This window comes from Chiloscyllium plagiosum, unplaced genomic scaffold (assembly GCF_037043375.1).
Source record: "Chiloscyllium plagiosum isolate Xiang-an unplaced genomic scaffold, Cpla_swu_hap1 HiC_scaffold_26, whole genome shotgun sequence".
NCBI classification, from domain to species: domain Eukaryota; kingdom Metazoa; phylum Chordata; class Chondrichthyes; order Orectolobiformes; family Hemiscylliidae; genus Chiloscyllium; species Chiloscyllium plagiosum.
Window position 1 is genome coordinate 20870862 of NW_028270164.1, and position 144179 is coordinate 21015040.

The 144179-nt window shown below is 40.8% G+C and overlaps 3 protein-coding genes and 1 long non-coding RNA gene across 7 annotated transcripts in view; 2 read left to right on the forward strand and 2 right to left on the reverse strand.

The window, feature by feature from the left end:
* The window catches only part of wdr77 (WD repeat domain 77), a 42785-nt gene extending 40287 nt beyond the window's left edge, over positions 1–2498 (forward strand). Inside the window, exons 8-10 of the mRNA XM_043716620.2 lie at positions 72–183; positions 1630–1698; positions 1819–2498. Of these exons, the coding sequence (XP_043572555.1) occupies positions 72–183; positions 1630–1698; positions 1819–1960 (323 nt within the window). The 3' untranslated portion in view covers positions 1961–2498. The remainder of the gene's footprint in view (positions 1–71; positions 184–1629; positions 1699–1818) is intronic.
* Positions 2499–3293: 795 nt separating this feature from the next.
* On the forward strand, positions 3294–5979 carry LOC148145108 (uncharacterized). The gene is made up of 2 exons (XR_015750910.1): positions 3294–3667; positions 5016–5979. It is a non-coding gene; the product is annotated as an uncharacterized LOC148145108 (long non-coding RNA).
* Positions 5980–22877: 16898 nt separating this feature from the next.
* Positions 22878–85313, reverse strand: LOC122563152 (uncharacterized). Of its 4 annotated transcripts, none has more exons than XM_087973547.1 (6): positions 85123–85236; positions 43315–43439; positions 42147–42259; positions 38007–38100; positions 28041–30339; positions 22878–24450 (listed from the first exon to the last, which is right to left on the reverse strand). In XM_087973547.1, exons 3-6 carry the CDS (start codon positions 42198–42200, stop codon positions 24348–24350), a joined length of 2550 nt encoding a protein of 849 aa, XP_087829673.1. In that variant the 5' UTR covers positions 42201–42259; positions 43315–43439; positions 85123–85236; the 3' UTR covers positions 22878–24347. The 4 variants fall into 4 exon arrangements, with proteins under 4 accessions (XP_087829673.1, XP_043572557.2, XP_043572556.2 ...); XM_043716622.2 differs by lacking the exon at positions 43315–43439 and adding an exon at positions 55415–55470 and having other exon boundaries at positions 85123–85227; XM_043716621.2 differs by lacking the exon at positions 43315–43439 and having other exon boundaries at positions 85123–85313.
* Positions 85314–132133: 46820 nt separating this feature from the next.
* On the reverse strand, positions 132134–143868 carry guca1b (guanylate cyclase activator 1B). Its single transcript, XM_043716624.2, has 4 exons — positions 143338–143868; positions 142375–142524; positions 142178–142292; positions 132134–135052 (listed from the first exon to the last, which is right to left on the reverse strand). Exons 1-4 carry the CDS (start codon positions 143533–143535, stop codon positions 134925–134927), a joined length of 591 nt encoding a protein of 196 aa, XP_043572559.1. The 5' UTR covers positions 143536–143868; the 3' UTR covers positions 132134–134924.
* Positions 143869–144179: the final 311 nt, after the last annotated feature.

A 144179-nucleotide genomic window follows, 5' to 3' on the forward strand; every position in this document is an offset into this window, starting at 1 on the left:
TTGCTTGTATAAATCTGCATTGCCTCAATTCAGTTCTGGAAGTTACTTATTTAAAATTGTTAATTTAACAGGAACTGAAAATGGAATTGTTGGTGTGAAAAGCTTACAAAAACAGTGTGATTCCATTCAGACGTCTGCACTGCATTCACGGACTGTTTCGGGGCTGCAGTTTTCCTCTCACAGGTAACCTGATGGCTACTTTGAAAAATATTGGATTGCTTGTCAAAAGGTGTATGGTGATTGAATATTTTAATGCCAGTGTTTCTGTGTTTTGTGTTAATAACATATTGACTGGAGTTGGTGGTGAGCATCTTTTAATTTTAGAAAATAGTTATCAGTATTGTAAAAGACCATTTAGAAAATTTCTTAAGCTAACTGATCATTTACACACTTGCTTTTCAGTTTTCATCAATGGGAAAAATAAAAACACCACAACCATCTATTGAACTTATTGATTCAGTAGTCACTTTTGTCTAGTGCAAGAAAAGCCACTTTTGTTCCATTCATTTGTGGAAGCATGTTTTACTGTACTGCAAGTTACAATGAACGTCTGCTCATGGCTTTTTCTTCTGTTATGAAGTTGAAGGCATGAACTGTACCTTTGAGAGAGTGAATGCTGTTCTCTACTGAGGGATTACAAGCACCTGTTTATTGACTAAGTGACAGTCTCAGTGTGTTCGAAAATTGAAAGTGTGTAACATTTGGCTGTGAAATGGATATCTGCATTTTTGTTGCTGTTTGACAACAATTCTAATTTAACCAATTAGTTTAAATTATGCCCCAGAATACTCAACCCTAGTCGAGTTTAAATTTATTGGTTTGATGTTGGTAAAACAATGAGATGATCCAATGTTGAGGGGGAGGGGTATAAAATGTGGAGGTTTTGAAAATTGGTTGAGAGCAACTGCCATAGAGAGAGAAACTCTTGCTGTCCAAGAAATTGGGGAACACTCTTTATTAAAGATGCCTTCACTTATGAAACATACTCGCAACAAGATGATGATTCAGGGAGATCCTCAGTTGGAAGAAGAAAGACACAGAAGACGACAGCGGCTGTGTGATTTTGAAATTTAAATTGATATAATTTTAATAAATATTTTATTGGAACAGTATGTTGCTAATTGAAGGCAGATAGTAAGCAGTTAAAAGAAAGGGGGGCTTAGTTGTGAATAGTTTAATGTTCACTTTTAGAGTTAGAAAATAAACTGATTTTATTTTTTTCAAATAGTGAAATTTGCGAGTTCTGTGTCACTCATATTTTAACAGATTGAGGCAAGGTGAGTTTTTCTGGGTGTTTGCTGTAATTAACAGTGGGGTTCACCTCTGTGTTGTAACACTTACCTCATCTAAATTAAGTGTGAGAGTAGTCAAAACTGGGATGTTATTTAACCTGTTGAAATAATGTCCTATTAGTGATGTTCAATATTTCACCCCTCAAACGTACAGAAAATTACTCTTCTAGACCAAATTACTCTTCTAGACCTTTGACCAATCAAAAAGTATTAAAATGTGCAGAGGATATTATTGCATATGTGGTTGCTCTTCACCTAATATCTGAGAGAACGGGAGAGATAGGAGTGAAGCAATTTAGTCTGGTAATAAGTGATTTTTACCTTTTTAATTTTGCAGCTCTCCTCTTTTGGCTTCCGTTAGTGAAGACTGTACAGTGGCTGTCATTGACATCAACCTGTCAGAAGTGTAAGTGGCTAAAAAGCCTGCAGTCTGTAGGAATCTATTACTTTTTAACAGATAGCAAAATAAAGCTGCTTGCTCGTAAGTTAGAAATTAAAAATTGATCCTATTTAAATTTTTTTTTAGGTTTAGGAATAAATCTCACAAGGACTTTGTTCGTAGTGTATGCTGGTCACCTCTGAATTTGGATCTATTCAGTACTGCAGGATGGGACCATCAAGTTCTACATCACACGGTTGGCTTAGATAAGAACACAGGCACGGCATGAGGAGAAGATGTAAAATTCAAAATCCTACTTTTATACCTTTTCTATAACCATGTTACATCTTTGAAACTGTGCTCTGAGGAGAAGTAATAACAGAGGTGTGTCGTTGGGATACCCAAATGCCAAAGTAGTGGTGAGGGGAGGAGGGTGGGGGGGAAGCTGTGTGGGGGAATCACTCGTAACACTCCAACTTTCTGTTTGTACAAGTTACTAACCTCACCAAGATCTGTATCCATGCCCCATCAAAGTCTATGAATTTGTGCACCTGCCTAGTTCTACTCTGAAAGCAGAGTGAGAGTAAGATAATCAAGATGTTTCATCTTTCTTGTGGACTTGTAGAAATGAGAATAAATGTTCTCTAGAATGTCATGTATTAGAAATGGGTAGCCAACTGGACTTCCGGTATTCATAATTCAGTGGCTTGCAAGATATTTTGGTAGCCTGGAGCTACAGGATGACTGTGAATTTTGATCCCTTCTACTATGTTTCACATTGTGTTTAGGATGAGGAAGAAAAGGATTAAAAAGAAACTTTTAAGTAATATAAACTTGTCAGTTTTTGCATATTTTATGTAGACTTCAGCGAAAGAAATTATACTACTATTGAAACTACATGTTACAGGGTTCGTAACAGTTGGTCAATATAATTGGCAAAATGTAATACAATCTGAGGAAAAATTTAAAGAAATCTGGAAAAATAACTGGAAAATGTTCTGTTTGTAGTGGTGTGAATTTCTGAATTCATTTTCTTCAAAAAGCCACTCCAAATCACTACTTGGGTTTATGTAAATAAACTGGTATTAATATTTCATTAGGAACTTTGGTATGATCCCTTAATGCAAGGAAACTATAAGGAGTACAGCAAAGTATATACTGGCTTTTAGATTATCTTTAATGACCATTAAATTATGATTAATTTAGTATTATCTATGAAAAAGATATTACTGCAATGATGCGTTGAACTAATTGCTGATGCACAGAATCCCTACAGCATGGAAATAGGCCATTTGCTCTCTGAAGTGCACCCTACCCAATCCCTCTAATCGTGCATTTCCCAAGGCTAATTCACCTAGGCTGGACACTATGGGCAATTTAGCGTGGCCAATCCACCTAACCTACACAAATTTGGACTGTGGGAGGAAACTGGAACACCCGGAGGAAACCACGCAGACACGAGGAGAATGTGCAAACTCCACACAGACGGTCACCAGAGGCTGAAATTGAACCAATCTCTGGTGATGTAAGGCAGCAGTAATAACCACTGAGCTACAGTGTTGGCATGAACTGCAAGAAATGTGAAAAACTGTCAAGAGTTAACCAGAAATACCAAGAAGTGTCAAGACCTGTCAAATATGTTCTTGTGAATGAGTGTTTTCTCATTGTTGTGGTTCTGTTCGCCGAGCTGGAAATTTTTGTTGCAAACGTTTCGTCCCCTGTCTAGGTGACATCCTCAGTGCTTGGGAGCCTCTTGTGAAGCGCTTCTGTGGTGTTTTCTCCGGCATTTATAGTGGCCTGTCCCTGCCGCTTCCGGTTGTCAGTTTCAGCTGTCCGCTGTAGTGGCCGGTATATTGGGTCCAGGTCGATGTGTTTGTTGATGGAGTTTGTGGATGAGTGCCATGCTTCTAGGAATTCCCTGGCTGTTCTTTATTTGGCTTGCCCTATAACGGTAGTGTTGTCCCAGTCGAATTCATGTTGCTTGTCGTCTGCGTGTGTGACGCAGACGACAAGCAACATGAATTCGACTGGGACAACACTACCGTTATAGGGCAAGCCAAATAAAGAACAGCCAGGGAATTCCTAGAAGCATGGCACTCATCCACAAACTCCATCAACAAACACATCGACCTGGACCCAATATACCGGCCACTACAGCGGACAGCTGAAACTGACAACCGGAAGCGGCAGGGACAGGCCACTATAAATGCCAGAGGAAACACCACAGAAGCGCTTCACAGGAGGCTCCCAAGCACTGAGGATGTCACCTAGACAGGGGATGAAACGTTTGCAACAAAAACTTCCAGCTCGGCGAACAGAACAACAACAACGAGCACCCGAGCTACAAATCTTCTCCCAAACTTTGAGTGTTTTCTCACTAATGTAATCAACATCGTAGAAACTGTGATCGAACTTTGCTTTCTCTCCTTTGTGCACGGGTACTTGTGAATGATTTGGCATGGCATAAGAAAGTGATGAAGATGGTGAGTGGAAGTAGGCACTAGATTCTATTAGAATGGGGTTTAGAGAGGTATAGATGCTAGGAGAGATCATGAATGGGGTGAAAGGAAGTGAAGGGAATGTGAGAAGTAAGGGGTGGAGGTATGTTTTGTTTTATCCATTTCATTTGATTATGGGATAGTGTCATGGAGCCCTTTGGCAGGCTTTTCATCCGGCTTGCCTCAGGAACTGGCAATCACCTCAGCTCTTCCTGGGCCACCGAACCCAACTTCAACCCAGGCCAAATATATGTCGAAGTTTGTTCCAAAAACTATGCATATTAAAAAAAATCACCACAGGTCTCCATTATTAAAGTCTTTGTAATGCTAAATCTATTAAACATCATTGTATGCAAAGGTTGGGTAAGGTGGCTGCATACATGCAGGGTTATTTTCTTTGAGTTTGTGACAAATAGTAAAGGAGTAGTGGCAGTGGAGACTTCTAATCACTTCCAACAGAGAGGAGGGAACAGGTTTTGTTCTGGACAGGATCACATGATTCTGCTTCTTGTATTTATGCTGACACTAACCCAGATGTGATTTAACCAACTTTAATTACATATTCCAAGAAAGAATACCCATTCTTACATCATAGATCCTGGACTCTTATTTTTCATTTTATTTTCTCATTTTGTTTGTTGTTTACTTTTCCAGGTTATTTTCCTGAGGGACTACATGTTATTACTTGGCAAGGATAAGGGAAAGCAACAAGTAGAATGCACAGCCGTGGAAGGCTGGAACAAACAGCTTGACAGAAGTTTACAAAATTATGAGGGGCATGGATGGTTTGAGTCTTTTTTTTCCCCCAGGGTAGAAATGTCAATCACCAGGGGGCATTTGTTTAAGGTAAAAGGTGTAAAGTGTAAAGGAGATGAGAGGCAAGTTTCTACAGAGGGTGATGCCAGGGGAAGTGGTAGAAGCAGATCCAATAGCAACCTTTAAGAGGCATTTTGATGGATAAATGAATAGGCAGGGAATAAAGGGATAGGGATTCATCGAGGCAAAAGGTTTTTAATTTAGAAAGGTGTCTTGTGTCAGTGCAGGCTTGGTGGTCCAAAGAACCTGTTCCTGTGCTGTACTGTTCCTTGTTCTTTGAAATGGATTAATTGAATTTAAAGGTATACTTTGACTAGTCTTAGTTTGTCTTATCTTTTATCGTCATTTATAATTACTTATGCCACCAAAGCACCATTCATTAGACAAAAGGGAAAGAAAGTTTGCCTTTACATAGCAGATTTCTCAGACATTGCAAACTCCACTGTTCTGAGTGCTATGAATTATTTTATAAAATGATTATTGATTAGCTTAATATCCAATCCAACAAATATTTCTTTGCCCTTAATATTGCAGCAGTCCCTAGTGTTATACCAGTTAACCTACATGATTTGCTCAAGTCTCTGGCACAGAGTACAAACTCTCAACCTCAAAGTGATGAACTTGCTGTTACCAAATCCCTGACAATGGAGTTTTAAATCTTGGAGTTATGAGAGAATATCCTGTGTCAATTGCTGTCTTAATTTGCATCATTTTGATGTGGGTCGTGCTGTTTGTGGAGAAACATTACATTGAAAAAGTGCTATTTGGTAACATTTGCAGAAGAAAAGGAGATATCTCTGTTAGATTGGCCTTCATCCAGTCTCATAATAAGGTGAACAATTTCAGTGATAGATCTGATGAATAAACAACTTTCACAAACTTCGTATTTGATCATGACCTCCATCTCAACTTGTATCGATGATAGTGTTTTTGGTATGGAAAAAATATAATTGAAATATGAATATGCACAAATAAATGTACAAGTCTCTGTCAACACTGTCAAAATGCAGGAGATAATTATGATCATAGTGTTGCACATTGTGTTATAATGAAATTCAGCAAAGTGTTGAATCATCTGAATTAGTCATTCTGGTGACTCATGCCATACAGAAACTTTGCTGTGACTGCTAATTTACCATAAAATGGTTCCATTTTATTAATGGGTTTAATTAATGAAGAACTGGTCATTACTGTAGTTATTTACTGCCTCTGAACATGGAGGGATGTTACTGTCCAGACACCACTGACAGCTGAGAGAACTCAGGTCATTCTTCTGTCAGACCACAGCTCGACGTCCAGAATTGTTGGTGTGAGTCATAAATAATGTTGAGAATAAGTTTGCAATTAATTAAAATGAAAAGGCATATTGAGAATTCTGCATTATTATATAATGTTAAGATTGGGCTGGAGCTACTCATTGGACCACCTTTCAAAGTTTCCTGCTGAAATAGGAAATAGTTTTATACAATTTGTTTCCATTGTGAAAGACCAGTTTTCTTTAGATGTTTAGACCATCTCAATGGTAAAATTATTTGAATATCTGTTAGTCGGTTTTAATTACAAACAGCAAGACAGTTAGCTTCATCACAATGTCATAAATAAGTCTGTTGTGTTACGGGAACTATTTAAAGGTTGAAATAATTCTTCCAAGCAATATACATGGCCCAAAGCAGGATGTGTTTGGAATATGCAGTTCATGCATAAGGCAGCATTCCAACTCCAAGTGACCTGAAAATTTAAAAATAAACCCAGCAGCTCTGTGCTAGTTCTTTGGCATCAGGTTTTGAATGCTAGCTGTAACCATGGCAACAGCCTGACCATGAGTATTGTGAAGAAATAGCACACAAACAAAAAATGCTGCAGCAGCATTCCAGTCCCATGAAGGAAAACTAGCTCAGCTCATGATAACCTTGTCTGACATTAACCATGAAATCTAATAATGTGCACTCACACCTTCAGTGATCTGCAAATAGCAGGCATTTACAGCTTTTCATTGGAATAACATTTCTCGCTGTGTCTGTTTTATGCCTACCTCCTTTTTGGCTTCAATCTATACACTAAAACTGACTTCTCAAGCATATGAAAGTTTTGACTGTAAAAGACATGAAAATAAATGTGAAATACTCCTGTACATGATGATTTAGGCCATATGTATGCATTGTGAGTGATGTTCAAGATATAACTAATATAAGCAAGAAGATATGCACAAGGGTAAAAATTGAATGGTCAGGAACAAATTCTGAACTCCTAATTTTTGGGGTAAAAATGGGCTCAATAAATGAAACTTAATTACAATTAATTGTTCAAAATATGCCTTTGCGTGCATTGATTTTATTTCACAAAATTTCTTAAATTCTAGACTATTCCCCATTAACTGCAAGTTAGTAAATATGGCATTCCCGTTCAGGGAAAGGAGGTAGTAAAAGGTAGGGAACTACAGACTAGTTAAACTGTCATCAGTTGTAGGAAAAAATGCTGAGCGCAAAGTAACACAGCACTTGGAAGATTATAATGTGCACAGGCAACATTATTGTGGTTTTATGAAAAGGAAATTGTTTTTGATAATTTATTACTTCCTGCCAGTGTAACTAGCAGGGTAGATATGGGGAAACACAAGTAGATGTTAACATATTTGGATTTCAAAAGTTGCTTGATAATATTCCATGCTCTCAATACTTTGCACAGGTTAGGAGTCTGTGGATTCAGGATAGTTAAGAAACAGAAAATCGTGGAAATGCAAGTTCATTTTCAAGATAGTGTGTAAAACTAATGTAGTACCACAAGGATCAGTGATTAGGCTAGAATTATTTACAATCTATATTAATTACATTGATAAAGGAATTGAGAATAATGAGTGGGGGAAAAAGCGGAGGTCAGGATAGACTGAAACAGACTAGTTAAGTGACTGGTCAAGTTCGTGACACATGAAATATAATGTGGAAATTGTGTAATTTTTCATTTTAATAGGAAGTATGGAGCAGTAATTTTTTTTTTAAAAAAAGGTGAGGCATTAGTGTGGATGTTTAAGAGGGATTTTGGGGTCCCTGTATATGGAACACAGCCATAATTCAAAAGTAAAGTGATATTAAGCTTATATTGTGGAAAGGGTTTGAGTATAATGCAAAAGGTGGCAACATAGAAATTTGCGGAGATAGCACCTGGAGTACAGTGTTGGTCTATTTTTGAAGGAAGGAGAAACTTGCCTGAGTTGCGGTGTAACAGATGTCCACAAAGCTGATCTGAGACGAGAGGGCCAACCTATGGGAAGAAATTGAGTGAAATGGCCTCATAAGTTCTCTCAGAAATTTAGAAGTATTAAAGATGAATTTGTGGAGGTATATATCATTCTTGGAGGACTTGACCAAACTATTGGCTGTGGAATCTAGAAATGGAAGTTATAATCTCCATTTAGGATAGATGATAGGAAAGTTCTTCATCCATAGAATTATGGATGTTTGGAATTCTTGATCACAGTGCTCAGTCAATTGATATATTCAAGACTGGGATCAATAGATTTTTGGACGCCAAGGAAATCAAAGGAATGGAGTTACGGCAGGTAGGTGGAGTTGTGCAGAAGTTCAGTCACTATCTTGATAAATGCTGGACTAGGCTGCAGGAATCGCTGCTTTTATTCTGTATTCTTTATGCTGTATCCATGTGTACTTTGAAAATTGAGACATCTGAAAAAAGGTAGAATTAGGCTATAAATGATTGAACATAGAACATTACAGAGCAGTTCTGGCCCTCGATGTTGTGCCGACCTGTCATACCAATCTGAAGCCCATCTAACCTACACTATTCCATGTACGTCCATATGCTTGTCCAATGTACTTAAAGTTGGCAAATCTACTACCATTGGAGGCAAAGCATTCCATACCCTTACTACACTGAGTAAAGAAACTACCTCTGACATCTGTCCTATATCTATACCCCTCAATTTAAAGCTATGCCCCTGAGGTATTTTACAGAATTCAAATAAACTATCTGCTCGTCAACTGATGACGTATTTTAACAGATCTTTAGGAGATTGTCGGTTTCAGAAAATGTCATCCAGTAAATTATTTTCTTAGTTTGTGACATCTTTGCTGAGACTCTTGTCAACAATTAATACTTGGCATAGATTGTAATAGCACGGAGGTTATATTGGAGTTGGTTGGAACTTTGCTTAGGCTACAGCTGGAGTACAGTGCAGTTCTGGTCACCATGTAAGAGGAAGCATTTGATTGCACTGGAGGGGATGTAAAGGAGATTCACCAGGATGTTGCCTGGGATGGAGCATTTCAGCTATGAAGCGAGACCAAAATGTTTTCTTCAGAGCAGAGATGGAACCTGGTAGAGGTCATAGAGATATACAGCATGGAAACATACCCTTCGGTCCAACTCATCCATGCCGACCAGATATCCCAACCCAATCTAGTCCCACCTGCCAGCTCCTGGCCCATATTCCTCCAAACCCTTCCTATTCATTCACCTATCCAAATTGCAATTTAAATATTGCAATTATACTAGCCTCCTCCACTTACTCTAGCAACCCATTCCACACACGAAACACCTTATGTGTGGAAAATGTTGCCCCTTTGGTCTCTTTTATATCTTTTCCCCTCTCACCCTAAACCTTATGCCCTTTATAGTTTTGGACTCCCCCATCCCAGGGAAACAACCTTGTCTATCCATGCCTCTCATGATTTTATAAACTTCTAGAAGGTCACCTCTCAGCCTCCAATGCTACAGGGAAAACAGCCCTACCCTATTCAACCTCTCCCTATAGCTCAATATAGGCAACGTCCTTGTAAATCTTTTCTGAACCCCCTCAAGTTTCACAACATCCTTCGAATAGGAAGGAGACCAGAATTGCACGCAATATTCCAAAAGTGGCCTAATCACTGTCCTGTATAGCTGCAACATCACCACCTAACCCCTGTACTCAGTACTCTGACCAATAAAGGAAGGCATACCAAACACCACCTTCACTATCCTATCCACCTGTGACTCTACTTTCAAGGAGCTTTGAACCTGTACTCCAAGGTCTCTCTGTTCAGCAACACTCCCAAGGACCTTACCATTAAGTGTATAAGTCATGCTAAGATTTGCTTTCCCAAGATGCAGCACCTCATGTTTATCTAAATTAAACTCCATCTGCCACTCCTCAGCCCATTGGCCCATCTAAGCATGTCCTATTGTAATCTGAGGTAACTTTCTTTGCTGTCCACTACACCTCCAATTTTGGTGTCATCTGCAAACTTACCAACTATACCTCTTCTGCTCACATCCAAATCATTTATATAAATGATGAAAAGTAGTGGACCCAGCTTTGATCCTTGTGACACTCCACTGGTCACAGGCCTCCAGTCTGAAAAACAACCCTCCACCACCACCCTCTCTCTTCTACCTTTCAGCCAGTTCTTTATTTAAATGGCAAGTTCTCCCTGTATTCCATGAGAGCTAATAAGATTTTGAAGTGCATGGACAGGTGAATAAAATGCAGCCATGCCCCTTAGTCAAAGGGGCATAATTTTAAAGTGAACGGCAAAAGGTTTAGAGGAATTTTGAGGAAAACTTTCTTCACTCAGACTGATGAGGGTTTGGAATGCACTGCCTGGGAGGGTAGTTGAGGTAGGAAACCTCATAACCTGTTATAGTACTTGGATGAGCACTTGAAATGCCGTAACATAGAAGGTTACGGGATGAGTACTGGAAAGGGGGACTAGTGTAGATTTAGTGTTGCTCACAGAGCATCTTCTGTGCTGTATGACTACAATTCTTTTAATGTAGCATTGGATGGAAACTGACTGCATTTGAGACACTGAAAATAATTATTACGGCAAATAAACAACAGGGGGTGCTAAACTCATTTTTCATTAAAAGGTATTTTAAACAGCCTGCATTGCTCTGGTTGTTTTGAAACATTGCAATTGAACCCTATATAAAACTGCTTCAGCAAAATTACTTCATATAAATTTATTTGAGCATAGGAATGTTCTGTTTATTCAAAGAGTATGATTTTAAAACATAGTACCACATGAAAAAATGACTTGAACTCTGAAGAAAGCTTAATGCATTCTTTGAGATTTTGGAGAAGATTTGTAGCTCGGGTTGTAAATTTGCTTGCTGAGCTGGTTAATTTGTTCTCAGATGTTTTGTCACCATGCTAGGTAATATCAACAGTGAGCCTCCGGTGAAGCATTGATGTTCTGCCACGCTTGCCATTTATGCGTCTCGGTTTGTTGGGGTGGGTGATAGCATTTCCAGTTCTGTTTCTGAGAGATTGGTAAATGGGGTCCAAATCGATGTTTGTTAATGGTGTTCCAGTTTGACTTCCAGGCCTCGAGAAATTCCCATGCGTGTCTTTGTTTAACCTTTCCTAGGATGGATGTATTGTCCCAGTCGAACTGGTCTCCATTTTTGTCTGTGTGTACGGATACCAGTGGTAGTTGGCCATGTCTTTTGGTGGCTAGTTGGTGCTCATGTATCCTGTGATACATGACGACCAGATTACTCTGCCCCCTATGCATCATGGTAGCCCAAAAACCTACCACCACACTGAAACAGCTCCTAATGAATTTAAAAGACCCCGTACTAGCAACTGGCAGAACGAATGTCATGTACAAAATTGCCTGCAAGGATTGCAACAAACATTACATGGGACAAATGGGTAGGAAATTAGCCACCAGCATACATGAGCACCATCAAAAGACATGACCAACTATCACATATCCATCCACACAGATGAAGAGGGACACCAGTTTGACTGGGACAATGCATCCATCCTGGGACAGGCTTAACAAAGACACGCATGGAATTTCCTGGAGGCCTGGCATTCAAACCGGAACTCCATTAACAAACATAGATTTGGACCCCATTTACCAAGCTCTCAAACAAAACCAGAAGTGATATCACCAACACTGCAAATTGAGACGCATAAATGGCAAACAGGGCAGAATACTAACACTTCACTGGAGGCTCACTGATGTTACCTAGCATAGTGACAAAACATGCAAGGTAACCGCTCAGCCTAACAACTTGAGCTACAAATCTTCTCCCAAATTCTCAAATACCTATGGGCACAAAATGCTCAAATTAGTCCAAACGTGGGACACCAATGCCATCCAACTGAGCGTCACCCCCCCCCCCCCCCCCCAACAAATGTACTTCCTCCAGGAATGCCTCAGGAAACCGGTAATACCACAATGTGTCAAATACAAACCACCTCACAAGCCAGGAGAACAGTAGGACAGAATGGTCGCAGAATGCTACAAGCAATGATAACTGATGCCCACAACCGACTCCACAAATACTAAGGAGAAACCTCGCAACAAAAACCTCTGTACAGTAATACAACAAACCATGAATGGACAAGTACAATAGAATGAATCATCAAAACTAAACAACAGCCGACCAAGACAAAAACGACTAGCCCTACAAGAAGTACTGGCCAAGTTCTCTCAAAGCAATAACATAGACAATTCAAAGACTTTGGATAAAGAATCTGTCTGACCAACCACTCAGACACAGAAAAAGCTGTCCTAGTACGAGGAATGAACTTCAACCATAGGCACGTGGACTAAAAGGACTTCCTAGCAGCACTGGAATCAACCCTGAAAGACAATGGACTTACGGAAGAAACCCAGCAGGCCATTAGACAGCCAGTAGCATCAATACTAAAGATGCGAGTCATCAGAGCTAGTGGAGATCATCGCTGGATCGTGATTGGATGTTGGAGGATTGCTTGGTTGCTGACCTGCTATTGGTGGATCTTCATGCTGGCTTCGGCCTGACGCCAATTCAGGGACCAGCCAACCTCGGAGCTATGGCCTCAACAGCTGCCCGCAGCCCTGGGCAGGGGGTTCGAAACACAGTCCGGGTGACTGTGAAGAAGGTAGAGGGTCGTACACCGGTGGATCGCATCCTGTTTATTAAGAAGGTACTGCTGGGATGCTGTGGGTTCGCTGCAGCGGACGTGTATTGCCTGCAGGATTTCCCTGGGGCAGGCTACTTTGATGTGACCTTCAGGAGTGTGAAGCAGTGCGAACAGTTCCTGAAGGTCTTCAAGGAGAAGGAAGGGGAGCCGCTCTTTTCCATCTTGTCGGCAACCCCATTGTGTGTACTTCCTGCACAGAGGAATCGGGTTGTTACAATCCATATGTACAACCCCTATGTTCCAGCGGCTGATGTCCTGACCTTCCTGGGAAGGTACATCCAAGTTGAGGGAGAAGCCACCGATGTGATCGACCCCTTTTGGGATCTGGACCAGTAAGCGGCAGGTCAGGGTGACTCTGAGGGTCGATGGCAATGGGAACATTCTCCACCCACCCTCGAGCTTCGCAATTGGAGGGAGCAGAGGCTACCTGACATATGCAGGGCAGCCGAATGTGTGCCGAACCTGCGGGAAGTCGGGACACGTGGCAGCGGACTGCAAGGGGACCATCTGCAGGAACTGCAAACAGGAGGGTCACCTGACTAAGGACTGTCAGGAAGAAAAGAGCTGCAACCTGTGCGGAGAGGTGGGCCACATGTACAAGACCTGCCCAAGACGGGGGGGGCCCCACTTACGCACAGATGGCTGGAGGTGGCAATGCGAACCGTGGACCCCCAAAGACCAGTAATGTGCACCCAGACAGCAGGGAAACAGAGTCTGGTGGCACCCAGAAAGAAGAACAGGCCGGAGTGGAGGAGGTGGCAGCCAGCGGAGAGACACAGCAGCTGATCCTAGCTCTAGCTGGGCAGATGGAAGCAATGGAGGAGGAGGTAATCGAGCAGACAGAGGAGTGGATACCTGTTAAAAACAGGAAGAGAAAATCCGACCAGGCCCCCAAAGCCTCCCAGCAAAGGGGGAAAAGACAGCTGCACGAAGGAGGGACGGCCAGCTCTTCGGATGGGGAAGACGGACGCACAGAATGTCATCACCACCAGAAGAAGAGACAGAGTGCCGTAGATAAAGAGGAGGGCATTTCCTCCCAACCAGGAAACAATGGACCCCCCGAAGTCCACCCTCCACCCAGTGAGAACCAGGGGGTACTCACTGCCCCACAACCACAGACAACTGAGAGCTGCGATCCTCTGACAGTCCCATTGTCAGACACAGAACTGGACGGTGCGGACCCTTGCCTTGGCTCAATGACTCCAGAGCAGGTAAATGACCACAGTGAAAGCCTGGATAGCTACCTCAGCCCAGCAAGGGTCCAGCAGTTCGTGCTCACCATAGGGATGCAGACAGCTTTCCCAGAGACAGGACAGTCAAATGGACAACGGTAACCCCATACACTGGGATTCAAAAAGGTTCATTTGCTATAGTATAACAGGGCACCCACTCAGTAGGTGGGTCCTGCTGAAGCCACAGCTAAATAATAAGAGACTGAATGGTTAATAAAGGGAACTGTAAATAGGATAACTGTAAATTCGAGTAATTCAATCTGTTCTTTGTAATGTTAAGACATGCAATGTATATATCTATGAACGACATGACAAATTGTACAAGTACCAAAGATTTATTTCTATGAATAAAGTATATTTTGAAATTAAAAAAAATCAATACTAAGAAGAGAGAAGGAAGGGAGCACCTACAACATACTGGAAAGGAAAGCACTTGAAGGAATTAAGACAGAAATATCATAATCTTACTAGCAGACAAAGGGTGCATGACCGCCATCCTGAACAGAACACAATACATTTGAAAAAGCAAACACACTACTCGCAGATACCAATACCTACCAAAACGTGGCGATGGACCTGACTCCACAGCTGGAAAACTGCATTATAGCACCCCTGAGGAAACTACACAAAGCAGGTGAAATTAATAGACAACCCCAAAGAATGAAACCTGAAGGATCCAATACACCCCATTTCTACGGATTACCAAAGGTTCATAAACAAGGGGTCTGAGAGAGACTGGCAAACAGACTAGCAAAGGAACTGCAACACACAGGAACACCTAGTAGAAGACTCAAGCCACTGCATCCACTCCATCCAGGAATTCGTTAAAATCAAAGACACTAAGGTAGAGGACCACGAGGTCATGGTTTCCTTCGACGTGACAGCCCTATTCACATCAATAAGCATCACCTACTCAAAGAATCACTAGCCTCACCGCTAGACAAACCAAGGAGACAAACACTTGACAGCACCAACTCCATCAGCAAAGACAGCATCTTCAACTAGTAGACCTGTGCCTCACAACCCACTTCACCTTCAATGACAAGACCTACAAACAAATCAATGGGACTTTTAGCAGAAACAGTTATGCAGAGGTTAGAATGAACAACCCTTCCCATGATCCAGCCCCAACTTTGGGTCCGCTATGTGGATGACCCCTTTGTCATCATGAAACACAACAAATTAGAAGAAACCCACAAAAACAAACATTTTTACCAGTATAAAGATCACCAAAGAGAAAGGGAACAATTGCCCATTAAGAGAGATTATTGCTTGTTAATGAACTTATTAATTGAAGATCTCATCTCATTTATGTGCATTTATCATCATTGAACACCATCACAAGCAAATTATACTCAGAATTCTCAGCGTGGGTGTCAAAGCAGGTAGCTGGCAACTTCCGCTCATCCCTGGCTGTGAAGAGTCTCCATATTACGAAACAACAGCATGATCAATGCACACTGGCCTCCTGCGCCCATTGTCCACAGACCTTGGTGTCTGATAATTACTAACCCCTCCTTCACTCTGGCCACCTTCCTAAGCAGGTGAAAGTAGATACAGGAGGACCAGGGCTGAACACAAATCCAGGAGCAGCAGCCGTAGCATGGCACCACAGCTCCCTGCTCAAGACGAAACGCAGGTTTTGACATCTTGGAAATAAGTAAATGTAAAGTCGCTGTACAACACATCTGAAGGTTATGCATATAAAACATCAAAATATGCCAATTCATAGTCCACCCAGAGGCCCCAGTTGGGGCCCCTCAGGATGTGTTGTGGCTGTAGGTGGGTCAGATATTTTTGCAACCAACTCCATTTCGTGGGGATGAGCAGTGTTGATGTAGCCTCCATAGTCCCAGGATATTGATGGAAGTGTGTTGCTGGAGTGGGACTAAGGACTGTATGACCAGGAAGCCATCCTCTCCTGATGGCTCTGAAAGTGGCAGCCACTTTGAATTTCTATGTGATTTGCACCTTGCAGGGAGTGACAGGTGACCTGTGTGGGATCTCTCAGTCGTGCACCCACAAATGTATCAGGACAGTGACTGATGCCATCCAGTGAGATCAACAAGCTCATCTCGTTCCCCTATGATGAGTTTAGAGCTGCAGCAAGGCACTAAGATTTGGAAACATAGGTGGCTTCCCCCAAGTGCTGGACATAATTTGCTGAGGGCCATCTCACAGCACTACAGAAATCATTATTTGAAAAGACTTCCACTTCATTGTTCAGGTGGTTTGTGAGGATTAGTACCACTTCCTCAAGGTGTGTGGCCATGGCAACCTTTTAAAGATGGTAGAGATGCCAGGGATGCTCTGCTGAGTGACGAGTTGGTCCGGGAACAGCAGCTAGTAGAATGGGACTAGAATCAGACAAAAACCTCACTACAGGGGCAGTGTAGGTATTTAGGTGAATTTGCTGAGATGCGCTGGAGAGAAGATTTATGTGCAACTTGACAAAATTGACACCTAGCCAAAAAACTGTATGTTTCAGCCCTTTGTATTTTATTTGCAGTGTTTTTGTTCACAGGATGTGGGTGTTGCTGGTTATGCCAGAATTTATTAATCATCCTTAACTGCCCGAAGAAAATGGGGTGTGTTGCCTTTGTGAACCGCTCCAGTCCTTGGAGTGTAAGTACACCCACAGTATCCTAAAGAAATAATTGACTTTTAAATCCTTCTGCTTTGGGGATGAAACGCAGGTTTTGACATCTTGGAAATATGTAAAGTCACCGTACAAATCATCTGAAGGTTATGCATATAAAACATCAGAATTCACCAATTCATAGTCCACTAATTCAAAACAATCACTCTTGTGTTTCAGTCTTGCGCCCCACCTTAAATTAGTTGCTTCCTCCAGTGTAACAACTTAGCCTCTTCCAATCTTACATCGTGAATGCTCCCATTTGTTCATCCCACTTCCTATCAGACTCTTAAGTTCCTCTACTACTGTTTCCCTCTTCGTTTAAGACTCTCCTTTAAAGTAGTCTTTTTGGTCAACCTTTTGGTCGCTTTTGTGTTATCTTCATCTGATTAAGCTTAAGGGAGTAGCAAGGGCGGGTCAGTTTCTGGAAAGAAACAGGATGACTTTGGTCTTGCCAATATTTAGTTGAAAACCTGAGTCATATTACAAACTTGTTAAATAGCACCATGGTAGCAGTCATGTGGACAGAGTAAAGCAGCATTATGACACTTGTTTGCAGACACTGTTTTGCAGAGACAATGTATATACTAGGAACAGTAGTTGGTCACATTTGGAAATTTGGGCAAACCAGAAATGTGCATGGGAGAAAATTCCAAAGCAAGCAAGTGATTTGTAAGCAGCATTAGAATAAATGGGAAGGGAACCACCATAAAAAGTGGCACCTGTATGGCAGATGGTACAGTGATGAGCATTGCTGCCTTCCATGCAGTTGACCCAGGTTTGAATCCCGGTTATCACAAACTATGATTAGTGGGCTCTTGTCCCTCCCTCTGAGCCAGGAGGTTTGGGTTCAAGCCCCACCTGCTCCAGAGATTGTAATAACTGGAGCATCGGAGGCTGAGGGGTGACCTTATAGAGGTTTACAAAATTATGAGGGGCATGGATAGAGTAAATAGGCAAAGTCTTTCCCCTGGGGTCGGGGACTCCAGAACTAGAGGGCATAGACTTATGGTGAGAGGGGAAAAATATAAAAGAGACCTAAGGGGCAACGTTTTCACACAGAGGGTGGTACGGGTATGGAATGAGCTGCCAGAGAAAGTGGTGGAGGCTGGTACAATTGCAACATTTAAAAGTCATTTGGATGGATATATGAATAGGAAGGGTTTGGAGGATATGGGCCGGGTGTTGGCAGGAGTGACTAGATTGGGTTGGGATATCTGGTCGGTATGAACGGGTTGGACCGAAGGGCCTGTTTCCATGCTGTACATCTCTATGACTCTATGATAGGTCGATTAGAAAATATCTAAAAGATGGCCTTACTGAGTTGGGCTATGCAAACATTGGCATGAAGGAGATGGGGTGGTTGACTCTATCAAAGGTCACACTGCAGTTTAGATGATTGAAGCTACACAGGGTATCATTAGCCTTCTCGATAAGGATGGTTTCAGAATTGTGGACCCAATGGATAATACATTTAAGGTAGAGCAGTTGAACTAGGAGAAACAGCAATGGCACATTCAAAGGTGTTAAAAGATTAGAAATGGACACCTTTTGGAGAGGGAGCTGAGTGGACCTATTTCAGAGTGAGTAGTAGCTGGGTTAGGAGGCAGAACAAGGACTGAATTTCACACTGTGCTTAAAATGCAAATTTTAAAAAATCAAGAGTACATTATTAATTTGGTAAACAGATAACTAGATCCACCTATAATACCAGAGATCCACTTTGCATGTCACTTGGGTAGAACAAGTTAACAATTGAATTCTGTGGAATAATGAAATTCAAATGCATTAATGCGCTATTAATAAAAGCACATTGGGCTGGGTGTAACACGCTGCTGCCTTAATGACTGTGCTCAAGTAGGCCAAATGTTACTGGATGGGTAAAAGCTGTTTTTTGATCATGTTGAACCATAGCATGAAATATAACAGCATTAAAACATCTATAATCTTATGGCAGGCAGCATTGCCAAAACAGTGACAAAGTAAGTTTGAAATGTAGTTAATAACACGTGGCAAAAGAGCATCTGCTATGAAAACAATTAGCAGAAATATTTTATTTGTTCGCACAAGCTGCAGGGACTCTTATTGCTTCACAGATATAATTCAAGAAATGGTTACCTAATTCGAAGGACTAATAACTTGGGGTTAGTGAACTTTTTAATCCTTTTACAGTTTTGCAGATGTGCCAATGGACTTTGGAATTCCATTCTGTTGGAGGGTACGTTCATTTTCAACAGCAAGAAGGGTCCACTGAAGTCACTGTCATTACACATGAGCATATCGAGAAGTTCCACTTTTATAATAGGAGATGTGTAAGAAATTACAGCCAAATTTTAATTCAAAAATGGGCAAACAGTTCTGGAGAATAGTGATCAATGTGAATAATCAGCCATTCAAGAAGTAGTTAGTTCACCAACATGCTATGAAGATTTAATTCAACTGTTCTTTAAGCACCCAATAAGGAAATTTTAGCAACTATTTTCACAAAAAGGTCAGAAAATGTCATGCTATAAATAATTAATGCAGCTCTCACGTACAGGTAGTTATGGTATAAAGTGAGTTTTGGCAGGGTGATTTGGTGATAATGTTGCTGACGAGAATGCTTACCTCTTCGCAATAGTGCAATTCCAGTAGCGATTGTTTTGCATGCTTAGTTTTGTACAAATGCTGATATCAGCGTTGAAGTCTCCATGCCATTCTGTGTATGTGCCGATGTCAGCTGTGCCGATGTCAGCTGCTGTCAGAGCATATGAGAGGGACAGTAGTATACATTGAGCAGCTTCACCTCAAAAATTAAATTAATGACTGTTCATTGATCTTCCTCTGAGACAAGAATATTCTTGTATAATTGCTGTATAATTCCTGCAAGACTGCATTACCCGTATACACACCATTTGTCTTTCTAATTTGTTCTTGTACCTGCACATCACACAATCTAAACCAATCCCCAAGAAACAGTCAGAAGACAATCAACCACAGCCATCCATTTCTGCAATTACAACTGCACCTGAAGGTGGTGATGATGATGACCTTCTATCCCTGCATTAACAATATTTTTTCAATGTAATGTGTTAAATTTATTTTTGTTTCACTAATAAATATGATTTAAACCTTCATTCAGGCCATGCAATACTTTATGTTAGGCTTTGTGGGTGATTTTTGAGTGATCATGATATTTTTTGCAAGTCTGCCTCTAACCCCACTTTTCCCATAGGCCCCACTATTTTCTCTTAAGCTAGAAAGCAATACAGCATTATTGGAGAACTATCTGCAGTGGCAAGCATTGATTTTTAACAGGGGGCTCATCAGGATCCACATGAAAAGATGAAACAGGAAGGCCAGTCCATTTTATTATCGTTACCTCATTAAGAAAGTTACATTTAGAATAAACATTCACCTTGCTGTAGCTCACTCTGCTACAAGTAGGCTAATTCAGAAGGGGCCACAAAACCTGGGAAATATTCTTCCACATTATGGTAAGGAGCAGGAGTCTTCCACAAAAACAAAGAATTAACCTGAACACTTAATTTCAGGATGCATTCTTCTCTTAGGTGACTGATAAAATACTATCATACTGCTTTATATATCTTTGGACTCCAATTTGCATAAATTCCTGAAGCTTTTTTCTGATGCTATCCCAGTCACCCATGAAATGATGTTCCTTTATTGTTAATAATGTCATAGATCAACTACATGCTCAAGGACATTCCCCAGGATAAGAAAATGAGTCAGCTGCATAAAAGCTGTAAAACAACCAATGTATCTAGCTACACATTGTTTTCATTCATGTATGTAATGGGCCTGATAGATGTATAAATGGCAGAAAGCAGGTAATGTCATCACCTTAATAAGAATCAATTACCACTTAAGCTAAGATGAAAGCAAAAGATATTAAAAAAACTCAGGTCTAGCAACATACATGGAGAGAGGAACACAGATATGACCAATGACCTATTATCTATGTTTTTCATTCATGCCTTTGTTTTTCATAGAATCAGTGATTCAGGCCATCAGAACCTATGTCCATAGATATTTCCTGGCATCCTAAGCGTTTATAGGATTGCTTGTTTCTACTTTAGATTTCCAGTGTCTACAAGTTTCTTTGTATTGTACTCTCGTTTGTTTTCCTGCACGTTATTAGAGTCATAGAGATATACAGCCTCGAAACAGACCTATCGGTCGAACTCATCCATGCCGACAGACATCCTAACCTAACCTAGTTCCAATGTCAGCACTTGGCCCATACCCACTAAACCCTTCCTATTCATATACTCATCCAGATGCCTTTTAAATGTAACTGTACCAGCCTCCACCACTTCCTCTGGCAGCTCATTCCGAACACACACACACCACCCCCTGTGTGAAAAAGTTACCCCTTAGGTCCCTTTCAAATCTTTCTCCTCTCACCCTAAAGCTATGTCCTCTAGTTCTGGACTCCCCTACCTCAGGGAAAAGATCTTGTCTATTTATCCTAACCATGCCCTTCATGACTTTATAAACCTCTAGGTCACGCCTCAGCCTCTGACACTCCAGGGAAAACAGCCCCACCCTGTAGCTCAAATCCAATCTTCAAATATAAAATGCTGAGAATCTGCTGTGAGATAGTTCTTAAAAAAAACTAACATTGAAGCTTTATTTTATAGTTTCATGTTTGAAAGGAGTGCAACTATCCATGTATTGGGCTGTAATTTTAATTCACTAATGCACAAGGATCAGTCTTAGACCTTCAGTTGTTTACTATCTATAGAATAGACTTGAAGGATGCAGCAGAGTGTAATGTATCCAAATTTTGCTGATACAAAAATATAGGTGAGGGGCAGGTTGTGTTGAGGGCATAAGGTATCTGAAAGGGGATCTACTTTAGTAGAAAAAAATTAAAGGCAGACTATTGTTCAAACAGAGAGAGACTCCCAAAAGAAAACACAGTGCAGAGGGATCTGGGTGTTCTTGTACATGAAGCACAAAGGTTAGCGTGCAGGTGCAGCACATAATTTTGAAGCCAAATGAAATTTTGTCCATTATTGCTAAGGGATTAGAGTTTAAAAATAGGGAAGTCTTTTTACAATTGCGCAGGGTGTTGGTGAGGCTATATACAGAGTGTTGTGTAAAGTTTTGCATCCGATATTTAAGAAATAGACAAAGTCTTTTCCCTGGGATCCGGGAGTCCAGAAAGAGAGGGCATAGGTTTAGGGTGAGAGGGGAAAGATATAAAAGAGACCTAAGGGGCAACTTTTTCACGCAGAGGGTGGTACGTGTATGGAATGAGCTGCCAGAGGATGTGGTGGACGCTGGTACAATTGCAACATTAAGAGGCATTTGGATGGGTATATGAATTGGAAGGGTTTGGAGGGATATGGGCCAGGTGCTGGCAGGTGGGATTAGATTGGGTTGGGATATCTGGTTGGCATGGACAGGTTGGACCGAAGGATCTGTTTCTATGCTGTACATCTCTATGACTCTATGATAAATTGGCATTAAGGAAGGTTCAAAAGAGATTCAGTAGGCTGATTCCTTGGGTGAGGGGTTGATTTTTCAAGAATGACTGAACAAATTAGACTTTTCTTCGTTAAGAGTTTAGAAGAATGAGGGGTGACCTTATTAAAACATACAAGATTCTGAGGGTGGTGAGAATGTATTTCCACTAGTGGGGGAAATCTCAAACTGGAGAATAAGGGGACACTCATTTAAAGCTGAGATGCAAAGGAATTTCTTCTCAGAAGTGAGTGAATGTTTGAGTTCTCTATTCCAGAGAGTTGAGGACGCTCGAGCACTGAAAGTATGTAAAGAGGAGTTGGATGGACTTTTGAAATATTAAAGAGTTTAGGGCGATGCTGAACAAGCATGAAAGAGAAGTTGAGACAAGTAGTAGAACAGCTAAAATACTTTAAATGAATGGGAGGGTTGATGGGTTGAATGGCCAATTGCTCCTATTTCTTAAGTTCTTATGCATGTTTTCAAAATGGTTTTAATAAATTAATATATTAATATATTAAAAATTAATATATTTACTCTCCAACTGAAAATCTGAATCATTACATTTGCAAATATTAAACAGAAATGTACAGTTGATTTAGTGCATTTTCAAAATGGCATGGTGACACTGATTTGTACAAGATTAACATTTATTGATTTCTTGAGGTATAGCATCAGCTTTTCCTGTTGAGAAACCACCAAACATATAAGCATCTTTATCATAGATGTTGGTGTACATATTATAGAAAGGAAATGCAGCATTGAGGTAATGAATATTATACATGGATACTTCTACAATATAATCTTACTTAAATTCACACTAGATTACATTTTGACCTTTATCCAAAATAGACCAGTTAAATAAAAATGTTTCATTTCAAGTCAAAGTCACTATACAAATCAAAATACAGAAACACAGGGCAACCCTTTTCCCCTCTCTGTCTCCCTGATTTGGTAAAGAAGTTTCATTGTGATTTTTAAATTTATACAACATAGAGATTACATGCGGATGGTGTCGGCAGATTGAGTTAAGTATGGATTGTGTAATAAGTGCAATTTTTCACATCAACCATTAATAAATGCCATAAATGTCAGTATTTCATTAAAATATATAAAATACTTTAAAACTTTTACTCTGGGGAAGAAACATACAATGCATGTTAACATACATCTATTGGGAAAATAATTCAAAATTGAAAATATAATTAAATATTTTTACAGGACATTCTCTGTATTTGGTTAAGATTTTTGATTAAGACAGGCTTATAGAATGTGTACACAGTTATGTAAAAAAAATAATTTTCCTTATACTCCCATGATTACGATTACTGCAGCATAAGCTCATTGTTTAATCTGCATGTTACAAGATAATGTGCTAGAACCATGCTGAGATATTACAGAAGGAGCCTTTGTATTATGCAACATGCAGAAGAATGATGTCTTTCAGAAAGATTGTTCAAAAAAGGCATATCTCTTAAAAGCATTTTTACCATGTTTTACACAAAGATACACACAATATAAACAAGCTATTGCTGGTAAAAGGCTTCTTCAGAATGTGTCACAAATGCAAAGCGTATGTACACACCAAGTGCTGATAAACTCAAATAAGTAGGGTGAAATTTGGATGTTCAGAAATATCTCCTTGGGGAATGTTAATAAAGTCAGTGTGAAAGATTTTGTTTTCATTCATTCATGGGATGAGGGCATCACTGGCTTGGCCAGCATTTATTGCCCTAATTTCCCAGAGGGCAGTTGAAAGTCAACCACATTGCTTGAGTCTGGAGTCGCATAGGCTAGATAAGAATGGCAGTTTCCTCCCCTAAAGGACATTAGTGAACCAGATGGGTTTTTCTAACAATTCGCAATGGATTCATGGTTACCATTAGACTCTTAATTCCAGATAGTTATAAATTCAAATTCTACCATCTGCTGTGACAGGATTCCAACCCAGGTCCCCAGAACATTACCCGGGTCTCTACGTTAACAATCCAGTGATAATACCACTTGGCCACTGCCTCTCCTCATTCTCTGACATTAATTAGGTGATACCTACAATATTTGGAGTCCGTGGAAAATCGTTTTGGTTCAAAAAGAGCAGATCTTCATTTAGTTGTTGGAGGGTATACCACAGTTATTGGTTGCTTTGTACCAGGCCGGATAGTGAAGGTCCGCCCATAAGATTGTGGATGTTGTGCATTCTGAGAGCTGGAAAAGAGTAGGAAGATTCATAAAAGTTGTTTTACTTTGTAAATGTAACAATTTAAAACCACAAGATAACTACAAACTCAGTAATATTCTGAGATCAAATTCCCAGTTAATAGCAATGCTTTACTACTGCCTAATCTGTGCTCACTGACCTCACTTCCCTTCAATACCAAGAAGTCGTGGAATCATAGAATCTTTACAGTGCAGAAAGAGGTCATTCAGCCCATTGAGTCTGTACCAACCCTCCAGAAAGCATCTCATCCAGACCCACCACCTCCCCTGCATTCAATTCTGCTGTAAGTTCAGTGGTTCTGACTGAATATTGAACTACTATAAACCGATCAATAATGCAACAATACATCAATAATGCAACAATACAAAACTTGAAGTAAATATTTCATTTGATTTACCTCTTGTATAATATTATTTACTTTTCTAAAATTCTAGATAATTTTAGACAACAAATATCATTGCAGGTGTAAGATAGAACATTTAAATTATATATATAATGTTTTAATATATAATATTAAAAATCACGCAGCACCAGTTTATAGTACTATAACCTGGTGTTGTGTGATTTTTAACTTTGTCCACCCCAGTCCAACACCGGCTCCTCCAAACTATTAATATATAATTCAAAGTTTGTGAGAAGATTTATAGCTTGGGTGCTCGCTGTTGTGGTTCTGTTCGCCGAGCTGGGAATTTGTGTTGCAGACGTTTCGTCCCCTGTCTAGGTGACATCCTCAGTGCTTGGGAGCCTCCTGTGAAGCACTTCTGTGATCTTTCCTCCGGAATTTGTAGTGATTTGAATCTGCCGCTTCCGGTTGTCAGTTCCAGCTGGCAGTTGCAGTGGTCGGTATATTGGGTCCAGATTGATGTGCTTATTGATTGAATCTGTGGTTGAGTACCATGCCTCTAGGAATTCCCTGGCTGTTCTCTGTTTGGCTTGTCCTATAATAGTAGTGTTGTCCCAGTCGAATTCATGTTGCTTGTCATCTGGGTGTGTGGCTACTAAGGATAGCTGGTCGTGTCGTTTCGTGGCTAGTTGGTGTTCATGGATGCAGATCATTAGCTGTCTTCCTGTTTGTCCCATGTAGTGTTTTGTACAGTCCTTGCATGGGATTTTGTACACTACATTGGTTTTGCTCATGCTGGGTATCAGGTCCTTCGTTCTGGTGAGTTGTTGTCTTAGAGTGGCTGTTGGTTTGTGTGCTGTTGTGAGTCCTAGTGATCGCAGTAGTCTGGCTGTCAGTTCGGAAATGCTCTTGATGTATGGTAGTGTGGCTAGTCCTTTGGGTTGTGGCATGTCCTCGTTCCGTTGTCTTTCCCTTAGGCATCTGTTGATGAAATTGCGGGGGTATCCGTTTTTGGCGAATACATTGTAATGTAAGAAATAGGGAACACACACTAGAACATCAATGCCACACTCACAGGAATCCGATTCACTAGAGAGGAAGAAAAGGACAACCAACTCCCATTCCTAGACGTGATGGTATAGAGAACACCGAACAGAGAATTCACCACAAAGGTATACAGGAAAGCCACACACACAGACCAAGTCCTAAACTATGAAAGCAACCATCCCAACACACACAAAAGAAGTTGCATCAAGACACTATTCAAAAGAGCCACAACACACTGCAGTACACCAGAACTGCAAAAAGAGGAAGAAGAACATCTCTACAATGTATTCGCCAAAAACTGATACCCCCGCAATTTCATCAACAGATACCTAAGGGAAAGACAACGGAACGAGGACATGCCACAACCCAAAGGACTAGCCACACTACCATACATCAAGAACATTTCTGAACTGACAGCCAGACTACTGCGACCACTAGAACTCATAACAGCACACAAACCAACAGCCACTCTCAGACAACTCACCAGAACGAAGGACCCGATACCCAGCATGAGCAAAAGCAATGTAGTGTACAAAATCCCATGCAAGGACTGTACAAAACATTACATAGGACAAACAGGAAGACAGCTAACGATCCGCATCCATGAACACCAACTAGCCACGAAATGACACGACCAGCTATCCTTAGTAGCCACACACATAGATGACAAGCAACGTGAATTCGACTGGGACAACACTACTATTATAGAACAAGCCAAACAGAGAACAGCCAGGGAATTCCTAGAGGCATGGCACTATTCCACAGATTCAATCAATAAGCACATCGATCTGGACCCAATATACCCACCACTGCAACTGATAGATGGAACTGACAACCGGAAGCGGCAGATTCAAACCACTACAAATGCCGGAGGAAAGATCACAGAAGCGCTTCACAGGAGGTTCCCAAGCACTGAGGATGTCACCTGGACAGGGGACGAAACGTCTGCAACACAAATTCCCTGCTCGGCAAACAGAACCATAACATTAATATATAATGACAACATGGTTGTACACAGAAGACAATCAAAAGCCTAATGGAATGCTGGTCATCATATCTAGAGGACAAGAATACAGGCTATATAATGTCCTGGTTAAATTACAGCTGAAGTACTCTGGGAAATTAAGGCTGGAGAGAGTACAGGGAAACTTTACCAAAGTAAAATCTGGACTTCACTGCCTAAATACCAAGAACATTACACAAGTCAAAGTTTTAATCCCTGGAATTACGAATGTTTGATTGAAATTTTCAAAATATTGTAGAAGCAGTTACTCTAGATAGTAGGAATCCATTTCCACCAGTTGGGGAATTTAGGACTGGGAACAATGTTGAAAGATTAGTGCAATACATTTTCGGAATGAAACTAGGAAATACCTCTAATGTGCATAGGGTGGTAAATGTTTACAACACTGTCACAAATGACAAGTAATATTGTTAAATTTAAATCTGAGATTATTATTACCAACAGCTATTGAGTGATTTGGGGCAAAATTGGTTAAACAAAGTGACAGATTAGCCATGATCTCACTGAATACAGTGAGAGGTCTTGAGAGGTTAAGTGGCCTAATCCTGTTGCTAAATTCCTTTTATTCCATAAGCAACATAGTCAGAAACAAAACCAGAAATTGCTGGGAAAACTCAGCATGTGGCAACATCTGTGGAGAGAAAGCAGAAATTAATGTTTTGCATCCAGTGACCCTTCCTCAGAACATAATCAGAGATGAACAAGTTGGTGATTAAAAGACTTGCATTTAAATTTTACATTTTGTAACCACAGAGCAACTCAAAGCATTCTGCTCCCAATGAAGTATTTGCAAAGTGCAATCATTGTTGTAATGTATAAAATGGACAGCAAATTGTCACAATCATCAGTGTGATAATGATGAGGTAATGTTTTTGCATTGTTGAAAGAGAAATACTGGTCAGGATGCTCTTTTACACAGTACTATGGGATCTTTTTATATCCACTTGAGTGGTTAGATAAAGTCTTGGCATTACATCTCATCTGAAAAATGGAATTTAACGCAGTCCTCCTGCAGCAATGCAGCATCATCTGTATTAGGACTTGAACAATTAGTAAAATAGAGAATGGAATTAAATGGTTTATACAGAACTCTAATTGTTTATATAAGCTGTTTAAGAACTTTGCTCCCCAAGAGGATTACTCCAGCACAGATTTGAACTCACCTTTTGGCTGTAACATCAGAATTGTCTGTGCTCAAGGCTTGCACTTTTGACTGCAGTTCATTAATTACTTTATTCTTCATTACCAGTTTGTTTGTTGATGGTACCATTTCTGTCTGCTGATCTTCCATCTTGGGTATATTTTTTTCATATGATTTAGGCATTAAAGGGGAATAACTGTGCGGATCTGAAACATGCTTTGAATTTTGATATTTTCCAGGACCCCCATTCACAACAGTGCTATTGATAAATGTGGGCTTTTCTGCAATCGCTGGCTTTTGCCGAACAATGTTTGTTTTGACAGGAAGCGACGAAGTGTTTACTGGCAACTTGCTAATGGAATGAGTATTTTTATTGTTAAGATTTTTATGGTGATTAAATGTAAAATGGTCAGGATCCTGCAGACAAAGCCCTTTCTTGTCAGAATTGGCAGAGGGATGATTGTCAATCTCAGATTCAACGTGCACTGTTCTTTCTGGTTGAGCAGAATAACTTTCATTATGGTTAGAAAATTCAAGTGGAGGTGGCAGAAGTTCAAATGAGGGTTCTTCAATCTCTTCATCACTAAAGCATGGTGGAGGTGGGATCAGAAGTAAAGACATGTCATCATCATTTTGAGAGTCTTCTGGTTCTGCAGTTTCTCGTGATGCAGAGTGGGATGAAGGTTTTGACCAATCTAGACTCTTTCTGGTGCTGTTCAGAGGACTGATGAGGTCACCTCCCTGCTTGTTCCATGCTGAACTATCTTCTTCAGCAGGTGATATCAAAGAACGATCCTTGTAATTAGCTATTGGTGTGATATGGATTGTATTTGAATTTGTTGACTGAATGAACCGAGTGCCTCCCAAGGATAAGTTAGCCGTTTCTGAAGATGCTTTGTGAGCTCTTTTGTTTTTACTAGAATCTCGCTGTTTTGCAGCCATGAGAAGTGCCAGTGGTGAACGTGGATCTATATTCTGCTCTGGGCTAGGCAGAGTTTGTTCTGGAGGAAAATCTGGAATCTCTGCTGTTAATGTGGTTGGTTTCTCAACTGGTTTCAAGGATTGAAGATCTAACGTAACATTTTCTGAGGAACTCTGGTTTTCAAAATCTCTGATCACAGTGGATTTTATCTTGTCTCCTGCTCTGTGGTTCCCATTTTTTATTTCAGAATCAATGTTCGAAATGGTTGAATGGGCCAAGTTTTGATTGCTGTTAGAATCATGAGGTTGATTTAAACTGCTCTGCCGAAGTTCCATGCTGTTGCTCCAGTTCTTTTCTTTCTCATCCTCTGTGCAACGGTCCATAGAGGAACCTGAAAGTATTCCTTTGTATTGGGTTGATTTAGATTGTTGTAGCAATAGATTGTTCTTACGAACTGGCTTCTGTGGTTTAGGAGGAACATGATCTATTTGTACCTTATTCATTCTTGGATGCTCAGTGCTTTCATTTGTGTTCATGTGCATGGAAGCAGTGTGATTAATCTCCCCAGTGTGGTCCATTGTATACTGGTCAGCATCTCTCATAACTATCATGGACTTGCTTTTATTTTGCCAGTCAGAACTTGACCTGTTTTCTGATCTGTTAACGGGTTCTGAAGATCCAAAAAGCTTTGCTGTTGCTTTCGGATTGAAAGTTGATGCAACTTGAGGTTGTGAAATCACTTCAGGAGATTCTGCCATATACAAAGACTGATTATCGGAAACTAACTTTTGTGAAGCATTCGGGAAGAATTTGAAAGAAGACAGTGTCTCCCTTTCAGGCTTGACATGAAAATGATTGTGTTGTATCAACTCTCTTTGTGGAGGAGGTGGTGGTGACTTTTTAGGCTGTTTAATATGATTGTATTTTGAAACATTATTTTGCAGAGGTGAGTTGAGAGAATAATCATCAGGTGGAAGAAAGGGGGGAGGGGCAGGAGGTCTTGTTGTACTGGATGGGGAAGATGCTTTTGAGAACAAATCAGTCTTTGGGAAAGATTTGTGAGGTGCCATTGCTGGAGGCAGTGGAGGAATCATATTTGGAGGTAGAGGAGGTGGAGAAAAGGTTGTTTCAGGAGGTTGGTAGTTTGGAATAAATTTTTGTTGTAATGTCATGTTTAAAGGTAGTGCTGGTGGTGGAGGAGGAGCCATCTGAGGAGGTGGTGGGATAGTCACTTCATAAGGCAAATAGGTCATTTGTGGATTTTGATAAATACTTTGAGTTGGAGGTGGTGGAGGAGCCATTGGAGGAGGTGGTGGAATGCAGTCATCTTCCAGCATGCTGATATTCTGCCCATAGTTTCCAACATTAGGTTTGTTGTTGCTCACTTTTACATCACTGCCTACAAAATGAAAACATAATAAATTAGTTCAAATTTATCTTTTGCAATAGAGTATAAAGTGCTTCAGAAACATGGGATTTATGGGGTAAAATCTTTGTTTCAGTCTTCCTCAGATATTCATAGAATGCCTACTGTATAGAAATAGGGCATTTGGCAAACTCCACACAGACAGTCACCAAAGGCCGGAATTGAATCCGAGTCCCTGGCACTGTGAGGCAGCAGTGCTAACCACTGAGCCACCATGTCACTATTCTCCTGATCTTTTTTCTCAAGATCGACGATAACTGCATTGCTGCTCCCTGTTCTCACCCGAAGTGGGAAGACTTAGTCAATTTTGTTTCTAAATAATTGGATTTTGTCTGCTACATTCCCAGTACATAGATGTCTTCTGTTCACAATATTGCCTATGCCTCTCTCATCCTCCACTATTAAAGGAAAGAAATAGACTCTTCAACTTAATTGGTCTGTCAGACATTAAATTCCTCTCAAACAAAAGCAAAATGCTGCACATGCTGGAAATCTGAAACAAACACAGAGAATACAGAAGACACTCAGTTGGTCTGACAGCATCTGTGGAGAGAAACAGAGTTGACATTTTGAGTCAGGTATGACACCTCTTCAGAATCGGGATTAGTCTTCAACTTATTCAAGGGGTCTGCATTGGTTTAGAGGGCCTGCTCATTGTTCCCTTTAAGCTGTACAGTTATGTATCAATCACGGTTTAGATTTCTGGTTCTGGAAGTCTCTGCCATACAGAAACCTCACAGACCCAAGCAGCCGGGAAGAAAATTACAGGAAATGTTGATCCTGGTACCTTTACTCAGGGCACAGTCTGCACATAGTCCAGGGGTCTGACCACAATCAGTCATCAGCTTGGGATGCCCAGTGTCAAGCGATCTGTCTGACTGCAGTCCACGGATTGGGCAATGCTCCGTCCTGCAGGCACAACAGCAGCAGGCAGGGGAATGGTGTTCTGTCAGTCAGAAAGCTGCAAGGACAACGGTCAAGGGTTTGGTCAGTCATGTTTAGCTTGTGAAGTAATTCCGAGGTCTGTGACAATTAAACTCCATCATCGATTATTAAGGCAAAGCCTTATTGGAGGGAAGCAAGTTGATCACTGCCAAAAGGAATGTGGGAGTCAAGGATGTGAGGAAGGAAGCAGAGACATTTATGCAAGTGGGAACAAGGATGGTCACAGAGAGAAATTCAACGTGTATGGGCAGGAATGCCGAACAGCTTTGGAGAGCATTATACTCTACCAGAGGAGATGTTATTGGCAGCGACAACCACTGTGGCCTCTACAAAGGGATTGTAGAGGAGCAGGGTGGCATCATTAAAGTCTAATGTTTGGATTCAGGGGGCAGTGAGGACAGTGAAGGCAAAGTTCAATGTAGTGTGTCTCCACAGGAGTGGAAATGGGCTGCAAGGGTTGTGCCAGGTTATAGGGAGAAGGGGGTGATGATATCTGGAAACCCTGCTTTGTGCTGAAAGTGTTGACTGTGAGCTGTGTTTCCATGGAGGAACCCCAACTCCTTTGTATTGGGCCTATTTAGATTGTTGTAGCAATAGATTGTTCATACAAGCTGACTTCTGTGATTTAGGAAGAACATTATCTTAGAACCTTAGAACATTAATACTTAGATGCTCAGTGCTTTCATTTGTGTTCCTTTTACTCCATAAGCAACATAGTCAGAAACAAAACCAGCATCATAGCTGCATTATGCAACTGAAAAATGGAGTACAGCACCCAGGGTGGGGGTAAATCAGTGTCACTATAATGGGTGAAAGTTAGGACATTGCAGGGGCAAATACATGAAGCATAGGTTTGCAAACTCCAGCTGCTTGTCATTAGCAATCATTTGTTCGCATGTATGCAATGCATGCAGAGTGGTTGTGCTTATGCATCAAATATTGCTCAAAGGCAGGAAGCACCATGCCATTGGTGCTGGTTAAACTACCATTGTCATCTTAGTGATGCAGAAGTTAACAGTAATATCATAAAAGGCGGTGAATGCTGGGCAACAGTCCCCATCATTGTGGAAGTTCCAAGAAGGCTGTGGGATAAGGGGAACAGAGAGGCATTACAAGTCAACTAAATATGATGAAAGAACCTACTGAATGCAATGGAGAGTGGGATGGCTGTGGTGGATCTAAGATGGAACAAGCATCGGAGCGCAGCAAGCACTTTTTCCTTCTGCCAAGTTGGTGCACACACTGTGAACTGGATCACAGTAGAACGGATAACTGAAGATCCAGTTCTGCAGCTTGGAGTGGTCTACACAACTGGAGCAGGCAATGAAGCAATGCGATAGATGTTGAGAGCTGGGGACATGACAGCAGTTGCCTGAGGAGAAGGATGAGGAATTGGAGTGGGAAGAATGTCTGTTTGTGGATGGCAGAGCTCAGCTGCCATAGGCATTACAAGACAAACAGGATCTGATTGACATCTGGCCCTGCCTGGTTTCCAGGTACCACCCGCACCCCTTACACGTCCCTTTAACCTTGCACTATCCTGACAGCCTATTGCCGCACACCCCTCCCCCTCCTGTGGAGACAGTAGATGATAGCTGGATGCAGAAACCCATCATAGGCAATCAAGGTCAAGAGGCATTGTAGGTGTATCCTATAGTCCATGTTTGTTTCCTTCGTGTTCCCTTTAGTTGTCCATCAATAAAAACTTATGTTTATCTGTATGAAATGTTTCCCTACTGATTAAGTACAAGATAATGGGTGACCACTGGGAATTGAGTAAGTACTGTGGTCTCAGGGAGAGTCTTCAGAAGCATTGTAGCTTACAACAGGTTAGCTGTGTGGACCTGGTGGTTAAACAGTGACTAGGGTGAGAAAATGAAGTTGCTTGTGCAAGGGAGTGTCAGCCATGCCAACTATATGCCATGGTCAACATGGCCTTGTGGCTGCGATGCCATTACAGTGCCAGTGAGGGGGAAACACCAGATTGCCAACACTTATTCAGTTGCACAGCAGCCTCCTAACGATCGAGCAAGGGAGGCTGATTTTTCAGCAGCTACTCACTGAATAGTGACATGTCCTGGGAACAGCTTGTAGTAAGATGGGGATGGCATCAGATATTATATTAATTCACAGGATGAGGGCACCGATGGCAAGACCACCATTTATTGCCCATCAAGGAGGGCAGTCAATCACATTGCTGTGTGTCTGGAGTCACATGTAGGTCCGACCAGATAAGAATGGCATTTTCCTTCCCTGAAGGATTTTAGTGAACCAGATGGGTTTTTCCAACAATCGGCAATGGTTTCAAGGTCTCAGACTCTTAATTCCAGAGTTTTATTCAACTCATCTACCATGACAGGATTTGAACCTGGATCCTGGGAAAATTACCTAGGTCTCTGGATTTATGGTCCAATGATAATACCCCTAGGTCACTGCCTCCCAAATGTGAGAAACCCCATCGGGGTGGGGGAGGTGCTTATTGAGGGATATTTGGTAAGATAAGGTGAGAAACCTTACTGGGCTTCCCAGCAAATACCCCTCCAAAATATTCAACACTATTTGCACTCAGCCATAAAACAAAAGCTAGATATTGAAAATGCTCAGCAGATCAGGCAGCATCTGAGGAGAGAGAAACAGAGTTCATGGGCTGAATCTTTTGTCGCAAGTAATTGATCCTGATTATTGCCACACTTGCAGATTTAATTTTATTACATTTGGACATAATTATTTTTGAATATCATTCTGCAATGGTGAGCAGTTCCCGTGCCCAATCTAAAGCTCCGTTCCCTGTCTTCACTAAACAAGTCTAACCCCTCTTTCTTCATTTGTCATGGTTAACTGTTTCATTCACTTATACTTATTTAAATTATTTTCACTGATGGGAGAAAGTGAGGACTGTAGATGCTGGAGATCAGTGTTGAGTGTGTAGTTCTGGAAAAGCACAGCAGGTCAGGCAGTATCTACCTAACACATTTTCAGCTACCTTCCCCCCAAACCCCCATCCCCCTCCCATTTTTCTCTTAGCCCCCTGGCCCACAAGCCTCATTCCTGATGAAGGGCTTATGCCCGAAACGTCGATTCTCCTGCTCCTCGTATGGTGCCTGACCTGCTGTGCATTTCCATCACTACATTCTTGACCTATTTTCACTGATACCTTACTGAATACCTGGAACAACTTATTACAGATTTTTCTGTTCCCTCCATTTCCTATTTCCTATTCCTATTTCGACCAAGGCAACCGAAACATTAGATTACATTACATTACTGTGTGGAAACAGGCCCTTCGGCCCAACAAGTCCACACCGACCCGCCGAAGCGCAACCCACCCATACCCCTACATTTACCCCTTACCTAACACTACGGGCAATTTAGCATGGCCAATTCACCTGACCTGCACATCTTTGGACTGTGGGAGGAAACCGGAGCACCCGGAGGAAACCCACGCAGACACGGGGAGAATGTACAAACTCCACACAGTCGGGAGTTGAACCCAGGTCTCTGGCGCTGTGAGGCAACAGTGCTAACCACTGTGCCACCATGCCGCCCACCTGCTGCTACTGTCCACAGATTCCTTGCCCAAATTCATTTATGCTTGTCCAAGGACAATTCAAGCCCAGGCCCATCCTGGGTTGTTCCTTCTGGCATGTACAGGGCACAGGAAAATCAGAAAAGGTTGCTACTTGTCAAACGTAGGCACTTTTCCAGCTGCTGACAATGATCGGCAGCCAAATGTTCTGATCCTATAGTAAAGTACTGGATAGACATAAATAAAGTTCCCAAAACCATTAGAGAGTCGTTACACGGTGGCTCAGTGGTTAGCACTGCTGCCTTACCGTGCCAGTGACCTGGGTTCGATTCCAATCTCGGGTGACTGACTGTTGGGAGTTTGCACATTCTCCCAGGTGCTCCTGTTCCCTCCCACAGTCCAAAGGTATGCAGGTTAGGAGGATTGGCCATGCTACATTGCCCCATAGTAGCCAGGGATGTACAGGCTAGGTGGGTTAGCCATGGTAAATGCGGGGATACAGAGATAGGGTGGGGGACCGGGTCTGGGTGGGATGCTCTTCGGTGCTGACCCGATAGGCCAATTGGCCTCATTCTCCACTGTAGAGATTCTATGATTCTCTACATCTCCTGGTGCCAATGTAGACTGCAATAATCCAACAGAGATTTGGTGCTACGTCCAAGGTGAATTTTACTTTTCTGGCTGTCTCTGTGCAGAAGTGCCCAGTTAACAATCCAGAAAATGAGATGGGAGGCAGGAAACCCACATCCAGTCTCATTTAAAGCAAACAGAAACAAAATTTGCTGGAGAAACTCAGCAGTTCTGGCAGCATCCGTGGACAGAGAGCAGAGTTAAATTTTCACATCCTGTGAGCCTTGTTCAAGAGTTCTGAAGAACAGTCACAGGACTCGAAACATTAACTCTGCTTTCCCTCCATAGATGCTACCAGACCTACTGAATGTCTCCGGCAATTTCTGTTTTTGTTTGTTTCAGATCTGAAGCATCCGCAGTTCTTTGCGTTATTCCAGACTCGTTTAAGTGGCTCAGTCAAGCCAGAGGTCACTGTGTCTGTTGACAAGATCTGAACCTGTTCCTGACCCTCTACAAAGTACAGCCATGGAAATCACCAAAACAATAAAAAGACCATGTCCACTCTTCATTACCTTTGTGTCAGGATGGAGTCTGTAAGGGGGAGGGTGCAGTCAAGCAACACATAAATAATCTCATTCGCTTCCTAGATCTAAATCTTTGAATTATGTCTCATTATTAAAACTCTGATTAGTCGAAACAGCTTGACATCAAGTTAAAATCTCATCATTTTCCAGATCATTTCAATTTTCCAAAACAGGAATCAAATTGGTTTCCCTGAACTGCTCTATTTCAGGAACCATAGAAACTTCCTGGGCCAAGGTCACTCAACAGAACAGTGCATTGTCATAATTAGTAGGTTTTTAGTCTTCTTGGATGAGGAGCCAGATTATTTGATTTTTCTTTAAGTAAAATCACTTGCATTAAGCATTTGTTTTACTTTGTATACAACTGTCAGATCTTTCATTTGAATATTTTATCTGTATTTATTGACAAGAGGTTCTTTTATCATGATTTGGAGATGCCAGTGTTGGACTGGGGTGGACAAAGTTAAAAATCAAACACCAGGTTATAGTCCAACAGGTTTAATTGGAAGCACACTAGCTAGTGTACTTCCAATTAAACCTGTTGGACTATAACCTGGTGTTGTGTGATCTTTAACTTTGTTTTATCATGGTACTTAAATTATATTTGCCGTAGCAAAAAACAATTTGCTTATATTAATTCCACTTAAGCAAAACAGTTTGTGAAAATACATGATCCAATATAAGTTTGCCTGGTTTCCACTGTATGTACTCCGTGATGTTTAACCTAGTTCAACAACAGAAACAAAAATAGAATTTTTTTCCTGGTGTTCTCTGAAGTCACAAATGTCATTTGAAGGTTCCCTACTTTAAGCAAAAAAGGACTGTGACATTTCCAAGTGTGAGAACGCTGGTTCACAGGGATGTTACAGAATTCAGCGCAAACAAACAAATCACCATGCACAGGAAGAAAGTCTACTTTTACTGCCAATTATCCCACCCCAGTTCTCTTTTGCAACTGCTTTCCAGTACCTCACCAAGCGACTACATTATTAATCTTCCAATCTTGAAGTGCCAGCAATCCATTTACCTGCAGGGTCACTAAAAGTGAGGCAGCCCACTTCACATGGACAATGATCAATAAGGTGAGCTTCCCCAGCTTACCATTGACTCCAAGCGATGTCTTTGGGAAGATATACTAAAGAGCGTGAAATTACAAAGGAACAAACTAGAACAAGTGAAAAACAATGGACAATATATAAAATGACTCAAGTGCGAACCATATCCTACTGTTAGAATAAACGATTAAATTAATCAAAATAAAATAATCACATGAATTCTTATCTGAAATAGATACTTATCAAAGTCCAAGATTACAAAAGCCTTTTTTTCAGGCTCCTGAAATATGATCCAGGGTTTGCATTACAAGTGCATTTGCATCTAGGGTGATCAGAAGTTCACATTTTACCAGGACACTCCTGGTTTTCTCATTAAATGTGTTGGTGCGCTGACAATTTCCTAAAAATAACTCATCATCGCAGTTTTCACCTTTTCCCTTTTTGTAAATATATAAATCGGCACTGGGTTGAGTGGTGGTGGGGGGGGGGGGGGGGGGCGGTGGGGGGAAGGACGAGAAGATTTGTGTTAAATTTCATCCTCCTCCCTGTAAGGAGCTATCACATTGTATTACATGCACAGGCCTGGATCTCACCCCCAGCAGCCCTTTCACGTTTCAAAAAAGTTGTCATTAGCTTTTTGGTGTCAAATTATCTAGGAGTTCTGAGGAAGGTCAATTCAACCCAAAATGTTAACTCTGATTTCTCTCCACAGATGCAGCCAGACCTGCTGAGCTTTTCCAGCAATTTCTGCTTTTGTTACCATTACTTGCAAAACCAAATCAAATAATATTTCAGTACACAACTGCTGAAAATGTGAGTTTGAAATGATATTATTTTTTAAATGGCTTAAATAGAATTGTTGAGATAGTCAAAGTTTTTTCATCAATTATTTCCCCAGTGATGGATTGAATCAAATCAGTGTCATGCAAACAATGTCGAACATTTCAATTCAAATTATACCTGCAATTAAAGATGTTCTTGGAATCTTAGAAAGCAATGCCTGATCTGGCAGAATCGGAGTTGGCACAGCAAGCTTTGGACGTTCTTGGAAAGGCTGGAAAGAAAAATTAATTCATTTGTTTCTTGTTTATATGTTGAATGATTGTTCTTATAGATACTGCACATTTGAAACTACACAAGTTCTGAAACACCCATTGTCTCTCAACAATACAGTGTAGTTTACAGTTCAATAGAAGTACAGGAGAAATTATTTCTGTTTCATGTATTTCCTTTTTTTCAGTTTAGAAAATTGTGCCATGAAGTCAAAATAAATTATAATCAGCTAGCCAATGTGATCCCATCAGTTTCCTAATGGGTGGGTTAGGTTAAAACTGAAAAACTGAGTGCACCATGAACACAAAACTTTTGAGGTGAACTGAAAGCCTTATTATTAATACCCTGGAAAGGAATTTGGTTTTCTCTTCCATCTCCTGTTAATGTTTCAATGTGTGATCATCAGAAACCCCACAGAAATTGCACAAACACCTAACTGTACCATTTTTCTGTGCGGCATAGAGAACCATTGTAAAATCAACAGAAACTTTACTGACCCACATTTAACATTGAACACAAAATTCATCTCAAAAGTTTGGATAATTAATTGATGAACAGGCCACATGAATGATAGTTTAACCTCCTTCTTTCATTGCCATATTTAATGAGAGACATTCTTTCCTGTTTTTCTGTGGACAATCGCATGATATAGATCTGGTTGGTAAATCAAGCAAATGATGCAATGAACATTTTTTCCATTTTTAAATTTGTTGGTAATACTCCATCTGCTTGAGTTTACACTTGCAGCACATGTATGCATATTAATCAGAGATATTCTTTAGTTCTTTCCATATTCCAGTAAGACGAGTTTGAACAGAAGGTAGCCACTTGGTTCCCTGTGGCTCTCCTCAAATAGCCGTCAATTAATTATCTATGTTTCTCCATATTGCTATCATTTTATATTCCAAATATGTGTACATATATATATTTCTCAAAACTCACTTTCCAAATATATATTTGCTTTACAAGATTCTACTTCCATTGCCCTTTCAGTGTAAGTTAAAAGTCCTACGTTCTCATTTTAATTCTTTTCATGATTGGCTTAAAATTCATGCCCTCATTACCAATTTAGTTAATATAACTGCTTTTTCCCTCCTTATCTTCCAAAATTCTTCATAAATCTGAACATTTCTATGTGTTCAGTAACCTTCCATGATTCATTTTGAATGCATTTGAACTGCAAATAAAAAAACATAAAATAAACTCTCTGTATAGCATTTTAAAAATGTTTTTATTCTATTTAACCAAATCCCTGCTGTGACCTGTGACATTTCATTTACTAACACAAGATACAGCCAAAAAAGGGCCAGTTGTTCATTACATGGGCTTTTTTGGGGGATCCTGTATTGAAACATATTGTACATTAGAGAACCAAACAATTCACAGTGCCCTCCACAGAGCATCAAACCCACACCAACAGGATGAGCCTATGCATTTTCTTAATAAGAACATTAATGAGCACCACAGAGGCTGAGCCAGGACTTGTCAACTAGAGTACTGAATACCAAATCTATAACAAAAAGCGAAACAAGAAGAAAAATGGAATTAAGAGATTAAAGGAAAGATTTAAAAATGTATATCTTTCTTACCTAACAATAATTAAAGTCTGAAAGAATGAACTGATAAAAATTAATCCTCAGTGCAAGTGAAGTGCTTATCTATCGGACAAGTACAACAACGTTATTGCTGTTGAATGGTTTGGAATGCTGAGCCAGATATATACCATTACTGTGCAACCTTTGAAAGAATTGTCCATCTCTGACAGCAGCCAGGATCATCTAAGAAATGGCGGCAAATGACAGATTGTCATAAATTCTTAGATTACTTAGATTACTTACAGTGTGGAAACAGGCCCTTCAGCCCAACAAGTCCACACCGCCCCGCCGAAGCGCAACCAACCCATACTCCTACGTTTACCCCTTACCTAACACTACGGGCAATTTAGCATGGCCAATTCACCTGGCCTGCACATCTTTGGACTGTGGGAGGAAACCGGAGCACCCGGAGGAAACCCACACAGACACAGGGAGAATGTGCAAACTCCACACAGTCAGTCGCCGGAGGCGGGAATTGAACCCGGGTCTCTGGCGCTGTGAGGCAGCAGTGCTAACCACTGTGCCACCGACCTTATGTGTGGTGTATTTTTCCAGGGCTGAAAATGTGTTGCTGGAAAAGCGCAGCAGGTCAGGCAGCATCCAAGGAACAGGAGAATCGACGTTTCGGGCATAAGCCCTTCTTCAGGATTTTTCCAGGACCTTCTAAGCCCAGAATTAACTGGCACATTTATTGCAGCAGTTCAAGAAGGTAGCTCACCATCCCCTTCTTCAGGGCAACTAGAGACAGGCAGTAAATGCTGGTTCCATCAGTGATGCCCAGGTCCCACAGTTGAATTTAATAAAAAGTCTGTCAGGAAACTCCGTTGGAGTGAAGTAGAATCAGAAGATTTAGGATGTAGGTTTGCTCGCTGAGCTGTAGGTTCGATATCCAGACGTTTCATTACCTGGCTAGGTAACCTCATCAATGGCGACCTCCAAGTGAAGCGAAGCTGTTGTCTCCTGTTTCTATTTATATCTTTCTCCTGGATGGGGTTCCTGGGGTTTGTGGTGATGTCATTTCCTGTTCGTTTTCTGAGGGATTGATAGATGGCATCTAGATCGATGTGTTTGTTTATGGCATTGTGGTTGGTGTGCCAGGCCTCTAGGAATTCTCTGGCATGTCTTTGCTTAGCCTGTCCCAGGATAGATGTGTTGTCCCAGTCGAAATGGTGGTTTTTTTCATCCGCGTGTAGGGCTAAGAGGGAGAGAGGGTCGTGTCTTTTTGTGGCTAGCTGGTGTTCCTGTATCCTGGTGGCTAACTTTCTTCCTGTTTATCCTACGTAGTGTTTGTGGCAGTCCTTGCATGGAATTTTGTAGATGATGTTGGTTTTGTCCATGGGTTGTACTGGGTCTTTAAAGCTCAGCGAGCAAACCTACATCCTAAACCTCAACCTGAGCTACAAACCTTCACAAACCTTGCAGAATCAGAAGACATGACATACCCCCTTTTTAATGATATTCACTAGTATATGGTAAATTTTGTGAATAAATGAGTCAATGGGAAGGATGGAGTTGGGTTGGGTGGTTAGGGAAGGAGGATTGTTCAGTTGTGGAGTAACCCAATAGTTTGATTGGGTTTTAATCAGTGTAACATTTCCTAGGGACCTATGCAGATAAGTAGTGTGGAAATATTTGAAATCTCCAAATTAAACAGTCAGAGATATTTGCTGAGGGTCTGGGGTAGCAGGGAAATTACCCATTAGAAGTTGGAACTCTTCAGACAATTCCTACAGAGATCTGCATGTCAAGACTTCCACTGGTTCCTGGTGTGCATTTGGTACGCACCCGTCCAATCCCTGACAATCCTGAGAGCAGAAAGGCTGGCCAGCAACTTCTTGATTTCTGCACTTGACTGCACATAATGCGATCACCAGAAGTTGTGATGATTTCCCTCTAAATAATGATGAACACCATCAACGTGACTATTAATTCTGCCACAAAATCTATCCCAATTTTTTTTAAACTTGTGCAACCCATATTAAAAATGGTTAACTTTAGTCTGAGACCACAAATACATTCAGCCATAGACAACCATTCTAAATAAGTTTGGAATTTCTTCTGTGTGCCTTGTATTATCTGTTTTGTCCTAAATGAACTATCCAAAGCCTCAAAGACAATTGTACTTAGATCCCAAGTTCAGTTGACAGTTTATTCTAAACATTTTGGTTCAATTACAGCTAAGAAAAAGGGATTATTAATTTGTACACTACAAATAACACCTTTACAGGCAAAATTCTGTCATAATAGCAACTATAACCATATTTTTATTGAAAGACATATTAGTTATGGAAATTTAATGGGGATTATCTATTTTCATTTAAGGCAAACTTTAATATTTTTGTCATCCCAATGAACATCAGGGTGTTAAGCTGGTGCAGATGCTCTTTTTTGACAATAAAGTTTTGCCTTGACACTGAACTATTATAAGAAACAAACTAAAGTCAAACATTACAATGGCCAGCTTGACAGTCGGCCGTTGTTTCACTTTTGCCGTTCCAGAGTCCATGACTGAACTTATCGCTCCTTTATTGTATGCCGTAGCTGCTAGGATCTCATCGAGGTTATCTGGAAGCAAACACAATTTGAAACTCAATCAATGCAATTTAAAGAACGAAAAGAGACTGAAATTTAAATTAATTCTGAAAAACGTCAGCTTCACATTCATAGTGATTCCTGTACAAATTAAATTGAGGATAACCTGTGCTTATATAACACCATTACAGAGAAACGATCCAAGAGGTTTCATAGCTGTATCTTTCCAAACATGTGAGGAAATCAAAAAGCATAGACAGAGCGAAAAGTTTTTAAGAGGGCTTTAAAAGATTTTAGAAAGGAACTGCAGAGTTATGGGGTCTATGCAGTAAATGTGCATTTGTTAAAGGTGGAGGAGTGGCCACAGTGAGACAAGTTGAGAACTGGACAGACTGTACAGCAGAGAAGTTACAAAGATAGCAGGGAGGAGCTAGTCCACAGCAGTCTTTAAACAGAAGGATGAAACCTTCCAATTTTGTGAATCAAATCAGGATGGCAATGAACTTAATGAATGGCAGAGCAGGCTCAAAGGGCAGAGTTGCCTACTCTTGTCCCTTGTTCGTTTGTCATATGTTGTTGGTATATTTAAGTTGGGGGTGACTAGAAATTAATGTAGGTCAATAAAGCCAGTAGTCACAGATCTGCGAAATGTGGAGCTAAATCTTATCATATTTTGACTAAATATCTGTTTTATTGAGTTTCATGAAAGATTTCTCTCTGTGAGACCCAGCAAAGTTTTGTACACTACTGTCCCAAACTTGTCTCATTAACTTACTATCCCACCACTTTTGTGTCCCTCATTCAATGCTAGCTGGATTCTACCACATGCTGTAACCAAAAGAACTCCCCACCAGAGGGATATTCTGGAATTGACCGACATGCTTGAAGCCGGCACTATCTTTGCACCCCAGCCATGCACCTAATCAAGCATTGGCGGACATGAATTGCCCTTCCCTGTCAATGTAGTGGCACAGCAGCCATAACCCAATGCAGCACACACAGCATAGAAGCAGCATGCCAGCATGGTTGACAATTCCCTACTCATACAACTGCACATTCCCACACTGTGAAAGAACCAGGCCACACACCTCACCAGTCCACAGCCACATCCCATCTTACAATCCTCTAAAGTCACTGGTACTCTGTCCCCACTGCCGACTGGAGTTCAGTATTTCATCATTGTTGACTGTTGAGCCATCACAGACAGGAAAGCCTTCAAACAATGCAGAACATTAACTTTTATTTACAGAACCCGGAAGTCAACAGAAATCAAACAAACAGAGGTGCATCCCCTGATACCAGGGAAATGGCAACAATGAATTTCTATTTAAAAAATTCACTGGCGACAAGTAGATGATTGGTCTGTGGAATGATGACCAGTTGTCAATGACAAAGACCTTCTGCCTACCAACAACTGTGTGTTTTGCTGAACAGCTTGTCGTTGTGAATGAGATGGTGAGAAGCCTCTGGATCTCTGGAAAGAAAGGTGCTGTGTTTGTGTCTGCTGTAAAAAAAAACCTTAAGTCTGAAGGAAGCCAGCTTATTTTCCCTCATCAATTATTGTAAGCTGTTACTTTTAATCAATAAGCCAAAATGTTTAGAACTTGTGAACCAGTCACTCTATGCCTTCAGCAGGCAGGACAAAGAACCTGGAGAAAACAGAACTCTCTGAACAGCAAACACTGTCAAGCGAAAAGGATCATATCAATGAAGCCTGTGGACAGGGACCATTGAACTAGCTTCCCAGTTTTCCCTCCATCCATAACACCAAATTTTTTTGTGTCTCAGTAAATGTGCTTAGGGAGTTTTATAAGGGGGTTAGAGTTTAAATAGTAGAGTTATATGTTGATGGTTGATAAGTATTTACCTGTAGCTAAAACCTATTTATTTCTAGTAATTCTTGTTACTTGCAGAAACTGGATTCACGTTTTATACCAGCCTGGTATAAAAGATGCATAAATTGGGGAAATGTGTTCACTTTTATTGAATCAATAACTTTTGTGATGACTCCAAGAATAACGCAACTTGATTTGCAGTGCACTACCCCAGTTAGTTTTGACTGAGGAAAAGTTGCAAAGGTTGTTAATTTAAATATACATGCATTAAAACCTTGCTAAAAGTCCAGTCTGTTCACTGAGATTCTCAGGCAGTCATCTCTCTAATGCACTTTGATTGTTGCAAGGAAGCAGTGAGACTGAAAAATCTAATCTATCTTGGATTCATCGTAGCCTCTGCACACTGATTCCTGGCAAACGTCCTAAATAAGATGGACACCGTGAAATTGTATGTGATGCCAGATACGAAGTTGCAAATAAAGCCTTTCATGGTAATGCATTGAGTAGAGTTTGAAGAAGAAATATTGGCTGGGACACTGGAAGAACACACTGCTCTGTCAAAACGTAAATGAAGCTTTTAAGTCTACCTGACCAGACAGGATCGCTATTAAATATCACATCTGAAAGACACCATCAAAGATAATGTATCATGCATCTTTATGGTAATGGCCTATCAACATTAATCACAGGAAAACATTTGCTCTTAATCAGTTGTTCCATATTCTACACATTCAACATAATTAATCATGTCATTATAACAGATCGGAAGCCCAAAGTCCTTATGGACATATTAAATTTTTAATTCTAACAAATTCCTTTTAAAAGATGTCTCCTAAAGCTAAAAAATGACTGCAGATTTTAAATCAGTGACTGGCACAGTCCTGCATGAACCGAAGGAATGTCACATCTACAAAGTGGAAGAACCCTCCAACAGGGTTCAAATTCCACCTGTTCCTGATGTGTGTAATCATACCTCTGAACAGGTGGATTAGAAAAATAGGTTACATTTAAAAAAAAAACAGGGAAACTAAAGTGGAAGCGATAATGAAATGCTGACTATGTAACACCCTCTAGACAGAAAGCCATCTCCTGCAATCATGTTTGTGGTTGTACCTTTGCAGGGATATTCAAAAAAGGGGTTAATATTTGACTGCAACCACTAGTCTATGTGTTAGTAGCCTGACAATGACTGTTCAACTTCCACTATCAATGCTACTGATATTATCCCATGTAATGGCCACTGTCTTATGCTATCTATCTCCATGACAATTTAGAGTGATCTCTGTATCTTCTTTCAAACATATATTGTTTTTTGAACTCACTTCTTATTCCTAATCTGTGTGTATATGTGTAGTTTTTTTTACATTTACTAGTAAACTCACATTTGTTAAGTCAAGAAAGCTTGGTTAAATTGGCCCCTTTAAAATAAATTAATTTGGTCTGCTAAAAACAGTATCCACAAAGGAAGTGATACTTTTTAAACTAACTTTGTGATCAGCTGAGTTAGCAGATGAATAAAAAAACGGGAGCCAATTCATCCCTTCTCCCTGGGACCTTAGCAAAATGAGGTAGATGCAGATTGTAGATGTACATTAGATTACTTACAGTGTGGAAACAGGCCCTTCGGCCCAACAAGTCCACACCAACCCTCCAAAGAGCAACCCACCCAGACCCTTTCCCCTACATTTACCCCTTCATCTAACACTAGACAGGTATCCTGTCTAGAGCTGTAACAAATTGGAGAAAACTGTCCTGGAACAGAACATAACACTCACTAGCAAGAGTTGCAAATAAAGATCAGGATTAAGTGGATTTTTTTGAGAACAGGAATTTTACACCATAACTGTAAAAAAAACCTGAATAATGCCTTTTTGGAGGAGAAATCAAGACAACAATAAAATCAAACGCAACTTCCTCCCTAATAACTCTGCAGATTCACCTACAGCACATGTAACAAAGCTGGTTAAGATGGCAGTTCACCACCACTTTCTCACTTTGGGATGGGTAATAAATGCTAGCATGAAAGAATACATATTTTAAAAAAGGAAAGCCATTGCTGGAGAAGGAACTCAATACTGATAGAATCCGACAAAAGGATTTTAAAAATCAGCGAGACTGATGTCAAGGAAATGAAGTCTGACTGGAGTTAAATGGCTCAATGTAACTCAACAACGCATAACCCAGAAAAGTGGGGGAACTCCAAGAGCTCGGTTAGGAAAGCTGTCACAATACAAGCAAGAAGTTCAATGATAATTTACAGTCATTATCTGGATTAGTCTTCGTTCCAACTTTCAACTGAAACTGGACAATACAAACTTATGTCACAGCTCATAAATACCAGTTTCATTTGCAGCTCTGTCATGCTTTGTGATAAAGTTAGTAAGCCAGCAGGAAACAACTTTTACAAATACATAACACCATATTACTATTGACAGTAACAAGCCTGTTTTGCATTTTCAGAAAAGCACAAACATTATGCTATAGATAATAATCAATGTATAGCTACACAGAACCATTTTCATCCAATCATTGAGACCACATAAATCACAAGTCTGCTTAAACTTCTTCTTAATTATATTGAAGTAGATGACATGACATTCAACAATCACAACTCTAATCACAATTAATTTCACTTTGATCCATTTATCGCCAAAATCCTTGAGATCTTTACATGCTTCCAGTTCTGCTTTCTTGTCAATTTTCATTCACTCCGTGGCTGATCATGCTTTCAGCTGCGATTTAATGACACAACCACTGGTGGGGCAAGTCCAAACAATAACTTCAGTTTATTTTTAAGAAATCAGTACATTGAAGGAAAAAGATTAAATCTGCAATCCAACATTTTAAAAAATATAAACAAAAAAGAAATAAAAGGTATTTTAATTGGTGACACTGAAAGAATGTGAGAAAGAACTTCAGGTATCAAGGTACCTGTACCTTGCTGCTGATGGGTAGTGGAAGCAGAGATGATTAATGATTTCAAAGGGAATTTGAATTGGCACTTGGAAGAGGTAAGTCTGCGTGTCCATAGCAATAAAGAATCTTTTAAAACTCACAGGTAGTAGAATGGTTTTGGGGAGCCACGGGGCAAGCCAACTGACACAGAATACCTAGACTCAGGACTTGCTCTAGTAAGCCTGGTATTGATATGGCTGGTGCAGTTTAGTTTCTGGTCAATGATGACACCAGAATGGTGGTGTTCGGGAAATGGAGAGGGTCTCAATACAACTACTCAAGAATGGAGGAGTCTCAAAAATTCAAGAACCAATAGAAACATCAAACTGCTGGAAAGGTTAGAATGGCATTTAGAAATTTGACAGCCACCTCAAATAATAGAAAATAAGAGGAAGTTTCAATGGGAAGTAAGAAACCAATAGTGGTCAATATGAAATATATGAAGAAATAATCAAAGTATTAGCACTGGAAGCTTTAGTAAACATTAACTTAGTTTCTGCCTAGTTAACATAGTCCAATTTTGTGTGCCACTGTTATATTATACCTACAGGTGAGCAAACAAGATGGTGGTAACTGCTTTGCCTATTCCAGTTCCCTATTCATGTCAAATAACTCAGAATGTCATCAAAATATGAAGCATGAAAATAAAATGAACAATTATGAAATAAATTGCAGGAAAGTTAATTCTCTTCACTGACCATTTTGTGAAAAGCAATATTTAGAGGTCATTAGTTTGTTCTCACGTAAATGCGTCCAAATAAGTATTTTGGATCACTGTTGAAAACTAATTTTGTTTCAATTGATTAGGAGAAATTATTCCCTGCAAACAATTCTGCATTGAGCAATTTATATTTTTGAAGTAATTGTCCAGGGGCCAATATCCAATCACCAAGTCACCCTTTATTTACCAGTGCACAGTACACTGGCTGCAACCAGCCAACTAGGAGTCAGACCCCCCCCCCCCCCCCCGAACTGAGGAGATTCTAAATTCCATTTATATTTCTTTAAATTCAATTTCCACTACCAGGAAGAAAGGAATCACCAGGGTGGCCAGTGACAAGCAGTGTCCTTTTCAGAGGGCAATGCTGCATGATCAGACAGTGAAGAGGAGGGCAGGAAGACAGTGAGGTCTGCAGATGCTGGAGCTCAGAGTTGAGTGTGTGTTATTGGAAATGCACAGCAGGTCAGGCAGCATCTGAGGAGCAGGAAAATAATACACTCCACTCCCTGCGGTGCCCACTTTTCCCTGAAAATCTCGAGTTTGTTGGTGGACACCACGTGCTCCTTCTTCAGGGACACCCGGGCTCTAAAATTCCATTTATATTGGTCAGCCAGGGCTCCCTGATTGACCCAGGTTAACAACCCAATCAAAGATCTCATAGTCAACAAGACCACCTGGTTCTAATCACTACAATTTTAACAGGGAAAAGAAATGTCAATTCTCAGACTTCACCATGGATTCAAGGAGAGGGATGTTTAATGTAATTAACTGACTTATAAAGTACATAAGGTATTGTAGCTTATTGACAGAGTTTTGTTATTGAGAAATCCTTGCATTGCTTGTATTTGTATCCAGGCTTGATACTTTGAATAATGCTGATAATGGAAAGGGCTAGTTTTAAAGAAACAAAGGAACTATGGTCATCTAATTAGCCACTCGAGTCTGTAACACTATTAAATGAGATTCAAGCTGATCTGAGATCTAATTCAATAGTCTCACCTTTGCTCCTTTTCTTAACATCATTGGATACAAAAAATCTATCAAGCTTACATTTAAAATTAACAACCAGTTCAGCATCCACTATCATTTGTGGAAGGAGTTACAAAGATTTACCACTCAACTGTGCAAGTCCTTGTTAATTTTACTCCTTAAAGGTCTGCCTTTAATTCTTAGTCTGTATCCCTTAGTCTTAAACTCCTCAAATAGGGGAAATAATGCCTCTCTCTCTAATCTCTTAATATGTCTTAAAATTTTAAGCAAATCACCTTAGTTTTCTAAATTCCAGAGAATGTAATCCTCTTTTGTGGACCCTCTCCTTGTAATTTACCCTTTAAACTCCTGGTATTACTCAGGTAAAATAGCTCTTTTGGTGTAGCAATAGTGTCCCTAACTCTGAGCCAAAAGGCCCAGGTTCAACTCCCACCTGGTCCAGAGATTTGTCATAAAGTACCTGAATAGGTTGATTAAAAATCTCTCACACTGGTAAACCAATGTCATATTCCCTCCAAGGCCAAAATGTTTCTCTAAGAAAGTGTTGAGAACTGTCAGTACTCCAGAGGGGCGACATGGTGGCTTAGTGGTTAGCATTACTGTCTCACAGGGCCAGCGATCCTAGTTTGATCAGGTGACTGTCTGTGCGGAGTTTGCACATTCTCCCCGTATCTGTCTGGGTTTCCTCTGGGTGCTCCATTTACCTCCCACAGATGTGCAAATTACCTCAATTGGACCCAGTAAGTTACCCATAATGTCGAGGGATGTGCAGGCCAGGCAGATTAGCCATGGGACATATGGGGATAGGGTAGCGGGGTGGGTCTGGGTGGGATTCTCTCCGGAAGTTCGGTGTGGACCTGATGGGCCAAATGGTCTGCTTCCACACTGTAGGGATCCAATGATTCCATCTTCTATGATATGGCTTTGTGAATAATTGTACAGCTCCTCCATCACCAGGTCTGAAGTACAGGAGACACATAAAATGTCCCAGTGACCTTCTCCTGATCAATCTTTAGCTTTATTCGGAGGCAAGGTGCAGATGAGATTCAGCACAGACCATCCTTCTTCCAGTTGAAGTCTTTAACAGGCCAATAAAAGGCCCTTTAATTAACTAATTAATAACTGTCATTGTGATTTCTCTGCCAGCAGAAAAAATTGAGGGATTAGCGAGGGGAAAAGGGGGAAGCCTGTTGCGTTTTAGGTGGGAGGTGCCTCCATTACTGACCTCCTTTTCAAAAAGGACATTCCCCTCCCCCACCATGCTCCTTCCTATCTGGCTTTGTCATTATGACCCTGCTGCTCACAGCCCTCACCCCACCTTCACTGACCCCTCTCCAGTTCCTTCACAAATCCCCTCACCTTGCTGGTCCTGCAGGCTCAGTCATTTAAAATGATGGCATCAGCTGACAGCTCTGTAAGGTGGGACTGACTGAGTGAGGCGCAGATGTCTCACCTCTAGCCAATTGAAACTTCCTCAGAGCAGTGGTGATTGACAGAAGCGCATTTCAGGTGGTGAGGTGAGAAAAACCCACCCCAAACTGAAAAATCTTGCATTAGATGTGGTTTTGTATATTTGAAACAGAAATTCACTGTATTGTACTTTTAACAGCCAAACGTCCATGAGGTCTTTTTCATTATTTTTCTGTACTGGTTTGGGAGATTTTAATGATCTACATATCCAGGCACCCAAGTCTCTTTAGACCATCCCTGCTCCTAACTTACCTCCACTTGGTAAGTATCCTGGTTTATCCTCTTTAGGTCCAAAATGGATAACTTTACATTTTTCTATATTGAAAGTTTGATCAATATTTCCACGTACTTTTATGCTTTCATCTACACAGCTTAGAATACCACCTACCTTTTTGCATCTGCAGTAAATTTGGATGTGTAGGATTCTCTGCCATAAACAAGCATAGTGAATAAGTGAAATCCAACACAAAGTGGTGTGGTATACCACTAATCACAACCTGCCAAATAAATTATCTACCCATTATCCCTATGCATTCTCCTGTTGATTGCTATGGCCAGACATTATGGCCGAGATTTTCTAACTTGCAATCTAAGTATTGGAGTGGGTGAGCTCAGTGATGACTAGCTCTCCAAGAGAAAGTACCAAATTGAGCTCCTATCAGCTTAAGATCTGACTGGCAAGCTTCTTGATGAATCACAAATCTTAATATAGAAGTCCCACTTCATCAAATATATATTAACATAATTTTTAGACATTTGTGAAGAGTTTTTTAAAAAAGAAAGGTCAGACAGTTCTTCTACAACACAGAGACTTAATTCAGTATACGACACAGAACAGGGATCTGCTAGATTGTTAATGGAAAATTTTTTTTGCTGTGTTAATTTACGGCAGGGATTGTAAGGCTCTTATTGTTGTCCAAAAATGTGGTTCTAGAAAAGCACAGCCGGTCAGGCAGTATCCAAGGAGCAGGAGAGTCAACGTACCAAGCATAAGCTCTTCATCAGGAATGAGGGGTGGCCCAAGATAAATGGGAGGGGATATGGCTGGGGGAAAGGTAGCTGGGAATGTGATAGGTAGATGAAGGTGGGAATGGGTCAGAGAGGAAGGTGGAGCAGATAGGTAGGAAGGGCGATGTACAGGTCAAGAGGGCAGTGTCGATTTAGAGGGTTGGATCTGGGAAAAGGAGGGAAATGTTTCAGAGAACATCTCTGGGACACACGCACCAACCAACCCCACCACCCTGTGGCCGAACACTTCAACACCCCCTCCCACCCAGCCAAGGGCATGCAAGACCTTGGCCTCCTCCACCGCCAAACTCTACCCACCTAATACCTGAAAGAAAAATGCCTCACCTTCCACCTTGGGACCCTCCAACCGCATGGGATCAATGTTGATTTCAGTAGTTTCCTCATTTCCCCTGCCCCCACCTTATCCCAGATTCAACCCTCTAACTCAGCACTGTCCTCTTGAACTGTCATACCTGTCCATCTCCCTTCCTATCTAACCGATCCACCCTCCTCTCTGACCTATCAGCTTCACCCCCACCTTCATTGACCTATCGCATTCCCAGTTACCTTCTCCCACAGCCCGACCCCCTTCCCACTTATCTCTCTGCCCCCTTTGGCACCCCCCCCCATTCCTGATGAAAAGGTTATGCTTGAAATGTTGACTCACCTGCTCCTCAGACGCTGCCTGACCAGCTGTACTTGTCCAGCACCACAGTTTTCAACTCTGATTTCCAGCATCTACAGTTCCCCCTTTCTCCTAGGCTCTTATTGTTGGTCAGGAAATCAAGGATTGATTTTAGATTAAGAAACCCAGAGATGAAAAGTTCAGGGCAGTTGGAAGGACACCTGACTGGAGCCACTGCAAATATATTTTTTTTCTCCTGGAAAAGAGTATAGTACAGTTCAAGGAAAGCACATTACCTCAGTGTAAAAGTTTAGTCTGTGAAAATTCCAAACCATGAGTATTTGATTAAGAACCTGCAGATTATTAAAAGCTGAGAAATTCTAAGCTCTCCATTTTGTATATATTTGTCTATTATAGGAAATGTCAGCGGAAAATCAGTAATTTGATACAGCGGAGTAATTTCTCTCAATAAGTCTCTATAACAGATTGTGTCAGAAAACAGGGTGAGACTGTTTTGGTGTGTGTTTAGAGATCTTTCAAAGTGTTCAATATCTAGACAAATAGTTTTTTTGTTATTTTTGTATTTAAAAAATCTGTGCTCCATTGCTACAGAAACTCTGTAGCTCTTTTAATTAACTGGAGAACATGTTAACTAAAAATGGTTTGAAAAATTTATCAAGGCAGATTACAAACTGAGGTCTGGCTTGACCAGTAGAATCATCAGCCCGAATCCTAACAGTTCCTGTGATGTGGTAAAACATATGAACATACAAACTGGGCTTTTCAGCTACTTAGACTTGCTCTGTCATATGATAAGATTATAACTAATCTGATTGTGGCCTCACAATTCTACTTTCCTGTTTACCCTCTTTCTCCTTTGATTCTCTTGCTGTCTTGTTAATCAAGAATCGAACGCAGCCTTATAAATACCCAATGGCCCTGTATCCATTGCTCTCCGCAGAAGAGAATTCCACAGACTAATGATTCAGAAAATATTCTCTTCAACGCTATCTTAAAAGGAGACTTGTTATTTTTAAAATGCTGTGGTCTCTACAACCTGCAACACATGGACTACAGCGATTCTAAAAGGTAGCGCTCCACCATTTTCTCAAGAGCAACTTGGGACGGGTAATATATGTTACTCAGCTAGCAATGCCCACGTCCCAAAAGTGAATTAGAAGAAAATCCTCTGACCTGCCACTAATCTTTCTGGAATTGTACACTTTTTCTTTCAACTTGATACCATGTTTAACTTCCTTAGTTATGTATGAATGGTCCATTAATCTCAGAGAGCTTTTCTTTCTCATTGGAATGCAGCTTTGCTGAGTGTTATGAATTATCTCCTTAACTGTCTGTCATTGCCTCTCTACTCATCAACTCTTTAACCTGCTCTACCCATTAACCTATAATCTCAGGTCATATTAGTCATCTCTGTCTTCTTACATTTATAATTGCTATTATTTAAGTTTAACACACTCATCTTAGACCCATTCTGCTCTCCCTCAAATTGACTATGAAGTTTAATCATGTTGTGACTACTGCTATACAGAGACTCACTTCGTTAATTAACTGTGTCTCATTGCACATTATCAGAATAGACAATTCTTTAGTTGACTCTAGAAAAAGACCCATTAAGAATATTGCTGTAAGAAATTATCCCCAAAACTCTATGAACTCATCTTCAAAGCCACCTTTGTTAATCAGATTCATCCAATCTATATGTAAATTAAAATTATCCAATGTTTATTGCCATGCTTTCCTAGCAAGACTCCATTATTTCTTCCTGCATACCTCAATCTACAGTGTGATTACTGTTGAGATACCTATAAACTTCAATCACAAGTGATTTCGTATCTTTGCTGTTTCCTGTTTCTACCCAAACTGATTCTACATCTTGATATTTAGCACTATAAACAATAGCATTAACAATGTACTTAATTAAGACCTAGATTGTCACCTTTTCCTAGCTTTCTCTATGGCCAAAATGTCATTTACCCTCAAATATTGTGATCCCAATTTTGGACATCATGCAGCCACATCTCTGTAACAATTACCAGCTCATTCAAATTTACATCCATTTGAGCTATTTAAAAAAAATATATTGTTATGATTGCTACATGCATTCAGATACTGAATGCACTTTCTCCTGTATTCTTACTATCTTTGTAACCTCTGGCTTTATCTACTGGTGCACTCTTATTTTTGAATGCACTGTCACTTCCTACACACTTTGGTTATTATGGCTTGTTTCTACCTTGAGATTTCCCTTAATTTTTTCACATCTTCTCTCTTGTAATCTTCTCTCCTTGCACTCTTACTTTTGAATGCTCTGTCACTTCCTGCACACCTGTTTCTATCTTAAGATTTCCCTTAAGTTTTCACATCTTCTCTCTTGTAATCTTCTCTCCTTGCTATTTAGTTTAAAGCCATCTATACCAGCTGAGTTACACAACTCACCAGTACACTGGTCCCAGCACAATTCAGATGAAGACCACTACAATGGTACAGCTCCCACATTCCCCAGGAGAAGGTGGTATCCCAAGAACTGAACATTATTTCTTCCAATCTTGGATTCCGCTCTTTATCTTACTTCATAGACTCCCCACCATGCAGAAGCAAGCTATTCAGCCCATCAAATCCACACCAATGCCTGAAGGGCATCCAACTCTGACATACCCCCAACCGTACCCCTGTAACCCTGCATTTCCTATGGTTAATCCACTTAGCCTGCATATCCCTCAACACTATGGGCAATGTATCATAGCCAATCTACTCACCCTGTACATTTTTGAAACCTGAAGGAAACCACGCAAACTCAGGAAGAATGTGCAAACTCCAGACAGACAGTCGCCCGAGGCTGGAATCGAACCCAGATCCCTGGTACTGTGAGCAGCAGTGCTAACCGCTGAGCCACTATGCCACCCTACTTTATCTATAGGGAAATAGCATTGTGATCCAGACGTTATTACTTTTCAGGTTTTGCTTTCTAATTGAGCTCCTATCTGATCATATAATCCTCAAGCACAGTCATTTTCCCCAGCCTATCTAGAGCACTGGTACCCACATGGACCATGACAACTTGATCCTTCTCCTCCCATTGCATTTTCCCTTTCAGTCTGAAGCAGGTTTCCTAAATCGTGGCACTGGAAAGCAACAGAGCCACATACACTCTCACCCTCTGTTCTAGAGAACTGCGTTTATCCCCGGACCATACCACGGTCTATTACCACAACATTACTATTTACCCCCGCCCCCTCCATACCCCCCCCAACCCCTGTTTCAAAGGCTTCATGTACTACAGTGCCACGATTAGCTCGCTCACCCACCCTGCAGACCATACTTGCAACCATACAAGCTGCCAGAATTTCAGACCTGCTGGCAACTGCAAAGGATGAAGTCCATACTTATCTCACTCAAAGCCACATCTTCATGTTCCTGACCACCGTCCAAATCAGAAGACTCTAGCTGACTTTCAGACTACCTTGTGAAACAAAGTGTTGGTTAACGGGCCATTCCCTGATGCATCATTGATTCCAAAGTTCAGGTATCATCTCATTGTACTTTCTCAAGCCACAGACATTTACCTCAAATGTATTTGCCTTGGGTCACGGTGGTATCCAGTGGTTATCACACACTGCAGCTGTAACACAATACATGCATAACCTTTTTATAGTTTCTCAATTAACTTACCCATTAATTAGTTTATTAATTACATTTTAATTATTGTCTCTAGTCCTGATCCTTCTTATATTTCAAAACAAGTTCTACTTGTCCTAATTCCTTGGTTTAAACAACAACTCAGAAATTCTCACCAACTGACCACAGATCTGTTTCTCTGTTATGTTATATTTTGATGTTCTTTATGAACATGGGCTCTGAGCTCAACAGACTGCACACCTCGTGACCTTCATGTATGGCTACACTCATGTGTGTGTATCTCTGATCTCCCCACCAAGTGTCCACAGTTGTCCAGAGTTTGCACCCCATGTTCTCTCTGCTCTCTCCTGTGTTCCCTCTACTCTGTGCCCACACATGTCCTCACTCACACCTCCACACATGCTGCCCTCACTCACCCACCTTGCGTTTCCCCACTCTTCCTCCACATGTGCCCTCACTCTTTAAATTCACACTTTATACGCCTGCTCTCTCTTCTCACTGAGATCTTGCTCTTTATCCTGCACACAAAACCATACACACAGCAATTAAATAGACAACCTGTTTTTCCTGATTTTGGTTAAGGGTTAAATATTGTACAGGGCACCTCAGCTCCTTTTTGAGAAAATGGGACTGAATTTTTTATGTGCACTTGCAAAGGCAGGTGGGAGATGGGTAAACTTTTCATCTGACAGTGACTGAGCTCAGACCACTGACTGAAAAGCAACAGGGCTACCCAGACAGCCAAAGCTGACATTTCAAAATGCAAAGAAATTTCCTGTTTGATGGATCAGAATCAAATGACTTTACTGGTCTGATGTGGAGCACAAAGGGCATAGCTGGAAAATAACCACAATCCTCGTCATACCTTTGTCCATTCATAAGCAGGTGATTCACAATTCCCTGTTGCTACCAAAGGACATATCAGACACTACCCATCACTAAAACAGGTACAAATTTCACGAAGAAGATGTTCGAATTAACTCACACTGGGCCCAATTTTAAAAATGAAATTGAATGACGTTCTTAAAATCAGCTCAACCAACACTTATTTTAACGCTAGGCAGGAAACAAGATGGGTTGTAAACACTTTCCACTACAGAAATGAGACTATTTTAATTCCTCTGCCTTACTACCATGCTGCTGATCCACTTGCATCCAAGATAAGTGGGAAACAGCTGCTGGCACAGGAAAAGTCATGTGGCTCAGAGTCAACACTTCAGGATCTGGACTCATTGCCAAATGTCCTTCAACAATCTAACTCATGATCATTCCATTTCCAATTTACAACCCTTCCTTCAAACTCTGATGTCAACAGAAATCTAAACACTTCTCTCTCATGGAATCCATTTTCTGCCACCACTCACAAAGGACACTGTACCAAATCCACTTCTCATTAAAACTATAAAATCCAAAGATGTTCTATTCTTGCACAGTAGAAAGTGCCATTACTGCATTAATTAGCTGACTGACTCTTATTTCAAATTCCAGCCAAATACGTTCAAATGACGACTTACCTGATCCGAGAGTGTGCTGCTGGAAAAGCACAGCAGGTTAGGCAGCATCCAAGGAGCAGGAGAATCGACATTTCGGGCAAAGCCCTTCATGAGGAATGTCATTGCCCGAAATGTTGATTCTCCTGCTTCTCAGATGCTGCCTGACCTGCTGTGCTGTTCCAGCACTACACTCTGGATTCTGATCTCCAGCATCTGCAGTCCTCCCTTTCATCGAGTTGATTTACCCGATCCTGCTAGCAACCTGCTGCTTCTCCATCAGAGCATGCACATGATACAAAGGAACCCTATACCTTTCCATTCTCCTGCAAAATGCCACTCATTAACTCTCCTCGTCTCTTTTGACAGGACCTAAAGGCTGCCAATGCAAAGCAGAGGACAAAAACTGGGTGAAGTCTAGCAAAGAGACAGGCTCCCAATAAAATGGAGTTGGCAATCAGTTGGACATCCAGGCAAGCAACATCAAAGAGAGGAAAATAGCCTATGTTGAATTAATCCAAAATTATTCCTCTAAAAAGATATACATTCAAAGCAAGTGACACATGTCCAATAATGAACAGAGGGTATTCTAAATGACCTTAATGGAAGTATTAATAACAACAATCAAAATCTACTCACTATCACCAGAAATAAACCTCATAGCTCCTGACTGGAGGTTATTTTTATGTAAATAAACGTCACTGAGTGTTTTAATGCTTCCAGTTTTGTTAGCAGGGTATATAAAGTAATAATATGCAACTTCCCCTAAAATCCCAAGACAACAAAATACCATGGACATTGGAAATGTGAAATAAAAACAGTGAGCTGAAATTAATCAGCAGGTCAGGCAGGATCAGTAGATAGAGAAACAAATTTAATATTTGAGGTCAATGGTCTTTCAGCAAAGTTATCAACATTTAGTGATTGGGGAAACTCCCTTCCTTCTTTCATTGTTGGAAAATCTTTATAGAGAATTGAAAGGGAATCAAATTTCAGAATATTCTACATTTTCCAGCATATGCTTTGCTCCACTTGGCACAGGAACTAGGCATGAGTAACCGTTCAACTTCTCTACTTAAAAGCTGGGTGTTGTCTTTTAATGAAGCAGAATTATAAACTGATCTCATGCATGTTTGATCACTCTATATCAAAGCCTTAGTAAACATTTATACTTTCAAATCAGCCACTCCCTTGACTACTCTGACTAAAAGATAAAAGCCCAGATCTTATGGTGTTCAGATTATTTGTAGAAATAATGAAATAAAAATATTTTTGGATTTGGAGGAATTAACCAAGAGCACAATATAGACAAAATGGATTAAATTACCCCACATTACGGCTCTCTCATCAACCTTTTCCTCCTCACCAGCTCTCTCCTTCCTATTTACCCCGTCCTGTTGCCAGTTTTGTGGGGTTATCCAGCACTAACTCATTATCTGGGGTTGTCACTCTCTCTTTCTTTCTTTCTTTCTTTCTTTCTCTCCTTCCAAGTTTCAATCTAACAACATATTGTTAGTCAGAGCCAAGACATATTTCATTTAAAACAGTACTTACAAACATAAGAATAGGAGAAGTTCATTCAGCTATTAAAACTGCACCACCATTTAATACAATAATGGTCGATTGAACACTTCAATGCCTTGACCCACACAATCCCCATAACTCTTTATACCACCTTTATTCAGAAATCGATCAATCTCTACTCTAAAGATCATTACTATCTAACTATCCATTTATTACATTCTTTGTCATAGATTCTAGGATTTATCTCTGCTATTGATACAAGTCCTCTTTTCTCTTTTGCTCCCTTCTTAAATAGTGGGGTGACATTTGTTAGTTCAAATTTGCAGGAATCATTCCAAAATCTGTACGACCTAGTCCTATTCAGCGCCATTACTTTCTCAGGTATAACCTTCTTACTAATACCAATTTCCATCAACTTTGCATTGCCCCTATTCACTTGGGTATCTAAATTTCTATCTTTCACAGTGAAAACAGACAAAATTTAGCTTCACTGACATTTTCCTATTTTCCACGACACATTCTTTTCCTTTTTAAGTACTTATAGAAATGTTTACGGTGCGTTTTTATGTTTTTCTCTGCACGGCATTCATATTCTATTCTTCCTTCTCGTATCAGTTTCTTGCACCTTCTTTCCTGTATTCTAAAATCCTTCTCTTCCACAGATTTAGTGCCCTTCCTGTCAACCTTTATAAGCCATTTTTGTTCACCTTATACAATATTTAAAATTCTTTGTCAGTGATGGTTGACTGAACGTTTTGGGCTTCTTCACCTTGAAGGAATATATAATTGCTGTAAACCATTGCTGTAAAAGCTATGTAGTCATGCCTTTTAATCTGTTTTTCTAATCCACCTTAGCCAATTAAAAGCTCATGCTTAATAATTGCCTTACTAAACATTTTCCATTTATGATCCCATTTGAGATATGAAAGTTGTCATGAGTCCACAGCGATAAATGTTAGAATGGAAAGACAGCCTCCTTTCCAAGCTGCTTCCTAATGACTGGTGACTGGTCTTAAAACCTTAACTCGGTTTTTCGTCTCTGCAGATGCTGCAAGACCTGCTGAGTTTCTCGAGCACTTTCTCTTCTTGCTGAGGAGGAGAGCTGGACAGCTGCTGTCATTTGGACAGAGCTCCAGGATGGTAATTGCTGCCTCAATGCTCAGAATCCCAAAATTTCAGCTTGGGACATCCCCACCCACACAATTTAGGAAGCCTCGCTCTACAGCTAATTATACCTATTTATTGTATTTAATTTTAAAAATCACCATGGTGGCAGGTGCTGAATTATGATGATGGAGAAGAGAACAGAATCACAGAGTCATGATTGGCAAGAGGAGGCCATTCAACCCATTCTGTCTACACTTTCTCTCCAAAGAGCACCACAACTTAGTGCCATTTGACTGCTTTTTCCCCCGTATCTATGCATATTGTAAGATTCTTTGTATAGAGATAATGTCCTCTTGAATGACTCAACTAACTTTGCCACCACTACACTTCCAGGCCTGAATCACACAAGTGAAACAGATTTTCACACAGCACATTTGTACATCATGTGTGTCATTTTAAATCTCACACCATGAGCTCATGTAGGGCACTTCACACCTTCAATGCATTATCTGAGCTGACATGACACCTATTGTTAAAGTTCATTTGCGAATGTAACTTTAAAAAAAGGTTCTGGGATTTACATATGAAAGAACAGAAACCAACAAATGTAAACTTCTGCTATAAATTCTGTGCCTTACGATCTTATACTCCACAACCACATGATGAAGGAGCATCGCTCTGAAAGATAGTGCTTCCAAATCAACTTTGGACTATGGCTTGGCGCTGTGATTTTTAAACTTTGTACACCCCAGTCCAACACCAGCACCTCCAAATCATGACTATGAGCTTTTGTTCCCAATCCTTTTACAAGCAGCAACTATTTCTCTCTTTCTATTTTATTCAGACCTCTCCTGAGTTTGAAAACTATCAGATCTGCTTTTAATCTTTTTCTCTCCAACCTCTAAAATTTATCTTCACATCTGAAGTTTCTCATCCCTGGAACCATTTTTGAAAGCCTCTTCTGCACTCTCTCCAGTGCATTTACATTCTTCGTATTGTGTGCTGCCCAGGAATGTTCACTATGCTCCAGCTCAAGTCCAACACGTAAAATAAAACAAAGAACTGAGGATGCTGGAAATCTAAAACAAACAAACAAAAATAGAAATTGCTGGAGATTCTCAGCAGGTCTGGCAGCATCTTTTGGATAGAGGAAAAGAGTTAACATTTCGAGTCCAGTGACCCTTCTTATGAACCTTCTCAAGGGCAATTAGGATTAGGCAATAAATTATGGCCCAGCCAACAAAGCTCAAATCCCATGAGTAGAGTCATTTACTTAAGAAATAGGAGGAATAGACCATTTGGCCAGTTGAGCCTGCTCCATTTAAAATGATCATGGTTGATCTTGAACGTTAATTCCACCTTCCTACCTATTCCCCATTCCCTCAATTACCTGAGAGACCATAGAGACAGGGAATATCTACTTCAGCCTTAGGGGAGGCAATGGCCTAACTATCACCAGACTATTCATCCAGAGACTCCTGTTTTGAATCCTGCCATGGTAGATCGTGCAATTTCGATTCAAAATACATCCGGAATTAAGTGTCTAATGATGACCATGAAACCAGTGTTGATTGTTAGGAAAAACCCATCTGTTTCACTAATGTCCTCTAGGAATGGAAATCTGCCATCCTTACCTGGTCTGGATAATATTTATCTCCAGACCTGCTGAGAATTTTTCCTCATCCCAGTTATAAATGGTGGTGTTTTATCCGAAGCCTATGCTCCCTGTGATTTTATTTTTGAATGAAGTTTGTATGTCAGCATTTATCTGATCAAGCCCCTTCAGAATCTTGTATATCCAATAAGTTCACCTTTCATTTTCTAAACTCCAGAAAACTGGTTATCAGGACTAGGCAGGGATGCGGAGTTGATGTTAAAAGCACACGGTGGCTCAGTGGTTAGCACTGGTGCCTCACAGCACCAGGGTCCCAGGATCAATTCCAGCCTCGGGTGGCTGTCTGTGTGGAGTTTGCACATTCTCCCTGTGTCTGCTTGGGTTTCCTCCCACAGTCCAAAGTTGTGCAGGCCAGGTGAATTGGCCATGCTAAGTTACTCATAGTGTTAGGTGCATTAGTCAGAGGGAAATGGGTCTAGGTGGGTTACTCTTCGGAGGGTCGGTGTGGACTGGTTGGGCCAAAGGGCCTGTTTCCACACTGTAGGGAATCTAATCTAATTTACTCAGGTTCCTGGAGGTACTGGAGGTGAGCACTTTGACCATAGTGACCATAATGTTTACAATAGCAATGGGCAGGGATAGGTATATACTGTTGGGAAAGAGGTATAACTGAGGGAAAGGCAATTATGATGTGATTAAACAAGATTTAGGATGCATAGGCTGGGGAAGGAAACTGCAGGGGATGGACAGACTTGAAATGTGGAGCTTATTCAAGGAACATCTACTAAGTATATACCTATCAGGCAGGGAGGTAGTTGTTGAGAGAGGGAGCCATGGTTTACTAAAGAAGTTGAAACTCATGTCAAGAGGAAGAAGAGGGCTTATGTGAGGATGAGGCATGAAGGCTCAGTTAGAGGGCTTGAGAGTTAAAGTGAGTCAGAAACGAAGAGCCAGGAGGGGACATGAGAAGTTGTTGGCGGATAGGATCAAGGAAAACCCTAAGGTATTCAATAGGTATATCAGGAATAAAAGAATGACTAGAATAAGATTAGGCCAATCAAAGATAGTAGTGGAAAGTTGTGTGTAGAATTTGAGGACATAGGGGAAGCGCTTAATGAATACTTTTCGTCTGTATTCACATTAGAAAAGGGCAACATTAGTGAGAATATGGAGATACAAGCTACAAAATTAGATGGGATTGAGGTTTATAAAGAGGAGGTTTTAGCAATTTTGGAAGATCTGAAAATAGATAAGACTCCTGGACCAGATGGGATTTATCCTCAGATTCTCTGGGAAGCCAGGGAGGAGATTGCAGAGCCTTAGCTTTGATCTTTATGTCATCATTGCCGATAGGACTGGAGGATAGCAAATGTTGTTCCCTTGTTTAAGAAGGGGAGTCGGGACAACACTTGTAATTATAGGCCAGTGAGCCTTACTTTGGTTGTGGGTAAGGTGTTGGAAAAGGTTATAAGAGATAGGATTTATAATCATCTGGAAAGCAATAATTTGATTAGGGATAGTCAACACGATTTTGTGAAGGATAGGTCGTGCCTAACTAACCTTATTGAGTTCTTCAAAAAGGTGACAAAACAGGTGGATGAAGGCAAAGCAGTTGATGTGCAGTATATGGACTTCAGTAAGGCATTTGATAAGGTTCCACACGGTATGCTTTTGCACTAAATATGGAGTTTCGGAATTGAAGGTGATTTAGCGGTTTGGATCAGAAATTGGCTAGTTGAAAGAAGACAAGGTGGTGGTTGATGGGAAATGTTCATCCTGGAGCTCCGTTACCAGTGGTGTGCCAGAAGGATTGGTTTTGGGGCTACTGCTGTTTGTCATTTTTATAAATGATTTGGACATGGGCATAGAAGGATGGGTTAGTAAATTTGCGGATAACACTAAGCTAGGCAAAGTTGTGGATAGTGCCAAAGGTGTTGTCGGTTACAGAGGGACATAGATAAAATGCAGATCTGGGCTGAGAAGTGGCAAATGGAGTTTACTGTGGAAAAGTGTGAGGTAGTTCACTCTGGAAAAAGTAACAGGAATGCAGAGTACTAGGCTACTGGTAAAATTCTTGGCAGTGTAGATGAACAGAGAGATCTTGGTATACAGGTAAATAAATCCCTCAAAGTTGCCACCCAGGTTGATAAGATTATTAAGAAGGCATATGGTGTGTTGTGTTGGCGTTTATTGGTAGAGGGATTGAGTTTCAGAGCCACGAGGTCATGCTTCAGTTGTACAAGACACTTTTGTCTTCATTATAGGGAGAATGTGGAAGCTTTGGAAAGGGTTCAGACGAGATTTACTGGGATATTGCCTGGTATAGAAGGAAGGTCTTACAAGGAAAGGCTGAGAGAACCGAAGGTGTTTTCATTGGAGAGAAGGTTAAGAGGTGACTTACTTGAGATATATAAAATAATCAGTGTTATATAGGGTGGATAGTGAGAGCCTTTTTCCTCAGATAGCAAAGGCTAACATAAGGGGACATAGTTTAAATTGAGGGATGATAGATTTAGGACAGATATCAGTGGTAGTTTCTTTACTCAGAGTAGTAGAGGTATGCAAAGGCTTGCCTGCAACTGTAGTAGATTCGCCAGCATTAAAGGCATTTAAATGGGCATTGGACATACATATGGATAATAATGGAATGGGTATCAGATTAATTTCACAGGGTGGCACAACATCAAGGACCAAAGGGCCTGTTCTGCGCTGTAATGTTCTATGTTCTATGATAGGACTGTACCACTGCCTCTACAACTACATCTTTCAGGCACTAGGAGAAAATGAGGACTAATTCTTTCACAAAATGTGGAGACAAAAACTGGACACAATTCTTGACATCTCTGGATCAGTGGTGCTGGAAGAGCACAGCAATTCAGGCAGCATCCGACGAGCAGCAAAAATCGACGTTTCGGGCAAAAGCCCTTCATCAGGAATAAAGGCAGAGAGCCTGAAGCGTGGAGAGATAAGCTAGAGGAGGGTGGGGGTGGGGAGAAAGTGGCATAGAGTACAATAGGTGAGTGGGGGAGGAGATGAAGGTGATAGGTCAGGGAGGAGAGGGTGGAGTGGATAGGTGGAAAAGGAGCTAGGCAGGTTGGACAAGTCCGGACAGGTCAAGGGGACAGTGCGGGCTGGAAGTTTGAAACTAGGATGAGGTGGGGGAAGGGGAAATGAGGAAGCTGTTGAAGTCCACATTGATGCCCTGGGGTTGAAGTGTTCCGAGGCGGAAGATGAGGCATTATTCCTCCAGGCGTCTGGTGGTGAGGGAGCGATAGTGAAGGAGGCCCAGGAGGCAGTGTCCTCGGCAGAGTGGGAGGGGGAGTTGAAATGTTGGGCCACGGGGCGGTTTGGTTGATTGGTGCGGGTGTCTCGGAGATGTTTCCTAAAGCGCTCTGCTAGGAGGCGCCCAGTCTCCCCAATGTAGAGGAGACCGCATCGGGAGCAACGGATACAATAAATGATATTAGTGGATGTGCAGGTAAAACTTTGATGGATATGGAAGGCTCCTTTAGGGCTTTGGATAGAGGTGAGGGAGGAGGTGTGGGCACAGGTTTTACAGTTCCTGCGGTGGCAGGGGAAAGTGCCAGGATGGGAGGGTGGGTCGTAGGAGGGGCGTGGACCTGACCAGGTAGTCACGGAGGGAACGGTCTTTGCGGAAGGCGGAAAGGGGTGGGGAGGGAAATATATCCCTGGTGGTGGGGTTTTTTGGAGGTGGCGGAAATGTCGGCGGATGATTTGGTTTATGCGGAGGTTTGTAGGGTGGAAGGTGAGCACCAGGGGCGTTCTGTCCTTGTTACGGTTGGAGGGGTGGGGTCTGAGGGCGGAGGTGCGGGATGTGGATGAGATGTGTGAGGGCATCTTTAACCACGTAGGAAGGGAAATTGCGGTCTCTAAAGAAGGAGGCCATCTGGTGTGTTCTATGGTGGAACTGGTCCTCCTGGGAGCAGATACGGCGGAGGCGGAGGAATTGGGAATACGGGATGGCATTTTTGCAAGAGATAGGATGGGAAGAGGTGTAATCCTGGTAGCTGTGGGAGTCGGTGGGTTTGTAAAAAATGTCAGTGTCAAGTCGGTCGTCACTAATGGAGATGGAGAGGTCCAGGAAGGGGACATGTGGATTCTTGACATGTGGATCCTGTATAATTTTAACAAGTCGTATTTATTTCTGGACTCAAACTCTATTTAATAAAGACCAACATGCCATTTGCCATCCTAATTGTTCGCTGCACCTGCATATTGACTTTCTGCATTCTTTGTACGAGCACACCCAAGTCTCTTTGAATATAAACACTTGCAAGTTTCACCTTTTCTAAAATATTTTCTGCATGATTAAAGTCAATAACTTCACACTTCTTTACACTAAAAATGAAGGTCTCCTGCATCTTGGTTTTATATTAAAGTCCATATACCACAGTCAGGTTGAGTTGATTAAATTCTTGTCCATTTACATACAATGAGTTTTACAAAGCAGTGGATTGGATGGTCCTAACCAAAATACAGTCCTGATCATCTACACCTCAGCAGTGAGGATATCTTACTCCAATATACAGCAACATCACCTTTATCTTACTAATCTAACCAACAATTTGCTCTCAATAAGCTGAAAAATCAACAGTTACTTCACAGAATGTAGATAATTTCAGATAACCAAACAGACACATGTGAAAATTTAAAGTTAAACATCTGTGTGCCCTTCTGTGATCTATGTATCTATATATATAGATCACAGAAGGGCACACAGATGTTTAACTCTAAATTTTCACGCGTGTGTGTTTAGTTATCTGAGATTATCTACATTCGGTGAATTATCTGTAAGAGGACAAAAATCTTTTGTTGTTTGTGCCAAGTGAAACGAGATTCATCATTTGATCTAAATATAATGACTTTATTTGCTAACTTCAGAGAAAAGAAATGATTGAAAAGGGGTAGAATTACATTTTAGGAGATCATTTTTCATTATAAATATTTCATTTTAGTGCATCAAAATCTCTTCCTCATAGCTGCCTAATCAGTGTACTTTATCGAAAACTTTGATATGACCGACACAGGTTGGCCATGCATAATAACAGGCTTGTATCCACGGAAGTCAAACAGTGTTGCATTGGAAAAGCACCGCAGGTCAGGCAGTATCTGAGGAGCAGGAGAGTCGACGTTTCGAGCATAAGCCCTTCATCAGGAATGTGTGTGTGCGTGTGTGCATGTGGTAGTGATGGTGGGGGAGGTGTGGGGGGAGGGCGGAGAAGGCTAGGAGATAAATAGGAGGGGTATGTGGGGTGGGGGAAGGTAGCTTGGAAGGCAGGTAGATGCAAGTGGGGATTGATGGCGATAGGTTGGAGCAGAAGGTGGAGCGAATAGGTGAGAAGGAAGATCCAACCCTCCTATCCAACACCACTCTCTTGAACTGTCCCACCTGTCCATCTTCATTCCCACCTCTCCACATCATCCTCTGCTTTGACCTATCACCATCACCCCCCACCTGCATCTCCCTTTCACCTTCCAAGCTCCCTTCCCACCAGCACCCCCCCACTCCTATTTATCTCTCAGCCCCCAACTCACCACCCCACATTCCTGGTGAAAGGCTTATGCCCAAAACATTGACTCTCCTGCTCCTCAGATGCTGCCTGACCTGCTGTGCTTTTCCAGCACCACACCTTTCGACTCTGATCTCCAGCATCTGCAATCCTTACTTTCTCCTTGTATCCATTGAAATTTAAAAGCGTAACAGGTTCTCACCTTTCACCCCACCAGCCTTCACATGCAAAGAATAATCCTCCGCCATTTTCGCCAACTCCAACATGACACCACTACTAAACACATCTTCCCTTCCCTCCCCCTGTCTGCATTCTGCAGAGATCGTTCTCTCCAGGACAACCTAATCCACTCCTCCATCACACCTAACACCTCTCCCATCACACACAGCACCTTCCCATGCAATCGCAGAAGGTGCAACACCTGCCCCTTTACCTCTTCCATGCTCACCATCCAAGGCCCCAAACACTCATTTCAGATTAAGCAGCGTTTCACTTGTACCTCTTTCAATTTGGTCTATTGCATTCATTGCTCCCAATGTGGTCTCCTCTATATCAGAGAGACAAAACGCCAACTGGGTGATCACTTTGCTGAGCACCTTCGGTCTGTACGCAATCAGGTCCCGGACCTTCCCGTGGCTTGCCACTTCAACACACAATCCTGCTCCTATGCCCACATGTCTGTCCTGGGCCTGCTGCAATGTTCCAATGAAGCTCAATGCAAACTGGAGGAACAGCATCTCATCTTCCGACTCGGCACGTTACAGCCTGCCGGTCTCAACATTGAATTCAACAACTTCAGATGATTATCCCATTTTGACCCCTCTGTTTTCATTTTGCTCCGTAATTTTATTTCATTATTTTATTTATCTATTTTTTATATTTTTTTCACTGTTCTGTACCTCTTATTTCTTGATTGTCTCTCTTTCTCTCGCTCCCCACTCTCTCATCACCTTTTTCCTCTCCTCTTCCCCCTTTGCTACCCTTCTCCCCTGTTTTCCATTTTGCCTCTGCTTCACCCATCCTCCATATTTTGTCACATACCACTGGCTTCATCCTTGGTCATTCACAGCTCCTAATCTCCCTATAATCTCTCTATACACTGTCATTATCACCTCTTTATTGCTACCTTTGCTTCTGGAGCCATGACTCACCTTCTCTCAGCCGAGTATAAATACCTCCCTATTTCTCCCTTTTTTCAGCTTTGACAAAGGGTCAGTTAGACTCAAAACGTCAGCTCTTTTCTCTCCTTATAGATGCTGCCAGACCTGCTGAGAAATATCCAGTAAAATAGTTAATGCATTGGCTTTAATTTTCCAAAACTCATTAAATTCAGGGAAGCTACCTTTAGATTGGAAAATAGCTAATGTAACTCCTTTATTCAAAAAAGGAGGGAGGTAGAACATCGGAAAATACAGGTCAGTTAACTTAACATGTCACAGGGAAAATCTTAGAAGGTATTGTAAAAGATGTTATAACAGGACATTTGGATAAGTTCAAGCTAATCAGGCAGAGCCAAGATGATTAAGGTGAAGGGAAATCAGGTTTACTAATTTTTTGGAGTTATTTGAAGAAGTAACTTGTACTTTGGATAAATGGGAACCAGTGCATGTATTGTATTTAGATTTTGAGAAGGCATTTGATAAAAGGTCACATCAAAGGTTATTTTGGAAAATAAAAAGTCATGGTGTAGAGGGTAACATATTGGCATAGATTGAGGACTGACGTGCTAACACAATGCAGAAAATAGGAATGAGTGTGTCTCTTTCAGGCTGGCAGGGTGTCCTGAGCGGTGTGCCACAGGGGTCAGTGCTAGGGCCTCAACTTTTACAATTTATATAAATGATTTAGATGAAGGGATCAAGGTTACAGTAGCTAAATGTCTTACTGACTCAAAGATGGGTAGGAAAATTAGTTGTGAAGTAGACATAAGGAGCCTACAAAGATATAGATAGGTTAAGGAATGGGCAAAGATCTGGCAAATGGAGTACAACGTGGAAATGTGTGAAATTGTCTATTATGACAAAAACAATAAAAAGATGCACATATTGTCTAAATAGTAAAACATTTCAAAGTTCTGGGATGCAGAGAGATATCGGTGTCCTAGTGCATGAATCACAAATGGTTTATATGTTGGTACAGCAAGTAATCAGAAAACAGATATGATGGGCCAAGAGACTACCCTGCTCCTAATTTCTTTGTTCATATGTAACAATTGGGTGGTACCTGGCTCAGTTTGTAATACGTTTTTCTTCAAGTGTAAATGTTGAGGTTCCAAACCTAACTCCAAAGACTCAAGCCAATGATCCAGGCTGACACTTCAGTGTAAAACTGAGGGACAGCTGCCCTATAGGAGATGCTGCCTTTTAGATGAGATTTTAATGGAGCCCTCTCACATAGATATTGGAATATTGCAATGCACAATTCAAAGACCAACCAGGGAGGTCTCCTAGCTTCCAGTCAATGAACATCACTAAGGTAGATTATCTTGTCTTTATTACTTTGCTGTTTATGGGATCTTGCTGTCTGCAAACTAACTGACTCATTTCTTTACACTGAAACAACTACTCCTCAAAAATGCTTAAGTGGCTGTGAAACACTTTAGGATTCCCTGAGGTTGCAAAAAGCGATCAGGTTTTACCAAATTATGAAACTTTTGAATATCTCATCTTCTGCATAAAAAGCAGTATTTTTGTAGAATACTTAAATCCTATGACCAGAATTTTCAGCAATTCAAACTTTCTAAAGGTAATTTGGGAAAAGGATAATCCATGAAAGTAACTAGATCTGTAGGCCTTACTTCAAACCAATAATATCTATTCTTGGTTCAGTCACTAAGTACATTTCTGATGCATAACTAAACTATTTTGGATTGGCAAGGTTTTTGGTATGATCCCTAGACAATGACAAATTAGCTGTTGAAATGTAATATACAATGCTCTCACATTATTATTCGTGACAGCTAAATGACCAATTAAAATTTTTGAGGAGTCACATTACTTAATTAATAATATGAACTTACTTTTAAAGCAGTAAGCTTCAGTTCCTTTACAAATCAATAGCACTTTAAATTTATCTGATTAATTTATGCAAAATTCACGGCACAATTGAGTATTTACATCCAATGCTTATTCAACCCAAGTGCACCTTTCAGAGATTGGACAGCATACTGTTGACATTCGCATTAGGTGAAAACTTTACAGTAAATTGAAGAAGTTTCAGCAGTTAAAGAATTAGGAAGTTGCCCTAACATAGTTTGCACAGAAATAAAATTCAGATGGCATAGAATTTATTAAAAATATTATCCTCTAACTCACTGTAATGTCACCTCTGTATCATAATATAGGAGAAAGTGAGGACTGCAGATGCTGGAGATCAGAGCTGAAAAATGTGTTGCTGGAAAAGCGCAACAGGCATAAGCACGAAACGTCGATTCTCCTACTCCTTGGATGCTGCCTGACCTGCTGCGCTTTTCCAGCAAAACATTTTTCAGCTCTGTATCATAATATAGTGTAGTTTACTATGTAAACCAGAATCCAGTGACCCAGAGAAATCCCAAATTCAGCAAATTAGATAATTTAGCAGTTAATCCTCTTTGCCATTGCTAAAAAGATAAATGAAAGCAGGATATAGAACATCCTGCAGAGGGTCATGTGGTACACTGGTATGGTCCCTACCTCTGGGCTATGAGACCGAGTTTAAAACCCACCTGCCTTAGAGGAGTTCTGTAACATATCTGAACAGACTGATTATAATAATTATAGAACACTATGCCTTCACTTGGATACTGTAATGATACCTTTTCCATCCACCTGATCAACAATAGGTGTCACATTTTAGCATTCCATTTGGAATGCTGCATTTCTAACAAGATAGCACTACGCAGTACCACACTGAAATGAGCTAATACCACAGATATTATAGATATGTGGTCTATTATACTAGAAAAGGAGACTTCTTAAATTATTCAGACCATATAAAGTTTTGTAAACAGGTTTCGTCAAAAAATTGCTAAGTGGTGAGTTTTCTCAGTTCTGATGACGGACTATTGACCTGAAATGTTAACTCATTTTCTCTCCACAGATGATCAAACAGTTTAGGGAGTATTTCTAGCATTCTCTGTTTTCATTACAGATAATGGATCCATTACTAAAACATTTCAGAACAGGATTTTAGTCTGGTCTAACTGGAATTGTTATCTCAGCTGAAATGCAGCCAGGAATGAAGTAGAACCTGATAAGTAAGCAAGAAAATATGTATTTCTTTAAATTAAGCATCTAAGACATAAAGATCATAATGTATTAGCACAACCATTCCCACTGCCATAACTCTTACTCTCAATAATGACCATCTAATCAGACCACTAGTGGAAATATGTTCATACTCATCATCTGTTTCTATGTTTGGAAAAACAAAACATTATTTCAATAGGTTGACAGAATTGATCCTGAAGAAGGGCTTATGCCCGAAACGTCGATTCTCCTGTTCCCTGGATGCTGCCTGACCTGCTGCGCTTTTCCAGCAACACATTTCCAGCTTAGATTCAATGCCCACCCTATTTCAAAGCATCACTCGCAGCTTATAAATATATAATGTTACTTGTAATGACATTTTTACTGTTGGAACTTTTACTAATAGCCCAAGGTGGTAAAACTTGCAATGATTTTTGTAACATTCAACCAGAGTAGTTTGCAGTTACATCATGTAAATATTTGCTCAGAAAAGAGTCATTGTTACTTTAATGAGTTTGCCTCAACATTTCTCACCATATCTGCAGAAGTAACAGGAACAGGTGAGAGAGTTTTCTTTAACTCATTCATGACATGTGGGCATCACTGCTAGGTCAGCATTTATTGCTGATCCTTAATGGGTGGGCAGTAAATGGTTAAGATTCAACCACAGCAAAGCAGGCAGCCTGAGGACAGGCAGTGAGAGAGAGAGCAGACAGCCTCTGAGGGGGGTGGGGAGTGAGAGCGCGAGTAGGCAGCCCTGAGGGGATGAGAGAGGGAGCAGACAGCTCTGAGGGGGTGAGAGAGAAAGCAGGCAACTCTGAGGGGAGTGAGAGAGGGAGCAAGCAACTCTGAGGGGAGTGAGAGAAGGGAGCAGACAGCCATGAGGGGGGTAAGAGAGGGAGCAGGCAGCCCTGAGGGGGTGAGAGATGGAGCAGGCAGCTCTGAGAGGGTGAGAGGAGAGCAGGCAGCCCTGAGGGGGTGAGAGAGGGAGCAGGCAGCCCTGAGGGGGTGAGAGAGGGAGCAGGCAGCCCCGAGGCCAGCGGTGGGGGCGAGGGTAGCCATTGTGAGGAGTGCAAGTCCAGCATGGCCAGGTGCTCATGGACTGTGATGTTGAACTATTAACTTGTTTTTTGTTTTTCTATGTTTTAGAATGAAGGACTGTAATGTTTAATTTCTTAAATTGCTTTCATTATTTTTGCTGTTGTGTACCAAGATTCAGTGCCTTGGTACATTTGTACTTGTGATGGCACCGTAAGTGGCAGCTTGTAAATGTTTCACTTGCTGTGGTCTGGAATCGCATGTAGGCCAGACCAGGTGAGAATGGTACACAGTAGATTTCCTTTCCTAAAGGATATTAGTGATCCAGATGGGTTTTCACAGCAATCAACCGTCACAAGTTGGCTGGAAGGTTGGTTGGCGATGCAGAGTGACCCCAAAAGCGCGGTTCATTCCTGTACCAGCTGATGTCACCATGAGGTCCCACCCTCTCAACTTTGCTCCAGCGAGATGACCCCTCAGGTTAAACTACCATCAGTTGTCTCTTTCTCTCTCTCTCTCTTTAATCCACAAGTGGGACTATGGGGACATTTACTCAATGTTATTGTTCTCACCATCGAAACTTCCAAACAACTTATGGTATCTGTAACATATCAAACCTCAAGAAAATCTTGCAAAATCATATTACTTATTTCAATCCATATTGGAAACTGGGAGATTCACAGAGTGTGAGGGTTATAGATTTCCAGGTCTCCAGTGCAAATGATAACAGAAGGCGCAGTAGCAACATATTATTTGGATTCTGGAATTTTACTTGAGTGGTTTGTCTGCTCAAAATTCTGCAGAAAAAATAAATTGCAAACTACTTCAGAAAATGCAATTTTTATATTACAGCACGTAAATGCTATAAAGCAGAATGACAAATATCTTAGAAAACATTTATTAAAATAATTATTAACTATAGCACAGAAGAAGGCTGTTCAGACTCTCAGATCCTCATCAGTTCTCTTGAGTAAGTTAGTCAGTTAGTCCCATTCTCCTGCTCCTACCCTGCAAGTTTATTTTCTTTAAGCTTGAATCTAATTTCCTTATTGTTTCCACTTCCATCATTCTCATATGCAGTGAGTTTTCCCTCATATTCCCCCATAATGTTTTCATAAAACCTTAAATCTGCATTCTAGTGTCCTTGTACCATCAAGTAGGGGTGGAAAAAAAAACAGAAATAGCAACACTTTATTTACCTGTCACTAACTTGTACATCTCCATCACAGCACCTCTCAATCACCTTAGTTACATGGAGAACTATCACTAGAACTATTCAAGTAAATGTCCTCAGCACCACTAAAAGATCCTCACACTTGTCGCAGCTGGACACACTAATCCAGTTATTGCCTAACCAGAGGTTGATAAACTTCCCTTGCTTTTGTACAAAATACATCTATTTATGAAGCAGAAAATCCCCATATATTTTGCTAATACCTCTTTCAATATGTCCTCATAACTTCAAAGGTCTATTCACATAAATCTAAAATCCCTCCGATCTCTTTACAATGGTGATATATGTATATTAGATTAGATTACTTACAGTGTGGAAACAGGCCCTTCGGCCCAACAAGTCCACACCGACCCGCCGAAGCGCAACCCACCCATACCCCTACATTTACACCTTTAACCTAACACTACGGGCAACTTAGCATGGCCAATTCACCTGACCTGCACATCTTTGGACTGTGGGAGGAAACCGGAGCACCCGGAGGAAACCCACGCAGACACAGGGAGAATGTGCAAACTCCACACAGTCAGTCGCCCGAGTCGGGAATTGAACCCGGGTCTCTGGCGCTGTGAGGCAGCAGTGCTAACCACTGTGCCACCGTGCCGCCCAATATTCTGCCTCTCCCCATCCATTCTGAAAAAAACCACCCTCTCAGTCTCTGCAATAAGTTGCATCTGCCACTTGTCTTCCCATTTTGCTAGCCTATCAATGTCTTGTTACAATTGATTGGTACTATCCCCATTGTCAGCCACATCTCCAATTTTAGTATCAACTTCTGAAATTTTATACTGTATAATATACAAGTATTCTATGTATATAACAAAGAAAAGCAGTGCTAGCACTGACCCTAGGGAACACCACTGTCTACTGTCTGTCAGTCTGACAAACAAACCCTTAATATGATTTACTGTTTTCTGTCCTTAAGCCATTTTCTTTTAAACCCAAGCTCTTCTTGTTTCTCAATTTTGTTAGCCAGCCTTTCATGTGGTACTTGATCAAAAGCTGTCCTCAAATCCATGTAGATGACATTATTTGCATTCTCTCATCAACCTTATATGTTACTTAATAATAAAAAAAAGTCAAACAGGTCCAACGTTTGCAAATCAATCCAGGTTCTCTTTAGTTTATGAAACATTTCTGAGTGCATATTAATTATTTTTCTGATTTTTGTTTTTAAAACTTTACCACCACTAATGTCAAACTAATCAGTCTGCTGTTATTAGAATTTCTTTATGCACTTTCTGGTACAAACTTGTGATATTTACAAATATCCGATCCTCTGGAATCTCTTCTATATCTGACCATAATTATGGCAAATCCTTCTGCCATCTCCACTCCCACTTTCCTTAGTAACCTAGGGTGAAAGCTATGAAGACTAGATGAGGTAGTTCCACTAAGCCTTTTCAGTGCATGCAGCTTATCAATTTTTACCCCAACCATTATCTCTACAATATCCACTCTTACTGATATTTTGACAGTATCTTCTTTATTAAATATTTTTGCTCTCTGGCAACAAGTGAATTTTATCTTCTTGATCTGTAATAGCATGGATGCACCCTTTACCATAAGACCATAAGACATAGGAGCGGAAGTAAGGCCATTTGGCCCATCGAGTCCACTCCACCATTCAATCGTGGCTGAAGGGCATTTCAACTCCAATTACCCGCATTCTCCCCATAGCCCTTAATTCCTTGTGACATCAAGAATTTATCAATTTCTGCCTTGAAGACATTTAGCGTCCCAGCCTCCACTGCACTCTGCGGCAATGAATTCCACAGGCCCACCACTCTCTGGCTGAAGAAATGTCTCCGCATTTCTGTTCTGAATTTACCCCCTCTAATTCTAAGGCTGTGTCCATGGGTCCTAGTCTCCTCGCCTAACGGAAACAATTTCCTCGCCCTCTCCAAGCCATGTATTATCTTGTAAGTTTCTATTAGATCTCCCCTTAATCTTCTAAACTCCAATGAATACAATCCCAGGATCCTCAGCCGTTCCTCATATGTTAGACCTACTATTCCAGGGATCATCCGTGTGAATCTCCGTTGGACACGCTCCAGTGCCAGTATGTCATTCCTGAGGTGTGGGGACCAAAACTGGACTCTGTACTCCAAATGGGGCCTAACCAGAGCTTTATAAAGTCTCAGTAGCACAATGGTGCTTTTATATTCCAACCCTCTTGAGATAATTGACAACATTGCATTTGCTTTCTTAATCACGGACTCAACCTGCATGTTTACCTTTAGAGAATCCTCAACTAGCACTCCCAGACCCCTCTGTACTTTGGCTTTACGAATTTTCTCATCGTTTAGAAAGTAGTCCATGCTTGTATTCTTTTTTCCAAAGTGCAAGACCTTGCATTTGCTCACATTGAATTCCATCAGCCATTTCCTGGACCACTCTTCCAAACTGTCTAGATCCTTCTGCAGCCTCTCCACTTCCTCAGTACTACCTGCCTGTCCACCTAACTTTGTATCATCGGCAAACTTTGCTAGAATGCCCCCAGTCCCTTCATCCAGGTCATTAATATATAATGTGAACAGCTGCGGCCCCAAAACTGAACCCTGCGGGACACCGCTTGTCACCGGCTGCCATTCCGAAAAAGAACCTTTTATCCCAACTCTCTGCCTTCTGTCAGACAGCCAATCCTCAATCCATACACCAGTAGCTCACCTCGAACACCATGGGCCCTCACCTTACTCAGCAGCCTCCCATGTGGTACCTTATCAAAGGCCTTTTGGAAGTCTAGGTAGACCACATCAACTGGATTTCCCCAGTCTAACCTACTTGTCACCTCTTCAAAGAACTCCAACAGGTTTGTCAGGCACGACCTCCCCTACTAAATCCATGTTGACTTGTTCCAATCCGACCCTGCTCTTCCAAGAATTTAGAAACCTCATCCTTAATGATGGATTCTAGAGTTTTACCAACAACCGAGGTTAGGCTAATCGGCCTATAATTTTCCATCTTTTGCCTTGATCCTTTCTTGAACAAGGGGGTTACAACAGCGATCTTCCAATCATCCAGGACTTCCTCTGACTCCAGTGACTTTTGAAAGATCTCAACCAACGCCTCCGCTATTTCCTCAGCCACCTCCCTCAGAACTCTAGGATGTAGCCCATCGGGGCCAGGAGATTTATCAATTTTAAGACCTTTTTGCTTTTCTAGCACTTTCTCTTTTGTAATGGCAACCATATTCAACTCAGCCCTGTGACTCCCTTTAATTGTTGGGATATTACTCATGTCTTCCACTGTGAAGACTGATGCAAAGTACTTACTAAGTTCTCCTGCTATTTCCGTATCTCCCATCACTAGGCTTCCAGCATCAGTTTGAAGTGGCCCAATGTCTACTTTTGCCTGTCGTTTGTTTCTTATGTATTGAAAGAAACTTTTACTATCATTTCTAATATTACTGGCTAGCCTACCTTCATATTTGATCCTCTCCTTCCTTATTTCTCTCTTTGTTATCCTCTGTTTGTTTTTGTAGCCTTCCCAATCTTCTGATTTCCCAGTGCTCTTGGCCACTTTATAGGATCTCTCTTTTTCTTTGATAGATTTCCTGACTTCCTTTGTCAGCCATGGCTGTCTAATCCCTCCCCGGATAATCTTTCTCTACTTGGGGATGAACCTCTGTACAGTGTCCTCAATTTTACCCACAAACTCCTGCCATTTTTACTCTAATGTCTTCCCTGCTAGGCTCTGCTTCCAGTCTATTTTCGTCAGTTCCTCTCTCATGCCCTCATGATTACCTTTATTGAACTGTAACACCATTACATCCGATTTTGTCTTCTCTCTTTCAAACTGCAGACTGAACTCTACCATATTATGATCGCTGTTTTCTAAGTGTTCCCTTACTTTAAGATTTTTTTGTAAAGTCTGGTTCATTACATAGCACTAGGTCCAGAATAGCCTGCTCCCTTGTGGACTCCATGACAAGCTGTTCCAAAAAGCCATCCTGTAAATATTCCATGAATTCCCTTTCTTTGGATCCACTGGCAACATTATTTACCCTGTCCACCTGCATATTGAAGTCTCACCGTGACCTTGCCTTTCTGACATGCCTTCTCTATTTCCCGGTACATGTTGCGCCCCTGGTCCTGACCACTGTTAGGAGGTCTGCACATAATTCCCACTATGGTTTTTTTTGTCTTTGTGGTTCCTCAATTCCACCCACACAGACTCCACATCATCTGACGCTATGTCATTCAGTGCCATAGATTTAATTTTGTTCTTAACTAACAACTTTATTTCCTGTTTGCTATTTAGATGTCAGTAATATATTTTTGGGAATCTTTTATGTTTATAGCCATTTTACCTTCCTATTCTTCAATATTTTCTCTTTGCCAGTTCATTTTCAATTCTAACCTCAGCTTAATGTAATTGGCTTAGTTATGACTTGCAAATTCACTTCTCATACACTTTCTTTATTTTGTTTCAACATATTTCACTAGCCCTCAATATCTAACGAGGCAGATTTAGTTTCCTTGTCTTTCTCTCATGTTGGAACATATCCAGCCTACATCTGAAATACTTCTTCCATCAGTTTTTGGATCTATTTGACCTTGACTGGGTGCTCTCTCATCCTAATGAAGTTAGTCCTCTTCAGATTATTCCTGGCACTTCTCTATATTAATTTAAACCTCATGATATGGTGATCACTCTTATCCAAGTGTTCTCTCACAAACATGTAGCACACCTCATTTTTGACAATCTAGTTATATTTTCTTCCAAGTTGGATATAGAACACACTGATCAAGGCAGTTCTCCTGAACACACTTCAGAAAATCCTCCCTCTCCTTTCCAACTACTCTAACATTAAAGGTCCCTAATATCACCAGTCTTATGGTTTTACGCATCACATAATCTCTGCTGATGTACTGTTGAAACTCTCTCACTATTTGGAGTTATAAATATTCCCAGTAGCAAGGTCACACCTTTTCTGCTTCTCAACTTGAACCAATGGATTCTGCCTTTGCTCCCTCAAAGACATTTGCTCTTTTCAAAACTGCATCTCCCGAAAGCATATTGCCACCCCATCTTCCTTTATCCTTCCCTATCTTTTCTGAATATTTGGTATCCCTGATTGTACCCAGACCCCACTTAAGCTACATTTCCACTATTGCCATGATATCATGTTCACGTTTTGTCCTTGAGTAACATTATCCAGCACAATCAAACCTGTCTGTATTCATATAATATAACTTTGTCAGCTCTTATTTAACATGTTATTACTTCCTTCTCTAGTATTATTTAATGTTCAGCCTCCTTTATTCATTTAATTCCTTTAGTTTACTGCTATATGCTGATTCTCAATGCCAGATCAATTTCGATTAAACTATTTCCAGAAAAATATATTGGTTCCAGCACCATTAAAGAATAATCTGTCCCATTTGACTAGATGCCTCCTACCCCAGAACTGGTGCCAATGCACCAAAAATCTGAAGATTTCCCTAATACACCACGCCTCAATCCATGCACTAACCTATCCTAACTTCAATTTTGCTACTGCATGATATGGGATCCAAAGACTGCTACTTTTGAGGATATATTTTTAACCTCCTTTCTAGCTTCAAAACCTATCCACTCTATCCCACTCTCATACATATTACAGAATAGAAGAGGAACATTCAATGTCGACATTGTTTTCACAGCACTTTTAATATTTCATAAAGATGTGCAATGATCTTTAGGGGTACAAGGTAAATATTACTAGATCACACATCACAATCATTCATTAATGAGTTGAACTAAAGAATTGTGAATCTAGAATGAATAACATTTGTATTTTGGCTTTTCATTTACTTATTAACTAAACCAAAAAGAATTCTACTTATCTTTGAATGAGTTTGTCACCAGGCCATTTTATATTTCTATCCCATTTACACATCATGTGCTCCTTCCCTTTATTATCCTTTCTAGAGTTAAATGTTAATTGTCAAAGATATGCTGTTCCTTCAAAATTAGCAGCAAATGGAGCCAGACATTGTAGCATATTGTTTGATTTACAAACAGCTTCCTGGCCTTTGACCTCCACTCCTTCAACTACTCCACTTTTTATAAATTTGCAAGTATCATATTAGAACAACAAAAGATCAGGCATTCACCAAGTACAACAGAAAACTATTACAGAACATGAACGACATAGAATATTATATGGAAGAGCTTCAACCTTAAAACAGTACTCCTTTATTTTTAGAAATAAAAAGCATTCCCAGCAGAGAAGCTGTTCATTCATATTTGTATTAAATATTAGGGAAATTGTTTTAACCAGCTTTGTCAGGATAGGTTCCAGAAATAGATTACTTGTGGGAGGAGTACACATACTACTTTATTCCCCAGTAATGACACTATGCAGGAGTACTCAATCCTTGGCTTTTAATGACAGATCAGAATAAGAAGCAAGAATAATAAAGTGTTACAAACCATCCTGACTAGTTTATAAGTGTCCAAGTATGCCCTGCAAATTCACAATTTGCAGCCAGGTATCAAATGAGAAGTGAAAATGTGTTGCTGGAAAAGCGCAGCAGGTCAGGCAGCATCCAAGGAGCAGGAGAATTGACGTTTCGGGCATGAGCCCTTCTTCCTGAGCCCTGCCCGAAACATCGATTCTCCTGCTCCTTGGATGCTGCCTGACCTGCTGTGCTTTTCCACCAACACATTTTCAGCTCTGATCTCCAGCATCTGCAGTCCTCACTTTCTCCTATCAAATGAGAAGTGACATGAGAGATAAATAAATGCCTCAAGATCAGGTATATGTATACCGCCTACAAGTTACACTGCAGCATTCACCACAGCTTCTTTGACAGCAGCTTCCAAAGTGGCTCAGTGGTTAGCACTGATGCCTTACAGCACCAGGGTCCCAGGTTCGATTCCAGCCTCGGGCGACTGAATGTGTGGAATTTGCATGTTCTCCCTGTGTCTGCGTGGGTTTCCTCTGGGTGCTCTGGTTTCCTCCCACAGTCCAAAGATGTGCAGGTCAGGTGAATTGGCCAAAGTGTTAGGTGCATTAGTCAGAGGGAAATGGGTCTGGGTGGGTTACTGTTCGGATGGTCGGTGTGGACTTGTTGGGCTAAAGAGTCTGTTTCCACACTGTAGGGAATCTAACCATAGCGTGCTGCATGCAAATGCAACACACTTTAGGCAGGATTTGTCACTGCTATATTACAAATATCATTCTGAATTAAAGACCATAGAGTTTTATTATAGTTGACTTTAATTAGTTAAGGCTGCCTTGCTCCATTCCTTTGGTGACTTTCTCCTCTTTTTCATTCACCATCTATTGCACTCACTCACACACTAATAAAAAACAGAAGTCTGCCCAATCAGCAGCATTTCAGCAGCAAAATAAATTCTCCCAAATAACACCTGCCATGGCAGCTCTCTACTTATTCCACGACAGACCTTTAGAAATAATCTTTTAAGCATAACTTTCACCTCTTCACAATAAATTAACGAAGAGCACAAAGAGGAACTAAACCACTGACTGAGATTAGAGGGAATGCCAATAATTGACTGGCTTGATTCTTGGTGAATTTTTGAAAACATGGAAAGGAGAAATGAACAGTGATGGTACAGTCTGATGTCTGCTGTGAATGTGCATGGAAGGTCACCAACAGCAACCAGGGTGCACAGGTCTGGAGGAAGTTGCAGAATTAGAGTGGGGGCAAAGTAGAGAAATTTCTAAGACAGGTAGTATAATTTCAAAATAAATGCAGTGGAGAATGGGAAGCCAGTGGAGATCCCAGAAGGTGACTGGGACTTAAAGGAATAAAGGACTACGGTAGCTATTTATTAGGTTTAATGTTTTTCAGAGGTAAATCACATAGGATAATCAGGAAAGTGTCAGAAAGGACTGAAGCAAAATACTGCAGATGCTGGAAATCTGCGAAAAATAAAGTGCCCAAGAAACTCAGACTGTCAGAAAGCACTCACAGAGAGAAAAAGCAGATAGATGATATTTCGTGAGATCTGTCTATTATATTAGAATGGTCATGTTTGATCTTGACAGAGGAAAAGATAATATAAAATATTCAAATTTTAAAACATAAATGAATTCAAATTTAATGATTCTATTTTGTGAGTACACCTAGTAATTACAGCCTACCCACCTAACCAGTCCTCAAGCACTCCAACCTCATATGCACCTTCTCCTCAATAATCAGAAACATGTAATTACACACTTTGACCCAACCACTTTACAACAGTAATGCTATAATAACAGACGTCCACAACATAGCTAGGCAATTAAACTGCAACTTCCAGCTATCTGGTGATGCACATTATATTATTCTGTCGCCAAAGTGATTCAGTCACCCTTTAAGACTATAGTGTCTTATGGTTTAAATACATACAGGATTAGATCTATTAGAATTTAATTGGCTTTCAGTTTGTGCAGATGAGAATCCAGGATAAATACCTAGCTTTCTTTCTCCACTAGTGCAAGTTACAGACATTTGGATTCCTGCATCACCAAGGTATTTTAAATTGCTGTGGGAGTTTTTCCCATGTGTGTGCCAAGTAACTAATTTGGCTGCTTTACAGTTTTGTTTTGAAAAGTATGAACAGACATAGATGTGCAGTAGATGTACTGTTTTGTGACATACATAAATGAGGAGGAAGCAAAATATAAATAATTAGAACAGTGGAGTTGATATTTAATATTTTAGAATCTCATGTAGCTTGGAGCATGGCTTGTTCATTGCAATGTAAGTCTCCTAGGCAACCTGAATAGCAAAGACAAATGTAATATACCCACTTGACTGTAGAAAAAGGAAATAAATTATTAGATTGAATTGGCAGAGCTATAAAGTACAAATTAAGAAGCTGTTATGTAGTTGCATAATACATTGGTCATACTGCATCTGGAGTACTGGGTGTAGTTCCAGTTGGCAAATTATTGGAAATATCTTATTTTCCTTTGGTGAGCTATGAGGTGATCAAGAAAGACATTGGGCCCAAAGTCTAGAAACAAGCCATTTGACTTTATTGGGCTATGCAGGTGTCTATGCTCCACAGAAGACCGTTATTTTTAAAATATCTGTGATGTGCCCATCACTGACAATTTCATCATCAGTTGCCTGTCCCTAATTGACCCTTGAACATAATGGTTTGCTTGGCCATTTCCAAAGGCAGTTAAGAGTTAAACATATTGCTGAGGATCTGGAGTCTCACAAAGGTCAGACCAGGTAAGAATGGCAGATTGCCTTCCCTAAAGGTCAGTAATGCACCTAATAGGTTTTTATAACAATCAATGCTAATCTCACAGTCTCCAATACTGAAATTCAATTCTGCATTTTATTAATTTAATTTAAATTCTACGAGTTGTGTTTCTGGGATTCAAACGCATTTGCCTAGGGGCTCTGGATTACGCTTCGAGAGAGATTGCTGTTACATCATCACCTCCTTCTGACCCCTTAATTTCACCATATCCAAATATCTTTTCTGTTCCTTTCTCCATTCTGTGTTTGCCTTGCCTCCCTTGAACACATTCATGCAGCTTGCCTCAACTGTACTTTGTAATAGTGCATTCCACTATTCGCCTCACTTCCGTTCTCTTTCTCTTGTTGTGCGCAAATAAATATTATCTTGAGTGTCAGGAATTTGAGGAAATTAGTTCTGGAAGTTTGGTTTCTTTAGGAAAAGGTTATGAAATATTCAGTAGATTGGAAGTTTCATTTGCAGGAACATTTTTTTTAAAATGGTAAATGGGCAGAATTGGACAGTTTGCACAATTAATAAATGTAGAATAAGCCAAGATGAATATTGCATAAATGGATGTTCTGAATGAACACAAAAAGGCTGCCTTCTGGAAAATATCCATTGAGAGATTTATCAGAAATAAGTCTTTGGTACCTAAAACATTTTAATGTTCAATGTGATCTAGTGAAATATATGACTACCTGAATATTTCAAAATTTACTATTTGGCTTGTGAGGATATATTTAAGTTTCACGTGTTTTAGGTACATTGCTGCTTCAATAAGTGATTACCTTTTGCTGAAATGTGAATAAAGTCTTGTCTGTCAACTTTTGATTTCTGATATGGTACATTTGAAGAATGGAAACAACTCTTAAACATCAATTTACTTTACTGTATATATTCACCATCTGGTCTGTGAATTCCAGAATTTTATTTGTTTATGGTCTATATTTCCTTTTTGGTGACAACTTAATTTATACAATTTAGTAATTATGTTAAATGTTGTATTCTACATTCTTTGGAATAGGTACATTGCATTTTCTAATGAAGCTTACATGAATGTTGTTTACAGGAACCCAAGCCCTCACTGCACAGTAAATTAACTTGGTGGGGATCTCTGAATATCTACAACCATGAAGTAATTTCCCTGGCCTTCAGTGATTTGTTTTTATTAAACTGTCTTTGATTTAGATTACAGAATTCCCTTGTCAAATTTCAGGAAGTCGGCAAGGAGTCTACAAATTGGCGCTGATTACATAATTCAGAATAGCCCTTCAATGAGTCCAATCACAGAAATGACCTGTGACCATTTGTCGTTGAGATTTTAAATTTCTCTTGATGATGGAGGCCAGACAAAGTATATTGTGCTCACTACCTAGCCCCCAAAACACAACATATTTACAGTATTATGTTATTATGCACTTTATATAGATATATTCACATTAACCAACTTGTTAGCTCTCTGATTTGTTTTGTCTATATTGACAAGTTCAAATAATTCAAGTTCTACTTTCACACTAAATCCACAGAAATCTTAAAACTTTGAACTGATCAAACACCACAATGTTCTGACCACCCAGGTCAATCCACTAACGCAAGTTGTAAATGGTCAGAGCATGGCTAAATTTCACACGCTCAAAATAGTCAATGATGGCTTCTATCCAAACACAGTCAAACTATAACACAATAACACATCCATAGCATTTGCATCTTATGAACAGGCTATTCAGCCCAACAGGACCATGTCAAGGAATAGTCACAATTCATTTCTTCCATTATATCTGCATTGGTTGAAAAACTTAGAATTTAAATAAAACAGATTTTTTTTAATTACTCATTCAAAAGAAAGCAAGGCCTATGTTCATATGGCATTTTTCACGACTACTGGACTGCTCAAAATGCTTTAGTGCCAATAAATTATTTTGGCAGTGTTGTCATGTGGGAAACACAACAGCTAATTTGCACACAGCAAGCTGCCACAAATAGTAATGTGATAATAAACAGGGTTTTTTTTTGTCATGTTGATTGGAGGGATAGGTATTGGTCAGGTCACTGACGACCCCAACCCCCCTACCCACCCCAAAAAAAATAGTGCTCAATGGTCTTTAAAATCAAGGAAATTGTAAGACCTCCGGTCCTTCCTACTATGTCACAGTATTTACATGCGTAAGATACTGTGGGTCTAACGTGAAATTGAGATCGGAGATGTCATCCATCTTGTACACAGACCTGTGTGTTCCACGTTGTTAATCAGTTGCAAAACATTTGGTAATTCAATGCTGAGGGACCACATCGATTGGACATTAGAGACTGGCCCAGCGCATTTCACTGAGCAGCCTGTAGGACTTGCAGAGAGGGAGCACTTCATCCTTAGGGAGAGCTCAAAACCCAGTGACAAAGTACGGTACTGCACACACTGCGATCTTCACCATTTATCTTTGTTTTTAAGCAAGGCATCACGCATTCACACCAAATCCCTCTTTCCCATTTCTTCAAACTTTCCCTGCAACCCTAAACACACCAATTTCCTCCCTTCTCACCCATCCGATAACCCTGGAGCTAAGTTTACCCTTCAAGCACCGAAGAGGGAAATCCTTGAGGCGATGCAGAATCCTGCTTCACCTGCCGGGGGACTGTGCGGCTGTTGTCTCCCCCGACTCCCCCCAAACACTCACCCGGTGCCTCCGGTTCGCCGGCGCCAGCGATCGCCCGGCCTGGCGGAGGGGTCACCGCATAAAGCGAGGGAGAACTTTTCCTTCTCAGAAGTTTGCTGATGGTCTCTCCGGGCCCTGACTTCCTCATTGCCAAAGCGCTAGGCAGCTCCTCATCGCGCTCAGTGCGGAATGGGCTCGCTTCTGCCTCCTTCCCTCTCTCTCTGTGTATACTCTCTCCACAGCCCAGCCCCGCCGAATCCGCAGTCACCAAGGCAACAGCGCACACACCATCCGCATTCCACACGGAGAGCCGCACCGCCAGCACCAACAGGTGCTACCTCCGACAGGAATTTCCTCTCAGTCCGCACATCTCACCGCGCTGCAATGTCAACTATTTCAAGTCCACAATAGCTTTCCCTTCCGAACCTCATTCGCAACATTTCAGGAGGGACGCAGCATTTGAGGGGGGGGGGGGGTTGGAGAAATTGCGGGGGATCTCTGAATATCCACAACCGCAAAGCCATCTCCCCGGTCTCCAAGCGATTTTATTTTTGTCTCTGATTTTTAATTACGCCTGGCATTAGCTTATTGCGTATGGCGTTGGACGATCAAACCCAGAGTCAGTGGGTTAAACCCCCATTGTGGAGATTGTGAAGTCGAATGTAAACATCAATCAGTCACCGAGTCATTTACAGCGCACAGAGAGGCCATTCGGTCCATTGAGACCATGCCGGTTCCCCACAGAGGAGGCAATACAGTACGCCCCAGGCAATCCCCAAAGCGTTTGTTGCTTTTGAGTGTCCACCAATTTCCCTGTGAAGTGTTTCTGCTTCTCCTACCCTCAGAAGCAGTGAGGTTCCAGATCATTACCACCCACTGTAGAAAATAAGTTCCTCTTCATATCCCTTCTCCCACCGCCCATCAATTTCTTGTCCAAAACATCGACTCTGTGTCCTTCATTGTACTGAGATCAATTTTTCTTTAGCCAAACTTGTCATTATCTTACGAACTTCTGTCTAATCTTCCCTCAATCTCTTCTGCTCCATGGAGAACAATCCAACCTTGTAAATATCAGCCCCCTCAGGCCCATCCTTGAAATCATTCTGGAAAATTCCCTCCCCACCTTCTCAAGGAGCTTCACATCCTTTGTGACGTGCAGTCATCAAGCTGGATGCAATACTGCCTTTTGGGCAGAGCCAGAGCATTATAAAAGTTCAACACAACTTCCCTGCTTTGTTATTCAATGTCTCTATTTACAAAGTCCAACATCCTACATACTTTACTATTCTCTTTCAGTATGTCCAGCCAACTTTAAAGATCAATGCACGTGCATCTCCCAGTCCCTCTGTTCCTGCATACATTTTGAAATTATGCCATTACATCTATATTGCCTATTCCTATCCCTTGCACAATGTACATCACAATTCTCCATATTAAATTCCATCTGCCACCTGCCTGTCCATTCCACTAACTTATCTATGTCCTGTTGTAACTGATGATTGCTATCATTAACTGGTAATTTATTGATCAAGCCTGTCTTACAAGTGATACCAAACCCATAAATGGCATTGACTATTGACACTAATTACTACAAAATGGACATACAGAATAAAGTTCTTAAAATATAATCAACCTCAGTCAGAGGCTGAAATACTCAAAAGTTTTTTATCTAAACTTCATGATCTTAGTTTGCCTTTTCCTGAAGCCTTCCGCAATGCAAATATTACTGTTCAGCCAATTTTATTCATTTCATGTTACATTGTGTACAATAGAGAATAAAGGCTATGGACCTTGTTCTTGTGGCACAGTGATAGTGTCCTGCCATCTGATCCAGGAGGCTTGGATTCAAGTCTCAACTGCTCTGGACATTTAGCCAATTTGGTTTTTTTACTGTGTAATGTACAGCCTGGCTTGGGTGCTCTAGAGCTTACTTCCCATAGCAACCTGTTCAGTAGAGCACTTGAACAAGGAAAAAAAGACATTTCTCCTTGATTTTTGATTTTATCACTGTTTGGCAGTTCCCTACCATTGATGAATGTCTTGCGGATAATCTCTGACCAGAAACTTAACTGGGCCAGCTACATTCTTACAGTGTCTATGAAGGCAAATCAGAGGTTGTGTACTCAGTATATATGGCTCATCACCTGGTCTTTCAAAGTTATTCAATACTCAAAAGTCTATGTGAAGAAGAAACAAGAATAGGTTTCTCGGCCTTTCAAGCTTGCTCCTCCACTCAATCAGATCAGAGCTGATCTGATCTGAACTTCAACATTACATTCTTGCATATGCCTTATAATCTTTCATTGCCATTGTGATCAAAAATCTATTTACCTCTGCCTAAAAATATTTCATGATTCTGCATCCACTGCCTTTTTGAATTCCAAAGATTCACAAGCCTCTGAGAGATGAAGTGTCAAAAGTTTGACAGATGATAACAAAATCAGTAAATTCAAAATCAGGTCAGAGCTGTTTGTTTGATTGGCACCATTATCATCAGATTCAATCATTATTCTTTCCATGTCTGGCTCCAGCTTGTAAAATCTACAGGATGAAGTGCAGCAATCCAATAATTAATAATAGCATTTATTCACCCTGCAACCTCTATCAACTACAATTAAAATGTCATGGGAACACCCCTAGCCATATTCCATCATGACTTGGACTTGTATTTTAAGATCTTGGAATTCTTCTCTAATACCATTGTGAGAACACAATCACCACAAGAGCTGCTGCAGCTCAAGAAGATTCATTGCTAGCATCATCTTAGACCAACAATGGATGAGCAACATTGCTTCCTTGTGTGACAACCATATTGACATACTTTTTAAAAGCAAATTCTATATTTGTGTGTTCAATTGATAAGGAGTAAATATTTTGTTCTGATATCTCTATATTATTTTGTAATTGTTCATGCTCCGGAACAATCCAATACCTAAAATTAAGTCCAGGGCACACCCTCTTTTGTACAGCCTTCTACATGCTGGCTTTAAAAGGTCTCCTGAATTCATTTTAAGAATTTTGCTTCCATTAATTCTTTCGCACTAGGATTACCCCAGTGATGTTGGGAAAGTTAAAATCCCCACTATCACTGTGCAACATGTTCACTGGGAACTTTACCTAAACATATTTTATCCAAGCCAAAGACAGTAAAGCATGAAAAGCTTTGCCTGCTTTTTAATCCAGTGATTTAATGGGAGCTAGTGATGTAGTGGGTAAATCACTGGTCTGTACAACAGAGGGTGTGTCCTAGGCTTAATTTTAGGTAATGAAGTGGTTGAAATATCAGTCGGGGAGCATTTTGGGGACAGTGGTCATAATTCCATTAGATTCAAGATTGATATGGAAAAGCACAAAATTGAGCCTCCAATCAAAGTTTGAAACTTGGGTGAAGGTTGATTCTAATAAGATCAGATATAATTTGGCCAGAGTAGACTGAGAGCTACTACTTTTTGGTGATTCAGTGTCAGAGCCGTAGGATGCATTTAAGAAAGAAATAGGGAGAGTATAGGGCCTACATGTTCCAATAACAACAAAGGTGGGACCAATAAATCCAGCTAGCCCTGGATACCAGATTCATACAGGATTGGATAAAGAGAAAAGGAAAGTTCATAGCAGATAGTGAGGATTCAACACAGCAGAACCCCTAGAGGAGTATAGAATGTGTAATTGGAAAAAGCAAATCAGAACAATAAAGCAGGGGCATGTAAGAATCATGGCAAGTAAAGTAAAGAAAAATCCTAACTTATTTTGCAGTTGCATAAGGATAAAAGGATAACTACGGAAAGAGTAGGGCCCATTTTGGGCCACAGTGGTAAATTGTGCATGGGGCTGGAGGACGTAGGTAAATCAGTAAATAATCTGTATCAGTGTTCACTCGTGAGAGGGGTGATATAGGTACAGAAATCAAGGAGCAGGATTGTGATATACTTAAAGTTAGCCTTGAAAGAGAGGAGATTTTAAGTGGCCTGGCAAGCTTAAAAGTAGATAAATATCCAGAGCTAGATGAAATGTAACACAGGCTGTACAATGAGATAAGGGAGGAAATATAAATAGTGTTGGCAATGTTTTCAATTCCTAACTGCCCATAGGGGAGAAGCCAGAGAAGTTGAGAACAGGACAGCCAATGTGGTATGTAAGAAGGGAGCAAGAGATAAATCAGGAAACTAAAGGCCAGTTTGTCTAACCTCAGTAGTGGGGATACTATTCTGAGGGACAAAATTAATCTGCACTTGGAGAAGCAGGGATTAATTAAGAATAGTCAACATGATTTTGTCAAGGGGACGTCCTGTCTGACTAACATTACTGAATGTTTTGAAGAGGTAACCAGATGTGTAGATGAGGGCAATGCAGTCTCCTTGGACTTCAGCCTGGCTTTTGATAAGATCCCTCATCAGAGACTGATACCAAAAGCCCATGTGATCTAAGGAAATTTGGCAACTTGGTTCCACACTTGGATGAGTCACAAAAAGCAGAGGGTGATGATTGAGAGGTATTTTTGTGACTAGAAGCCTATGTTGAGTGAGGTTCTGCAGAAATCAGTGGTATGGCCCTTGCTATTTATGGTATATATAAATGATTCAGACTTGAATGCAGATCAGTCAATTAATAGGTTCGTGAATGGTACAAAAATTGGTGGGGTGGTAAATAGTGAGGAGGATATCCTTAGACTGCAGGAGAATATAAATAAGAATATAGAATCGTGGCAAATGGAATTCAATCTGGATAAGAATGAGGTGATGCACTTGGGAAGGACAAACATGGCAAGGATTAGATGATTTACATGAGAAAATTTCCATAGTAAAATAAGCTTATGGTTGGTTAATGTTATGTGAGCAGAACAACTGACAATGTATTAGTGCATTGTTCGATGTTACATACTAGCTTCGACTGACAAAGTACCATACTCCAAAACCTCATGTCAACATTGTCAGATAATAATATTATTCTACCATGGTTATTAAGTATTATCTGTCTGCAGTTTATAATGTCACATATATATCTGCTTCACTTTCTGCCAAATCTCAAGATTATCATTATTCTATTTACATACATGCATAAGACCCAAGATACATTTCAATTTCAATATCATTCCCAAGTTTTGATACAAAATTAAAGTTAGAAATATTTCAATTGAAATATAGCAATGCTGTAATTATTGGAGCTGTATCCATAAATTGGTAATGTTTGATGTAAGCAAAACTAAAATTTGAAACTGTGAGGATGGTTATTGTCGCACTGAATTCAATTCAAAATTTGTCAATGGTGGAAATAGATTAGGCTGGAATTGCAATGTTTCGTTGGGTGGATTTTGAAACTACTTCTACTCATCATGTAACTTGTAAAAAATGCCTAAACTGGAAGAACTTGATACCAGAAGCGGATAAGCATTCTATTCCTCCCTGAGGACATTCCTTACCTTGACAAATACAAAAGTTCACTATGTAAAAGCAGGGTGGGGAAAGAAGTATGATTGCACAAATATTCTCAGGAACAACAAAAGATAAAAATGCAAATCTGCACAAGAAAATTGTGCAATGGTTATAATTGTCGCTGCATTTCTACTGCTTGTAGAACTGAAAATTTTATGTCTAATTTCTGAAATGTCATGTGTTGCAATTGATAACATAATTTGCTCTGATTGAATACTCTGACTCAGGTGCTCAGCATTTCATTTCCATGTGAACCATTTTATTGCATCGTTCAATCTTGACAATTGCTTTTTTTTACTTAATCATTACTTAATCGCCAATCAATCATAAAATTCCATTGGATTGCAAGAAAAGTTTAAAACCTTCGGGGAATGGTTGATCAAGTGGAAACAACTATTTCGATATAAAACTAACCATGTCTTTATAATTGTTTAATGAGTAACGTAAGTGAAAGCTCCTTGTTACAAATTTCAGATTTTTTTAAGAATTGAAATTCATCATAATGGCTCAATCCCTATAATTTATTGATCTTTGAATCATTATGAGCACTTTATACCTTCAGTACAAAAAAAAGTACAATAATTTTAAGTTAGATGTTTTCTTTCCTAGAGTGAACAGAACCCTGACACTCCCTTTTATTTGTTTTTCCAGACACAGTGAAGAACAACAAATATGTAAACCTTAGAGTCATAGAGTCATAGAGATGTACAGCATGGAAACAGACCCTTCGGTCCAACCCATCCATGCCGACCAAATGTCCCAACCCAATCTAGTCCCACCTGCCAGCACCCGGCCCATATCCATCTAAACCCTTCCTATTCATATACCCATCCAAATGCCTCTTAAATGTTGCAATTGTACCAGCTCCACCACATCCTCTGGCAGCTCATTCCATACACGTACCACACTCTGTGTGAAAAAGTTGCCCCTTAGGTCTCTTTTATATCTTTCCCCTCTCACCTTGAACCTATGGCCTCTAGTTCTGGACTCCCTGATCCCAGGGCAGAGACCTTGTCTATTTATCCAATCCATGCCCCTCATGATTTTATAAATCTCGATAAGATCACCCCTCAGCCTCCGACGCTCCAGGGAAAACAGCCCTAGCCTGTTCAGCCTCTCCCTGTAGCTCAGATCCTCCAACCCTGGCAACATCCTTGTAAATCTTTTCTGAACCCTTCAAGTTTCACAACATCTTTCCGATAGGAAAGGAATTGCATGCAATATTCCAACAGAGGCCTAACCAATGTCCTGTACAGCCGCAACATGACCTCCCAACTCCTGTACTCAATACTCTGACCAATAAAGGAAAGCATACCAAACGCCTTCTTCACTATCCTATAAATCTTTACTGATATTCCACCACCAGGAAGAAAAGAAACACCCAAGTGGTCAGTGACAAGCAGTGCCCTCATCAGAGGGTAATGCTGCATGATCAAACAATGAAGGGGAGGGCAGGGATTAAATCAAAATAGAGTTGGAGGGAGAAATAATACACTTCACTCCCTGCAGTGCCCACCTTTCCTGAGGATGTTGGTGGACATCGCGTGCCCCTTCTCCAGGGATACCCGGGAGTTTGATGGTTTATTTGACATTTGACTGAAAGGGTTGGAAATGTCCTTCTTAATTCCATGTTGTGAGAGGGATTGCAAATACCCTTAAATTTCCCTTCGTTATCTGCTTGATGACTTTCATATTGCATTGATACTGCACTGAAAGTCAGTTCTGAGCATTACAATTTTCTCTCTCCTCATGGTGAAATACCACGGCATTGGAATTCAATTGGATAATACCGATTTTATGGTGGGAAGGCCAACCTTGACCTTCTGTGGTTTTGATGGTGAGAATAACAGGCACTCTGCCCCAAGCCTTCCCACCTAATGATAAAGTGCTGCCCACGTCCCAACCTACTCCCTGAGTGGGTATGAGGATTTCAGTTGAGTCCATCAGGTGCATAGGGCAGAGGGCTTCCATTCCACTGTGAGACCAAGAGTTCCCTAATCTTAGGTCTGTCCCCTAGACAGCATCTCCAGGGCGGTATCAGAGAACTCGAGGGCCTTATCTGCAGGTCTGGCAGAAAGTTTTATCTGTTAGAGTACACTTTACAATGCCAGTTGTATTTCAGTGGCACCAGTGAAGCTGGACTTTGCACCACCTGAAACAAGCTGCAACCAATGAACAGTGTGGCTAACATTAGCAGAACACCAGACTCATTGTGAAGAGGTGGCAATACCAATTGAATGTGGTTCCTGAGGCAAGTGAGCAGGCATCTTTACCAATCACCTCTGTTGTATATGGCTTTGGAAGGTTTATTACTGAGACCTATCATAAGAAATATTCACTATGATATATCAAATGGGTTTGCAGGCAGACAGCTCAGGATCTCAAATGATTGAGCACTGACATCTGGCCCTCCTCAAGTCTCTGTAACAATACCTGTCATGTTAATGTCACCTGTAACCACTTGATAACGTGCAAAATATTATATGTTGTTGACTACAACAGACTCTTTTAATTAGACCCGTACATGGTTTTCCTATTCCACAATAGACCAAGCAGGCCCGTAGATTCCTAGACTTAGAGAGGATGATGGTAAAAATCTTCAATGTGCACAGTAGCTCATACAATGTAGTCAGCTGACTTGTCCTTACACAAGGTGGTAGGCAGCTGTGCAAATTTAACTGTTCATACAACACATTGATCAGTGGTGTGGAATCTTCAGACTTATCTTTAAGTCACCTGCTCACATGGCACAGGCAGGAGCGAAGAGCTGAATATTTAAGCAGCTGCCAGAAGGAACTCCAATGGCAATCTTCAACAAGAAAGAGTGCTCCAGTTAATAGTAAAAGCTTTTCCAACCAAGTTAGGAATAGTCTGCAATAGGACAATTAGCAACTCCCTAGAGAAGGGAAATTAGTAATTCCAAAGCTGCTAAATGCTGAATTGCAAGATGGTGTTATGTGGAAGCAGTCCAAGATCAGTGTATAGTAGGGAGTGAATGAAAATTAGAGGCTCCTCAAATAAAACTCCAAGTTCCTGGGAAATTTTCTTTAAAAGGGCAGTAATTCAGGCTGGAACAGCAAGAAGATAAAAATTACATCCAGCTTAGATCAGCTATCACTGCCATAGTGACAGGGCACCATAAGGTGCAGCTACAGAAATGGAAGTAAAGACAAACACAAGAAATATTAATCTGAGGTTACAGACTCAGGGATATTGCAAAGCCAGTAATGAAATGGTAACATTGAACAAATTAAAAGTATAAGCAGACCAGATCTAATGTGGAAATAAAGTTTGGCAAGGTAACAATGTGAATAATAAATTCAAACTATGAGAGCGGAAATCATTCAATAAAACTGTTAAAGAAACAGGAATCATTTATTAAGGCTGCAAACAGCTGGATTTGTACATTGAAACTGCAAAAAAAAGGGAATCCCCCCTTTTGTCTTAGACATAAGAAGGGAGCAATAGTCTATTTTAGATCCAAATGGAGGGGAAACCCTCCAGTACAGCAACAATGAACAGTTGAAGTGCCATTTCTGGGAAATGAAAGTCTCCACATAAAGCAAATTATATAATCACATTAGGAGGACATTCATCAGAAATAATTTTGCAAGGAAGATGATTTTCTCCAAGTTTTCCAATTCTGTAGACCCATCTCTGAAACTAATCTTTGAGTTACAGAATAGCTCCAAAATTGGATTCTAAAGCAGAAGCTGATTAAGTAAATTCACTTCTGTACACAAATGTGAATTTAGTTAATGGGGTTATAGCTTTATAAAAGGTAAACAGAGCAAAAGGTTCTTTTAAGGAAGTACTGACAGCCTTTGATAATTAGTTCAATCTCAGAGCTAATAAGATTCTTCAAAGAGCAAGATCTTTTGGAACAATTGAGGGAATCCACTGTTAATTCCATTAATGATCTGTGCAGACTTTTTGAGAAATCGGACTATGTGATGCCAAGTCAGAATTGATAATAGTCAGGATTATTGTCGGAATTGGTGAGCATTTGTCAGATTTATTGTAATCCAAAAAAGACCTAACTTTTCTGAATTAGAGAACATAATTCAGATGGTGAGCAAAGGCAAAGCATGGAAGAAAAACTGATCAGTCCGAGGGGGAGAAGGTCAATCTTGGCACAGCAAATCAGTAGGGTCCATTTAATTCACAACTGAGAGAAACCAATGCAGTGAGTAGGACAGGAAATGGACACTAATAATCCTTGTCAGCATTGTGGAGCAAAGAAATCTCACAGATATGTACAGCACCTCGCTTGTAAAAGCAGATGCCTTATCTGTCATACAACAGGTCACTTTCAACAAATTTTCAGATGTGGGATACAGTTTTAGAAAATTGAATAATCAAATAACTATTTACAAAGAGATTAATTTGAGTTACAACAGAAGAAATACCTACATTAATGATTGGATCATCCAGTCTTCCCAAGAAATACTGTAAGTGTTTTCTGGGGAAATAGATGATCCAGACCTTACATTTTGCATACTTATACTTATTTCAATAATCATTTTATGGATTTCAGATTAAATACTGGGGCAATTGTTATTATGTTATCTGGAATTGTGTCATGATTAAAATAACACTACCTACAGCTAATAGCATGGTCCAAGACACAAAGCACTTACAATTAACGGTATCCGACAAGAAATTCTCTAACAGTAGAAAACTGATTCATACTTCATAATTAAGAATTCTTACTCTTGCGTAGGAAGGCATGTTGTGACTTTGTCTTAAAATAGTAGAAGAAGATAAACTATATAAAGTTAATGGATAGCTAGTCAAGGAACAGCATGGTAAAGGACAATTGATCAAAGAGCAGTTGGTTGAAGATTTAACATGAACACTTGGACTCATAGTCGGACTTAAAGAAAAACAAAATCCACTGATTTATTTTTTAAAGAACATGAAAGAACTGTGATGATGGAAAGCTAAAACAAAAACATAAATTGCTGGAAAATCTCAGCAGATCTGGCAGAAAACTGAAGTAGGGTCATTGGGGTGGCAGAGTGAAATATGAGGAGGATGTTATGAAAATACAGAGAGACTTGGACAGGCTAGGTAAGTGGACAGATGCATGGCAGATGCAGTTTAATGTGGATAAATATGTAGTTATCCACTTTGGTAGCAAGAACAGGAAGGCAGATTACTATCTAAATGGAGTCAGGTTAGGTGTGCTTGTAGATCAGTCAATGAAAGAAAGCATGCAGGTACAGCAGGTAGGGGCAGGGGCAGAATGATGAGGTAGTGATAGATGAACATAGGTGGTGGTTACGACCTGGTTGGTCAATGGAAGGGATACATCGGGTTGATAGCTAGAAGAAAGGGTTGGTAGATAGAATGGAAGGGAGGAGGTGGGGCTGGGTGGGAAGGTTATTTGAAATTGGACAATTCCTGATGAAAGGCTTTTGCCTGAAACATTGATTTTCCTGCTCCTCGGATGTTGCCTGACCTGCTGTGCTTTTCCAGCACCACTCTAAACTAGATTCTAATCTCCAACATCTGCAGTCCTCACTTTCGCTTTGGACAACTCAATGTTGAGTCCTCTGGGCTGTGGAAGATAAGGTATTAGAACATAGAACATAGAAGAATACAGCGCAGTACAGGCCCTTTGGCCCTCGATGTTGCGCCGATCCAAGCCCACCTAACCTATACTAACCCACTATCCTCCATATACCTATCCAATGCCCGATTAAATGCCCATAAAGAGGGAGAGTCCACCACTGCTGCTGGCAGGGCATTCCATGAACTTACGACTCGCTGAGTGAAGAACCTACCCCTAACTTCAGTCCTATATCTACCCCCCCTTAATTTAAAGCTATGCCCCCTTGTAATACCCGACTCCATACGCGGGAAAAGGTTCACACTGTCAACCCTATCTAACCCTCTAATCATCTTGTACACCTCAATCAAGTCACCCCTAAACCTTCTTTTCTCTAATGAAAACAGCCCCAAGTGTCTCAGTCTATCCTCATACGATCTTCCTTCCATACCAGGCAACATCCTGGTAAACCTCCTCTGCACCCGTTCCAGTGCCTCCACATCCTTCCTATAGTATGGCGACCAAAACTGCACACAATATTCCAGATGCGGCCGCACCAGAGTTTTATACAACTGCATCATGACCTCAGGACTCCGGAACTCAATTCCTCTACCAATAAAAGCCAGTACGCCATATGCCTTCCTCACCGCACTATTTACCTGGGTGGCAACTTTCAGAGATCTGTGTACATGGACACCAAGATCCCTCTGCTCATCCACACTACCAAGTATCCGACCATTAGCCCAGTACCCCATCTTTTTGTTATTCTTCCCAAAGTGAATCACCTCACATTTAGCTACATTGAATTCCATTTGCCACCTTTCTGCCCAGCTCTGCAGCTTCTCTATATCCTGCTGTAACCTGCCACATCCTTCCTCACTGTCAACAACTCCTCCGACTTTCGTATCATCCGCAAACTTGCTCACCCAACCTTCTAACCCCTCTTCCAGGTCATTTATAAAAATGACAAACAGCAATGGTCCCAAAACAGATCCTTGCGGAACACCGCTAGTGACGGCACTCCATGAAGAAACTTTGCCATCAACTACTACCCTCTGTCTTCTTCCATCCAGCCAATTCCTAATCCAAACCTCCAACTCACCCTCAATGCCATATCTCCGTATTTTCTGCAGTAGCCTACCATGGGGAACCTTATCAAATGCCTTACTAAAATCCATATATACCACATCTACCGCTTTCCCCTCATCAACCTCCTTCGTCACCTTTTCAAAGAATTCAATAAGGTTTGTGAGGCACGACCTGCCCTTCACAAAACCATGCTGACTATCCTTGATCACATTATTCCTATCCAGATGTGCATAAATCCTATCCCTTACAATTCTCTCTAAGACTTTGCCCACAACAGAAGTGAGACTCACCGGCCTATAGTTACTAGGGTTATCCCTACTCCCCTTTTTGAACAAGGGAACCACATTTGCTATCCTCCAGTCTTCTGGCACTACTCCTGTAGACAAAGAGGACATAAAAATCAAGGCCAATGGCTCTGCAATCTCCTCCCTTGCTTCCCAGAGAATCCTAGGATAAATGCCATCAGGCCCAGGGGACTTATCTATTTTCACCTTTTTCAGGATTTCCAACACCTCTTCTCTACATACCTCAAAGCCATCCATTCTACTTATTTGTGACTCAGTATTCACATCGACGACAATGCCCTGTTCCTGAGTAAATACTGAAGAAAAGTATTCATTCAGTGTCTCCCCAATCTCTTCCGCCTCCACACGCAACTTCCCACTACTATCCTTGACTGGACCTATTCCTACCCTAGTCATTCTTTTATTCCTAACATAGCTATAGAAAGCCTTAGGGTTTTCCCTAATCCTACCGACTAAGGACCTTTCATGTCCCCTCCTTGCTGCTCTTAGCTCTCTCTTCAGGTCCTTCCTGGCTACCCTATAACTCTCAATCGCCCCAATTGAACCTTCACGTCTCATCTTGAGATAGGCCGCCCTCTTCCATTTTACAAGGGATTCCAATTCCTTATTAAACCACGGCTCCCTCGCACGACCCTTTCCTCCCTGCCTGACAGGTACATAATTATCAAGGACACTCAATAGTTGCTCCTTGAACAAGCTCCACATATCATTTACACTCTTGCCTTGGAGTCTACTTTTCCAAGCCACACATCCTAAGTCATGCCTCACCGCATCATAATTTCCCTGACCCCAGCTATAACTCTTGCCTTGTAGTACACACTTATCCCTCTCCATCACGAGAGTAAAAATCACCGAATTATGGTCACTATCCCCAAAGTGCTCACCTACCTCTAATTCTAACACCTGGCCTGGTTCGTTACCCAGAACCAAATCCAGTATGGCCTCACCTCTTGTTGGCCTGTCTACATATTGTGTCAGGAAACTCTCCTGCACACATTGAACAAACACTGACCCATCTAACGAACTTGAGCTATAGCTTTCCCAATCAATATCAGGAAAGTTAAAGTCCCCCATAACCACCACCCTATTACTGTCACTCATCTCCTGAATCACCTTCCCTATCCTTTCTTCTACGTTTCTAGGACTATTGGGAGGCCTGTAAAAGACTCCTAACAGGGTGACCTCACCTTTCCTATTCCGAACCTCAGCCCAAACTACCTCAGATGGCAAGTCCTCATCCATCGTCATTTCCACCACTGTAATACTATCTTTGACAAGCAATGCCACACCTCCCCCTCTTTTACCCCCACCTCTGACCCTACTAAAACATTTAAATCCTGGAACCTGCAACAGCCAATCCTGTCCCTGTTCTAGCCATGTCTCCGTAATAGCCACAACATCCAATTTGCGGTCTGATTCAGTGGGGCAATGGGGGAGGCTGAGGATGGACATGTCAGAAAGGGACTGGGAAGGGAAATTGAAATGGGCAGTGACTGGGAGGTCAGGCTGCCCTTACAGCCTTGGCTGAGATACTTGGCAAACCGTTCCTAGGTTTACGTTTGGTCTCACAAAAGTAGAGAAGACAGCATCGGGTGCACAGATGCAGTTAACTAGGTTGGAGGTGAGGCAGGTGAACCTCTGTTTCACCTGGAAGGATGTTTTGGAGTTAAATAGTGACCAGAGAGAAGGCAGCTGCTTTCCTTCAGCTAATGTCATGTAACTTATATATGCCTTGGAGGTAGACAGTGCTTTGATATGGCATATCATCCACATCCTACAGTGCAACAGTCGTTTTGCATGCACTGAGGTATTAGTCTGGATTATGTGCTCAGGTTTGGATTGGAAGTGGTGCACGTAACCTTCTGATCATAAGAGAGAATACTATCACTGAGCATTGCTATAATGCCATGAATTGTTACATATTCTGGTAAATCCAAGCCTTAAACTAACAAAGGACCCCAGTTTCTTCCGCAATCAATTCATTATTTAACTGGAATGCAATCTTGTTTTAGACAATGGCAAGGCAAGGTGCCTGCACGAATTAAGAGGTCATTGTGATCTAACTTTAAACGGAGAATGGTATGTGCCCGAACAGGTATAACATAACAATGAGTGTTTCAGTATCAGGGCTGCAAACTCACACAGGAGTCCATTATTTCAACATGAAAACAAGCATTTACAGGAATATAATTTAGAGAAGGAAGAAGGAAGGAAGAAAAGAAAGGAAATATGGTTATTTCTATCACACCTTTCACAAAGTTAGAATATGCCACAGAGCTTTTGACACTATAGCTTCTGAAATAGAGCCACATTGTTGTGATGCAGGAAACACAGCAATTTATTTACAAACAGCAATGAAACAATATTTTACTCTACACAGTGATATTAGTTGAGATTGTGGAAAATTCACATTTCGTCAGAAGTGTGCAAAGTTAGAGATGTAAAATGCAGTCAGGTTATGAAATGGGCATGGCTATGATAATAGCAAAAGGGAAAATTTGTGACAGGACAGACAGTGGGATACAATAAATGACAAAAAAAGTTGTTAGGAGCAACTAATGAGTGTGGGAATGGGACATTTAAAGAAATAAAGATGGGCCCAGAGAATGGGTGCATTGAAGAATAATGAACAGCAAATATAAACAACAAAGCAAGATTAAAACTTAACCCCCTCAAAGAAAATGAGAAAAATTGGGAGTGACAGAGAACATGATTTTTAAATTGTTGAACTCAATGTTAAGTCCAGAATTGTGTAAAGCATCTAATCGAAAGAAGTATCATTCTTAAAGCTTGCATTGATCTTCATGAGAACCTGCAATAGGTCAAAGACAGAGATCTTAGTGTGACAGCAGTTAAAAAGACAGGCCACTGGAAGCTATGGTCATTCTTGTGGGCTTAGTCGAAATGTAGAGGCGACCACATTGTGAGTGGCGGATACAACAAGATTTAAATAAATACATGGAAAATGCTATTTCACTTGGCAGGAGTATTTGAGGCTTTTCATTAAATATATCTATTTAGGGGCAAATTTCCATTTTGTCTTAATGGCCTAATGGAAGAAAGACAACTTAAGCACTTTTCTCCAGAGAGATTTGTAATGAAAATGGTAGTGTTTATGGTGTCATATTTGCATGTCAAGTGCAACAGCAACTTTCTTACAGCATCCAAAAATGATTTCATTTTTTCCCATGTTTTGTCCTCCTTTTGTCTTCTTTTCTGCAGATGTCCCTTTGAGTCATTATGTGTACAGTCCTGAGAATTGATTTCACTAATCTCCTTGATGTGAAACAAAGCAAGAATAACTGAGGCTATGCTTCCCTCATTTTCCAGCAAATGTCACTGAATCTTAATTAAGTGTGGATTTTGAATAATAACATTTTTATCATAACCCAACGAGACAAAGCCATTTATAAAGAACCTTTGCAATGTTCTAACTAAGATCAGCTAATTAATTCAAACCACAAACTGGACCTTGGACCTCTTGATCTTTGAGACTAGAAACATGAAATGTAAAAGAATATATTAGAAATTTATTAACTGTATTAGAATTTGTAAATGGATGCAAATTATTTCTGACTTGCAGATAAATTTCATAGTTTGTCATCTACTAACACCAAAATACAGTCACAGAGTCATAGAGACATACAGCACGGAAACAGACCCTTCGGTCCAATTCATCCATGCCAACTAAATATCCCAACCTAACCTAGTCCCATTTGCCAGCATTTAGCCCATGTCCTTCTAAACCCTTCCTATTTGTTATATCTAAATGCCTTTTAAATGCTGCAATTGTACCAGCCTCCACCACTTCCTCTGGCAGATCATTTATACATGCACCACCCTCTGCATGAAAAGGTTTTCTCTTAGGTCCCTTTTATATTTTTCCACTCACACCCTAAACCCATGACCTCTAGTTCTGGACGCCCCCAGCCCAGGGAAAAGACTCTGTCTACTTATCCTATCCATGCCCCTCATGATTTTATAAACGTCTATAAAGTCATGCCTCAGCCTCCAACACTCCAGGGAAAACATCCCCAGCCTTTTCAGCCTCTCCCTGTAGCTCAAATCCTGATTACTGTATATCTTAATTAAATCTCATTTCTTTTTCGAAGTGTTCTTTTAGAAACAGGTGCATCTTCATTAAATCATTTGTAGTTCAAAATCTGTTGCTGCTTTTTATTGTTTATTTTTCTCTAAATCATTAAAATTTTAAAAATTGATACAGGGCAGATTTTTATTGAGATCTTTGATATTTAAAATAAAGCAGAACAAAAAGAAAATTTGCAGGAATAAAACTTCTAAAGATCATGTAGTATTTGCTCTGTCACAGAAGCACCTGAAATAGCTATCTGTTTTTTAAGTGGCAGAATTTCAATTGTGTACTTTGGACTAGAATCCTGTTGAAATTGTGAACTTACTGCCATCATCAGAATTTATCGCTTTCTGATTTCTTCTACAGTAAATTCCATTTTCAAAGTTTCCCTTTTTCTTTTGTTTGAAAGGAAAGAAAAATGCTTTATTGTATTTATTACAAGCCGGTCTTTGGTGCACCAGACCCAGCCAAATCTCCCTTAAGTCGTTAAATAAAAAACCCTGACATAAACCTAACCCTAACCCTTTCCTGTAAGCTGGTGAGCTGACTAAATTTCTTTTTCCTATTAGACATGTTTTGAGCAATGCAGAGACAGGTTGGTCAGTGACAAGCCGAGCAGGACAGCAAAGTATCTGTCACAGTGGGGAAGATGCTGTTGCACTGTAACTCTAGGACTCAATCAAATCTAATGAGCAAGCTGTGAACAGAGAAACACACATCCTGAGACAACTCACCAGTTCTTTGGCCGTAGAAATATCCAACTGGCTGCATGAGTGATGGATTTTGAAGTTTTGAGTAGAAATATGCAAAAGAAGCCCAAGGCTGCCGCACCAGGATAGGTTTCATTGCTCATGATTTGTAAGGCTAAGAAAAAGATTCTAACTTCTACTGGCCCTTTCTAAAAATAACATAACAAGTAACACCTGAGACCCCTTTGGTTGTATTGCCAATGGATCTGGTCAAAGTGTACATCTGAGCAAAACTAAAATAGTTTTGTGAAGTTGGGTAGAATAATTGTAAATTGGGAGGAAGGAATTTAAAAATTGGTGTTTACAAAATTGTAAAATAGGGAAAATATTGCGTGGTCCCTTTTAAAAGATGGTGCTTTTTCTGTGCTTAGAGATTTAAAATAGATGTCTGTGATTAGCAGCTTGAAAGTTTGCAAGTATGCAGAGAGCCCAAGCTGAAACATTTGTATCAAACAACCACAGTTATCAAGCTAAGTGGCAGTCTTTACCAAGCCAACAGTCTTTTGAATTTAGCCAATCAATTTTAACTAGACACTTAGATACCAAAAACATATTAAATTTAAATCTGATAGTTTTGACAACATAGGACCAATTCTATTGTAAGGAATATTGATATGCCATCAAGGATATAAAAGGAGACGGTTGGACCAAGACCTTAGAGCAAGTTTCTATCTACTTGAGCTAACAGCTCTCAGCCCTTGAGAGAGAAATGTTGGCTCTCACAGCCTCATCTATATCTTAGAGAAAACACCATCTAAATTACAATAGCTCCAATGACAGAGAAGGCATTCTTGACAGAAAAACTGATGGAGAAGGTATTCCTGACAGAACACTCAACAGACAAGGCACAGAACATTCTGGAAGACCTGTAACCTGGCTGTAATTTCAAAAGCCTAAATTCTATGTTTTTTTATACATGATTGGGACTTTTATTTATTATTGAAACAGCAAACAATTAGAATCTTGTTTTATTTGGGAATGGTTAGTAGATAGAAGGGATTTATTCAGTTTGTTAATAGTTTAGTTACATTGCTCACTGTATGAGTTAAATAAATAAGTTGTTACTTGTTGATTTTAAAGTGACTGTCAGGGATTTATTTTATTTAATGGCTAGAAGTCGCCGAGAAGCAGGTTACATCACTTTTTATACTCTATTCACAGATTATAGGGTGACGTGCTCCTCTTTGGGTGTTTTAGTTTTAGTTCTGTGGGGGTGAGGGGGGCATTGGGGAGAGGTCACCCTCCACTTTATAACAATAGCAGTCAGGATCTTCTGAACAAGGTTAGACTCAATATGACTTAGGATAATGATGCCATTTCAAGGCCTGCTGCAGATCATTTCATACCAATTTTGGCAGGCTAAAGTTAATCCCTTTGTTTTTAAAAGTTTGGATGCTATAATTACCAGTACAAATCATGTAAAGTAGATTAGTTTCAGTATGTAATTGCTAACACAGTGTTTACCCTTCTGTCTCACACATATCAAGTGAACGATTTCCTGATATGAGGCAGTTAAACTCTTCATACTGTGAAACTGCAAAGTCAAACATAAGTTTTACTGCACTATTCACGTTTCACTAGAGAAAAAAAATTGCATCTCAGTTATTTTCAAAGCCTATAGTGGGAAATTGTTGTGTAATAGCAAAAGAACAAAGAATCAATGGGTTCACACCGATTTTAAATAGATATATAGGTTTATGCAGCATCATGATCACATTAGATGGAACTTGCTGTACTAGTTCATAAATGGATGGTGTCTTTCAATGCTGAGTATTTCACTGTAGAAGCATTTGATGATATTGAAACTTTCTGTTCATTTTTTTAGTTTGCAAGTAAAATGCTAATGTATCAACAAAACCGGGATTAAATTTTGAATTGAAATTCAAATTGCTGGATTAAGTCATTTTCTAAGTACTTGTGATTTGAAATGGCAGTTTTGTGGCAATCAGACTATGCAGACATTATTTATATACCTAGCGTCGTTATTTAGCAAAGCAAATAAAAAGTCAACCTGAATATTTTAAGAAGTGTCTAACAAGTCAATTAAATGCATCACGATTAGTATGCTGGCTCAGAACTTCATACGAAGTGAGCAAGAATTTAAAATGGAGATACCAGTCAAACATCTGAGTGATCTTCCTTCCAATACGTATTCGAGCAAATGATATTTGGGGGTAGAAACCAGTGCACTGATTGTCTTGTCTCAATTCTTAATATCAGTCATGACATTGACATAATCTCCGATGGATGGATTTACCTGGCGCTGCTTTCTGCTCCTCAGTTAATGTGACTGGCGATTTGGTACACTGTAACTTTTATTCTGCTACTTTTTTTTCATTTTGCTACATTGATGCAGCTTGAAATTTGCCCCGACTTTGTTGTTGCCAGTTAGGCACATTTGCTCACGTCACGTTGACTTCACAAACTCTCAAATGTGGTTAAATGCAGTCAGCAAAGCCAATTTCTTGGTTTTTTTTTTGTCCAGAAACTACTTTGCTTGAACTTCAGCGTCGCGAAATCTATATTCGTCAAAGTTTACAAACGAGGCCGCATGTTTGGAAGTGAAATTCTGACTGATGACCACAGGGTCACTGAAGGGGATCTCTAGAGGAGCCCTTTGATATGACCGCAACTTCACTCTGTACTGGAACCAAGGCTCCCAGGGGCTGCCGTGAGCCCCCAATCTGTTCTTTTCCCATTTAACACAAAATTTTGATGTATTGTTTCATACAGAATATGCCAGCACATTAAGTAATGAAGTAGAGGTGAGTCAGAAAGCCCGTTTAAGTACAAAGTATCCGCTTATGATGTGAACATTATAAAAAGTCTATAAAGCTGGGCCACATATATCACCAAAATCAAACGTTAATTTTCAGTGTTTTTTCGCGATTATCTCCGCTAATTTTCTTCGTAAAATGGTAGGTACCTGTAAGCTGACATGCTGTCCAACAGATGCTTTTGAAGTATCGATCTGCGAGATAGCTAAATGCGATTTTTGTTGACAACTGGCGATTCCAGGGTTGGGTTCAGGTCAGTACCGAGCGAGATAATCTCACTCCACTTCAGCCTCTTCACAATTGACTTTCAAGTTTCCATCTTTTGAGTGGTACAAGTCCGTCATCACGATCCTAATGAAATGGACCAGAGTTTTCTCCAGTGTTCTTTATCCCTCAAATAACATCAGATCATGGTCATTATCGCATTGCTGTTGTCGACAGCTGAGAGGAGTAAGATTTAAAAGCGATCTGAGGAACAACTTTTATTCACACAGAATGTCTTCAAATGTGGAAGAAACTGCCCGAGGAAGTGGTAGATGCAGGTACAGTTATAACGTTTAAAGTGCATTTGGACAGGTCCATGAATAGGAAAGTTAAAAATCACACAACACCAGGTTAGAGTCCAACAGGTTTAATTGGAAGCACTAGCTTTCGGAGCTAGTGATGAAGGAACACTTGATGAAGGAGCAGCGCTCCGAAAGCTAGTGTGCTTCCAATTAAACCAATTTTACTGCTCCTCGGATGCTGCCTGAACTGCTGTGCTTTTCCAGAATCTGGTTTCCAGCATCTGCAGTCATTGTTTTTACCTTCCAATTAAACCTGTTGGACCATAACCTGGTGTTGTGTGATTTTTAACTTTGTACACCCAGTCCAACTCCGGCATCTTCAAATCATGAATAGGAAAAGTTTAGAGGGATATGGATCAAATGTGGGCAAATGGGACTAGTTTAGTTTGGGAAATTTGGTCGGCATGTTACTGTGCTGTGTGACTCTATGACTCTGTGATGCTGTGACTTGACAGGTAGTGGGTCAGGTGGATAAAATGGTGAAAAAGGCCTTTAGTGGCGGAGGTTTGGTGCAGGGAGGTTATGTTGGGACTGGATAAGACACTGGTTAAGTAACAGGCAGAGCAATGTGTGCAGTTCTGGAACATGCATTCCAGGAGGATGTGACGGGAGAGGTGCAGAGGAGATTTACCAGGACATTGCTTGAGCAGAAGAATTTTAGTTGTGAAGAAAGATTGGACAGACTGGGGTCGTTTTCCTCAGAGGGGAGACTGAGATAGAACATGATTGATTTATATAAAATTATGAGAGGCATAAACAGGAAGCAACTTGGTGGAGGGATCAATGATTGGGGCGTAGATTTAAGGTAAGGGGAAGGAGGTTTATCACATCATTACTTTTATGATATATTTAGATGTGCACTTGTGATACCATGGTATACAAGGCAATGAGTCAATTGCCTGAGAAGGGGATTAGAATTGTTAGGTGGTTGCTTTTGACCAGCACAAACTTGATGGGTTTCAGGGCTGTTTTCTGTGCTGTAGACCTCTATGACTCAATGAGAGTTGGTGAACAAACTCATGGGCTTCATGATGTTAATAAATAATTTTCAGCAGGTTCATCAAGTGAACAATACTTGCGGCCAAAGTTTACAGGCCAGTAGGAATATTAGTAGGGTGCAGGGGTGGAGAGTCTCATCTAGTTTTCCAGGGAATCTGGGGAGAATTTCTGTAGTGCATCTTGTAGATGCTACAAATTTCAGCTATTGAGTGTTGGTGGTGGAGGGAGTAGATGTTTGTGGATGTGGTGCCAATTAAGTGGGCTGTTTTGTCTTGCTTGATGTTCTTTAGGATCAAGTGGGGGTTTCCCTCCTCATAAGCACGCACATTTAGCCAGAGCTCTAAGCCAAAAAAAAAACGGATCAATTCTAAACTCCTTGTAGAGATGGATAATTGCACTGAAATTGAAAAGAAAACTCAAGAGCTAGGATATTCTGTTATTGTTCTGTAATAAGACCCTAAAATCGAACAAGTGATGACTTTACCGAGTGCAGCATGCACTGTTTTAGCCCTTGGGACCACCTTTAAACTGTGCTCAGTGTCTATCAAACATGTCTGGGTCTGTACCCACAAATGTGGAGTTCCATTTATCTACATAAAGACCTGTCACCATCTTTTTGCAGGGTTCTGCACATCAAAAGGACGTGTCAAATCCTTTTCCATTCTTTATTATAAACTTCACTGTAGAACGAAGCAAATGGACAATCATATGCATCATCACAGATGGTACCATGAGGTGAGCATCATTAGGTTGCTCTAGTGCTTATGTTTGTGTTGAAATCAATCATGAAATCATATTGGGTGAGCCTGCAACAGACGTGCAGTGAGAGATGCAAGAATTATGCTGCATTAGGCAACAGCTTAGTTCCAAAGTTTGAAATTACTATTCAGTATAATACACACTATATCATACAGAAATATTTGATATATGTTTATTTGCTATCTCTTCACCCTTATCACAGGTATTTGTTTTTAATTTTTTTTGTTCATTCATGGGATGTGGACTTCACTGGCTAGTCCAGTATTTATTGTCTGTGCCTTTTTGCCCTTGATGAATGGTGAGCTACCATTTTGGTGAGCAGTCCCTGTGCTGTAGATACATTCACAATGTCCTTAGGAAAGGAATTCCAGGATTTTGACACATCAACACTGAAAGAATGCCAATATATTCCCAAGTCTGGATAGTGAATGACTTGGAGGGAACATGCAGGTGGTGATATTCCCATATATCTGCTGCCCTTGTCCTTCCACATGGAAGTGGTCATGGGTTTGGAAGGTGCTGTCTAAAGATCTTTGGTGAATTTATGCAGTGCATGTTGTAGGTAACACATATTGCTTCTAGACTGTTGGAGTAAATAAATGTTTGTAGATAGTGTGCCAATTGAGTGGGCGTCTTTGTCTTGGATGTTGTCACTCATCCAGGGAAGAGGGGAGCATTCTATCACATTCCTGACTTGTGCCTTGAGGACATTGGTCAGGCTTTGTCAAATCAGACATGAGTTACTTGCTGCAGTACTCCTGGCCTCTGATTTGTTCTTGTTTCCGCTGTATTTACATGATGAGTCCAGTTCAGTTTGTGGCTAGTTGTAATCATCTGGTTGCTGATGGTAGGAAATTTAGTGATGGCGATACCATTGAATGTGAATGGGGCAATGGTTAGATTTCCTCTTGTTAGAAATGGTCTTTTCCTAGCATTTGTGTGGTGCAAATGTTACTTACACAAACTGGACATTTTTATACACTTGTGACTGTGTGGCCAAATTCCAGCCCAACTCCATTTACAAGTTTGCTGATGATGTCACCGTTGTAGGTTGTATCTCAAACAACAACGAGACAGAATGCAGGAAAGGTATTGAGTGTTTAGCGGCATGATGTAAAGACAACAATCTCACAAACAATGCCAGCAAAGTGAAGGAGCTAGTCACCGACTTAAGGAAGCAGAGTGGAACGCACCCTGGGGTGGATATGGCCGAAGTGGTCAAGTTCCTGGGAGTGATGATCACCAACAATCTGTCCTGTTCCACCCATGTTAACACTACAGTCAAGAAAGCACAGCAATGTCTCTGCTACCTCAGGAAGCTAAGGAAATTTGGCATGTCCACAAGGATTCTTACCAATTTTTATTGATGCACCTTAGAAAGCACCATAGAAAGCATCAAAGCATGGTGTGGCAACTGCTGTTCTCAAGACATCAAGAAACTATAGAGTCATGAACACAGCCCAGTCCATCAAGCAAACACATCTTCCAACCATTGACTCCATCTATACTTCCCACTAGCTCGGGAAAGCAACCAAAATAATTAAAGACTCCTCCCACACTGGTTATGCTCTCTTCCATCAGACCGAAGATATAAAAGTTAGACTGCATGTATGAATAGGTTCAAGGAACACCTTCTTCCTGCTGTTGTGAGACTTTTGAGTGGACCTCTCAGTATTAATTTTGATCCCTGTCTATGACTTCTCTGTAGCTGCAACACTGTGTACTACACTCTATTCTGCTGGAGTCGAGAGTGTGGTGCTAGAAAAGCACAGCAGGTCAGGCAGCATCCGAGGAGCTGGAGAATTAGCATTTCGGGCATAAGCCCTTCATCAGGAATTCCTTCATCAATTCTCCTGCCTCTTGGATGGTGCCTGACCTGCTGTGCTTTTCCAGCACCACACTCTCGACTCTGTTCTCCATCATCAGCAGTCCTCATTTTTTCCTACTCTATTCTGCTATCCTGATACACTTTGTATGGTATGATGTGCCTGTATAGTTCACACAAAACATTTTTCACTGTATCTTAGTACATGTGACAACAATAAATCAATCAATCAACATTGTCCAGGTATTTTTACATTTGTATATAGATTCTTTCTGTATTTGAGGAGTCACAAGTGGTACTGAACTTTCTGTAGTCGTCAGTGAAATCCTCACTTTTGATGTTTTAATGGAGGATAAGTCATTGATCAAAAAGCTGAAAATGGGCCTTGGACACTACCCTGAGGAGCTCCTGAAGTTGTGATGACAACAAACACAACCATCTTCCTTTGTGTCTGACATGACACCAACCAGTGGAGAGTTTTCCCCCTAATTTCAACTGACTCCAGTTTTGCTTGGGCTTCTTAATTTCAAATCATTCAAATGCAGCCATTTTTAGTTAATTATTTGTAATTATCTGAAGGTTCTGTTAAAATAGAAGATAAGGGAATGATTTAAAATGCATTAGTCTTCATCCCTATTTTGCCAATGGGAAAAGTTTAGATGGAACCTTAGAGCAGAGCCATCTGCTGGGCTGGTTAATAATTGACTGGATGGGCTTCAGAGGCAGGGTGGTCAGAACAACAGTAATCAAAGGCAAGTCTGTAAAAGTACTGTAAATGTACTTTTTCCACTTACTTCTTAATTTGAGGCAAGTACCCCAGTGAGAGTGTTTTCTTACATGTGTTATGCTTCAGTCCATGTCAGCATACAGTGATGTTATAATCAAATGCACTTGGTTTAGTTTGAACTACATCCTGACATCCGGCAATGAGATGGGCAGTTGAAGAGGTAACATTCTTGGAATCTTACATTAGTCAGAATTGCATATTTTAAAATAAGAAGCATGTCACTTTTATATTTTCCTATAGAGTAGGCTATCTTTATTCTGACAGAAGCTTCACCTGGTTCACCTCTGACTCTTCCTTCCCTTTTTTAACTTCTCTATCTCTGTCTGTGGAATAGGTTGCCAAGCAATGTTTACATTGAACCCAGTAACTCCTGCAGTGACCTTGATTATTACACTGCCTCCCATTGTTGTAAGGCTACAGTTCCCACCCCAATTAAATATATTGTTTGCTCCTCCCTCTTTTATACCAAAACTGCACCTTCCCATGCAAGTGCAGGAGATAGAATAGCTGCTTCTTCACCTCCTCCCTTACTGTGATCCAGGGTCCCAAGCGCTCCTGCCAGGTGAAACAGTGATTTACTTGTACTTCTTTCAGTTTGGTGCTGTTTTTAGATCCTGATAGTGCAGTCTCTCCTACACAAGGGATTGTGCGACTTTATTCAATTCATTTGTGGGACGTGGATATCGCTTGCTGGGCCAACATTTGTTGCACATCAGGTGGAAGTGACAGCTCTTGATATCAAGGCCACACATGACTGAGTGTGGCATCAAGGAGCCCGAGCAAAACTGGAGCCAAAGGGAATTAGGGAGTATCACCTGGCACATAGGAAAATATTTGTGTTGTTGGAGGTCCGTCTCAGCTCCAGAGCATCTCTGCAGGAGTTCCTCAGAGTAATGTCCTAGACCCAAATATCTTCAGCTGATTCGTCAATGACTTTCCCTCCATCATATGGTCAGAATTGGGGATGTTCACCAATGATTCCACAATGTTCAGCATTGTTTGCAGCTTCTCAGGTACTAAAGAAACCCATGTTCAAATACAACACCTAGACAACATTCAGGCTCAGCCTAAAATATGACAGATAACATTCACAAATTCCAAGCAATCACCATCTCCAATAAGAGGCAATCTAACCAGCAGACTCTGACATTTAAAAGTGCTACCATCACTCATTCTCCCACTATCAACTTCCTGGAGGTTAACATTCACCAGAAACTCAACTGGACTCACCTCATAAATACAGTGGCTACAAGAGCAGGTCAGAGGCTAGAAATAGAGTTGTTCAGAGCTGCATTCATCCAGCCAAGTGAGGGGTATTCCATTATATTGCTGACTTGTGCCTTGTAGATGATGGACATGTTTTCGGGAGAAAGGAGGTGAGTTATTCACTGCAATATTCCTAGTATCTCACCTCTTGTAACCATATTATTTAAATGGATAGTCCATTTCAGTTTATGATCAATGGTAACCCCACAATGTTAATAGTAGAAGATCCAGCAATGGTAATGACATTAAATGTTAAGGGTTATTGAAGCAGCTAAAGATGGTTGGACCTAGGTCACCACCCTAAGGAACTCTTGCAAAGATATCCTGGAACTAAAATGGATCTTCCTTTGTACTCAGCACTACCCCAGCTAGCAGAGAGTTTCTTGAATCCTATTGACCCCTGCTTTGCTCAGGCTCTCCTCTGTCACACTTGGTCAAACACAACTTTGACATCAACGGCAATCATTCTCACCTCACCTCTAGTATTCATATCCTTTTTCCAAGCTTGAGCTAAGGCTGCAATGAGGTCAGGATTTGAATGGACCCTGGCTGAAACCAAACTGAGCCTCAGTGAGCAGGTCATTGCAATGCTGCTTGATCGCGTTGTTTATAACATCTTCCATCACTTTACTGATGATCGAGAGTAAACTGATGGGGTGGTAATTGGCCAGGTTGGATTTGTCCTGGTTTTTGTGTTTGGGAACCACCTGGGCAGTTTTCCAATGGTTGAGTAGATGCCAGGGTTATAGCTGGCTGGGGGTCTGACAAGTTCTGGAGGACAGGTCTATTGCTAGAATGTTAGCAGAGCCCACAGCCTTCACAATGTCCAGTTCATCCAACTGTTTCTTGATATCATGTAGAGTGAAGCAAATTGGCTAAAGATTGGCATCTGTAATGCTGGGGACCTCTGATGGTGGCGAAGGTGGATCATCCACTTGGCACTTCTGGCTGAAGATTGTTGCAAATGATTTTGCTTTATCTTTTGCACTGTTTTGCTATGCTCCCCATCACTGTAGAGAGAATATTCATGGAGCTTCCTCCTCTCGTGAGTTGTTTCATTATCCACCACCAGGCTGTGCCAAGCGCTATGTTCAGTTTGATTCTGAATTTCTAGTTGCTTTCCATTTTAAATTTCTATCCCTCTCGCTTACATTTCAATCATCAAACCCCTTCATTGTTACAATGAAGCTTAAGTAATTTAAGAAACAACACCATAACTTTTGATTATGTATTTTATAAACATCTGAAGACAATAACATGTTGATTAATTTCCGATTGTTCTATTTTTTTTCCAAAGAACTTGATGCTGATAATGATTTTGTTATGCATTTAATCTCCCATAACTTTCATCCCATCAAAGACAGCCCCTTTTGTTCCTTTCTCCTCATACCTCTTTCCCTCTTATGTTTTTATTAAACCTGTTGCATCCATAACATTTTCCAGTTCTGATAAAGGCCAGAGATCTGAAATGTCAAGCAGAATCTATCCCTCCTAAAAGGTGGTGGAGAAGGTGATTTGAGGGGAATTTTATTGGGTAGGTTGGTTGGGGAGATGTCTGCTGCCTTCCCACCCCACTGCATCTCTGAGGTCTGGGCGAGAAGGCCCAAGCTTCTCGGACCTGCTCCATTGCTAATTGATTTGATTAATGACCACTGTCCCTGGGATTGAAGTTATTTCATCTCCAAGCAGATCAAGAAAGAATTGGTAAACTGGTGTAGGCAGACATCAGTTTGATGGGTGGGAGAGGGGGCTTCAATATATGGTAATCTCTGCAAGTTCAAGGGCCTAGTGATGCCCCTGTCCAGTTCTCCCCAGAATCCACCCCCTTGCCCACCAAACTGCACCGATCTTTGCCAGCAGTGCTATCTGGGAGTCAGTTGGTTGCTGCTTCTGCCATGGTGGTGCCAGGTCCTGGTGCTCCCAGCTCCCTAATTAGCCAGCCACTTTATGCGAGTGGAATGTCCTGTTCTAGGATTCTAATTCTGACAGAAAACCCAGCATTTGCCTCATTGCTGGAAGATCCAGCTCACTTCCTTATCCTAATCATTGAATGGTAGACTTGATGTGGTGAATGAACAATTCCTGCTCCTATGTCTCTGGGTCATGGGTGTCTCACTGGGAAACTCTGCCTCTTTCGCACTTCACTTAAAAATGTGAATATCCCAGCCATTATCTGTTCCTCTCTCTGTGGACACTGTCTGGACTGCTGTGCATTTCCAGTACTTGTAATTCCATTCTTGCACATGTCTTCTTGATGTTTGAACAGATTGTTTGTTAACAACTGGTGTATTTAATGTCCTCTCACCAATCAGAATCTGAGATACAGCTATATTATCAGATTGACAATGTGGTGTTATTGCAAGCTTTAAATTCTTGCCAACTTTGCTTGGTATGAGCTGGTCAGAAACGTGCCTGAGGCAATAGGAGAAATTAAATCATCATCTTGAATCCGCCATTTCATCATAGTTCAAAGATGTTCAATGGACTCTGTTAAAATCTGTCAATATTCCAGTTTAAGATGTCAGTTTATGAACATGTTGTTTTGTGAAAATTTATCAGAATAGAAGAATATTTAGCAGTGTTGATTTGTGGTGTACATGATGTTGAACCTATTTAGAACTGGTCTAGCTAGCTTCTTTGTTGCATTCCATTCCATAGAAATGATTTAAAGCATTCTTGAAGCATGTGCCATGACCATAATTCACATGAATATCTCATCACTGGCAGAACACAATGCAGTTAGTCAGAAAGAGAAAAAATAAAGACCCGCAGGTGTTGTGGATTTGAAACAAAAACAGAAAATGCTGGAGAAACTCACCAGGTCTGGCATTTGTGGAAAAAAGCAGAGACAACATTTTGGGCCTGAAGAAGGGTCCCTGGAGCTGAAATGTTGACTTTTTTTTCTCTCCACAGATGTTGTCAGATCTGTTCTGTTTCTGCAGAAATTCTTTTTGTTTTGGTTAGCTGGAAATTCTGTAATGCCAGGTTTAAAGCCTGTATGTTTAATATGAGAAATCTTACAGAAAATTTCTTTTAACTAAATTCAGTACTTAAAGAAAAAAAAATTAGAAACATATTTATTAACTGCATACATATTATTACTTTAATTATGAGTTGTTTATTGACATTTTCTGTTGTAATGCTTCATAATTTAAACTGCTCCATGCACTATTTGCAAGGTGTTAAATGCTGCTTTTTCTAATGATTCATTATCTAGCCATTCATTATCTAGCTCCATGAATGTAATACTCCAGGCATTACATTATACTATTGAAGTTAATAAACATTTTTGACCATGTCAACATACTCTAAAAAGTTGTTTTTGTTTTCAGAAGATATTTTAAGCAATCATCAGAGCAGCAATCCACAAAGAAACTGAATTTATACATTTCCAAAACTATGATGGTAATACAATAAAAGATCCAAAAGTTCATTATTTTATATGAGAAGGAACACAATAATGAAAAACTGCAAAATAAAGATTTGGAAATTTTACTGTGTGGGACATAGTAGCAGTTTGTAGGGGAAAATATTAAAAATTACATTGTGATCAGAATTTTTGAAAACTAGAAAATATATTAGTCATGTATGTAAACTGTTTATATTATCTCTTTTAAGTCATTTTCACCCAAATTTTCTCATTTTTCACCTTAGTTCTTAAAAAAATGTATTTGATATGAACAACAATGTTGTTTATTTAAAAGGCTATTTCATCAGTCTTTTTCAAGGATGAGATAACACCAACCGAAGCCATGATGATCTTGCCTGTGCCCATGTCCCCTATGTTTATCCCCTGATTTCTTTCTGCAGCTTTTGATTTATGATCATGTAATGAATATAGTAAGGGATTGCATGTAGTTTCTGGCACTAAATTATTGTTGAAAGACCCATTGTGCAGAAGCGCGTTAATCTACGAATGGTCAAAGAAGAATTGTTATTGGTCAATATTTGTATTACTTATACTGGTATTTCAAAACAAGAAATTTACTGATTACTTTAGATGTGAAAATGAATAAAGTTCAATGCAATATTTATGAAACATCTAAACACCTTATGGGCGACACGGTGGCTCAGTGGTTAGCACTGCTGCCTCACAGCGCCGGAGACCCGGGTTCAATTCCCGACTCAGGCGACTGACTGTGTGGAGTTTGCACGTTCTCCCCGTGTCTGCGTGGGTTTCCTCTGGGTGCTCCGGTTTCCTCCCACAGTCTAAAGATGTGCAGGTCAGGTGAATTGGCCATGCTAAATTGCCCGTAGTGTTAGGTAAGGGGTAAATGTAGGGGTATGGGTGGGTTGCGCTTCGGCGGGGCGGTGTGGACTTGTTGGGCCGAAGGGCCTGTTTCCACACTGTAATATAATCTAAAAAAAAACCTTCAGTACCATCGAGCATTTTGATTCAAAATTTATCCTCTAGTTGTTCACCAAATATATTTAATAAATAGTTGAGCTTTGAAGTTTGAAAAAATACATTTTTGTCCCATGTTAGTTTTTAATTAACTAATATTAACCTTCCTTTCCTAAATTAGAGAGGAGAATAACAACTAGATTTCTCACTCCTGCCAACTATCCAAAGATCCCTGCTCCATGCTCACATTAGTAGTATCAATTCACGGCTGGATTAGGATCTGAGAGAGGGCAATGATGTGGAATTTTACACATGAATGGTGGTCACTTTGGTAATGTATTGCTTGTTGAACAAAAGCGAGCAAGTGTCAACAGTTTCTTAAGAGGAACCAGGGAGGAAATTGATGGAGGGGAGAAAGTTAGAGAACTATTGCTGTAACAAGAAGTCAGACATTATGGGATGAAAATAGAACATCATGGAGTAATAAATGCATCTGACTAAAACTGTCACATTTTAAAATTATATATTTCTGATCAATTTCAGGCAGCTACACCCCAGCTAAGGATCCCCAGTGCCGACACAATAAAGGACAAATGTCAGAATAGTATCACTATTAACCATCTAACCAGTTGCTTTGACAAATCCCCAAAAATATTGCCGCCATTGCTGAAACGAAATCCTATTCTCTCGCAGTTCTTTTCTCCTAAGCAGACATATAAAAGGAAAGTGGTATCTGATTCTACAGTTTTATAATGTTATGAATGTGGAAGAATGGACATTATCAACATATTTCCATTAAAGACATAAAGAAAATATGACTGCAGGGCTAATCCCTTTCAGAATACCACACACAAGAAGGAAAATGTGAGCAGACCTCGTATAAGTATTGTGTGATTCAGATGGCTGCAGTAATAAAAGTCAGGAATGTAAGAACAGCAGCACAGGTGTCCTTGTCTCGTATTACATTATCCTTGAAATTGTAGAAAACGTAGACATCCAATCCAATTATCAGCTGGTGGAGCATGTCCCTACTCCACTATGCAGCTGTCTGAGGCTATAATAAGAGAATCAGGAACTGCAATAATGCAGTGAAGGTGGAGTGATTAACATCTAACAAGATGGAAAACCAATGGTGTGGAATTGCACCAACCATTGGGCTACACAGATAAACAGAGTACACATAATCATAATGTAGACAAAGGTTGGAGTTTTAAACGCTTGTGATGGTTTCCCACTGTTGATGAATTTTACCATGATTTGTGTGGTTTTGTATGCCTCCGATAAAATAAAGTATCTTTGTAAAACTTTGTGGAAGCAATGTTTTTTTTAAATAAGGTTACCAAATTCCTGTTGCATATTAAAGATTCCATTGCATTATTCAGGATGATCTGATTAACAACTCATGCAATAACATTTACATATTAATAAAGCTAAGGTGATTTTGGGTACATTTCAATTGCATAATGTGATGATAGTTATAAAAACTGACCATAAATTTGTTGATTATCAATCAGTTCTAATGCCTGATTTTTAAATAATTGGACCTGTCATGCACTAAAATGGTTATACAAAAAAACACTGACTTAAGATGTCCACAGTGATTACCCCATCACAGACTGAGCCAGTTCATCAAGAAACATCAGCTCGGATCTGCTGATCTGCTATCAGTGTGCATCTGCAGCCAGTTCGAACTGACCTCCAAAGCCCAGTTAAATCAAGGCAAGAGTGAGTCGATGTTCTTTGGGAACTGGGTTGACAGATCCTTTAGCCCTTTCACCATCAGGACAGATTACCTGAAGGTGCTGGGAATATGGTCTGGAGGGGCCCAGGCGTGTACCAAACTTGTGAGGAGCATATCGCCAAATTGAGGCAGAATCTGGGCTTTCGGGAACACTGCTCCTTCTCCGTTACAGGTAAAAACCTGGTCATCAGGGGTGAGGCACCCTCTGTCATTGTATGTGGCGCAGGTCTGGCCCATTCCCACACTCTGTGCCATTGCAGTCACCCGCTGCAAGTCTAAGAAGTCTAAGATAGACCATGTCTACAGGGAGACAATGTACAAAACTCTGGATAATGGTTGGGATAAGAGCATACCCAACACCACCGACATCTTGATGGCCACTTTTGTGTTTGGCAGCATCAGGTTGTGCATAGACCTTTGGTATGCAAACACCAAGTAGCACTACTTACCTAGATTCTACTTGTCCCCGGTGTTATAGAGGAGAGACCTGGCCTTGTTGCCATTGAATGCTCCAAATAATTGGACCACCAGGTCTATCCTGTCCCTCATGGAGAAATTTGCAAAGAAAAGGGGCGGCATGGTGGCTCAGTGGTTAGCACTGCTGCCTCATGGCACCAGGGACCCAGGTTTGATTCCAGCCTTGGGCAACTGTCTGTGTGGAGTTTGCATGTTCTCCCTTTGTCTGTGTGGGTTTCCTCTGGAAGCTCCGGTTTCCTCCCACAGTCCAAAGATGTGCAGGTTAGGTGAATTAGCCATTCTAAATTGCCCAAAGCTTTAGGTGCATTAGTGGGTTATTCTTCGGATGGTTGGTTTGGTCTTGTTGGGCTGAAGGGCCTGTTTCCACACTGTAGAGAATCTAATCAAATCTAAAACACCTTTGATCACAAATACGTTAGGAAGTAGTCAGCACATAGTGTCCTCAAGATCCTGCGGGTAAAGGTGAGGGTGGATCCTGTCGAGTTGTTCCCTAAGCAGACTTGGTGTCCGAGATGGTCCAAGTGAATTTAATGTCAGGGTGGAAGGTGTTAGTGAAGTTGATGAACAGTTCCACTTCCTTGTGGGAACATGAGGTGGTGCTGATACAGTCATCAATGTAATGGAGGAAAAGAGGGGGGTGGTGCCAGTGTAACTGCGGAAGATGGACTGTTCCACGTATCCTGCAAAGAGGCAGGCATAGCTGGGGCCCATGTGGATGCCAATAGCTACCTCTTTCGTCTGAAGGAAGTGGGAGGATTCGAAAGAGAAGTTGCTGAGGGTGAGGAACCAGTTCCATCAATTGAATGAGGGGGGCTACTGGGTGGGTCGGCAAGGGAGGAAAAAATGGAATACTTGGAGGCCTTTGTCATGGCGGATGGATGTGTACAGGGATCGGAGGTCCATGGTGAAAATGAGGCATTGTGTGCCAGGGAATCAAATGGTTTAAAAGGGTTGGAGGACATGTGTGGTGTCCTGAATGTATGTGGGCAGTTTCTGGACCAAGGGGAACTGGACAGTGTCGAGATATGAGGAGATATGTTCCTCTGCTACATTGATGATCGTATTGGCGCCACCTCATGTTCCCACGAGGAGGTTGAACAGTTCATCAATTTCACTAACACCTTTCACCCTGACCTTAAGTTCACCTGGACCATCTTGGACACCTCCCTCCCCTTCCTGGATCTCTCTGCCTCCATCTCCGGCAACTGACTCAACACGGACATCTATTTCAAACCCACCGACTTCCACAGCTACCTGGACTACACATCCTTCCACCCCCACTTCCGTAAAAATGCAATCCCTTCCTCCCAATTCCTCTGTGTCTGCGGTATCGACTACCAGGAGGAGCAATTCTACTCCAGAACATCCCAGATGGCCTCCTATTTAAAAGACCGCAATTTCCCCTCTGACGTGATCATCAATGTACTCCAGCATCTCCTCCACTTCCTGCACCTTCACCCTTGATCCCCACTCCTCTAATTGCAACAAGGATAGAAGCCCCCGGTCCTCATTTTCCACTCCACTAATCTCCAGATATAATGCTTTATCCTCTGCCATTTCCATCACATACAATCAGATCCCACCACCAGAGATATATTTCCCTCACCACTCCTATTTTCCTGCGCATCCAAACAAAATCATGTCTCACAAACTTGATTGAGTTTTTTGAAGAACTAGCAAAGAGGATTGATGAGGGCAGAGTGGTGGACATGATCTATGTGGACTTTATTCTGGATTAGTGGTGCTGGAAAAGCACAGCACTTCAGGCAGCATCCGAGGAGCAGGAATCGATGTTTCGGGCAATGGTATTCCTGATGAAGGGCTTTTGCCCAAAACATCGATTTTGCTGCTCCTCGGATGCTGCCTGAACTACTGTACTTTTCCAGCACCACTAATCCAGAATCTGGTTTCCAGTGTCTGCAGTCATTGTTTTTACCTATATGGACTTTAGTAAGGTGTTTGATAAGGTTCCCCATGTGAGACTGGTTAGCAAGGTTACTCACAGCACCTGGGTCCCAGGTTTGATTCCAGCCTCGGGTGACTGTCTGTGTGGAGTCATAGAGTCATAGAGATGTACAGCATGGAAACAGACCCTTCAGTCCAACCCATCCATGCCGACCAGATATCCCAACCCAATCTAGTCCCACCTGCCAGCACCCGGCCAATGTCCCTCCAAACCCTTCCTATTCATCTACCCATCCAAATGCCTTGTAAATGTTGCAATTGTACCAGCCTCCACCACTTCCTCTAGCAGCTCATTCCATACATGTACCACCCTCTGTGTGAAAATTTTGCCCCTTAGGTCTATTTTATATCTTTCCCCTCTCACCCTAAACCTATGCCTTCTAGTTCTGGACTCCCCAACCCCAGGGAAAAGTCTTTGCCTATTTACCCTATCCACGCCCCTCAAAATTTTGTAAACCTCTATGAGGTCTCCCCTCTGACGCTCCAGGGAAAACAGCCCCAGCCTGTCCAGCCTATCCCTATAGCTCAAATCCTCCAACCTTGGCAACATCCATGTAAATCTTTTCTGAACCCTTTCAAGTTTCACAACATCTTTCTGATAGGAAGGAGACCAGAATTGCACGCAATATTCCAACGGTGGCCTAACCAATGTCCTGTACAGCCGCAACATGACCTCCCAACTCCTGTACTCAATACTCTGACCAATAAAGGAAAGCATACCAAACGCTTTCTTCACTATCCTATCTACCTCTACTTTCAAGGAGCAATGAACCCATACTCCAAGGTCTCTTTGTTCTGCAAAACTCCCTATGACCTTACCATTAAGTGTATAAATCCTGCTAAGATTTGCTTTCCCAAAATGCAGCACCTCGCATTTATCTGAATTAAACTCCATCTGCCACTTCTCAGCCCATTGGTCCATCTGGTCCAGATCCTGTTGTAATCTGAGGTAACCTTCTTCGTTGTCCACTACACCTCCAATTTTGGTGTCATCTGCAAACTTACTAACTGTACCTCTTATGCTCGCATCCAAATAATTTATGTAAATGACAAAAAGTAGAGGACCCAGCACTGATCCTTGTGGCACTCCACTGGTCACAGGCCTCCAATCTGAAAAACAACCCTCCACCACCACCCTCTGTCTTCTACCTTTGAGCCAGTTCTGGAGTTTGCATATTTTCCCTGTGTCTACATGGGTTTCCTCCGGGTGCTCAGGTTTCCTCCCACAGTCCAAAGATGTGCAGGTCAGGTGAATTGGCCATGCTAAATTGCCCATAGTGTTAAGTTCATTAGTCAGAGGGAATTGGGTCTGGGTGGCTTACTCTTCGGAGGGTCGGTGTGGACATTTTGGGCCGAAGGGTCTGTTTCCACACTGTTGGGAATCTAATCTAAACTAGCCATTTGGATACAGAACTGGATCAAACATAGAAAACAGAGGGTGATGGTGGAGGGTTGTTTTTCAGACTGGAGGCCTGTGACCAGTGGAGTGCCACAAGGATCGATGCTGGGTCCCTACATTTCGTCATTTATATAACTGATTTGGATGTGAGCAGAAGAGGTATAGTTAGTATGTTTGCAAAATTGGAGGTGTAGTGGAGGTGTAGCGAAGAAGGTTACCTCAGATTACAACAGGATCTTGATCAGATGGGCCAATGGGCTGAGAAGTGGCAGATGGAGTTTAATTTAGATAAACTTGAGGTGCTGCATTTTGGGAAAGCAAATCTTAGCAGGACATATACAGTTAATGGTAAGGTCCGAGGGAATGTTGCTGAACAAAGTGACCTTGGAGTGCAGGTGTCATCTGCTAGGATAATGAACAAGGCATTTGTTATGCTTTCCTTTATTGGTCAGCATATTGTGTACAGGAGTTGCGAGGTTATGATGCAGCTGTGCAGGAAATTGGTTAGGCTACTGTTGGAATATTGTGTGCAATTCTGGTCTTCTTCCTATCAGAAAGATGCTGTGAAACTTGAAAGGATTCAGAAAAGATTTACAAGGATGTTGCCAGGGTTGGAGGATTTGAGCTATAGCGAGAGGTGGAATAGGCTGGGGCTGTTTTCCCTGGAGCACCGGAGGCTGAGGGGTGACCTTATAGAGATTTATAAAATCATGAGGGGCATGGATTGGATAAATAGACAAAGTCTCTGCCCTGGGGTAGAGGGGGGTCCAGAACTAGAGGCCATAGGTTCAAGGTGAGAGGGGAAAGACATAAAAGAGACCTGTGGGGAAACTTCTTCACGCAGAGGATGGTACATGTATGGAATGAGCTTTCAGAGGATGTGGTGGAGGCTGGTAGAATTGCAACATTTAAAAGACATCTAAAGGGGTATATGTATAGGAAGGGTTTGGAGGGATATGGGCCAGGTGCTGGCAGGTGGGACTAGATTGGGTTGGGATATCTGGTTGGCATGGACGGGTTGGACCGAAGAGTCTGTTTCCATGCTGTACATCTCTATGATTCTATGACCTCATCTACTGTGTCGGTTGCTCTCGATGTGGCGTCCTCTACAATGGGGATTCAGGACGCCAACTCATGGAATGTTTCAGGGAACACCTCTGGGATATACACACCAAACTACCCCACCGCCCTGTGGCTGACCACTTCAACTCCCCCTCCCACCCCACCATGGACATGCAAGTCCTGGGCCTCCTCCACTAGCTAATCCAAGCCACCCGATGCCTGGAGGAAGAATGCCTCATCTTCCGCCTTGGGACCCTTCAACCACACAGCATCAACTTCAACTTCACCAGTTTCCTTATCTCCCCTTCCCTCACCTCATCCCAGATCCAACCCTCCAACTCGGCACCATGGTCTTGTCCTGTCCTACCTGTCTATCTTCCTTCCCACCTATCCACTCCACCCTCCCCTCCAACCTATCACCATCACCTCCCACCTGCATCTATCTATTGCCTTCCCAGCTACCTTCCCACACACCTACCCCCACCCTCCTATTTATGTTTCACACCCCCCTCCATCCAACATTCCTGATGAAGGGCTTATCCCCGGAACGCCGACTCACCTGCTCCTCAGATGCTGCCTGACCAGCTGTGCTTTTCCAGTGCTACATTTTTCAACTCTGATCTCCAGCATCTGCAGTCCTCACTTTCTTCTAGAATAAGGAGTTGACCTCAACCAAGTGTTACCGACTGGCACATTCCAAGGTCTAGGACTACATGCTGCGGGACACTCTGAAGCTTGGGCCAGTCACTTCCAATGCACAGTGGACAAAGACCACCACGTAAAGTCTTTCTGCCAAAGTTAAATGGGGATCCGTTCAGTTATTGGACTGGCCTGTGCCTTGAATGTATGTAAACATAGTCTTAGATAACACTATAAAATGGTCTTGGGTTTGTTTGTTCTAAGTATGTCAAGTCAGTTTGGAATTGAACTGCTCTAGTGACTATGTACAGAGGAACCTCGATTATCCGAACAACACAGGTGGGGAATATTTTATTCAGATAATCAAATGGTTAGATAATTGAATGTTTGGATGACACAGTTTAGCATCGGAACGTTGCGATCGGTTAATCGACTTTTGGATAATCAAGGTTCCTGTGGATGTATATAAAGATTTTTATGAATAAAGTATATTTTTGAAATAAAAAATCAATAAATATGACCAGACTGAACTGAAATTAACATTTCATCACATCTCGTGATGATTTGCACCTTCCTGGAAGTCCCATACCTGAGGATGGACGTTGGTTGCAGCTTGGAAAGGAAATGAAGTCAGAGGAATGATGGATTCATTAACAGCTGAACTGGAAGGTTTGCTGTCCCTCTTCCTGTTTGTCTCAGCTTCTCAAAAACAGTGACTGGCGATAGAACAAATTGTAGCAACATCTAATCACGGATATCTACATATTTTGGTGCCCCTTAGTCTACAAAACATCAAGTCGATAACTGTCGTTTCTGCTTAAACACCTTAAGAATACTGAGGACTTTTTTTAAAAACTGCTCATTTTTAATCTCTCTTTTTATTCTTTTCATTTACTTTTTCATTTTTAAACGTTATACTTGTGTTTGAGTATGTTTGATGTCACATTTTGTCATTTTTCTCAGCATTGCGAAGTATTAAAATTCCTTTTACTTTCACTCAATAAAACCTTGTAATTGACTCTTTAATTTTGAGAAGTACTACATTTTGATTGAAGTGTGGTATAGCTGCATGCTAAGTAAATTAAAAATCCTTGTTGCACCAACCAAGGGATATTATAAACAGGGTAACTAATTCACCTCTGCTTGCCTGATCACAACAGTGGTAATCTTGTGCTGCAAGCCAGCAATAGACTGGAAACTTACACCTTGTTGGCAGCTCAGGTACAGTCTGTTGTTTCGATATGTAGAATTATGTATTTGCAATCTTCTTCATCATCAGGTTAAATTCAAGATCTAACTAATTGTAGTAGAAACTTCTCTATTTGGTGACTAATTGTTGACACAGGAGACTTTTAACTTATTTCTTAAAAAAAAACAAATATTTCTACCTGGTATAAAATAAACTTCCATGAATTAATTCTCCAGGGAATATCTTGTTTTTGTGTTGCTGTAATATTTATACGGGTCAAGTCTCAGTGGTGTTTGTTGGCTGAGCAAACTAGTACAATGTTTTTTATAGGTTAGGCTGGTGCACTAGGATCTGTCCAGGAGTGGAAAACATAACTGACATTTCAATGAAAGAATGTTATGACTATGAGTGAGTCAGTGATGCATGAGGTTCATGCCAGATTGTCCATCTGCTAATTATTTATGAATTTAGTTCTTTGGGTGAAAACAGAGCACCCGAGCAAACAGCTTTAATGAACAAGTTGTAACCAAGGGTCAATGGACATGAAATGTTAACTCTGTTTTTAGATTAGATTAGGTTAGATTCCCTACAGTATGGAAACAGGCCCTTCAGTCCAACAAGTCCACACCAACCCTCTGAAGAGTAACCCACCCAGACCCATTTCCCTCTGACTACTGCACCTAACACTATATGGGCAATTTAACATGGCCAATTCACCTGACCTGCACATCTTTGGACTATGGGAGGAAACCGGAGCACCTGTAGGAAACCCACGCAGACACAGGGAGAATGTGCAAACTCCACACAGAGAGTCACCCAAGGCTGGAATTGAACCTGGATCACTGGCGCTGTGAGGCTGCAGTACTAACCACTGTGCCACCGTTCCACACCCACAAATCCACAGTTTTCTCTCCACAAATGCTGCTAGACCTGCTGAGTGACTCCAGCATTCTCTGTTTCATTCATATTTCCAGCATTTGCAGTTCTTAATTGTATTATAAACAAATGTTTGACATTAGCTCAGCATAGAGCAGCAAGCAGTTTTTTTTCAATGCATTGAACTGGGGTGTAAAATGAGATCTGGAGTTTCACCTGATGACACTAACATTATTGCTAAATATTTAGAAAACAGGTTGAAATTTAGTAAGTGCTTCACTGGCTGTGATGACACTATCATTAAACTGTTAAACAGCATAAAATGAATGACTAATGGCAGGATTTACTGAATAGAAATGTGAGGTAAAATTTGTTTCTTTAATAATGATGACAATGGCTATAAACACATGAAGTGTCAATTTTGAAATCTGTCATGAGATGGTTAATGCAGGCAAGAGTCTCTAAATCGACAATACAAGGGTCAAGTTTCAGTGTACTTTTGATAACTGTGCATTGACTGTTGACTCATAAACATTTAATCTACTAAGATTTATGTCAGTTTAAAAATCACACAATGAGATCACTGTACTCTCCCATGAAAAAGCCCGAGGTTTAAAAATCCCTGGTGAACTAAGAAAGGCATTTGTGCAAGGTGGATATATTATTTCATTTTGTTCATACTGCCAAAAATAACAAAATAATATAAAAGAGTAGACAAAGGAGGTACTCAGTACATTGAGTCTGTCCTATTTAACCATGAGGTAGCTAAGTAACACCATTCTCCAGACTCCCCACTCACCAGCAGCCATTTCATTTCCTAACCCATGAAAATAGATTAAGAGTCATTTGGGATAAAAACAATTTTGAGATACTTCTCTCCATAGCAAAACAGATTAAGTTCCAGAAAATAAACAATGACTTGGGAATAACACCACTCAGGATCTCACAAACTTTTATACATATGTTATCAGTCTTCTGTAGGAATTTGCTAAGCTCCTTTTGGAATGTTTCCTGCAAATCTGTATCCATTGCACAAACTGGCAATAAATTCTGAAGGTCAGTCATCACCTGGGAAAAGAAAAACCTTCTGACATCTAAACTAGTTCTACACTGGTTTTCCTTAATTTATGTAATTCAATTAATCAACCCAGATATACATGCTCTCTTTGCCATTTTAGTAATTCAGTGATATCTCCTTAATATTATGTTTTACTAGCTTTTGAGATCCAACTCCCTGAACCTATCTTGATAGCTATCATGCTTTTGGACAGTGATGAAGTAATACCTTCCTTTGAAACCATTCCAGGCTCACTATATCCTCTTCAAGTTTAAAGACCAGAACTGGGCACAACATTTTAGATGGCACCTAACTAAGCTCCTATATGGGGATGAAAGTCTATGTCAATGAGGGTATAGGACAGACGATGGTAAAAGAAAGGTGGTGGCTAATTTCTACCATACATTTTTGTGTCTCGAACAGATTTCATTTTCTCCAAACTTCTCCTTGTTTTGCTAAAAAATTAACCTTACATCCTAATACTTTGTTTGCTTTTCCGTTCCATACTTGCCAAATATTTTTATGATGTAGGTGTGAACTTTAAGTTTTTAAGGAATTCAGAGATATCACGTTCACATAATCCGCTCTGTATAAAACTCAAGTGATGTGAGATAACCTACAAGAGAAGCAGTTTTGCCGAGTTTACCTTCAGTCTGCTTCAGCTTCAAAGTGGGGATCTAACCCTGGAATTATTCTACTGTTATTACATTGATGTGCACCCAAAACTGCTTTTCCACTAATCCTGAAGGACGTTGATGTGAATTTATCTCCAGCAAGATATTTTGCCTGATGCAGTAAAATGCTTATAACAGAAGAAACTGGGCATGGTATTAAAGTATCTAACAGACAATTATTATAACTAACTATAATATACAAACATTGTACTCCACAAGCACCTAAGTGGCCGGGCTAATATTGAGATTAGTTTATGACAGAGAAGCATGCTTTCAGTAATTCTTCAAGTGATCTGAGGTAAAATGGAGTATGAGATTATTATACCCTCAGGTCAATGTGAGGCTAAGTGATGTTTTCAGTAACATGCCTCTGAAAGATTTACTGACATAGTGATAACTGGGAACCTCACATCATATGAATTTGACACTGAATGATATGCAGATCCATTGTGATTGGACACATCAAGTACATAAAGTGTTTGAGATGTTCCTTGACTGTCTGATACAAGTATGTGAAGTTGATTCAAAAGCTTACATAACCTGCAGTAGATAAACATTAAGGGGAAGATGCTTCCTGAGCTTGTGCTGTAACTTTCACAGAAGAAAAGGGTCAAAGAGCCTGTGTAAGTTGAACATTTTAGCCATTTATGGTGTCCCCTGGGAGTTTTATCCTCCATCAAAGTTACAGAAAGAACTGAAAAAGGATTCAAAAGGAGCGATCTATGAAGCGTGAGGATAAAGATGGGAGAATGATGTCAGCAGGAAATGAAAAATCTCCGAGAAATTAAAGAAATAAAATAAAAGAAAGTGCATGATTAGTTAAACACTGAGAGGCAAAAGGAAGCTTGGGAATTCTAAACGCAGTATCGGCTCCAGGGGTCTGGGAGGATGGTAGAAAAAAATCATATTGGATTTTCCCAAAGGGGTTCCTTAAGGAAGGTTTGTTGTCATGACAACCTTTCTTATGGAATCTTCTGTTCTTCAGCTAATTAATTGTGCATGTGGCTCGACAGTGTGCTGTTCATGAAGTTGCTCAGCAGGAGAGATGGAAGTGCTTGCCATTGCTAAGGCTTTGCGACGTTTGCGTCACTGGTGCCATATTTAAACCCTAGCTCCACTGCAGTTCAGGTGCTGCCAGCCAGAAACTGTCCTTCACACCATCTTCCTTCCCATTATCCCCAAGCAAATGGCCCTGAAAGGCAGGTTAACTCCTCCGAGGGATGATGCCAATTACACTGGAGTTTAGAAGAGAGCGGTGATCTCATTGAAACATAGAGTCATAGAGTTGTCTCAAAACAGATCCTTCAGTCCACTCATCCATGCTGACTGTATATCCTAAATTAATGTAGTCCCATTTGCCAGCATTTGGCCCATATCCCTCTAAACCCTTCCTACTCATATACCCATCCAGATGCCTATGTTATGACACATAAATGTTGTAATTGTACCAGCCTCCACCACTTTCTCTGGCAGATCATACCATACATGCACCACCATCTGCATGAAAATTTGCCCCTTAGGTCCCTTTTAAATCTTTCTTGTCTCATCTTAAACCTATGCCCTCTAGCTTTGGACTCCCCCATCCCAGGGACACGACTTTGGCTATTCACCCTATCCATGCCCCTCATGATTTTATAAATTTCTATAAGGTCATCCCTCAGCCTCTGACACTCCAGGGAAAATAGCTCCAGCCTATTCAGCCTCTCCATACAACACAAATCCTCCAACCCTGGCAACATGCTTGTATTGCTTTTCTAAACCCTTTCAAGTTTCACAACATCCTTCCTATCGAAGGAAGAGCAGAATTGAACACAGTGTTCCTAAAGTAGCCTAAGAAATGTCCTGGACTGCTGCAACATGACCGCTCAGCTCCTACACTCAATGCTCTGACCAATAACAGCAAGCATGCCAAAGATCTTTTCACTAACCTATCTACTTGTGATTCCACTTTCAAGGAGCTATGAACTTGCACTGCAAGGTCTCTTTGTTCAGCAGCGCTCCCCAGGACCTTACCATTAAGTGTGCAAGTCCTGCCCTGATTTGCCTTTCCAAAATACAGCTCTTCACATTTTTCGAAATTAAAGCCCATGTGCCATTCCTTGACCCATTGGCCCATCTGATCAACATCCCATTGTACGCTGAGGTAACGTTCCACTACACCTCCAATTTTGGTGTCAGCTGCAAGTTTACTGATCATATTTCCTATATTCCATATCCAAATCATTCACATAAATGACTAGTGGACCCAGCATCAATCCTCGTGGCACACTGCTGGTCATAGGCCTCCAGTCTGAAAAGCAATCCTCCACCACCACCTTCTGTCTCCTCCCTTTGAGTCAGTTCTGTATCCAATGGCTAGTTCTCTCTATATTCCATGTGATTTAACCTTGCTAACCAGTCTACCATGAGGAACCTTCCCGAACGCCAAACATATAGGATTCAAAAAGGGCTCGACAGAATAAATGCTGAGAGAATATTTCCCCTCATGGGAGAGTCTTGGATTGCAGGGCATACTTTCAGAATAAAGGGTAGCCAATTTAAGACTGAGATGAGGAGGAATTTCTTCTCTCAGAGGATTGAGAGTCTTTAGAACTCCTTGCCACAGAGAGCTGTGAGACTTGAGACCTGAGTATATTTAAGGCTGAGATAGATAGATTCTTGGTCAGTAGGGAAATGAAGGGTTACAAGGAAAAGGCAGGAAAGTGATTATGAGTATGTTGGATAAGCCATGATGCTATTGAATGGTGGAGAAGGCTTGAGGGGCCAAACGGCTTATTCCTGTCTTATTTCTTGTAGTCTTATGGTCTTATAGCCTGACTGTGCTTTGATCCCTGCACTGCAAAGACACAGACCCTAGAGTCTAGTAGGACCCCTTGAACGACCGTAGTCACTTTCAGTCCATTAAGGACTGGTCTCCTTTGACATTTGCACATGACCATTTGTTTGAAGCATATGCATGTGTGGCCATGTGTGCTGTTGGCACATGTTGTTGATGTGACAGTGATGTAGCATGATGCTGTGCAGCAACATTTCCCACCCAGAAGGTTGTCTGAAATAGAGAGTTTTAATTATGAATTCAGACTTGAATTTTTCTTTTGTTAGAGCAGAGGAGACTGACAGGTCACATGATTGAGATGTATAAAACTATGAGGAGCATAGGTAGGAAGAAACATTTCCCCTTGATGGAGGGCGTATTATAGGAAGAAGATCAATGTCCATTTTCAATCATTTGGCGTAAGTGCCATAACATTCCTTCCGATACATCACACTCAATCTGTTTCTACTACTGCACCCATCTTCCATCAAGGCTTATGTTCTCCCATTCTCGCCTGTGCCTGCAACATCTTCCCTCACTCGCTATTATTCATCCAAATCCTTAACATCAGTAACCCTCTGCACTACCTCAGGACTCTCGCTCAGGACACCTTCCCACATTTAATAACAATTAATAGCCATGTTACCCATTTTTGTTTTCTGTAACACCTACCTGTCTCTCATTCGATGAGGAGAACAGTCCACAATAGGGGAGGAAGAGTCAAGATGAATCATGTGCTGCCTGGCATTCAGCTCCTCAGTCATTCTGAGGAGAGGGTCCTGTTCCCGAATGCACGAGCAGGGCCTGGACTGGTATCAGACTCTGTCCCTGACTTACTATCCCAGGAGTAATTGAGCTAAAGTTATTCCCCTTTATTTGACTGAGACCTGCTAACAACTGTAACAACTTCCTGGCTTTATGCCTGTGCTAAACTGCAAAGACAGACAACAGTAATATGAGTCTGGTATTGCTGCTGAGGGCTAGGCTAGGCTAGGCAAGGCAAGGCAATGTAAGACAAGGGTGCTAGGTGCATCCAGGTTGGTTCAAAGTGTGTGAGCTCAATGATAGCAAATGAAGAGCCCAGAGATGCAGTTTGGCCTAGTCCACAAGTCTGAATATACAGCAACCTTGCAGCAGCTATGATATCACCATATTATATTGATTTATTATATTGCTATGATAGTTACCAGTATGGTCTAAGGTACAGCATTAAAGTACAGAAGTGCTCTGTGACTGGATCGGAGATGTACCATGAGGGTTCTTAGAGGCTGCTAAATGTCAGATACCACTGTCCATAGATATGAGATGTGTAACCGGTGCCCATGGAGGATTCCCTGGGATGTTGATGCCTGATTTCTAACAGGAAAGTCAATTGGAACAAGCAGTGAGCTGAATTTGCTAGGTACTTGCCCAAGCTTCCTTATCAAGTTTTCCCGAAATCAAACTTGTTTGGTGAGTTTGGTAAGAAGGGAATCTGAATATTTATGAGATGATTGTGGTTTTAACAAGGCATTTAATAGGTGTCAATCCCTGTCATTTAACATCTCATTGCTGTCTCGATAAAATCTGGCCACCCCAGTTGTTTAAAGCTTAAAGGATGGAGCAAGACAATCCCAAGGTGGGCATCACCACCCTTGCCATCTGATCTCACCATATCGCACTCATCTCACCATATGCTGCATCACTTGATTCCTATAAGATTATGCCCAATGCATTTTATTCCAAGAAGAATATCTTATGCTCATGAGCTCTAAAATCTGAACCCAAACGTCTTCTTTGTGTTCACTATTGTTTCCTGCAAAAATTTCCACCTTTTCTTTTGGGGCAAATGGAACTTCTTCTTTTCCTTGAAATCCTGGGCTCTACAACTTGCAGTTCATAAACTAGCTTTTATAATGTTCCACACAGGGAATATAAAATGTTTTACAGCCTTTAAATTTGAAGATTCTAGGAACAGATCTGATAATACCCCTTTGCTTTTCTCAACAGACAGGAAGATTATCAAAGTGATTTAGTGTAAAAGATAGCATTGAAGTTGTGGCAAAACGACTTATTCTGATTATTTTGAGGATTTCTCACAGGAAAGAAGGCCAAAAACAAAATTATTTCAGAATTAATTGAAGGAGGAACCTCTTTATTTAATCCAGAATAAGGATAAGTGATTTGTGACTTCAATTTAGGGTTATTTTCAATAAGATACGATAAAGTGGACTGTGAACTGATATCAACTTGAAAACTAGGAGAAGTGAATGATCAACATGATTTGGGCACATGTGCTACGCAGGTATATAATTTAATTAGAAAATCCAATGTTAGTCTTTATCTGATCAGAATTCACAGTAAGAAGCAAAGCTTTAATGAGACAAAGCATTGGATGGACTCTATCTGGAAAACAACAATCAGTTTTGTCACTCCAACTTAGGAAAAACATTGTTTTTGGGAGGAATACAGTCAATTTACCACTATGCTAAATATCTGGAGGATGAAATCACGAGGTCAGATTGGGTAACTTTGGGTTTAGAGTCTTGAAGGTGGTAAAAAGGTAATCAGAAGGTGTTGCATTGCAGATGCAATTCAATTAGTCAAACTAACAGATTTAAAGCAAAACACATTTTATTCATCCACTATAGTCAAAATACAACAAAAGAAAGAATTGAAATAACTTAACTCTATTGGAAAACTTAACAAAATAATAGATATAGTAACAATTTCTAATTAACTGTTCCAATTTAGTAACATCCCATAAGCACACCCATGGAAAAAGGCAAATTCAGAACACGGATTATCTCACATGCAACCCCCATAGCAGGCAGAGACTCCCCCAGCATTTGGCTGTAACTGAGAATGGGAAAAAATAGCTTTTACTTCTTCCAGACCCCAACAATTGCTAAGAGCTAAACCTAAACCCTAGTTCTGTGAGATCTCAACCACACCCACTCAGGCTGCTTCTATTGTTCCAACCTTAAGACAAAAATACCCAAGGCTTCACAAGTTGTTTATCTTCTCATAGACTGCTTGACACCTGTCCCCCCAGTGTCTCTCTAAAAGAAACCAGGACAAAACACACCTCTTAAAGCTACAGCATTGTTACACACATCAATTGTTAATTTTAATCTACTAATGAAAATAAAGCTAATTCATTGGTATAAAGTATATTTATCAATTCTGTAAACAAATGTACATTTTTATTCACAACATTGTTGCAACTCCAACTTAGCCAAAACTGTGAAACTACAATTATAGTAATTGCCCATAAAGGGTGAAGGAATACATTAATTTAGTTGGCCCACCATTCACATTGGTTTATTGATGATAGGTTGAGATAACATATCTTTCCATTTGAAATCAAAAATAAAACTGTTAAGACCACAAGAAATAGAAGCAATAGGTGGCCATTCAGCCCCTCAAGCCTGCTCTGCCATTCAATAGGATCATGGCTAATCTGACATTACTCGCATCCACTTTCCTGCCTTTTTCCATTAACTCCTGATTCTCTTACTGATAAAGAATCTATCCCAGCTGTAAATATACAGATGGACTCTCTCCCATAGTCAAGGAGTTCCAAAGTCTCAAAATCCTCTGAGAGGAGAAATTCTTGGCAGTCCTTTATTCTGACTCAATGTCTCTGGTACTAAACCTTCCCATGAAAGGAAGCATCCTCTCAGCACTTACTCTGTCAAGCTCCTTCAAAATCCAATATGTTTCAATAAGATCTCCTCTCATTCTTCTAAACTCCAGTGAGTAGAGTCCCAACCTTTTTAGCCTTTGCTTATAAGATAATCCTGCTATACTAGGGATCATCTTAGTAAACTATCTCTTAACTGCCTCCAATGAGATGATGTCTTTTCTTAAATAACAAGCCTAAAGCTGCTCACTGTGCTCCAGATGTGGGCTCATCAGCATCCTGTATAGTTGCAATAAGACTTCCCTACTTTTACACTCCTTGAAATAAGTACCAACATGTCTTTAGTTTCCTGATGGGAGGCATGGTGGCTCATTGATTAGCAGTGCTGCCTCATAGTGCCAAGGACCCAGGTGATTCCAGCCTTGGGTGACTGTCTCTGTGGAGTCTTCATGTTCTCCCCGAGTCTTGTGGGTTTCTGCCAGGTGCTCCAGTTTCTTCCCACAGTCCAAAGATGTGCAGGTTAGGTTGGATTGACCATGCTAAATTGCCCATTGTGTCCAGCCATAGGTAGGCTAAGTGGGTTAACCATGGTAAATGCAAGGTTATGGATAGGGTGGTGGCAGCTTTTCAGAGAGTCCGTGCAGACTTGATGGGCCTAACGGCCTCTTCAGTACTGAAGGGATTCTAGTTCCTGTTGCACCTGTGCACTAGCTTTCCATGTTTTGTGCACAGGTACTCCCAAGTCCCTTTGGGTTATATATCTTGTCATACATTGATCCTTTCTTTGTTCAATTTTGCTGGTATGTGACATGGGATCAAATGATTACTACTCGAGGACATCCTCTCAGCATTTACCCTGTCAAGCCCCTTCAGAATCCTATATGTTTCATTGAGATCACCTCTCATTCTAAACTCCAGTCTGTAGAGTCCCAATCTGTTTTACATTAATTGACCGGAAGTCTATTTCTCTTTAACTGTTCTATTGTCCTGGTTAAGTAATTTTCAAGATATTGATAAAATTTTGAAAAACAAAGAATTAAAACAAAATTGGCAATTAGTATGGTATAAAGACAATCAGGAGTTAATCAGGTGCAGGTCTGATGACTGTCCCTGAATGTGACAGAATTAGAGGACACTGTGTCTTGTGGCACAGTGGTACTATCCTTACCTTCAGCCCAGAAGACTCAAGTTCAAGTCCCAACTAATCTAGAGGTGTATCTGACAAGACTAATTATAAAGGATGCCTGCCTTGAAGAAGTTTTCCTCCTCTCTCTCTGCTTGTCGGATGCTGCCTGAATTGCTGTGCTTTTCCAGCACCACTGATCCAGAATCTGGTTTCCAGCATCTGCAGTCATTGTTTTTACCTCGTTGATTTTAGCCCTACTGCGAATCCTCTTGCAAGGATGCCTGCCTTGAAGAAGTTTTCCTCCTCTCTCTCTGCTCGTCGGATGCTGCCTGAATTGCTGTGCTCTTCCAGCACCACTGATCCAGAATCTGGTTTCCAGCATCTGCAGTCATTGTTTTTACCTACCTAATTATAATATCTAGTTAGGGGACCAAATGCTTCTAAAAAGGCCACATATCTGAAAGATACAGAATTAATCTCTAACTTTCTTAAGCTTGTCCCTCCTCTGCGTCACAAATGTTCTATGGAGAAAGGTTATGTTACATCTTTTCAAAGTGAAGTAGGTATAATGTTATATCATTGCTTGTGCCTTTTGTTCCCTGCATTTACTTATTTACATGTACATTGATACATGTTTAAAATAAAGCGCTTTTGCGTCTCTGATCAGTCATCCAGCTGCCTGGATTCATATCCATCTGCAACATTTTCATCACCCACTTGTCTCTCCGTGCTCCATCAATAAACTCATCCAATGAAAGGTGGCCTGCAAGCAGAAAATGCAGCAATGAAGCTACAAACAATACCAGAAAACTCAAAAGACATCAACATGATAAAAGTGTTATTTGTCTATGGAGTATGAGCTGTAACAATTATCTATCTGTTGCATTTTTAAATTTATGATCATTCTTTATTTGGACACCTGTATTTTTCAGGGTCCAAATGGAATCTCAATACTGTAGATGTTTTTTGAGGCCGGTCCTGCAGTCACATTGCAGTTACATACATCTATCACTAGATGGAGCTTCAAAGCCTTCAGTTCTACAGATTTCAGAAATATACACAGTTGATTTATCTTTTTCTAAATGTAAGCGAGATTTAAGATTTATTTATTTCTTTACACAAACTTTAAAATACTTTTTTAAATTCAAATTTAGTCGTTGCCATTTATAGAACTCCGTTCCCTGCTAACATTTAAACTAGATCCCACCTACCTCCTTAGGCCAGCCTCCTTCTTGGCCCATACCTGCAAGGCATCACTCTTCATAGCTATATTCTTAATTATGTAACATTCTTGAGCTAACTGTCTTAGAGACATTCTCACTTTCCTCCACCTCATACCAACCCTTCTGCTTGAAGGCAATAATTATACGTAACATATATTAATCTTGAGCATTTGATATAAATCTTCATTCCACAATTATTTATAGTGATTATCATCTATTATTTGCATGGGAATTGGTTTACAGAGCAGTGTGATGCCAACAGTGTGGGTTCAGTTCCCATCACTGGTTTGAGGTAACCGTGAAGAGGTCTCCTTTTCAACCTCTTGCCTCACCTGAGGTCTGGTGGCCCTCAGGTTAAATCGCCCACCAGTCGCTTGCTTCTCTCTAATGAGAGAGCGGCCCCTATGGTCTGGTAACACTACGGCAACACAACAACAAAACATTATTTGTACTCCTTAATGATGTTCCATAATGACACTCAGTTAGGGTTTTTGAGTACTGTGAAGCACAAGGCAGTGTTATGTATAGCATGAGTGATTTATTAAACAGCTATAGCTTGAGTTTAATCTAATGTTATTTACTTCCCTCTGAAAGGAGACCTGCATTTCATGCTGATACTCCTGCTTCCTTGCATGCTTGCTTCAATGAATGTAGCATGAAGCCATCAACAGGACACTACGCTGTAAGCAGCTGCATCATCAATTTTTCCAGAGGGACATCAAACACACAGTTGTCCCTATTGTGTCTCGTCTTACTATGGCCAACATTATGAAGATTTAACTAGTTTCTTCCAGTAATTTTTTTGCTGAGAGTCAATACTCACGAGAATGAATCTAGATACAACCTATAATTGAGAAAATGCAAATTCACTGAAGCCAATCTAGAGGACTGCAACAAGGTGGTCCTTCTTTGGAAGGACAGCAAGAAAGGACAATGAAGTATCGTTGTTAATAAAGGATGGGATTAAAACAGTAATGAAAAAAATGGTCAAGGTGAAGAAGATCAAGATGAAGATTCAGCTTGGGTGCAGATAATAACTATCAATGGAAAAAATCCAGGTGGGAGTATTTATATACCTCCCCAACAATTACTACACTTTGTAACAGAGTGTAAAAGGTCAAGAAACCATCGGACTCTCCATCATTAGAGATGATGGCTTAGCCTAAGGATCACCACATCTCAGGAAGGGGAGGTTGAGAAGGAGAGTCCTTCATGGAAATCTCAGCCTATGTGGGAACTGTTCCCATGTTTTTGGTGTCACTCTGCCTCACAAACCAGCCAACTGAGCTAACCAATCCACATAGGGCAGAGTATAAATCAATACATAATACAGGATTGTAAGAAAATTACTACTACAATTTGGGTGATTTTAATGTTTATATTGATTGTGGGAATAAATCTACATTGTATTTTACAGTGATGATTGCTTTCTGAACTAAGTTTCTGTGAGAGATTTCTTTCAGTAAATGATCATACAATCAAGTTGCCTGGGAGACAAACAATAGAACAACAAAGGATCAACAAGAAGTGAATTATGAGAGTAAGCAGGTTCCTCAGGGTCAGTATTTCAAATAGTCTTTAGGGTTTAATTTTTAATTTGGAACAAGCTGAATAAAGAAAACATTTCTTTCAAGCACAGTTCAAGTGAAACTCTGTGTTGACTAAAGGGGGTAGAGAGCTTGATAACCAACTCTGCTAACAGTGAGTTGAACTTTTGGGAAAGAGAAAGTTTTGAACTCAAGAATTCTGAGGGAAACAATATTTCACCACAATACTAAACAACAGCAAAACCACAAACCATCTTCCTTTGTGCCAGTTATGTCCCATCATTGGTAAGTATTTCCCTGATTCCTACTTACTCCAGTTTTGTGATTGTTCTTTGATATCATACTTGGTCAAATGTCACCTTGATGCTTTTGACCATGTTTTAATCAAAGCTGGAACGGAGGTCAGGAGCTCTGTGACCCTGAATCCCAAACCAACTGCCAACGAGCAGATTGTTGCTGAGTAAATGCCACTTTATAGCACTGTGAATGTCCTCTTTCAGCATTTTGGCAGATAATTGAAATCAGATTGAGAGGGTGGTAATTGGCCAAGTTGGACTAGTACTGTATTTTGTGGCCAGGAACTATCTGGTCAATTTCCACATTGCTGAACAGATGCCAGTTCTGTAAGTGTACTGGAACAGCTTGGCTCAGGGTGTGGCTTGTTTTGGAGCATGAGATTTCAGGACTATTGAAAGAATGTCATTAGGGTCTGGGTTCTTTGCAGAATCCAGTGTCTTCAGCCATTTCTTGATATCATGTGAAGTTGATCAAATTGCCTGAAGATTGGCATCTGTGATTTTGGAAAATCACAAGAGAAGGCCAAGATGGATCATTAAGTCAGCACTTCTCACAGAGGATGGGTGCAAGTTCTTCAGCTGTCTTTTGCACTGATTTGTTTCATTGCTCCATCATTGAAAATGGGGATATTTGTGGTGTCTCCTCCTCCAGTGAGTTGTTTAATTATTCACTGTCATTCACAGCTGAATATAGCAGAACTGCAAAATGTAAATCTGATTCATTTGTGTGGGTGCATTTAGCCCTGTGAGTCACATTCTGCTTCCACTGCTTGGCTTGCAAGTAGTCCTGTGTTGTTGACACCTCATTTTGAAGTCTGCCTGGTGTTGCTCCTGGCATGCCCTCCTATAGTCCTCATTGAGCCAGCATTGGGTTGATGGTAATGGTGAGGTGGGAGATATGCTGTCCCACAAAGTTATAGATAGTGGTTGAAGGTCAGGGATGGCAGCAGGAGACTTGGCCAGCAGCTTAGTGACCAGAAGGGCCATCTGATGGGTGGTTATGGTAAGTGTGATGCCAGCTAGTGGGAGAGTTTGACAGGGGGGGGTAGTTGCTCCAAAATTCTGACAATCGTGTCACCTGATTCTATCTTGCACCAACTGCAAAACAACAGTACTAAATGTGACACAGACCTCATTAAAATGATCTTCAATGGGGCAACGTAAAGTGGAGACTGACTGACTATGGCTAATTTTGAACAATGGATGGAAAATGTACCTAGTTTGGGAGGAAAATGTTGATTTTTGGATCTATGGTTCCAAAAACTTCCCAATCAATGCAGTTCATTATTATGATTTCTGAATCTGTTGCATATGAATTGAAAGAGATTGATATGAATTGTTTAGAATTCCATTATCATTGTATCCGATGATTATCACAATAGTAGAAGCTGGCTTAGATAAGGAATATGCTAGAATCTATTATTAAAGAGGTAGCAACACAACACTTGAGAACCACAATATGATCAGGTACAAGAAACATGGTTTTATGAAACAGAATTTAAGTTTTGTTTTGAGGTTGTAAATAGCAAGATTGTTGAGAGGAACTAGTGCAAGTAGCAAGTTGTGATTTTTCAGAAGGCATTCAGTAAATGCATTCCGAAAGGTTGTCATTCAGATTTAGGCCTAAAGTATTGGGGATGATATAATTGTTTGGATTGAGGATTGATTAACAGACAGTAGAATTAAATAGATCAGTTTCAGGATGTAAACTCATCAGTTTGAACATCAGTTATTTACAATTCATATCAATGACTTATGAGGGGTTATGGGCATTTCTGGCAAGGCCACGATTTGTAGCCTAACACTAGCTGCTCTCAAACTGAAGAGCTTGGTAGGCCATTTCAAAGGCAATTAAGAATCATTCACATTGCTGCAGATCTGGAGTCATATTTAGGTCAAATCAAGTGTGGATGGCAGATTTCCTTCCCTGAAGTGAGCCAGACGGATTCTTTTTAACAATATAACTGATCATTTTACAGTCACTATTACTGAGACTGGGTCTTTATATTTGCATTAATTCAAGTTATTTGCACCAGCTGCCATTTGAATATACTTCTCCAGAGCAGCAAATTCAATGCCATTACCACTACACTACTACTAATATATACGGGTTTATTGATGATATAATGCAATGTGAGACAGCATGCTGGTAGACAATATAGAGAGTTAACACAAAAAATATAGATTAGTTAAATAATTAGGCAAGATCACAGATATGAAACTAGCCACTTTGGTAAGAAAAATGGAAAAATAATTTTTTTTTAAAAATGAGTTGAGTAAATGTTGATCTGCAGTATGATTTGGGGTCCTTGTACATTACAGAAATTTCACAAAAAAATAAAAGAACTGCAGATGCAGAAGCAAAAACAGAAATTGCTGGAAAAGCTCAGTAGGTCTGGCAGCACCTGTGGGCAGAAGTCAGAGTTAACATTTTGTATCCAGTGATCTTTCCTCTGAGCTGAGTCCAGAGAAAAGATCACTGGACACGAACATTAACTGACTTCTGTTCACAGATGCTGCCAGACCTGCTGAGCTTTTCCAACAATTTCTGTTTGTGCTACAAAAATTTAGCTTGCAGGTAAAGCAAGCAATTAGGAAGATGAATGGATTATTATTCATGCATGATTATTGCAAGAGGCTTGCAGTTTACGAATTAAGAAGTCATGCTGCAAATATATAGAGGGAAAAAGTGAGGACAGCAGATGCTGGAGATCAGAGCTGAAAATGTGTTGCTGGAAAAGCGCAGCAGGTCAGGCAGCATCCAAGGAGCAGGAGAATCGACGTTTCGGGCATGAGCCCTTCTTCAGGAATGAGGAAAGTGTGCCAAGCAGGCTAAGATAAAAGGTAGGGAGGAGGGACTTGGGGGAGGGGCGTTGGAAATGCGATAGGTGGAAGGAGGTTAAGGTGATGGTGATAGGCCAGAGTGAGGATGGGGGCGGACAGGTCAGGAAGAAGATTGCAGGTTAGGAAGGTGGTGCTGAGTTCGAGGGTTGGGACTGAGACAAGGTGGGGGGAGGGGAAATGAGGAAACTAGAGAAATCTGAGTTCATCCCTTGTGGTTGGAGGATTCTTATGCGGGAGATGAGGTGCTCTTCCTCCAGCTGTCGTGTTGCTATGGTCTGGCGATGGAGGAGTCCAAGGATCTGCATGTCCTTGGTGGAGTGGGAGGGGGAGTTGAAGTGTTGAGCCACGGGGTGTTTGGGTTGGTTTGTCCCGGTGTCCCAGAGGTGTTCTCTGAAACGTTCCGCAAGTAGGCGGCCTGTCTCCCGAATATAGAGGAGGCCACATCGGGTGTAGCGGATGCAGTAAATGATGTGTGTGGAAGTGCAGGTGAATTTGTGGTGGATATGGAAGGATCCCTTGAGGCCTTGGAGGAAAGTAAGGGGGGAGGTGTAGGCGCAAGTTTTGCATTTCTTGCGGTTGCAGGGGAAGGTGCCGGAAGTGGAGGTTGGGTTGGTGGGGGGGTGTGGACCTGACGAGGGAGTCATGGAGGGAGTGGTCTTTTCGTAACGCTGATAGGGGAGGGGAGGGAAATATATCCCTGGTGGTGGGGTCCGTTTGGAGGTGGCGGAAATGACAATGGATGTTCCCCCCACCTTGTCTCAGTCCCAACCCTCGAATTCAGCACCACCTTCCTAACCTGCAATCTTCTTCCTAACCTCTCCGCCCCCACCCCCACTCTGGCCTATCACCATCACCTTAACCTCCTTCCACCTATCGCATTTCCAACGCCCCTCCCCCAAGTCCCTCCTCCCTACCTTTTATCTTAGCCTGCTGGGCTCATGCCCGAAACGTCGATTCTCCTGCTCCTTGGATGCTGCCTGACCTGCTGCGCTTTTCCAGCAACACATTTTCAGCTGCAAATATATAGAGCTTTGGAAGGTCCGTACCTGGAATACTATATCAGTTTTGGTTCCTTTGTAAAAGGAAGCATACAACAAAGGTATCCAAACATGGGAGGCAATGACCTGGTAGCATTATTGCAAGACTATTAATCCAGAGACCAAGGCAATGTTCTGGGACCTGAGCTTGAATTCTGCAATGACAAATGGTGAAATCTGAATTTAATTAATGTCTGGAATTAAGAACCTAATGCTGACCATTAGACAATCATTGATTCTCTGGAAAACCCATCTGAGTCACAAGCATCCTTTAGAGAAGGAAACTGCTATCTTTACTTGGTCTGGCCTCGAGCACCACAGCAATGTTATTGACTCCCAACAGTAAATGTTGGCCACATTCCATGGATGTATAATTTAAAAAATGATCATTTGACAGTCTTTACAAGAATGTACAATACAAGTTTGCATGATTGATTCCTAGGATAAGTGTGCTATCCAATGAGCAGAAATCAAGTAGAATGGATACATAGTCTGCGGGATTTAGAAGAATGAGTGGTAGTCTCATTGAAATATATAATCTTTTTGGCATGCGGAGATGCATAGTAAAGGCTGAATTTGTCTGGCTGGAGAGGTCAGAACAAAGATAAAGTTGAAGAAATATTCCTTCAGTCAGAAAATAGTGAAATGTTTAAGCTCTGTGGTTGCTCAGCCAATGTCGTCTAAATTTTTGGGCATTGAGGGACACAAGAGTTATGAGGATACAACAGCAAAGTGGATCTGATGTAGTTCAGCCACAATTTAATTGAATGGCAGGCAGATGCAAGGGTCTGTATGACCTGCTTCTGCCCATATTTGTTTTATTCCCATATAAATAGGCTTGAGGCTTTATCTGGCCAAACATTCCAGTGATTCAATCCGGTTCAAGCCGACAATGACCATGAAGAAGTTAAAGTCAGTGAGAGAAACCTGGCAAGGCTTACCATCACCATTTTCATCCACTAACTGAAATATTCTGTCCACAACCTCTTCTGGAGTTAACAGCACAGACCCTTCTTCTGATTCTTGATGACAAGCCTTCTTTAATCTATAAATGGACTATACAAAAAAAGCAAATGTCAGAATTCAGAAAAAAAAACATTCCAACTCAAAAAGAGGAAAATAAGAAGTAGCCACACACCTCCACAATCTCCAACAGTTCTGTTTTATCAATGCATCCATTTCCATCTTTGTCATAAACTTTGAAAGTCCATTTCAGTTTGTGCTCCAGATTGCCTCTTAAAACCAAATTGAGTGCCGCAACATATTCCAAGAAATCAATTGTGTTGTCCTGGGAACAAAACGAAATTGGTGTCCATTACTATTTGATAAATGCACAATGTATCCTGTTTCATATATTGCTTCCTTTACAACTGACTAGTTTTACACAACACGTACCAAGAATTTCCAACAAACAAATTGAATGGAATATATGGTTCCCATGGTTAGTGGAATTACCAGTCCATTTGTCTAATACCGAATACCCAAACAGAAATGTAAACTGATTCTCAATTGCATTCTCTCCTTGTAGAATTCTTTGCTTCTAATGTTTTTGTATTTTTCCCATAGTATCGACTTTACGCACAAAACCATATATGGATTTTGTGTTAAATTCGCAGTGGCAAAACAAATTCATTCAGAAGCTAATAGAAACTCACTCAATAGTCTACCCTCATGAGTAAGCGAATAGCCACAAAAAGGCAGTCTTGTAGTTTGCACACATGAAAGTGCTCTGTTAATATTCGAGAGGTGTTTACCTCTTACCTTTGACACCCCTACACCCCAAATTTGTCTTCCAAGGGAAGGTTATTTAAATGACAAGATAAGTTTAAGAAGCAAAGCCGCTAGTCCCATTAATCTCATTGTTTCAACCATTTTGCAATACAGTTTAAACGTCCACACAATGGAACAGATAGAATGGGCCAAATGTCCTTCTTCTGTGCTGTAAACATTCTAGGATTCTAAAAATACAAATAACAAGATTTCGATTTAATCTACCACACAGGGCAAGATTGAATAATGTATTGTCATTACTCAAACATTTCTACTTGATTGTAGTTTGGAATAAAGGGACCTCGGCAAACAAACGCAGATTCACACTCACCCCATTTTTATCAAATGCCCGAAACATGTTTTCGATATATTCAGCTGCTTCCTCATTGTCTAAAACTCCAAAAAAACGCTTAAATTCGTGAAAGAAAAGTGTTCCGCTGGGACATTCAGTCACAAACTTCTTGTACAAGTCTTGCAGCTCAGCAACACCGATTTCCCCTTTATTCGCATCACTCACTGCCTGCCCCATAGCTGCAGAATTGGAATAGCGTGCCTGCCTAAAACCTCAATGACAGAGACCAGTCTCCCTCAGCGAGGAGCCTTAGATCGCAGTCACCTTAACAGAATGTGAATATCTTCTTGAAGCCCAATCTTCTGCCCTCAATCAATCCACAAGGGCTGCTTCGTCTTTGTGTTATCAATGACAATCTGAATTCTCTTTTCCGTTCACTTCAATGCTCAGAAAGAGGAATTGACCAATCTTCCAGAGATCAAACCTCACGTCAACACTAACTTAGTTATCCAGACTAGAGGCGGCTTCCCCTACAATATCACACTGCACCAGAAACTGGCTGGGACATTTGTTTTGCCCTGCTACCTCTTGTCACCACTCCAGTGTTATGCTATTATTAGAGACAAAAGCTATTTCTCTTACCAACATGAGATTTCATATCTAGCTTCAAGCAGGGCAATACCTACTTAAAAATCGCTAAGTTTATTATGAGCTTTCTGATTAGCTCCCTCTGACACTTAGTGTCCTTCATTCACCTTAAAGACAAAACCAGTGCCTGCCCAATGTATTCACTGGGTTTTATTCCCAAATGTTTACCAGTTACAAGATCCAATTGAGCAGAAATGTAAGAAAAATTTCTGTGAAAATGCTCCTGTCACATT

Bases quoted from the DNA above. Each gene is read 5' to 3' on its own strand.
- LOC122563152 (XM_043716621.2), bottom strand. From the start codon at position 85,249: ATGAGGAAGTCAGGGCCCGGAGAGACCATCAGCAAACTTCTGAGAAGG. The intron at 38,101-42,146 runs GTAATGTTTGAC...TTTTCTTTCCAG, and splicing joins CGACTGTCAAGCTGGCCATT to CCTTTCCAAGAACGTCCAAA. The intron at 30,340-38,006 runs GTATAATTTGAA...TTCATTTTGTAG, and splicing joins AAGAACATCTTTAATTGCAG to GCAGTGATGTAAAAGTGAGC.
- guca1b (XM_043716624.2), bottom strand. From the start codon at position 143,535: ATGGGGCAGGCAGTGAGTGATGCGAATAAAGGGGAAATCGGTGTTGCT. The intron at 142,525-143,337 runs GTGAGTGTGAAT...TTTTGTTCCCAG, and splicing joins GGGCATTTGATAAAAATGGG to GACAACACAATTGATTTCTT. The intron at 135,053-142,177 runs GTAAGCCTTGCC...TTCTGCTTGCAG, and splicing joins AGTGGATGAAAATGGTGATG to GCCACCTTTCATTGGATGAG.